Below are 139,159 nucleotides of genomic sequence, written 5' to 3' on the forward strand. Positions count from 1 at the left end.
CAGGGCAGTGCATGCAAAAACACTTACTGTTATTTTTCTGCCAAACTAACACAGAGGTGACAAAAGACATGCAACACTGACAAGTGACAAATAATAACCAGATTTCAGATAAGAAAAATGTATAACTTTTGAAGGCGTTTAAAGACTAAACAAAAAATAAGCTTGTTTGCAGTTAAAATAGTTTACAACACATTCAATAATTAACCAGCTCGTGTATAAAACTGAAAATACTAAAAAAACAATACAACCAAATTAAAATCACTTATGATTCGTCACTGTCCATACTTTCAGTTTTGATGTTGGGCCACACATTGATCAAATGTAACCCTGCCTATGAAAACCCAGCTAAGGTCATTTTGTGTTTTACTGTTACACTAAAATCATCCTGCATAATGTAAAGAACATCTTGTGAAAATATAACCTTGATATCAAAGATTGAAATCAATGAATGAAGCCAAGTTTAAGTGATTTTAAACACAGTCACAATATACAGTCATACAGGTGTTTGGTGATCTGTACCAGCAGCCTCTGAAACACTGTTAGACTGTTCCTCAATAGTGCCATCCAGTGCAGGAATTTGGTCTTCTTCAGTAAGAGCTCTGTGAAAAATCCCTAACAGCGTTTGATTGCAGCGTTGCTTGAGATTCAGTCCTACGCAGAAGTACAATATTGGGTTTACACAGCTGTTAAAATACGCTAAATTTGAAGACTTACGCCATCCTAACTTTACAGCTGGGTGGTTTTTATTTATCATTTTAATAAGACCTAGGATGTGATAAGGTGCCCAGCATAAGAAAAAGGCAAAAACCAATAAAGCAAGAATCCGAAGAGGCCTTGATTTGCCGGAGAGTCTCGTTCTACGAATCCCAATAGCAGCCAGTGTGTAGCAGATGAAGATCACCAGGAAAGGAAACACAAATCCACAAAAGAAGCGAATGTAGTAGAAAGCATACTTTACTGGATTTCCTTTGATTGCTTCTTTCTGCAAATTTAAGATTGAGATTAGAATGATCAAGTTTGTCAGTAATTACAAAAACATTTTCAACAAACAGAGAAATGTGAGCACGTGTAAACAGCATGTTTTCAATTTCTTTGTCTCCTTAGAATGCAGGCTAAATTATTTATTAAGTAAGGTATTTAATTTGTGAATCCATTTTGTGCATTAGCGGAGGTTGTGCTTGGGGTGACACATATCGGCAAACAAGGGTATTGCAATACCTTGAGATTATCGAAAAAGTACAGCTTCATGGTTTTTAAAGGAGCTGTATGGAGGTTTTTTACTGTACTAAATAAAAAATACTGTAATATATTCATAGATATTTATGAAACATGAAAACAATGCTTTAGCCAGTTATTCTGAAATGCACTTTCCGGTTCAGAATGTCTGTTTTTGTTTTGGTCTGTGTAATCCTGCCCACTGCCAATTTACTCAATAGTGTATTTCGACAGCACTCTGTATGTGGCTGGGAACCCAAGAGTGGGGCAGGGAAAATTTCTCCAATATTTTGAATTTAGACTGAATTACCAAGTTTAACCACTAAACGTCAATGTTAATCACAGCTCCTTTAAATATGGATAAAAAGAATTAAAATTATTTTAGCCCAGTCTACCCATTCAAATATTAAAAATAGACAAATAAAATATGAATACTAATATATCTATTTCTTTAGCTCAGACAAAATCAAAATTGCCTCTGGTCTTTATTTTCAACAGACCTGGAACTATTTTGTTTAAAAATGTATAGTATACAAATTATGAAAATTCTTAATATAATTTCTAAAATTACAACTTTCCAAAATGTTTGACTTACAGTATATAAAATAATAAAGTCATAAATTATTTCAATTAAAAAGATTGTAAATGTTATTAGCATATCATTAAATCATTAAACTCTCTGTTAGAAGTTCAAGGGCCCTATTTTAACGATCTAAGCCCATTGTGTAAAGCGCACAGCGCACTGTCTAAACAGGCATGTCCGATTCCACTTTTGATAATTTAACGACAAGTTCACGAGTTCGCATTAACATGTAATCGATAGGGAATGAGATAAAATATATTTGGCGTGCTCGGAGCCCTTTCCTCTTTAGGAGAGGGCTCCGAGCGCGGAATTTTAGCCCGAACCCAGAGTACTCCCCTCTCTTTAACTGTGATAGATGAATCTAGATGAGAGTGAGGTGATGGGGTGGAGGAGGGATGCTGCAAAAAAATCTGTCACGGGACAGAGGTGAGAGACTGCCATTTATAGGCACCTCTTTGCACTGATTTGTGGATCACATGATGCTCCTCCCAAACTTAGTTAAATAAACTTCATAAAAATGGTTTGTGCGCTGAGCGCAGGGTCGAAAAGGGTTGTTCCTATTCTTGTAATGAGTGTGTGTTGGGTGTAATGTGCAATAAACCAATAAGAGTCTCAGCTCTCAACCCCTTTAATGCTGCATTCACACCAGCCGTGGTAGAGGCGTCAAGCGCGAGTGATTTCAATGTTTAGTCAATGTGAAGATGCATTGACTCGCGTCTGGATGTCTCGCGTGCGTCTAGTTCGCGCTAATGGGGCGAATTGAGCGTTGCCTCGGCATACATGCAAGTTGAAAAATGTTAACTTTGGCTGAAAAACACGCCACATTAACCAATCAGGAGCTTGCTCTAGTAGTGATTACAGGAAGCAAACGGAGTCGCAGAAGCCCCTCCCATGACGCAAATTTCTGCGTGAATATCTCGATGACTAGAATTGTACGCGCTGCTTTCACGTGCGAATGAAGCGAGGAAAATCAAAATGTTCAAGTGGCAAACTAGACGCGGTAGATGCGAATTTGACGCCTCAACTGGTGTGAACCCATGGTAAAAGCCAGTTGCGCTGGCACTATGTCTAATCCCTATTTAGATGACGGACTTTGTAAACTGAAAAACTAAGCGAAGGAAGAAGACCCCCCCAGTTTAAGATTAATGTTAAATAATTGTAAACAGTTGTATTGAAATTGTTCTTTTTTGGATTATAACCTTTAAAAGCCGTTTTCTTTTAGTCATGGAAGTAAAAATAGCAGGCTTTTAATTGCTGTAAATGTATCCTACATAATCATTGTAATCTCATAAAATAATATGCAAATATGCAAGAAAAGGTTTGTACTCTAAAAATACAAACAAGAGATAAAGAATTTACAAACGTGCAGAGAGGATTTTCAGCACTTGTACAGTGCCATGTTTTTTTTTAAAGCATTACTTAAAAAAAGGTTCTCATCTCACCATATCCACAAGAATAAATTGATCATATACAATACATTTGTGGGAAAGCATTTAAAAAACATTTTTGAAAAGATGCATTTGTTTAAAACAAAGCATTTATTTACTTACCAGGTTACAGGTGAAGCAGCTTTTACGCCTTCTAACGTCTCATAATCGGTCCTTATTTTATGTCCAAGAGACTCAATAATAATCTTTTACATTTCAATCCTTTAATCTTTCATATTTAAAAGCGTTTTTGCGCTGCTGCGCATACATGTATGTGATAAGCAAACCCACGTTGTCGTCCTGTTTATAGGCGCATATTACTAAAGCGCTCATTAAATAACAAAAAACATATTGCGCCACTGACTTTAGACCAGGTTTTAGTTGCTCAATGGCGTAGTCTATTTTAGTTGCCTCAAAATAGCAACGCGCCAACAATGCGCCTGAACGCACCTCATTTTCAGACCAGAATGCCCATGGGCGCAACATTGTGTGCAAATAATTTTGCTATTTAAACAACGTGGCACCAGACGTGAAAATGATCATTGCGCTGGGTTGAAACTAGCAAAAGACACGCTGCATTACTCCGTGTGTATGATAGAGCCCCAAGTGTTTAAGGACTAATCCGCATCCAGGACAGGCAATATAAGTTTTATTATAAATATGCAAATGTGGCAAATGTGAGAAGATATTCAGTTTAGTAAAGCTTTTCTAACCTTGTCATAGCAGTAGCTCAAGTTGTTGTGATCAGTATTGATCCCCCGGAACACTAAGTTTGATGAACTGCAGATGATCGCCACAATCCAAACCCCCAAACTGACCACACGAGCAGCACATAACGTCCGTTTATTCCTGGCAAATACTGGGCACCACACGCAGATCACTCGCTCCACACTGATGACAGCCAGAAGAAAAACACTGCAGAACATGTTGGTATACTTGATAAAGCTCATAAACTTACAGACAAAGTCCCCAAATGGCCAGTAGCCAATGAAATATCTGACAAAGGAGGTTACTCGTGACACGCAGAAGATGAGGTCAGCCACGGCGAGGTTGACCAGCCATACGTTGGTGACATTGGGTTTCATACGGAAACCGGCCACCCAGATGACCACAGAGTTCCCAGTGGTGCCAAATAGAACAATGATAATGTAGAAGACAATGTCCGATGTAGATTTCTTAACAGAGGATAAGACATTGGAGTCATGGAAGACAGTTGTATTGAAGTTCATTCTGAAAACAAGCCAGATACATTTGATTAATTAAAAAGATGCTTTAGTTTTTCTTCCGTTAAAAAGATCATTGAATCTTGCCTATCACATCTCCTAATGTATATAAACAGACATAAAAATAATCTATATAGATATATACACATCTAATTATAATTACAGGAAATTTAAAGATTTCATTTATGTATGTCTGACACAATTAAACTAAAAGTAGTTAAAGCAACCTTAAAGTTACAGAAAATATTTTGTATTATTTAACTAGATTAGAAAATGTTTTGGAAAACAAGCTTGTGCAAAAGAAAAAGAAAATAATAAACATCAATTTCTGTGTGCTGTGATGTCTTACCTGTACACAATATCTGATCAAGTGTTTGTCACTAATTAGCCAATAGTAACTAATCCTCTGAATGTGTCTGTGTAGCAGAAACTGTGTTTCATCAGCGGCAGTATAGCAACATTAAGTTGCTGATGAACTCCTTATTTTTATATCTCTGAGTCATATAGGTCTCAGCAGACAGGAAGGGGATGTTGCACAAGCGCCAAACACACAAAATGCATGTGTACACTACGTTTTAATAAAATTGTATATGTTGTATTTACTTGGCTGTATTAAAAGTCATAATGATAGGATTTAAACATAAAAAAGTAATAATTATGAAATAAAAAATCTAAATTATGTCATTGAAGCAACACCAAAGATGTTTTTTTTACCTTAAAATAACATTTCCAAAAAAGTTTCAGTCCTTCATCCACTCGAAACAGGGTGAACGGCACTTTCACATTCGCAGCCCTCTATCAGCCAAAACCGCACTAAAGACCCACCGCCGGGTCACGGTCCTGTAGTTCGAGTGAAAACTACAAAAACTTGCTTTAGGGCAGACCTACAATCCAATCAGAGCCAGCTTTGCTGCAGGAGGCTAAATTATTTACGACAGTTGGAATGGACAACTCTGCTTCCAACCTGTAGGGGGAGCAAAGAGCAAAAACTCTTTAGTGTTGCTTTAAAAGGTCAAAGGTACATAAATGATCATTGTTGACATACAGTCTGTTCAGTGTTCGAATTGAAGGGGGTCTGGGGGGGTCCCGAACCTGCTATAAGCCTCGAAAGCCTCCAAATTGATAAGATTTAACATGATTTGGACATTACGAACAATGTGTTTGCAGCAGTGGACTTGTATTAAACAGGCAGCTAATCAACAGTAAGATGAAGCCTAAAAACTTTAGTGTCGCTCGTGTCTATTAACATTTAAGATTTGTATTGTGGGTTTAGTAGTAATATAGAGACATGCCAGAACAGTGATGATAAGAAGCCTAGAAAACAAAAAGTAAAACTACATTTTCACAAAAAAAATTCCCTGACGTTTGCAGAGCATCTTCCAATTATAAACCTCTTCTTTTATAAATATACACTGAGGCAATTTACTGAAGAAACTTTGTAACAGAAATTACAAAAGCCCCTCTTGACTCAGTGACATTAACAAGAATTTGTTATGTGTACTACTTCCCCTACTAAAAAGAAGTATTCTTCCAGTGTATTTCATTTCATTTATTTGCTGAAACTTTTTACACTTTGTTTTCAATAAATTGCTCACTGGGTTTTTAGTCATATTTAAATGAATGTGCTGCTTGCATATAATGTTACCGTAACTCTATTCTTTGTATTACATATTTTCACAGCCAGATATTGTACACATATATGGAGACATGACAAAAAGTATGCACAATTGTCCTTAATGTATACAGGAATCGGCTTTATTTAGACTACCCACAGGCTCAACTTTCTCCACTCTTCTCACATGTATTTATGTGTAGTTTGTTTGTTTGTTTTTCCACTTGGTTCAACATTTGCATAACGTCCTAGAGGAGGCCATCCGTGTGAAGCTCATGCATGGTTTCAATGTTATTTCATTATACAGTCAAATGAGAACAGTGACAAAGATTTATAAATAAATACTTTTGGGATCACTTCAGGACACAGTACAGAAAAATTATATCTGTACCTGCCAAATGTGTGAATAATTTTACACAGCCTTACAAAAATTAACCATGGTTTTACTACAGTTTAAACAAAAACCATGGTTATTGTAGTAAAAGCATGGTTAACACATAAATTTGAACTTAATTTTAAAAGGGGTGGTTCAATGGTATTTCAAGCATTCTGACTTATTAAAACAGTTATTGAGTTGTTTCCTCATGCTAAACGTAGGCACTTCGCCAGGGCTTGTACAAGTTTCAGAAAGCTTTTTTTCAAATACGGGTCCAGCTGACGTTTCAGGGGTTCTATCAGTATCACTTCTTTTTATGGGCACTTCCCCCGGAAAACCCCGCCCACCCGTCAATCAGCGGGAGACGCTACAACTTACAAACATCACATCACGCGACAGCTTTGTGTAATTTCAAATCTCAACAATGGCACGAAAGAAGAAGTGTGTTTTTGGATGTAAGGAGAAGAAAGCCAGACTTACAGAAACAATGGATATAGTTTGTTTATCCGGGGTAGCAGCGGAGTTTTGCGTTTGTGTTTGATGCACTGGATTTCATTGAAAAGTCCCAACCGGGTCATGAGTTGCATGCGGTAAGTAAGACTTCTGTCTGATGTTGGAAATAGGGACGTGCATATTATATAAATTACACGAACATGTAGTGAATCATAAGTTAAACAGTGTTGTATAGTGTTGCATGACTCGTACTCGCTCCTCCTGCGGTATAACTCCTCCTTCTTCATTTTTTCGCACCTTATCGGAAAGAATCGGTAAAGCTAATCTTTCTTTTATAAATCTGATTAAATTAAAGACTCTTTAGAGATATGAAGGATGTAATACTACTCTATAGGTACTCCAGATTAACATCGGAAAAGCAGAAACAGCGCGTTATGTGAGCTTTAAAAGTAATTATTGTTAGCTAGGTAACGTTATGATCGTTAACATAGCGGATTTATGGAAAGAAATATCGGTTACCAGTATTTATTTATTTTATTTTACTTTTGGTTTAATTTATGAACTGCTTATGATGTATGAAATATTAAAAACATATCGACAAACAATAAAAACAAAGCATAAAATTATAAAGTTATTTAATAAATGCAGTTAAGAGAGAAAAAGAATTAAACACAACTTCTTTATATTTTTCACCTTTATTTTTGAAGAGTTTGGTTCCAAAACGCGCTAAATGCCTTTTTTTAATGAGTTACCGCCAAAATCAGTATTGTATCAGTATTAAAAAGTAAATTCATAATTTTACACAAAATCAAATATACGCCGTATTATTCTGTTATCTTTTCTCCCTTTTTTCCAAAACGCAATAAACACCATTCATCCTTTTCTGCAGAATGCAATAAATCCACTTAACCAATCACAGTGCACCATTCCACACGCTGTAAACAACAATGGCGGCACGTTGAATAAACACAGAATCCTAGTTTATCTTTGTACTTCGTGATCAACAAACAAACAAAAACTTTGCTAAACATGTGGTGGTTTCTGTGACGGGAAAGAAACGTAAGCTATCAAAATCTAATAATTTACGCGAGAGGCACTCAGGAGACGAATAAATGCCGGCTGTTGCTTGTTCTCCCGACAGCATCAAGCTTCTGTCATGCTAACACATTGACCCCAGTGGATCTTATGAAAAACTTTCCATTTTTTTACTCGAAGCCAACAAAAATTGAGCAGAACCAAAACATTTTATTGCTGATCGCTGTCAAAAAAGTTCAGTGACGACGTCCCAAGTATGACAGCAGCAATGACAGTGTTCTTAATATGACAAAGTAAGTGTTTTGATTAATGCCATTAGTGTTTATTTTTTTAATCAGTGTATACCACTAGTCAACTAAATGAATATAACATGTCAAAGATGAATGCACATTTATACATTGATTCAATAGATTTTTAGCATTTAAAAAAAAACATTTCTTGCATTTTGTGGGAAAATATATATATATATAATAAATCTTTGAAAATCAGAGTATGATTTACATTTTTTGTTTTTATAACTTAAAGATGCTATGTGAAAGTTTGTAACAGAAAATAGTGGTTTAATCTTGTTACTTTCTTGGTATAGAAAACACGTTTTTACCGAAATTAGTCAAAATGGATTTATTGCGCTTTGGAACCAAACTCTTCATTTGTTCCTTTCAATATTGATCAGGTGGTTACTGCAGTTAAATTCTGGTCTTGCAGGGCAATAGGCCTACTGTACATGCATAAACAATTATACTATTGTTTTTTTCTGCCATGCTAAAAGAGCCGCAACAAAACACAAGCCACTTACTCTGCAGAAATGAAAAACATACACAAAATTAACAGCTTAATATCAAGGAGTGTTTTCACCAATACATTAGGAATGGTGGGACCAATACAATTATAAAAGGTTAGAGATTAAAGTAATGCACCATGGTATAACAGTATTACTAATGTTCCCAAGTGACCAACTAATAACCTTGGAAGCAAATGGAAACTCAATTAGATGTTTAAAAAGTCGTGGGGAAAGACAGGATGTTTTACAATAAAGGCTCTAAAAGCTGCCAGTGCTGAGCATCTCTGCAAAAACAATCAAAGGTTACTATTTAATACAGAAGATAGATTAACAAATAAAACGACATCACATGAGCTAAATACTCCATTACAATTTAGTAGCATTGACTTTATGTATTTTGTATTTTAATAAGAAAATCAAAAAGATATATGATTGTAAATTTGCATATAGGACAGGAAGAGTTATAAAATCTAAAAATGTTAAGTAATGTTTTTCTACCCAAAATGGTTAAACCTTTTTTAGACATTAAAGTGGATTATTTTCTTTGTATGGGTAGTTTCTGTGTACCCCAACTGCAGGGTTAGTGGGTGGATCATGTTCATCGACCCCTTTCCTCCCCAGACACATCAACCCAGTGGTTCTCAAACTGATAGCTTCATGACACTCTTTAAAATATATCGATTTTTATTAATTCAGTGTAATTAAACCTCCAATTCTGAGATGTCAGACATTTTCTTTGAGAGGGCTCACTGAAAAAAAATGATTATGTGCCTTAGTAAATTTAACTTAATAGAAATTATTAAAGTCTATTAAAAAATGTAAAAAGTAAAAATAACACAAAATTAAGTAATTCTAAATTAACAGATTATTGATTAAATTTCACTTAATTTTATCATGTAAAATCCACCCAAATTTGTAAGAAATTTTCTCAACATAATGTGGCAGTTAAATGTGGAAAGTTAAGATAGAATAACATATTAAAAAAAGATTGGATTAAACCATTAAATTGATCTGGTTGCACCTAATTAATTTTAGTGTACTGAACATAAAAAATGAGTAAATATTACTCAAAATAGTTTATGAATGTAATTAATCAGAAATTACTTATAAAATATAAGTACACTCGACTTAAAAAATATATCTGGAGTTAAATACATTTATTGTGTGCATCTTCTTGCCATAATAAAATTAAGTAAATTCAACATAAAAAATGTTCAGTGCTGCAAAGGGATGCACCCTATACACAAAGGAGGGCATCACCGAAAAGTTTGAGAACCACTGCTGTAGACTGAATTAACACACACTGTAAAAAAAATTTTGCTGCCTTAAATTTTTTTGTTAAATCAACTCAGATTTACAAGTCATGTCAACAAAGATGAGTTGTCACAACTTATAAAATTAAGTTGACTTTTCTCAACTATATTTTATAAGTTATAACAACTCACCTATAGTTATAACAACTCATCTCTATTCAAGATAAATAATAGTAAGTTGAAATGACTTAGATTCATGGTTACGTAGTTACACAGAGATGACAAGGCGTCATTTATAAAAAACTTGCATTTTGAAACCAGTCATCAAAAGTTTGTGTTTTACAACGCTGTTGTAATGTCAAACTGGATAAAAATGTTCCCGTTTAAAACATTGTCATGTAAACAGCCTCTAAAAATGCTGGGTTATTTTCAACCAATGGTTGGGAAAGAAAGGGACAAATCCGACCGTTGGGTTCAATTAACCCAGCATTTCAGATTGAAACAACCCAGTATGTTAATTTATAACCCAACAGTTGGGTTTGTCCATGATTTTGATGCATTTTTAGAGTGTAGATATATGTGGCAAAACAAGGTTCATATCAACATATCCATTAAGATCCATTACTGTATACAAGATAAAGCAATTATGTGCAATAACAGTGCAGTTTACATAACATCAAATGTTATTAAAGGTCACGTTCTTTCTGATCCCATTTTTTAAACCCAGTTAGTGTGTAATGTTGCTATAATAGCATAAATAATACCTGTAAAATGATAAATCTCAAAGTTCACTGCCAGTCGAAATATTTCCTTTAACAGAATTCACCTTTCAAAGCCTACAGCGAACGGCCGGTTTGGACTACAGCCCTCTACTTCCTGCTTTAATGACGTCAGTAGAACAGTTTTCTGACTAAACTCCGCCCACAGGAATATGTCAGTCGCCAGCTAAGCTAACGGCATGCTATTCAGATAAGTAAATTGTGTGAAAAATACCGCGTTTTTTACACATGAAACATGAACACATGTTATATTGTGCTGTAAACACAATCAAAGCTTCAAAAACACAGAAAGAATGGGACCTTTAAATACACAGTTATGTTTGTTTACTTTGTCAAACTTGTTTGTAATGCCCACTGGATTGTAAATAAATTGGTTAATCTGGAGTACAGTATGGGGCATTTTTTATAATTGGGTGAACTACTCCTTTCATCTTCAGTCATACAGGTGTTTGGTGAACTGTACACGCAGCTTTAAAAACACAGTTTGAACGTTCCTCCATACACGTAGTGCCGTTCTGGGATGAAGTTTGGGCTTCTTCTTTAAGAGCTCTGTGAAAAACCCCTAACAGGTTTTGATTGCAGCGTTGTCTGAGATTCAGTCCTATGCAGAAGTACAACATTGGGTTCACACAACTGTTAAAATAGGCTAAGTTTGAAGCCATATGCCATCCCATTTTTACAGCCGGATGGTTTTTATTCATCAACTTAACAAGACCTAGGATGTGATAAGGTGCCCAACAGAAGAAAAAGGCTAAAACTACTAAAGCAAGAATCCGAAGAGGTCTTGATTTGCCGGAGAGTCTCGTTCTACGAATCCTAATAGCAGTCAGCGTGTAGCAGATGAAGATCACCAGGAAAGGAAAAAGAAATCCAGAAAAGAAGCGAATGTAGTAGTAAGCATACTTTGCTGCATTTCCATCTTCCTTTTTTAATTTTACCTGCAATTGTGAGATAAATGGAATTATCAGTCATTTTTTGAGTACTTTTTAAAAAATTACACATATCTAGATTTACTGCACTAACACTTGCGTAAAAGGCATTTTTTCAATTTCTTAGTCAATGCAAAATACAGTCTTCATTTAATGTGAGAGGTAATAAAAGTGTGAAAATATAGAAGCTATGCTATATTGTGGGCTTTCTTACAAGTATAAATGTTTAAATATATATATATTTAAATAATATTAAAAATTGTATTTTTGCATATCAATTAAAAGCACTCCTTTCATAAGAACTTCAATTAACTGACATATTGTATTCAGTAAAATAATAAACAATCAGCTATAAATTGTGCAGATCTGTGAAACTGATAGTAAACTGCTGAAGAGGACATAGTTGTGCTTTATCATGAATAAAACACAGTGATTGACTGAACAGCATGAAGAATGGAAATTGGCAGTTTTATAATACAAATTATGCAAGGTTAATGTATGTCTGACAAAAAGAAATCAGGGGTAAAGCTGTTCTGACCTTTAGTGAGCAGTCGCTCAAGTTGTTCTGGTCAAGATTGACCTCTCGATACACAAAAAATGGTGAACTGAAGATCATTGCCATAATCCAGACCCCCAAACTGACCACACGAGCAGCATATAATGTCCGTCTTTCCCTGGTCAACACTGGGCGCCACACGCAGAGTACTCGATCCACACTGATGACAGCCAGAAGAAAAACACTGCAGAACATGTTGGTATACTTGACGAAACCATTAAACTTGCAGAGAAAGACTCCGAAAGGCCATTGGTCAAAGAAAATGTATTTGATGAGCTGGGCAATTCGTGACAAGCAGAAGATCAGGTCAGACACGGCGAGGTTGATCAACCATATGTTGGTGACGTTGGGTTTAATACGGACACTGGCCACCCAGATGACCACCGAGTTCCCAGTGGTGCCTAGGAGCACAATGATGGTGTAGATGACAATGTCCAGTGTAGATTTCCCATGGTTGGTTGAGACTTTGAAGTGATGGAGGACAGTTGCATTGGAGCTCATTCTACAAGCAAGACAGATAAATCTTAAAAGATGTTTTTTTAGCCTTGATAAACTGGTTAATACTGATTTTACATGGACTGGGTTAAAAATGAAAACATGCTTGTTTTTAAGAGAATTATAAATAAATTGATCATGCTGTGATGGTCTTACCTGGCTGTACACAATAAGCGTTTATTATTAATCAGCCAATAGTGAATAATCCACTGAATGTGTCTGTGTAGCAGAAACTGTATATGAGTATTATGAGGTCATTGTTTCATGGTATAGCAGCATCTTTTATCCAGTCATTCAGCAGTGTTTTTCAACAGGAAATGGGAGGAGAATATACACAATAATAGCGTAATTATAATAATAACAATAACCACATACATGCATTATTGTTTTGTATGCAGCTAATTACTAAGGACCAGGCCTGATAAAAACAACTTTGTATACATTGTACACAATTTTTACAAATAGGGACTTTCAAGATGTTCCCAAAAAAATTTTGTTCACATTTGGGGACACATTTGTTATCATTAAATAATATAAATATATAATCACTAAATAGATGTCCAAATTCAGGACAGGGTGGCCTCTAGTGGTAAAAATGGGAGTTGCAGGCTTTAACTTAAAGGGGACATATTATGAAAATCTGACTTTTTCCATGTTCAAGTGCTATAATTGGGTTCCCAGTGCTTTTATCAACCTAGAAAATGTGAAAAAGATCAACCCAGTAACTTAGTTTTGATAACCATTCTCTGGAAGCATGTGAAAAAATAGGTCATTGTAATTTGGCTCCTATTGTGATGTCAGAATAGGATAATACCGCCCCCTTTATCTGCACTATCCAACCACAGTACAGAGAGAGACAGAGAGAGAAAATAATTCACAGCACAATTGAGTTTCAATTGCAACAAACCACCATCATTGTGCATATCATCCGCTCATTTGCATTTTAATTGACACACCCAAAACGGCACACTTTTGCTCAGGCCTAGATTAAAATTTAGTTTACATCTTTAAAAAAATCTCATAATATGTCCCCTTTAACTAAAGGAATAGTTCACCAAAAATGATAATTAACCCACATTTGACTCCCCCTCATCCCATCCTAGGTGTATATGACTTCCTATTTCAGTCAAACACAAATAAAGTTATTTTAAATAATATACTGGCTCTTTGAAGCTTTGTAATGTCATTTAATTCAAAAAAGTATTTAGCAATTGATGCATTGCATTCGAATGTAAACCTACTGTGTATAACTGAGTACACTTTAAAAATGGCTGCATGCCAGCTCAGTGTCGTAAAGGCTACACTCAAATGCTGCTAAATAGCACTAAAAGTGGTTCTTGGCACGCAGGAACCATTTTAAGTGCCATATAACACCAATGAAGTACCTGTGTAGCACCGATGTAGAACCATATTGTGCTATGTAGAACAATATGTGGTGCTACAGTGGTGCTATATGAACCCCATATAGGGCCGGCCCGAGGCATAAGTTAACTAAGCGGCTGCTTGGGGCCCCAAATTGTTTTTTTTTACAATTAAATAACTTAAACAAGTAATATAAATTAATGAATGAATACGAATGAATAAATGACTGCTGTGTGTCTGCAGTGCTAGCGTTTATCCGCAATATAGACACCTCGGATCGCGTGCACTGACAACAATTCACGTCGGCATGCAAGTGTCACTGTAATAAATGATAAGCCATGTCACAAAAAAGGATGTATCCCTCTGGTGCTGAAAAGAGAAAGAAGAAAAGGACAGAGGAGGTGAAAGAGCAAAGGTATGTTTGCATGATTATTTACAGTATGTTTAATTTGTTCAGCACCAGCTAGTGTTGTGACAGATCGCAGTTGATCCGTGAGCGACCTACGGTTCGGCTCACATGCGATTTGCGGATTAATACGCAAATTTTAATAAGAAAAGTTCATCATTTGCACATGTTTCAAAGGCTTGCAAATGTTAAACATTTCAAGTGATTTTAAACAATTTAACCTGCAAAAAGGCGCTAAAGTGAGCAGGTTTCTGGACGCACATGTGGTTGAATGTGTCCAGCTCCTGTCAGAGGTGATCCTCACTATGCCCTTCAGAGATCCGAACACTTGATGTTTAAACTTTAGAGAGAGTTACACTACTGTGTGTCATACTGTTGTCCATTAACATACATTTGAGGAATAGAGCACTGAAAGACAACGTAACATTTTATGCTGCGCGGTTTGTAATTCTTCCTCCGTCTGTGTGTGTGCGTGCATTTAATTGCACTCAGTAGTACACATGGAGAGACGCAAGCAAATGGATTCAGAAAGCAAGCGAACATAAAATGTTCTGTTCTTGACAGGGCACATACAAACAAAATGATTTTCACAGTACTCTTTTTCCAATAAAAACATTTTTATGTCTAATGTCTTAGGTTTATGTATAGATTAGGCAGAAACCAGGTCCGTGCTTCTCTTAAAGAGACAGTAACCTCAATTAACCTACTTAAATCTGTGTCAATAATGTTAATCAAACAATCCAAGACAAAGAGAAAATCTCTTCTGTAGCTATAAAAATTAATAATTATATTTAATTCATACAATAAAGAAAGTGTTATGATTCATGTGATTTGATTTCTGTACCTAATGCTAATTTTAGCCCTTACTTAATGTGCAACTTTGTTCTTTTTATAAATGTTTGTAATTTTTTTATATAAAAAAATTGATGGGAGGGGGCCCCCAAACAAATTCTGCTTGGGGCCCCCAAGAGGCTCGGGCTGGCACAGGGTTCTTCATAGGCGCTATTTAGCACTAAAAATGGTTCCTCTTGATTACGAGCCAAGAACCACTTTTAGTGCTATTTAGCACCGTTTGTTTTTAGAGTGTATACATTTACACCGCAAACCTTAATGTTTAATTTAACTGAATGGTTCTTCAAGGATTTTGTTTATTTTTGGATGAACTGTTCTTTTAACAATATATTTTTCTTGTTAACGCCACATAAGATGGCATTAAAAAGAAAATGTTTTAAAACATTGCACTGAAAATGTGTAAAAACAAATATATATATATATATTGAATATGTAATTTAGTTCCATATTTAATAAAACCAAATCTCGTCTGAATCTATTATCCATATATTACTTTTAAAGAGACAACATTCTGACTGACCTTAAAGGGAAAGTTCACACCCCATTCACTTCTATAATAGGAAAAATAATACTATGGAAGTGAATGGGCTCATGAACGGTTTTGATTACAAACATTACTCAAAATATATTTTTTGTGTCTATCAGAACAAATACATTTATACAGGTTTGTAGCAACATGAGAGTAAGTAAATTATGACAGAATTTTCATTTTGGGTGAATTATCCCTTTAATTTTCTGTAACTGCTTGTTGTTTTATACAGTATGTGTACGTTTATGCTATGATAGCTACAACATAAAATATGTAACTCCTTTTAAAAATAATACATTAAAATATTATTTTAACACCCCAGAGACTTTTAACAAAGTTCCCATTTTTTTGGTGGGGCCAGTTGAACTACTGTAGTACTTAAGTCCACAAGTAAATCTCGAATGTAAAAAAAAGTTACATTTGGCCAGAAAACAAAATCATACTTACTTACCCCTTTACCTATGTATCTTTTCTCTTCACAGTCAAACAGATGATACGTCCTGCTAGAGACCTGACAAAAATATGCCCAGTTGCCTGGGCTTTATTTCCCCAGGCTTAGCTCACCCCATTCACACATACTGTACATGTATGTGTTTCTGTTTCTGTGTTTCCATGTGATTTAGTATTTGCATAATTTGTTTCTGGAAGAGGTCATCTCTGTGAAGCTTTCTGTTTCTCAGTTATTTTATTATACAGTCAAATTGGATGCATCTTGTGGTAAATTCTGTGTATGTGTATTGTGTGCGTTTGTGGTTGTATGTTTGTGTCGTTGTGTTTGTAACAAAGATTTACAAATTGTACTTTCTAAGAATCACTTATTTAAAGGCGTGGTGCATGATCACTGAAAGCCAATGTTGATATTTAAAATCACCTAAACAAACACGCCCCTACCCCAATAGAATCTGGATCTTCTTTTGATAGACCCGCCCCACACATATGCAACCCAGGCAACGATGTCGGTAAGTAGACATAGACAAGTAAGCTACAGGTGTGTACTGGTACTTGGCCCGACTCCCTTGTCCAGAATGTTTTTCAACAATTATGCACCCCGCCTTTAAATACATGCACTGTAAAAAAAATTATGCTTCCTTAAATTTTTTTGTTGAATCAGCTCAGGTTTACAAGTCATTTCAACTTACTATTATTTATCTTGACTAGAGATGAGTTGTTGTAACTTATAAAATGAAGTTTACTTTTTTCAACTGTATTTTATAAATTGTAGCCACTCATCTTTTGTCAAGATAAATAATACTTGACATGACTTGAAAATCTGAGTTAATACAACAAAGAATTTAAGGTAGCAAACATTTGTTAGTATTAAACAGAAAAAAAATGGAAAAGTATGTACATTGAATGCACTGTACAGTCCTTCCAGAAAAAGATTTTTTTTGTGATTGTTGCAGGCAAATACCCTTGATCTTGCGGCATGTTTTCTAAAAAAAATGCGGGATATTTATGCAATTTTATGTGATGAAATTGCAGGAACTTGGAAAAATTGCAGGAACTTGCAGAAACTGCAAGAAATTGCAAAAACAGCTTGCAGCTTTTTATTGATGTTCACGCCGCGTAATTATATCACTTCATAACGTTCCCATGGCAACCGGGGATGCTGCGCTTGTGTGAAGTAAATGCAAAAATTTTCATCTTTCTGCTAAGATATATGTGACTTTTTGCTACGAAAATGCGGGGATTATGAAATCATGCAAGCCCTGCATATATTTTGCGCACGGAAATCTTCAATTTATGCAGCTAAAGTGTGGCGTATTTAATAAACTGCGGCCGCTGCATAAATATGTGGACTTTGCCGTTTTTCAGGATGGACTAACTGTAAGTTACTTTGGATTAAACATCTGCTAAATGCAAATGTAAATGTTTACAAACAGCTCAGGCCATCAGGAGAAAACAATTTTTATTTTAGCATTTTTATTGATCATTTATAATATGAACCTTTATAAATAAAACAACTAAATAGTACAAAAGTATAGTATAGTAAAAAGAGTTAAACTCTTTAAATTTGTTTCCCTTTTTACAGTGTGTCCTTTATTGTTGCTGTTAACTTCTGATCTTGCAGGGCAATACTTTACATGCATAAACAATTCCTGTTTTACTAAAACTCCAGAAATAGTGACCTAATAGTTCCTTTGTGCAAGCCCCTTATTACAATATCAAGGTACATGTAAGGGATTAGTGCCCTCTAGCAGCCAGCAGCTTACACAACCTGTGGTTACGTTTTAATGTTTTATTTGTCTTATTTTAATGATATCTTGGAGCTTCACCCTTACCCTAAACACAACCAGTTCTCAACCATATAAAACACAACATGCAAGTACAGTCACAGGTATTTATTGCATAAATTGCCTAAAAAACAACAGTATACAGTAAAAGTGCATGTACTTTTTGAAGTCATTTGATCACTTTATATGAAGAAATCCATCAATGCAATGCAAAGTCAGATCTTATTCTAACATAAACCGGAACATATCATGACGCAATTTGCCACGAGAGATAATGCTTCACATTCTTGACGTAATGATGCAATCGGTCACGATACACACGAGAGCCAATGGTATTTCACAATGATGTATCATCGCTTCTTCTGGTGACAGTTGTTGAATCAGTGTAAATCTGATTCGTCTGAGATTTACAGCAGATTGTGATCACTTTTGCATCTTTTCTCCATCTAAATCAATTGTTTGACCAAATTTTATACTTTTTAAAAAAAAGTTGTGAGTTGTTTTGTATGCTGTGTTTTATATCTTATAATAACTGAATGGGTATTTGCCCTAAATTCCTGAATATTGTAATGTGTAATAAATACAATGAAGAGTTTCGTTGCAAAACGAGATAACCACCGTTTTTTTAATTGTTCAGAAATCTCGTTTTTTGGTTGTGCATTCCAATTAATTTAAATTCAACTGCAGTTGGTTTGTTTTGATTTAAACCTTCATAACTTAAAAAATAGAGCTAAGTAGCATCATAAAAAAAAATAATAACATTATAACATAATAATAAAAATTTTTTTAAAAAAATTTTAAAAAATGGATTTATCTCGTTTTGCAACGAAACTCTTCAATGAATCCTGGCTGTTTAAATTGAAAATTATATCCCAATGCATGTAATCATAGCAAATATATACCCCAATTTATAATTTCATACTCTAATATATTAAAGGTCACGTTCTATTCTGTGTTTTAAAGCTTTGGTTGTGTTTACAGCGCGCAATATAATGTGTTCATGTTTCACGTGTAAAAATCGCGGTATTTTTCACACAATTTACTTATTTGTATAGCGCTGTTTTCAATGTCTTCAAAACGGGCTGATGTCTTCCTTGCTCTATGAAGTCCCTCCTTCAGAAATACATACAAAATTCTGATTGTGTTGTTTGTTTAGTGTGTTGTGATTCGACAGCAGCTTAGCTTGCCATTAGCTTAGCTGGCGACTGACGTATTCCTGTGGGCGGAGTTTAGTCAAAATACTGTTTTACTGATGTCATTAAAGCAGGAAGTAGAGGACTGTAGTTCAAGCCGGCCGTTCACTGTAGGTTTTAAAAGACGAATTCTGTTAAAGAAAATATATCACCTGGCAGTGATCTTTGAGCGTTATCATTTTATAGGTATTATTTATGCTACTATAGCAACATTACACACTAACTAGGGTTAAAAATGGGATCAGAAAGAACGTGACCGTTAAGTTTAAATTAAGGCGCTAATTTAGTAAACGCATCTGTTGGTCGTATTTGGAGGATAGAAAACAGAGACATGACAGAATACAAGAGCTGAATAACCCACTGATGCCGCAAAAATGACAACAACAGTAAACATTATTTAGAAAATGTATGAGTGTTTAAGTAAGCATTCTTTTGTGGCTCATGTAAAATATGCTTATATCGGCATCACATACATTTTTATTACAAATTAACATGCAATTAACTTTGGTTAAATATTGACTCTGACTCTGGTATTTATATGGTATTATTAGGTATTTTCTTAGGGTGACCAACTGACCATACATGCCATTTGTCCAGGATGCGTCCTGGCCAGGACTTCGGGCGCGTCCTCCGGAAGCCGCATCCGTCAACCGCACACGTCATTGACGTTTTTACATCTCAGTTAAAAACACAATCATTTTAGTTTCATTCTTACCTTAAAAGATTAGTCCATTTTCCTAAAAGAAAAATCCAGATAATTTACTCACCACCATGTCATCCAAATGTTGATGTCTTTCTTTGTTCAGTCGAGAAGAAATTATGTTTTTTGAGGAAAACATTGCAGGATTTCTCCAATTCTAATGGACCCCAATAGAGCCCAACATTTAGTACTTAACTCAGCACTTAACAGTTTTTCTTCAACGGAGCTTCAAAGGACTACAAACAATCCCAAACGAGGCACAAGGGTCCCATCCAGCGAAACGACCGTCATTCTTGACAAGAAAAAAAAAGTACTTTTAAACCACAACTTTTCGTCTAGGTCCGGTCCAGCGCGACCTAACGTAAATGCGTAGTGACGTAGGGAGGTCACGTGTAACAAATATATAAAACGCACATTTGCGGACCATTTTAAACAATAAACTGACACAAAGACATTAATTAGTATCAGTTGACATACAACAATGTAGGAGCGGTCCTCTTTCAAGACGCTTGTAAACACTGGGGCGGAGTTTCGCGTTCGTCCTCTGTGACTCTTGACGTCATGACGTATTGCGTGGGGTCAGCTGGCGCATCACGACCGGATCTACATGACGAGAAGTTGTGCTTTAAAAGTGTATATTCTTTATTGTCAAAAATGACAATCGCTCCGCTAGACAAGACCCTTGTGCCTCGTTTGGGGTTGTTTATAGTCCTTTGAAACTCGTTTGAAAAAAACTGTTGAGTGTTAAGCATTAAATGTTGGGCTCTATTAAAGTCCATTCAGGTTGGAAAAATCCTGCAATGTTTTCCTCAAAAAACACAATTTCTTCTCGACTGAACAAAGACAGACATCAACACCCCGGATGACGTGGTGGTGAATGAATTGTCTGGATTTTTCTTTTAAGAAAATGGACTAATCCTTTAACTGTCACGGCTGCTTTTATTTTCAAAAAATAGAGCCTGAAATAAAAAACCTTGATGACGTACTGTATGCGGTCGACCAATGCGACCTCCAGAGGACGCACCCGAAATCCCGGCCAAGACGCGTCCGGGAAAAACCGCAGGTACACTCTTAGAATCGATGTGTTAAAAACAACACATTACTGTTTATTCTGGGATAACAACACACTAAATGCATTGTCCCAGAATCCACCCATCACTGTTATTATTGAAACAACACATTTTGAAACAACACAAAATCAGCAGAAAATGACACATAATGTATTAAAAGCATAACACAAAAAGATGTGTAAAAAATTAACCCATGCTTTCTAAGAGTGTATGGTCACCCTACTGTGCTTATGAGATGAAAAATGTCATGCACTTAATCTTTAGGTGTTTGGTAAACTCTACCAGCACAGTTTAACTGTCCCTCCATAGTGGTGTCCTGGGACAGAGCTTGGCCTTCTTCAGTAAGAGCTCTGTGAAAAATCCCTAACAGGCTTTGATTGCAGCGTTGTCTGAGTTTCAGTCCCGAGCAGAAGTACAACATTGGGTTCACACAACTGTTAAAATAGGCTAAGTTTGAAGTCATATGCCATCCTAACTTTACAGCCTGGTGGTTTTTATTTATCATCTTAACAAGACCTAGGATGTGATAAGGTGCCCAGCATAAGAAAAATGCAAAAACCAATAAAGCAAGAATCCGGAGAGGCCTTGATTTGCCGGAGATTCTCGTTCTGCGAATCCCAATAGCAGCCAGTGTGTAGCAGATGAAGATCACCAGGAAAGGAAGCAGAAATCCACAAAAGAAGCGAATGTAGTAGTAAACGTACTTTGCTTCTTCTCCCTGCAGTTTTGAGATAAATAGAAATATTAAGTTTGTCGGTCCTTACGTAACTAAAATCACTAAGTCAAAATTGTAAAAGGCATTCAATTTTTTATCTGTTTAGAATGCAGAATACAGTCATTTATTGTATAAGGTAAATAAAGGTACTAGAGGCTGTGATACATTATGTGGCATGTAAGAGTACTTAACCAATACCAAATATGGCAGTAAATTGACTACGCCACCCCGGAAATGGGCCGGGGACCCAGAAGTATCAAAAGCACACAAATACGCAGTGGCTGAGACAGATATCAGACAACAGGAAATATTTTAAACAATTTATTCAAAACACATGGAAAATACATAATTCATTCTAATATGCAAAAAGTTAAAAAGAGTACAATAAGTCACGACATCATTCATCCATGCACACTTGTTTTACCACTTCAGAACTGGGGGAATTTGTACTGCCCTTTAGTTAAACACAGCAAGCACTCGTGTTCTCTCACAACACCACACACCAAATTGTGATCACTGCAAGTTGACAGCTGTCCCACCACCACACACCGCAGACACTGGCTCGCACTGGTACCCCAATTCTGAAGGGAGAAGAACAAAATTAGACAAACACACAAACAACACGCATACGAGCAATACACTTTGATTTATAAAAGAACCCCGCTGCCAAAGGAGTTAGCATCATCTGTTATAGCGGCTCTCCTTAACAATTACTCACTGACAGGCAGCACAAAAACATCATATAAAACATCACATTTACAAATCAAATCATACAAAAACCCCAAATAGGAGTTTCCAAATCACAACAAAATTAAAGAAAAGAAAATCAAACAAAAGAATAACACAGAGGTGACAATACAGAGATATACAACTTAAATACCCCACCTTAGTCAAACCCTTAAGTAATCAACACGGCTAAATTTAGCTGCGCTCTCACCGGCCGGGAACGCTATCAGTCCAGCCACAAAGGCAATTCTCCCTTCGTGGAGATATGATATTCGGTTAGTTCATCTTACATGCATCCGTTAAAAGGCAGTGAAGAGCGGGTCAAGCCTGGACCAACGTGAAGAAATAAACGCCAAAACCTTTATAATAGTGCTGCTTTTCATGCGTTCATTACTGCAGCTACTCAGTAGTCAGTATTGATTGTCCAGAAAGGACGCAAGGCTCAAGAGCGCCCGAAAAGCCTGCTGCAACACCTCCGTGACACTAATAAAGCATACAAGATTTTAGATTGAAAATAAGGGATGCGCCTCGCTACACATAAGTGAAACTGATCACATACCTGCCAAATAGGGCTCACACCGCTCCGCACGCTTGACGTGTATCAGTGAAAAGCTGACAAAGTGTCACTCGACACATCCACAATATTCCTCAGCCGCACACTGCAAATTTAAACGAATCACAAATGACCCTGTTTGACAGAAAAAGTTCAGAATGCAGCTACTGGTGATAGCGCTTACCTCGTAGACATAAACACGACCCACAGGAAGTTACATCACTTCCGAAATCCCAGATGACGCGTTTGGTGACGTGCGCTTGGTTGCCTGTCAATCTCATCCCCTTTTATACCCGTGTGTAGCAGTACGGTTTTCTATCCCCTGATGTCATCTGGCCAGCTGATGCGTGTGTTGTTGATGACAATGGCTGTTTCTCAATATGCGTTCTTCAGCGATCTTGCGTCCTCGTGTCCTCGCTCTACGTCATCATTAACGGTCGAAGTTCATTCCAATTCTCAAGAACGCAAGGACAGAGGACGCATGAAAATACCCGGATGTGTTCTTGATATCGAGGATGCATCGAGTGCAGCCTTGCTGAAATCGCTTTACGCCCCAGAAGTCATTGCGGCAAAACTTCCGAGTTCGTTCTTCCCAGGTCGCCTGGCAAGACCGATCTCCACGAGGACGCAAGTCCGTTCTTTGCGTTCTTGGAATTGAGAAACAGCCCATGTATCTGCCTATAAAAGCGTTTCAGTTCACGTTATGTGGGTGCGTTTGTTCCATCAGCGAGCGAGCCGCCGTACTTCCGGGTTTTGTGTACGAATGGTAGTAAGGTAAGGGCTGCTTTCAGTGAGTGTTTTGCAATGTTTATGGTGTATTACACTGGGCTTTATGAAATTCATTGATTTAAGGGTGGACTGAAGAGCTTTTCGGGAAACCCGTTAATCGCTGCGTGAATGAAGACGTTTACATTACACGTCTCCATCTGTGCTTCGTGAGTTTCAATACAGGTATGTGGTGACTTTACTCCTAATGTTAAAGGCTGTAATGATTGATTGAGTAAAAGTGCGTTATTTTCCTATTTAAGGTGTGGGTCAATGTGCAAAGGACGTTACAGTGGGTTGCTGTAGTGGGCTTGCTGCTGGCTGCGTGGCTTTCTTGCGGTACGTGCATCGCTTACACTGCTGGCTTTACAGTCTGCTTTCAACTACAGCCGCTTCACGCTACTTCATCTGGGCTGTACTAACTCTACTGAAGGGATTTCGCGCTACGTCATCTGTGCTCTGCTTTGCCTGCATCGCGCTGCTTTGCCTGCTTCGCGCTGCTTTGCCTGCTTCGCTCTGCATTGTCTGCTTCGCTTGGTTCAGCTGGGCATTCTAATTTGCATTTCTGACGGGTGGCGCTTTGTGCTGCTGCTGATCTGCGCTGTTTGCGGCGATTGCTGGGTTATACCAGCTGATTAACATTGCGCTGCTCATGTGCTAATAGTTTACTGTTGCAGCATTGCAGTACTTCGCAGGATCAGCTGGACCGTGGTCTGGATTTGGGGCGTGGTGCTTATCCAATTGTAGCGTGAGTAACTGATTCAAAATCGGCGTGTGACAGAGTAGTCATTATCTGACTGTCACTAGCATTATTCTACTACTCTGAATTCCTTTGGTTCTGATTTATTAGTTTATTTTTGTATTATCTCTATTTCTGTTGTCATTTATTCTTATTAGCATCATTCTTTACTTACTTTGATTATTGTTTTTTTTGATTATCTATAATGATATTTATTATTATTTAGAATTATTTTGGCCTTTATGTCTTTATTGTTTTCAGTCTTGAGCTACAGCTTTTGTTTTTGTTTTTTTGTATTAAGCAAGTTAAGTATTTTCTAATTATCATTGGATGACCTGTGAGGTGTTCTCTCTCTGTAGACTTCATTGACTTTGTAACCAGTTTACTGGCTTCCTGCCTATTGCCTGTTTGGTAGCTGGGGTGACCGGACGCGGCACCTACAGTGATAACTTTTGGGCAGTTGATTACATGACAAGAACCCAGATTGTTAGAAGTGATGTCCTTTTTTTACTGTGTCTTTTAAAGGTTACTTATTTGTTTTTTTGCTTTCTCTTCAGGAGTGGGTTGGCCGTATCAGCAGATTGTTCCTTTAAGGTGGTGGGCTCCTTACTTGGTTGCAGTGCTGTGTTCACAGTGAGGTGTGCCGTACTGTAGTGTGCTGTGGTGCGTGTGTGCACGTGTGAGTGCTGTGTGCTTTCTGCTCAAAGAACATCAGGCCTCCTCCCACCCTGAAGTGTTGTTTGTCTGTCTTATTTTCCATTTTTACTATTTGATACTGTGAATAAAATTGAATACATTTTAAATAAAGTTTTTTCTGATTGACTCAACTCTTGTCTGATACCTGACCCAGTCGTGACAAACCTGTGTGCTGTTAAATTGAGGGCAGTCCCGGGAGTAGCCCCCGGGTGGCGTAGTTGGTACAAATCCTTAGTTAGGCATTGCCACATTTGGCGTATGATCGGCAGGGTATTCGACTGGTTATCAGATTCAGACTTTGAGGAGAGTTTTTCCTTTTCCCTTTCTTTTTCAGCACGCTGGTGACAGAGCAGTGATTGGGTGAGTACTTTTGTAACACGCCATGGAAAACGAATTACAGGAGATGCGGGACTTAGTTGCCCAATTACGACTTGATAATGAGAGGCTGCGGCAGGAACGTGCGGCGGTTGAGCGGCCCGATCCTGTCGCACCATCTGGTAGTGCAGCACCATCTGGTAGTGCAGCACGCCCATCTACACCGCGGTCGGCTGATGTGGGTGCCAGTACAGTCGAACGTTTTGTATTTATTCCGAGAGACAGACGCTGCCCAAATTTTAATGGCAGATCTGGTGTCAGTCTCGATGAGTGGCTTGAGGAAGCCCGAGCATGTATGAGAGTTCGTAATATGACACCAGAAGAGCAAGCCTTTTTCCTTTATGATCACCTTGAAGGAGAGGCCCGAAATGAGATTAAATACCGTTCTAGTGCTGATAAAAGCGATCCAGACAAAAGTATTGCACCTTTGCGTGAAGTGTATGGTTGTGCAGAGTCGTATATTGCACTGCAGGAAGCATTTTTCTCTCTGCGACAGCGTGAAGGAGAAACATTGTGGAAGTTCTCCTTGCGTTGTTGGGTCTTTTTGAAAAAGTAAAAAACCAGTCGCCATGTGAAGTTTTAAATGGTGATGTAATTGTAAGGGATCAATTCGTCGAATGCGTGTCAGATAATGCACTCCGTAGAGAATTAAAACAATTGATACGACGTCAGCCCACTGTAACGTTGCTAGAGGTTCGGGGAGAAGCGATCCGTTGGGAAAGAGAGGGGTTACCAGGGGGTGTTAGGGGTAGAAGTCAGTCAGTCCCCCTGGTGAGTGGAATCCAGTATGAGGTCCGGGGAAGTCCAGAGATGGGTTGGGCTCAGAGAAATCGTACATCTGAGTTAAGTGAGCTACGAGAAATACTGCATAGGCAGCAACAGCAGCTAGATTTGCTTACCCAGACTATCGCCCGGAATCAAACTACCTTTTCCCATGGTCGTGCACCTCGTCCAACTCAATTAATCTGTCGACGGTGTCAACAACCGGGTCATTTTGCACGGGAGTGCGATGGGGAGCGTCGTCCGCCTCGTGCTCCGCCAGGCCCGGTTGTTGCTCCTTCGGCCGGTGAACCAAGGTCCTTGCCTGGCCCTAACCGTCCGGAAAACTAGTTCCTACCGAGCTGCTGAGCCACAGCTCGGTAGGGAGTGCGCGTGGCTCTCATATTGTTCATGGTAATGAGACGGGTTCCCGACTAGTGTCCTCATGTCCACGCCTTGTTGTAAATATTGGGGGGGTTTCAGTGCCCTGTTTGGTTGACACTGGTTCCATGGTGTCGACCATCACGGAAACATGTTTCCGGTTGATGTTTGAGCCATGGGGCCAGGGTCGTCTGCAATCATGTCACTGGCTGCAGCTCCGAGCAGCAAATGGATTGGAAATTCCGTATATTGGGTATCTTGAATTAGATATCGAGCTGTGCGGTAGTACAATTCCTAATTGTGGAGTATTGGTGGTCCGTGATCCTCCGGGCAGTGGCCCGGACGTGCCTGGTATTCTAGGCATGAATGTTCTTAGCCGCTGCTACCGGGAACTGTTCGGTCGTCATGGATCCACGTTATTTGAGTTGCCAAGTTTGGCTGAGGATGTGAACATGATTCAGGTATTTCAGAATTGTCAACAAGCCGTTCGTGCCGCTGATCGCGGGAATAATGTAAAAGTAAGGGGGCACAAGGTGTGTCGCATTTCAGGCGGCACCTTGACATTTGTCACAGCTACCTGTTCCTCCTTGCTTGCAGGTAAGACCGTGTTGTTTGAGCCTACTGAGACTGGTTTGCCTGCAGGACTGTTGGCTTCACCCTCATTAGTACAGGTGAGCGGGGGTACTGTTTCGGTCCCGGTCGTAAATGTCGGTACCGTTGATGTAGTACTGTATCCCACTACAGTTATAGGTACGTTGAGGGAAGTATATTTCGTGGGGTTGCCAAATGGGTTGACGGAGGTCTCAACCATGACCGCTCAGGTGGCCTCTTGTGATGCATCAGATATGTTGGGGCAGATAGCGTCACTTGAGTTTGGAGGACTGTCAGTTGAGGAACAAAATCAGGTTAGGGCTCTCCTTCGGGAGTATCAAAGTGTGTTTTCGACACATGAAGGAGATCCCCCTGACCGATGACACTCCAGTTCGGCAGAGGTACCGACGTATCCCACCATCAGAGTACGAAGTGGTTAAGACTCACATTAGTCAGTTGCTAGATACACAGATTATCCGGGAGAGCTGCAGCCCATACGCCTCCCCGATTGTGTTAGTTAAGAAGAAGGACGGTAGTTTACGCATGTGCGTAGACTACCGTCAGCTTAATTCTAAACCGCGCAAGGATGCGTTTCCGTTACCTCGGATTGAGGAGACGTTGGATTCATTGACTGGTGCCCACTGGTTTTCTACTTTAGATCTAGCCAGTGGGTATAACCAAGTTCCCGTCTCTGAATCCGACCGTCCCAAAACTGCCTTTTGCACGCCATTCGGTTTGTTTGAATGGAATCGTATGCCATTTGGGTTGTGTAATGCCCCAAGTACGTTCCAGCGCCTGATGGAGCGGCTCTTCGGTGACGAGCGGCACCAGTCTGTTTTGCTGTATCTAGACGATATCATTTTGTTTTCATCGTCCATACAACAGCATCTAGAGCGGTTAAGGATGGTGTTGGGTCGCTTGAGGGCCGAAGGCCTGAAGGTTAAGCTGGAAAAATGTGCATTCTTTCAGGAGAGGGTAACATACTTGGGGCATGTAATTTCTTCTTCCGGAGTGGCAACAGACCCAGGTAAAGTTGAGGCTGTAGCTCAGTGGCCATGTCCTAGGACAGTGGCCGAGCTGAGGACCTTCCTGGGATTTGCTAGCTACTATAGGCGTTTTGTCGAGGGATTTGCGAAATTGGCAGCCCCGTTACATCAAATAGTGGCAGAGTTAACAAGAGGTAAGGTAGGTAAGCGCAGTCTAGAGTTGGCAGCGGTATGGTCCCCACAATGTGAGGACTCCTTTCAAACTTTAAAGCGGAAGCTTACCACGGCGCCAGTGTTGGCATATGCGGATTTTACGCGTCCTTTCATATTGGAGGTCGATGCCAGTTATGCAGGGCTTGGAGCTGTGCTGTCACAGGAAGTCGAAGGGAAGGTTAGACCCATCGCGTATGCTAGCCGTGGTCTTCGACCTGCGGAACGGAATACGGCCACTTATAGTTCCATGAGGCTTGAATTCTTGGCCCTTAAGTGGGCCATGGCTGAGAAGTTTCGTGAGTACCTGTTGGGGCATAAGTGTGTTGTACGTACTGATAACAATCCGTTAAGTCATCTTGCTACAGCTAAGTTAGGTGCTACTGAACAAAGGTGGGCCGCTGAGTTAGCCGCCTTTGATTTTGTGATTCAGTACAGAGCGGGTAGAACCAACCAGAATGCCGATGCGCTGTCACGATTAACTACTGTGCAGCTGGGGGCTGATGATAGTGGGCAGTTGGGTGCTGTGGTACCTGAGCTGCTGAGGCGAGCAGTAAGGGTAACGCCAGGGGAAGTTACCACTGTGCATGCAATGCAGGATTGGCATAGTCGCTCAGCACTTGATATCAGCGCTTTACAGCAGACAGACTCGGTGGTAGGGGAAGCCTTGCAATTTTGGCGGCAAGGGCAGCGCCCAGGCCCGCAGGAGCGACGGACTTTAGCTAAGGCAGTAGTCACGCTCCTCCGACAATGGGACCGGTTGGTAGAGCAAGAGGGCCTATTATATCGAAGGGCTTTCCGGCCAGATGGAGGGGAGTCAGTGCTTCAGGTTGTTGTGCCAATTGCTTTACAGCCAGAGGTGTTAACTTCTTTACACCAGCAGCATGGACACCAAGGTGTCGAACGTACCTTAGAACTGGTACGGCAACGCTGTTACTGGCCGGGCATGTCCGCGGACGTGGCACAGTGGGTTCAGGAGTGCGAGCGGTGTCAACAAGCTAAAGATGTGGCACCAATCCCTCGAAGCTACATGGGGCATTTACTGGCCTCTCGTCCAAACGAAATTGTAGCTATTGATTTTACGGTGTTGGAGCCATCCCAGGCTGGACAAGAAAATGTGCTTGTGATGACTGATGTGTTCAGTAAGTTTACAGTGGCAATTCCCACCTGGGATCAGCAGGCGAGCACTGTGGCTAGGGTCTTGGTGGAGGAGTGGTTCTTCAAGTTTGGGGTTCCTGGGCGGATTCATTCCGACCAGGGCCGCAATTTTGAGTCCACTTTGATTCAACAGTTGTGTAGCCTGTATGAGGTGGGAAGGTCGCGCAGCACTCCATACCATCCGGCTGGTAACGGCCAGTGTGAGAGGTTCAATCGGACTTTACACAATTTGCTGCGGACCTTGCCCACTGACCGTAAGAGAGATTGGGCATCTTGCCTGGCACAGGTGGTGTTCTGCTATAACACCACTCCGCACCAGGCTACTGGTGAGTCGCCCTTCTTTTTGATGTTTGGGCAAGAACCAAGGTTGCCCATAGACTTTTTGCTCGGGCAAGTACAAGAGCCGGTGCCAGGTAGAGTCCACAAGTGGATTGAGGAGCATCAGGCACAGTTGCAGGTGGCGGTTGATGGTGCCCGAGAGCGGCTGCAGGCTGCAGCAAGCCGGCGTAAAGCAGGGCATGATCAACGGGTAAAAGAGCTGCCGTTAGGGGAGGGCCAGTTTGTCTATTTGAGAGACTTTGGGGTTCGAGGTAGGCATAAGATTCATGACCTTTGGAGCTCCACAGTATATCAGGTGGTTAAAGCCCCTCCACCTGGTGGTTCTGTGTATACAGTAGCTCCAGTAAACAATCTGACTCAAGTCCGACAGGTTCATCGGTCGGCATTGAAACTTCGAGCCCAAGGGGAGGTGGTATCAGATGACCTTTCTGAAAGTTCAGTTGATTCACCTGTGCACTTGGAGACTGCGAGAGAACCTGAAGATGGAGACTTGGCATATGTGGTTTCTGAGGTTGTACCGTTAGCTCAGAGCGGAAATACGGCAAGGCCAGAACCAGCTGGAATAGTGCAGGCCAATGATCCTCCAGCACCTACAGAAGTAGCCAATGTTGAGTTGGTACCTGTAGTGGCGTCCCCCTCTCGGGAAACTTCTAACCCACCAGGTGTAGTTCCACGTCGGACAGGACGAGTAGGGGCAGGGCAACATTCTAATGTGCACCATTTGCCACGAACGGTAGGAGCTGGAAGTGTAAGCGCTCCAGATGCTCCAGCCTGTGGGACTTATGCAGTTATGGCGTGGTTTAGGCCTTGGAATTAGAGTCTTGATTGTTTCATCGTCGGGACGACGATGACGAATGGGGGGGTAGAATGTAGCAGTACGGTTTTCTATCCCCTGATGTCATCTGGCCAGCTGATGCGTGTGTTGTTGATGACCATGTATCTGCCTATAAAAGCGTTTCAGTTCACGTTATGCGGGTGCGTTTGTTCCATCAGCGAGCGAGCCGCCGTACTTCCGGGTTTTTGTGTACGAATGGTAGTAAGGTAAGGGCTGCTTTCAGTGAATGATTTGCAATGTTTATGGTGTATTGCACTGGGCTTTATGAAATTCATTGACTTAAGGGTGGACTGAGGAGCTTTTCGGGAAACCCGTCGATCGCTGCGTGAATGAAGACGTTTACATTACACGTCTCCATCTGTGCTTCGTGAGTTTCAATACAGGTATGTGGTGACTTTACTCCTAATGTTAAAGGCTGTAATGATTGATTGAGTAAAAGTGCGTTATTTTCCTATTTAAGGTGTGGGTCAATGTGCAAGGGACGTTACAGTGGGTTGCTGTAGTGGGCTTGCTGCTGGCTGCGTGGCTTTCTTGCGCTACGTGCATCGCTTACACTGCTGGCTTTACCTTCTGCTTTCAACTGCAGCCGCTTTGCGCTACGTCATCCTCTGGGCTGTACTAACTCTACTGAAGGGATTTCGCGCTACGTCATCTGTGCTCTGCTTTGCCTGCATCGCGCTGCTTTGCCTGCTTCGCTCTGCATTGTCTGCTTCGCTTGGGTCAGCTGGGCATTCTAATTTACATTTCTGACGGGTGGCGCTCTGTGCTGCTGCTGGTTTGCGCTGTTTGCGGCGTTGCTGGGTTATACCAGCTGATTAACATTGCGCTGCTCATGTGCTAATAGTTTACTGTTGCAGCATTGCAGTACTTCGCAGGATCAGCTGGACCGTGGTCTGGATTTGGGGCGTGGTGCTTATCCAATTGTAGCGTGAGTAACTGATTCAAAATCGGCGTGTGACAGAGTAGTCATTATCTGACTGTCACTAGCATTATTCTACTACTCTGAATTCCTTTGGTTCTGATTTATTAGTTTATTTTTGTATTATCTCTATTTCTGTTGTCATTTATTCTTATTAGCATCATTCTTTACTTACTTTGATTATTGTTTTTTTTGATTATCTATAATGATATTTATTATTATTTAGAATTATTTTGGCCTTTATGTCTTTATTGTTTTCAGTCTTGAGCTACAGCTTTTGTTTTTGTTTTTTTGTATTAAGCAAGTTAAGTATTTTCTAATTATCATTGGATGACCTGTGAGGTGTTCTCTCTCTGTAGATTTCATTGACTTTGTAACCAGTTTACTGGCTTCCTGCCTATTGCCTGTTTGGTAGCTGGGGTGACCGGACGCGGCACCTACAGTGATAACTTTTGGGCAGTTGATTACATGACAAGAACCCAGATTGTTAGAGGTGATGTCCTTTTTTACTGTGTCTTTTAAAGGTTACTTACTTGTTTTTTTGCTTTCTCTTCAGGAGTGGGTTGGCCGTATCAGCAGATTGTTCCTTTAAGGTGGTGGGCTCCTTACTTGGTTGCAGTGCTGTGTTCACAGTGAGGTGTGCCGTGCTGTAGTGTGCTGTGGTGCGTGTGTGCACGTGTGAGTGCTGTGTGCTTTCTGCTCAAAGAACGTCAGGCCTTCTCCCACCCTGAAGTGTTGTTTGTCTGTCTTATTTTCCATTTTTACTATTTGATACTGTGAATAAAATTGAATACATTTTAAATAAAGTTTTTTCTGATTGACTCAACTCTTGTCTGATACCTGACCCAGTCGTGACAAACCTGTGTGCTGTTAAATTGAGGGCAGTCCCGGGAGTAGCCCCCGGGTGGCGTAGTTGGTACAAATCCTTAGTTAGGCATTGCCACACGTGGAACATACCATTTGCACACAAATAATCAACTGGTCGATCGCATTACCACAATTATATTGGGGGCTTTTCTAAAAAGTAAAACGTTTAGAAGATATGGCTTTATTAACTGCAAAAATTATCCAGAAATGTCAATTTACAACCCATGTTTGTTTCCGTAGAATGAAATGGTCTATTATTACCTTATTTAAAAGGGTCATGAATAATAATGTTGAGCACTGCTCTGATTCGTCGTTTCTCTGAGCAGCTCATTTCACTAGCTCTGTGTGTACAAACAAGCCTTATTTTTGAGCCTGTATCAGATTTTGAGAAATGGTCAATTATTCTGAGATTGTTAATGGAAGTTTCTGAGTGGTAAGTTTGTGTTTTTTTTTTTGTATGGACCTGTAAAATGTAACTGTCTGTAACGTCAATAGTAGAACTTCAGACTAAACGCTAGCATGTAGCATTAACTAGTATATAGTGCTAATTTAGCAGTCACAACTTAAAAACCATATTGTAATTCATTTAATGTTGGGGCGTACATCACGACTGTAACAGTACATTCACACGGGACAAAAACGTTAAAGGAATAGTCTACCCTTTTGCCATATTAAACTATGTTATTACCTCAACTTAGACAAATTAATACATATCTATCTTTTTACAATGCGTGCACTGTACAGCATGTCGTGAATGTGTTAGCATTTAGCCTAGACCCATTCATTCCTATGGTACCAAACAGGGAAGCCACCAAACACTTCCGTGTTTTCCCTATTTAAAGATTGTTACATGAAGAGTTATACCAGTAAGTATGGTGCCACAAAATAAAAAATGTTGGTACCATAGGAATGAATGGGGCTAGGCTAAATGCTAACACATTCACAACGCGTGACTTTTTTTTAACTGTTTCTGTGTTGTTGAGCAACTTCAATTCCTGTTTATTCTATAATTTTATATTATAATTTATTCAAAGTGAATAAATTGTAATGAAAAATAAATTAAAAAGCTAAAGTAAATCGCAAGTGGAAGTACATCTGTCAAATCATTGAATGTTCAAAATATTATGAATCTTTTTTTTTTTTAAATACACATTGGTTGGCCTATTCATGAGCATACATCAGCAATTGCACAGGTTTAGGGGAATAGGGCATTATTAATAGCCTATGCCATGTACACTGCAAAAAAAAATCAAGAAAAAAATCGTAGTATTTTTGTCTTGTTTTCAGTGAAAATATCTAAAAATTATTAAATTAAAATGCTTTTTCTTCAAGATCAGAGCGACCCGGGAAAGTAGGTGTAGTTTTTGGACCAAAAATATCAAATTTAAGTGATTTTGTGCATCAAACAAGCAAAAAAATCTGCCAATGGGATGGGCAATTTTTTCTTGAATTAAGTGTTTAAGAAAAAAATTCAAGATTTTTTTACTTATCCCATTGGCAGATTTTTTTGCTGGTTTTTGTGCACAAAATCACTTAAATTTGATATTTTTGGTGTAAGATCTAAACTTATTTTCTTGGGTCATTTTACTCATCAAGAAAAAGCATCTTCATTTAAGAATTTTTAGATATTTTTACTGAAAACAAGACAAAAATTCTAAGAATTTTTTTCTAAAAAATTTTTTTTTTTTTTGCAGTGTAAGGTGGTATGCTAGAAATGGGTAAACCACTATCAATAAGTCGACCCGTGGGTTGGGTGCACCGCCGGGCCAGGGAGAGTCCCACATTGTCCCTCAGAAACATACCCCTTGTCCCCCCTTGGGTTTATTAGCAGGTGGTCACCCTAGCAGGAAATAATACCTTTACAACCTGGTACAAAATGTATTTTTGGTCTATATAGCTAATTTTCCCACTTGATAACTGTGAGGGGTGTGAATATTTTTGTAACTCATCTGTTTAAATTATGTTGTGCCTCAAATTTCTGCATAACTAAGGGCGTGGCCAATTGAGTGACAGGTGAACAGCCACTGCTGTCACTAGAATCGAGCTAGGCGGGCGTGGTTTCAGCAACCAGCCACCTCAGCTTCACCCATGTCCCATGAATTTGGACCACTTTGGATTTAAATTCTTTTTGCATCTTTTTATTGGACTGTATGCTACAGCAACAAATGAAGAGTCAAATATGGGTTCTGCACAATGAAACTGATATTAAACTGGTAAAGATGCAAATCATGAAAATTTGACCAATCAGCTTCAAGGACAGAAACTATCAGTATTACAATGAATATTATGCAAGGTGGTTAATGTACACTTGCTTAACAATTCAATCATATAAGTAAAGCTGTTCTGACCTTAAGTGAGCACTTGCTCTTGTTGTTCTTTTCAGGGTAAACTCCCCGATACACCAAGAATGGTGAACTGAAGATCAGCGCCACAATCCAAACCCCCAAACTGACCACACGAGCAGCATATAATGTCCGTCTTTCCTTGGTAAACACTGGGCGCCAAATGCAGATCGCTCGATCCACACTGATGACAGCCAGAAGAAAAACACTGCAGAACATGTTGGCGTGCTTGAAAAAGGCATTAAACTTGCAGATAAAGAGTCCAAATGGCCAGTGGTCAAAGAAGATGTGTCTTATGACCTGGGAAATTTGTACCAAGCAGAAGATCAGGTCGGCCACGGCAAGGTTGATCAACCACACGTTGTTGACGATGGGTTTCATACGGATGCCGGCCACCCAGATGACCACAGAGTTTCCAGAGGTTCCTAAGAGAATAATGATGATTTTGACGACGATGTCCAATGTAGTTTTCTCATTGTAGGTTAGGACAGTTGTATTGAAGCTCATTCTAAAATCAAGCAAGATACATCATTTCTTTAGTATACCATCTATATAAAAATCCAGCCTTCTTAAACTCATATGTTTTATAGGTTTATGCCAATTTATACAGTTACATTGTATATGAACCAAACATTGTTTATTGCACTGGTTGTTTAATAATTTTTTCTTTCAAAAATGTGAATTATAAACAAGCTGGTAATGAATTACTATATGCTGTGATGATCTTACCTGTACACAAATGTTTGTTACTATTTAGCCAATACTGAATAATCCTCTGAATGTGTCTCTGTATTAAAAGATAATTGATACGGCAGTGTTCAATATAGCAGCATCTTTTGTTGAGTCATCCAGCAATCTCTTTTCTAACAGGAAATGGGAGGAGAATGTGGCCAAGCATTATTATTATAATAATTATTATGTTATATAAATTTACACAATACCCTTCATATTCCTTTACTTAGGCTATCTTGGCCCTGTTTTTTTACACATCTAATTGAGGACTTACATATCATTTTAACAATCAAGAACATTAAAACTGTTCCTTAATGGAAATTTGTTTACAAAAGTTGTCATCATAAAATAAATGACAGATGTTCAGTGAATAATCTTACTGTTTAAATTCAGAACAGGGCAACCTATGGAGGTGAGGATTGAGACTGCAGATTTAAACATATAGATTTTTTTAAGATGCAACTTTTTAAGTTACAGCCAGGATGTGATTAGGGGGGTGTTGGGGGGCTATCCCCCCCAAGAAGGCATCAAAACAAGAAGCGTGATGGGTTTAAAAAAATAATTAGTGAAAAAATAGTTTGCATTGCTTTGTATCTAAAGAATATATAAATAAAAAATACTATTGTGAATGCATCAGTGCACAGGAGGCTAAAGACAGAAAAGTACTAGATATTGGTCTTGTCCTAATTCTTGCGTCTGCGGTGTTGGCCACTTGCATGCAACAGGAAGTGCACAAGAATGTCCCAAGACTTCAAAATGATGAAGAGCAATGCCCTTAATGCACATTACACCAGCACTATAGATGCATTTTATCACATAATTGTAAACATTGATTAAACTGTGTCGTTTGTTTGGTGATTACTGAAAAAACATTAACTTTTATAAAGCTGCTTGCTCAAAGATGTTTTTACAGGTGCTTCTGATTTTACAGGCATCACTTTTAAGTTTGAGGTGGGAACAAAAAAAAACTCAGAGTTGTCTCGAATGCATCCTTTAGAGACCTAAAGGTGCAGTGTGTGAATTTTAGGGGGATCTATTGATAGAGATAATAATAATATAGGGTAATATAATATAGATAACTATGTTTTCAGTGTTGTGTAAATACTTAATAATAATAAATAAAGAACTGCTATCTTTATATTACCTCAGAATGACCCATTTTTATATCTAGATACACTGCGGGTTCCTTTACATGGAAGTTGACATTTTGCACCCTCATGTTGCATGTAGCCCTAAATAGACAAATGCTTGTCACTATGTTGTCTCAGACGGCTACATGTTTTTTCCTGTGGTGGCTACCGTAGATTTATGTGTTTGGGGGTGATAGCGGTGGTTGCAATTTGCAATTTCACCACTAGATGGCGTTAAAATCCACCAACAGCACCTTTAATGGAAAATAAGTGTTCCAAATATATTTCATTTATTTTTTCTGCTAGTTTATCATAATGAAATATATAAAGTGAAATGATTAAAATTATGTTTACATGTTGTCTTAAGTAAGCATTCTTTTGTGGCTCATGTAAAATATGCTTATATCGCCATCACATACATTTTTATTACAAATTAAAAATGCAAATTAACTTTGGTTAAATATTGACTCTGACTCTGGTATTTATATGGTATTATTAGGTATTTACTTAGGGTGACCAACTGACCATACATGCCATTTGTCCAGGATGCGTCCTGGCCAGGATTCTGGAAGTCGTATTTGTCAACCGCATACGTCATTGAGGTTTTTACATCTCAGTTAAAAACACAATCATTTTAGTTTCATTCTTACCTTAACTGTCGCGGCTGCTTTTATTTTGAAATAGAGCCTGAAATAAAAAACCTCGATGACGTACTGTATGCGGTCGACCAATGCGACCCGTCTCTGTGTAATTATTAAAAACAACACATTTTGAAACAACACAAAATCAGCAGAAAATGACACATAATGTATTAAAAGCATAACACAAAAAGATGTGTAAAAAATTAACACATGCTTTCTAAGGGGCCAGTCACACCAAAAGCGCTTATGGCAGTTGCAGGCGCCTTTTTTGAATGATATTCTATGGGCAGGGCGCGTTTGCGCGCTGTTTATGCGCGCCGAGCGCCTTGCGGTTTTTTGCCGCGTGCCGCGCAGGCGTTTTTTAAGGAGCGCTGAGAGCGGAGAAGCGCCCGACGTCATTCGCGTCTTTGCATTGTCCAATCGAATGAGGGGAGAGGCGGGCCTTACGTTGTGGTGAGGGAAGTTTACAGTTGCTTTGAAGAACCGGACTCCACTCGCTCACTCTCTCCTGCGTGTTTGTGTACCTCAAACCCTCAAACAAGGTCAGAGCAAGCGCCCTCTTTTTAAAGTTTCTGCTAATATGACAGTTAACAGCAAAAGAGCGCTCACGTTTCAATATTTGATTGAAAGACAGCTGACTTGGTGGTTGCTTAGCAATATGAAAAGCCGCGTCGCACTGCTCTTTTTTTTTAAAAAAAGGCAGTGCGTCACGCCTTGCGTTTGCAAGCGTTTAAAGCGCTTTTGGTGTGACTGGTCCCTAGAGTGTATGGTCACCCTACAGTACTGTGCTTATGAGATGAAAAATGTCATGCACTTAATCTTTAGGTGTTTGATAAACTCTACCAGCACAGTTTAACTGTCCCTCCATAGTGGTGTCCTGGGACAGAGCTTGGCCTTCTTCAGTAAGAGCTCTGTGAAAAATCCCTAACAGGCTTTGATTGCAGCGTTGTCTGAGTTTCAGTCCCGAGCAGAAGTACAACATTGGGTTTACACAACTGTTAAAATAGGCTAAGTTTGAAGTCATATGCTGTCCTAACTTTACAGCCGGGTGGTTTTTATTTATCATCTTAACAAGACCTAGGATGTGATAAGGTGCCCAGCATAAGAAAAATGCAAAAACCAATAAAGCGAGAATCCGAAGAGGCCTTGATTTGCCGGAGATTCTTGTTCTGCGAATCCCAACAGCAGCCAGTGTGTAGCACATGAAGATCACCAGGAAAGGAAGCAGAAATCCACAAAAGAAGCGAATGTAGTAGTAAACGTACTTTGCTTCTTCTCCCTGCAGTTTTGAGATAAATAGAAATATTAAGATTGTCGGTCCTTGCGTAACTAAAATCACTAAGTCAAAATTGTAAAAGGCATTCAATTTTTTTTATCTGTTTAGAATGCAGAATACAGTCATTTATTGTATAAGGTAAATAAGGCTGTGATACATTATATTGGGGGCTTTTCTAAAAAGTAAAACGTTTAGAAGATATGGCTTTATTAAAGGTAGGGTAACAGATTTGATCCTGAAACATTTTTTGTTATGCTGGTTAAAAGTCTCCTCACATCCTGATAGCAATCACTGTGTTAAGTTGTTTAAATGTATTTGTAGAAATTTATGTCATCTGTGAAAGGCGTAGGACCAAAAAATGTTCAAGAAATTATAGATTTCGGTCCGAACGGACGTTTCCTTTTTTGTCCCTCATACGCAAGCGTAATTTGAATGCCAACCGCGCAGCGAGTCCACGCAGAAACTGCAATTCATCGACTGGCCACTAGAGGCTGGCTCCAAAAGGGAGTCAATTCCCATACTTTACAGCAGGAAATAATACGTTAAAATGTATTTTTGGTCTATATAGCTAATTTTCCCCCTTATGATAACTGTGAGGGGTGTGAATATTTTTGTAACTCATCTGTTTAAATTATGTTGTGCCTCAAATTTCTGCATAATTAAGAGCGTGGCCAATTGAGTGACAGGTGAACAGCCACCTCAGCTTCACCCATGTCCCATTCAATTCATTCAAATCCTGTCTTTTTGCATCTTTTCATTGGCCTGTGTACTATAGCAACAAATGGGTTCTGCACAATGAAACTCTTATTAAACTGGTGAAGATGCAAATCATGAAACTTTGACCAATCAGCTTCAAGGACAGAAACTATCAGTATTACAATGAATATTATGCAAGGTGGTTAATGTACACTTGCTTAACAATTCAAGCATATACGTAAAGCTGTTCTGACCTTAAGTGAGCACTTGCTCACGTTCTTCTTGTCAGGGTAAACTCCCCGATACACCAAGAATGGTGAACTGAAGATCAACGCCACAATCCAAACCCCCAAACTGACCACACGTGCAGCATATAATGTCCGTCTTTTCTTGGTAAACACTGGGCTCCACACGCAGATCGCTCGATCCACGCTGATGACAGCCAGATGAAAAACACTGCAGAACATGTTGGCGTGCTTGACAAAGGCATTAAACTTGCAAATAAAAAGTCCAAATGGCCAGTGGTCAAAGAAAATGTGTCTTATGAGCTGGGAAATTTGTACCAAGCAGAAGATCAGGTCGGCCACGGCAAGGTTGATCAACCACACGTTGGTGACGATGGGTTTCATACGGATGCCGGCCACCCAGATGACCACAGAGTTTCCAGAGGTTCCTAAGAGAATAATGATGATGTAGACGACGATGTCCAATGTAGTTTTCCCATTGTAGGTTCTGACAGTTGTATTGAAGCTCATTCTAAAAGCAAGCAAGATACATAATTTCTTTAGTAAACCATCTATATAAAGATCCAGCCTTCTTAAACTCATACGTTTTATAGGTGGTTTATACAGTTACATTGTATATTAACCAAACATTGTTTATAACATTGGTTGTATAATGTTTTTTCAAAGATGTGAATTATAAACAAGCTGGTAATGAATTAGCTGGTATATGCTGTGATGATCTTACCTGTACACAAATGTTTGTTACTATTTAGCCAATACTGAATAATCTTCTGAATGTGTCTCTGTATTAAAAGATAATTGATACGGCAGTGTTCAATATAGCAGCATCTTTTGTTGAGTCATCCAGCAATCTCTTTTCTAACAGGAAATGGGAGGAGAATGTGTCCAAGCATTATAATCATAATTATTATTTTATATACATTTACATAATACCCTTCATATACGTTTACTTAGGCTATCTAATTGAGGACTAACACATCATTTTAACAATCAAGAACATTCAAACTGTTCCCTAATGGAAATTTGTTTACAAAAGTTGTCATCATAAAATAAATGACAGATGTTCAGTGAATAATCTCAGTGTTTAAAATCAGAACAGGGCGACCTCTGGAGGTGAGGATTGAGACTTTAGGTTTAAACATATATATTTTTTTAAGATGCAACTTTTTTTGTTACAGCCAGGATGTGATTAGGGGGGTGTTGGGGGGGCTGACGTGATGGGTTTAAAACAAATTAATTAGTGAAAAATAGTTTGCATTGCTTTGTATCTGTAAAGAACATATAAATAAAAATTTGCTCACCCCTAAAATGGGTCATACTATTGTGAATGCATCAGTGCACAGGAGGCTAAAGACAGAAAAGTACTAGATATTGGTCTTGTCCTAATTCTTGCGTCTGCGGTGTTGGCCACTTGCATGCAACAGGAAGTGCACAAGAATGTCCCAAGACTTCAAAATGGTGAAGAGCAATGCCCTTAACACTCTGGGGTCTAAGGGGTTTTGAGGGCCCTGGAGAAGTTTTGACATGCACTGACATTTGTGCTTTTTTCAGTTGCTTAAAAACATAATAATGGCAAAAGTCTTATAACACTGCATTCAGCACAAACTGGGCTACTATATTATATGATTAACATATATGTACATGTTTGTATTTTTGAGAGAAAAATGTTTATGCGTGGTTTTTGAAAAAGCTAAATTTTTAAGTGACCGATATAAGTCCACAAAACCCATACTAAACATGTTTTCCCAAGACTTTTCAAAACAAGATCTAGTAGTCTAGAGTTTTTTCTTTCAAATGATGTGAAAATCATTCTGCTTACTCATTCACATAAAACAATATATTGATTTACAATTTCAAAGTCACTTTTTGGTTAGGAAGGCAATATGCAAGGAGGCTGGAAGCTCTTGAATAATCTGTGATTGACAGCTGAAAAACAAAACACTTACATAATGAGCTGCATAATGAGCCTTTAGGCAGTAAGACGACGCCATTATTGTTACGTGTTTGTTCGTGAAAGCAACACAAAAGAAATGCCTTCCCATGCGTGATCCTGTGTTAAATAAACTTACTGTGCAGAGATATACGCGAATAAACAAGCTTTTAGATGTGTTTAGACACGTTTTAATACAAAGTGTGTCAAATATGAGGCATTGTGTGTTTGTGTGTTCATTTGCCGCCGATCGCGTCTGACGGAAGCATAAAGAAAACATTCGCGTCTGGAGAGTAAACAAGTAGATGTGATGTTTGTAATCGCATCTTTTATAAGAATACCACAAAGCGTGTCAAATATGAGGCATCGTGTGTTTGTGTGTGCATTTGGACATCGCGTCACACCGACGAAGCACACACACTCGCGTATGTCTGGAGATAACTTTATTTACAAGTAGATGTAATATGAGGCATCGTGTGTTTGTGTGTGCGTTTGGACATAGCGTCACACCGACGAAGCACACACACTCGCGTATGTCTGGAGATAACTTTATTTACAAGTAGATGTGATGTTTGCAATCGCATCTTTTATAATGATACCACAAAGCTCGTCAAATATGAGGCATCGTGTGTTTGTGTGTGCATTTGGACATCGCGTCACACCTACGAAGCACACACACTCGCGTATGTCTGGAGATAACTTTATTTACAAGTAGATGTGATGTTTGCAATCACATCTTTTATAATGATACCACAAAGTGCGTCAAATATGAGGCATCATGTGTTTGTGTGTGCGTTTGGACGTCGATCGTGTCTGTTTGATGAAGCACACACACTCGCGTCTGGAGATAACTTTAGTTACAGTCACGAGTAAACAAGTAGATGTCATGTTTTCAGCACTCGGATTAAAACTCAACATAGCACTGAATGGCTACAGAGACGGAGTCTCCATTGACTGGGGTTGACTAATGAATATGGATGATCTCTGCTCTTCTCTTCAATGGAGCGGGGCGTGGCTCATTATAATGCAGGAACGAGAGAAATACGGTACATCTCCCTCTTCTAATACAGTTTACAACGAATTACAATATTTGTTTTCGATTTCACTTACATCATTTAAAAGCAGACATAAGCTTTATGTAGACTTTTATCTTTTGTTTCTATGACATGTATTCATTAAGTTACAGTTAATTATTCTGACGCGTTTCAGAAAGGACTTCACTGAGGGAGAGAGAACAAAACACGCATCATGTTTATTTTCTTAAGTTCATATTTCATTTCTTAAGTTTTATCAGTTTATCAGTGAAATGGTTAGAATTAACTTCACTTTCATTTTGAAAAATTGATAGAGTACAAAATAGTGTTTGTTTAATGAACTGAAAAGCATTGTATGAATTGCATGAATTATAGCATTTAAATTGTTGTGTTCATGTACTACAGAGAGAGAGAGAGAACAAGAAATATTTCAATTATGTATTTAGATCAGTGACCTTAAAAGTTCATTAAACAACACAAATCATGAAGGAATGGGGACATATTATGCAAGGAACGTGAAATAGAGGAAAGAAAACATAAACACAAGGTCTTTGTTCCGCTCTTAAGGCTGTGTCATGAGTTCTTGACATTTCTGTCAGGGGATTTCTGACTGTTTTGAAAGAGTAATAGAGGAAAAGTGAAACAGATTAACTACAGTATTAGTCATTGAATTAAACTTTCAATTAATTGAGATCAATTCAGTTGTTGAAACAATAGAACAAGATATTTTAGCTGGGAAACATGCTAAGCACATTAATGTGTATGTTACACTATAAAATAATAACATATAGGCCTACCCTAGTCCCAAACTGAATTCATGTTTGAGCTTCCTTAATTTAAAGACATCTTGCACTGATATTTCCTATATTGCTGCCATTGTTTTGTCTCAAGATGCACACAACTTTTTTTCTTAAGGAATGTTTGTAAAAATTAAAATGTCCTAATATAACTAAGGCCTAGTCCTGGATTAACCTAAACCCTTACCAGAAAACTGCCCCATAAACACAAATAAACAAGATTTATATATACACATAAAAACACATAATAATTATTAAAAAAAACATAATAATGATAAAAACACATTTTGGAACATAAGTAAAATTCACATGTATTTTATTCAACACTTTAAAAGAGTAGTATTTATGGATGGTTTTCTAGAAATTGAGAATGGAAAGTGGAAGGAAATATACATATTTTTTTGACCTGACTTTCTCAGAAACCAAATTTTAGACACCATTTAAAATACTATTTTGAGGAAGTGTTTCTGCTTGTTCTGCTTGTTAGTCTTTCAAAAGAAAAAAAAAACGGCTTTTGAGACCCAAACTTAACTTCCAGTAGACTTTTGCAAAGAATCAATAACCACAAAGTACTTCTAGAGTACATTGTTTCTGATAACAAGCAAAATAAATAACCAGTAAATTACTAAGTTCAAAATCATAGCTGAAGCGTATCAACCATTAATGTTAAACTGATCTAACGTTATTGTGTAAAATGAATGTATAGACGGTTTCATCGGACGCACGTGCGCTGACGCGATACACGTCTGGATCCAAACTTTATTACCGGCTTCGTTTTTTTAAGGGTCTGACTAGTTGCTTAACTGATCTCTTGAACAAATGCCTCGTCGAAAATAACAAATGTTTTGGTTTCCTGGGTAATCTATGTGTTGTTTTTTTGCTTGTTATATAAATAAACTAAAGAACTTTGTTATTTATTCTTAGCGGAGTTTACCGGAAGTTACGTGCGGACCACGACAGCCGCTTGTTTATGTTGTTACTGCTGAAACCATTTATACAATGTTAGCTGCGGATCCTTTAATTCTTGCCTGGCTGCCAAATCCACACAATGGTGATCCATTCTTTTAGAAACGTTTTTATTTTCCACCAGGTATTTATTCTAAAGGTCCGTTTAGGCACTAGCCAGACCAATAAAAAAGCACAAACCAGAAGTAACTTCGGGCTTGGCATGTAACTGTGGCAACAATCTTCAGTGTTGCCAGATAGAGCTGATGATTTTCAGCCCATAAGTTGTCAAAAACCTGCTAAAACGCAAACCAGCTTTACTAGACTTTTTCAAGATAATTATGTTTAATTCATAGTTTAGCCTATATTTTATGTCTTACTTCATATTCCATTTTATATAGACATGTGTGTGACACTATTTTAACTATTAATGTCTGTCACCCTTAGAAATGAAATACATCAGTATCTTAATACTTTCTAAAATACTCAGACCTGGTACCAACAACCATGCCACGCTCAAAATTGCTTAAATCACCTTTCTTTCTCATTCTGACATTCAGTTTGGAGTTCAGGAGATTGTCTTGACCAAGACCACACCACTAAATGCATTGAAGCAACTGCCATGTGATTGGTTGATTAGATAATTGCATTAATGAGAAATTGAACAGGTGTCCCTAATAATCCTTTAGGTGAGTGTATAATACAAATGTCTGAAACCTGCCAAATCGATCCCAAATCCGTCTAAATGTTTTTCTACCTACCTAAAGGCATTTTTACCCGCAAAATTTAAAACCAATAATTCAAGGTAAGTCAGAATGAAGTCAAACATCACAATTTATTAGCCAGGTAAGGAGATCATAATTCAGAATTCAATTAACAATCCAACTCAAATACGAAGCATAAATCAATAAACAGCTGTAATCAAACAAAAACATTGCATACCTGGCAAAAAAATCTGGCTACAGAATAGTAAATAAAGTAAAATAAAAATACATGATGTATTCAAAGACACAACATCATGGGGTTCACTTCTAAATATAGAAAATCCCCCTGAACCCCTTACAAACTTTCCTTAAATATCCAGAGAGAACAAAGCATTGTAATAATTCCTAATAATAATAGAAATTTGATACTGATTGTGAATTTAGGGGCTGTAACTAATCTGCATACAGTGGGTGATTGGTTTACAAGTCTAGGGTGGGAGTTGTCTTCCAACATTAAGTGAAGTTTGCTTACTTTATTGTTACATTGAATTAAGTTGTCATATGACTGAGACCATTGTACCACTTGCACTGAAACCGTTTTGAATTATATCAAACAAGACCAGATTCAAAGATTAAAGGTGCTTTGAGACAATGAGGAGAGGGGGAGACGAGAACTCTTTGAGAAATATTTTTAGATGTTGATTCAACAGGAATGAATTGTTTTTAGAAAATGGTTCTCTCTGTATTTAGTCATTTGGTGTCAGTTTTACAGCTGCCTTTTGTCAGGATTTGACACCAATCTTACAGAATCAGCACAAAATAAAGGACATAAAATTTATGTTAATCAATGATAATATTTTGAAGAAATATTGTAAAATACAGAAATGAAAGTAATAAATGAGATCTAATGTCAAGCAAACATAAAAAAGTGATTATACATTGATCTGAGCATAGCATTATTAATTAAATAACAGTAAAGAAATTGACAACATTCAAAATAGAGCAAATCAAAAAAACATTAATATTCAATAAGCATCTGCAAGATCAAATATGATGACTAATATAGTAAAAGTCAATTCCTGACATTAATAATAAGACATATCTGCAAAAAAAGTATCACATCACATCTTGCTTGGATATTCTATTTCGAAATTGATGGTGTGAATGATATAAAAGAAATGAGAACTGCATGAGTGAAAAAGCTCATAAAGGAAGCATGAAAATAAATCTTTCAAGTGTTATTTACACTTATATCAAACTCTGCATTTAACAACAACCACAAAAAGTTTAAAGCGCAGTCAACAAAGAGTCTTTGAAACATTTTTGAAATGATAATAAAGTATAACTGTTATGAAAACAGTCATAGTTCCTTCAAAGGTGAAAAGATGTTTTAGACATTTGTCCCACCCTCGGCTATGTCTCGAACTATGCTTTTAGTCTTTGGAATGGAGTTCGAGTTTTCTTCAATGGTGCCCTCTTGAGACTGCACTGTCTGGCCATCTTCCATCAGCGCCCTGCGATAAATCCCGGACAGACTTTGGCTGAAGCGTCGCCTAACATCCAGTCCCATGCAGAAGTACAGCAATGGATTTACACAGCTGTTGAAATACGCCAGGCCTTTGGCTATGGGCAGGCCAATTTTGACTGCGTGGCTCTTTTTGTTCACCATTTTGGCGAGCAGCAGGCAATGGTAGGGAGCCCAACATACGAAGAACGCACAGACCAATCCGGCGAGAATACGGAGAGGCCGCGATTTACCGGAAAGCCTTGTTCTTCGTATTCCAACGCCTGCTAGTATGTAGCAGCAGAGAATAACCAGGAAAGGTAAGAGAAAGCCACACAAGAAACGAATGCTGTACAATGCGTTTTTTGCTGTATTGTCACTCTTTGATGATTCTTTCACCTGCAAGATTTTGGAGAAGGAAAATGATGAATGGCAGTGATCCACATTTACAATTCATATAGGGGGGTATTGTAGTTAATTATAACGATTTTCTAATTTTATGTTGACAATACAGTGTACATAATTATTTATTTTTATGCAACATGTGCAATGTAAACGTATATTACCTCCAGTGAGCACTTGCTCAAGTTGTTATCGCTAAGGTACACCTCGCGATAAACAAAGTATGGTGAACTGAAGATCATCGCCACAATCCAGACCCCTAAACTGACCACACGAGCAGCACATAGTGTCCGTCTTTCCCTGGTGAACACTGGGCGCCACACGCAAAGCACTCGATCCACACTGATGACGGCCAGTAGAAAAACACTGCAGAACATGTTGGCGTACTTGAAGAAGCCATTAAACTTGCAGAGAAAGACTCCAAAAGGCCAGTGGTCAAAGAAGAGTTTCTTGAGAAGCGATGTGACGCGCGTAAAGCAGAAGATCAGGTCGGCCACAGCAAGGTTTACCAACCATACGTTGGTCACGTTGTGCTTCAGACGAAATCCGGCCACCCAGATGACCACGGAGTTCCCAGTGACACCGAGTACAATGGTGATGGTGTAAAGGACAACAGTAACATTGTCCATGATTGCATCAATGTCCACTGAAGTCTCCTCATAATGAGTTGTAACTTCATGATTGGAGGTCATTCTACAATTAAGATAAAAAAGTGTGTGTGAAATTGACTTGCCTAACATTAGCAAAATGAAGAAATTAGCATTGCATTAATGAACAAATTAATGTTGGCTTGGTCTTGCGTAGCCAGACATAACATTTTGCAGGCGAGACGTCTGAGTCTGAGACTAACGTTGGCTTAATGTGTAAACAAGTGTTGGGACATCTCAAAAATCTTACTTCATCAGGTTGTCTCACTTTTATTTTTACAACGCACACATACACTCTAAAAACGGATGTGTTAAAAACAACACAATCAGTGTTAGTTTTGGGATGACACATAATGTGTAAAAATGAACACTTCCTTTCTTAGACTGTAAGAACCCGATGTACTGTATAAAAACATGAGAAAGACAGGGAACCACTTTGGAAATAATAGCTTCATATTGTATAACCCTATACAGGGATGTGTGTTTATTGTATAGCTAAAGTCATATTTTGTGATTTACGTTAGTTTTCTACATAAAATCACACAAATAACATTCTGTGAAAATATAACCTTAATATTGACATAAAATTTAAGTGATGAAATCAAATTTTGATGCTCCAAATCTCAAAATTTGATTTTGAAGGGTGTCGCACACCGGCCGCACAGCTCAGCGTTGCACCGCGTCAAGTTGCGTCTAGGACAACTCAGAGGTATTGTAAACCGGAAGTGCACATTAAATAGTGCGAGCTTCGTCAGATAGCGTCTACTTCAAAATGCAAAATATATGTTAGCAGCCAATGTTAATACTTAATGATTTGGGACAAATACAGTATGATGTTATTTAATGTTAAACTATGTGAGTGGCGCTGTGTGGCGCGATAGGGATTTGGGCAACTTCCTGAGTCACAGCTGGGAGTCGCGGACAGGCGCCACCTGGCGGCGTTGGTGTGCGTATACTCATAGAAAACAATGTGTTCGATTTTTTTAGAACGCACGGCCGGTGTGCGATCCCCTTTGAGACTTCAGCCTGGATTTCACAGATAGGGTCACTTTTAACTATTACTGCTTAGGCATTTGCAAATCATGTGGTTCTGCAAACCTGTAAGGCAGTCGATTGTTTAACGTAATTTCTTAAGTTAAAGTTACATAACGATATTGTTGATATGACATTTTTTAAAACGTATATTTTTTCTTTGTGATGAAATCATTTTCAGTAAAAATAAAATGGCATCGTGTACTTTGACTTGATCAGTGGAAACAGAAACCTCAACCACACTGTAACCATTTTAAGGTGGTTACACCTAAAAACGAAAGTTCACCTGCTGCCTTATAAATGTGAGTTGAAATGTGAGTTTGTTTTGTTTCAACTCACAAGTACACTGCAAAAAATGACTTTTTTACTTAGTATTTTTATCTTGTTTTTAGTAGGAATATCTAATAATTCTTAAATCAAGATGCACCTCCTCAATGAGCAAAATGACCTATGAAAATAATATTAGTTTTTAGACAAAAAATATACAATTTAAGTGAATTTCTGCTTAAAACAAGCTAAATTATCTGCCAATGGGGTGAGAAAATTTTACTTGAATTAAGTGTTTAAGAAAAAAGAAATCTTATTTCACAAATTTTTTTCTCACCCCATTGGCAGTTAATTTTGCTTGTTTTAAGGACAATTTCACTTAAATTGTGTATTATTTGTCTTAAAACTAGACTTATTTACTTAGGTCATTTTGCTCATCAAGAAAAAGCATCTTAATTTAAGAATTTTTAGATATTTCTACTGAAAACAAGACAAAAATTACTAAGTAAGAAAGTCATTTTTTGCAGTGTAGTATAAACCATGTGTTACATTGAGTTTATCTGTTTAATATCTAAAACTTGCCATGATTATTTGACGTAAAGAGTAGTTAGTAACTGTGTTTTACAGTGCATGGCAACTTTTATAAAAAATCATTCATTAAAAATAACTTTACATACAACAGAAAACGTCATACAGAGCAACCCAGTCTCACGGCAAGTCGTGTCACAGCAACGAAAATTTTGATTAATTTATTCGTGTTTGAAGACACGAATTACCGCTGTTTTTTGTGCCTCTGGAGACGAATGTCTTTTTCGTCCTTCCCAGAACAAATTTCTGTCAATGGCTGTTCGTGTCTGTGGCACGACTTTCTTTGTCGTGTCATTTTATATTTTGTTTTCTCGTTGTTTTCTATTTTTTGACCATTGTCGCTTGGGGTTTGGGTTAGAATCACTTTCTGCGACTTACTAACCCAAACCCCAACTCTAACCCCAACTCCAGGCGAGAATAGTTTTAAAAGCGGACAAAAACATGTAGAAACCAATGCAAAAAATAACATCCTAACACAAACCCGGAATCTAACCCTAACCCCAAGCGACAATGATTTAAAAATAGGAAACAACGATGAGTCGATAAGTCGTGCCACAGACACGAACAGCCATTGATAGAAATTCGTGCTGGGAAGGACGAAAAACACATTCGACTCCAGAGACACGAAAAACAGCAGAAATCGTGTCATCAAACACGAATAAATTAATCAAAATTTTTCGTTACTATAACACGACTTGCCGTGAGACTGTGTTGCAACGAGACAACAACAACAGCATATATAAAGAAAACAAAACAGTAATCTTAAAAAAATACTACCCACCAAAATGAACATCCCACAGTGCATGATGGGAACTTTTCAAATCTTTGTTAAATGTAAAACCGGTGAAGCAAAAATCCTTGTTTGCTTAGGCTAATTTTAAGTCAGTATACGCAAAATAATAAATTACACAGTTAAAAACCGAGGTGCTAGAACTATTTTTGGTTCACTAAAAAACCTTTAGATCAAAGTTTCTTAAACTTTACATCTTTAGAATCTAAAGAGCTTTTATTTACTTTAAAAAAAACTTTTATGCAACAGAAAGGTTATGTTCGGGCTACAGTACTTTAAAGGGCTTCTATCCACCTGTTGTTGTTTTTTTACGTAAATGTGGGCGCCGCCATCTTTGAGCTTTCTTGTTGATGACTTCCGGTGAGCCACTACAGCTAATGGTAGTCTATTGCGAAGGACACAAGTGTACCGATTTTAATGGGCTGTTTAATGTTTGTAATGAAATCCAGAAAGGCCGACATAATTTGTGCAGTTAGGGGTTGCCATAATAGCTAATACAAAAATAGTTAATCTCTACAAAACATTGGTTTTAACCATAATCCATGCACAAGAACTGAATGTGTATGTGGCGCACATGCACTCATGATCTGTATTTACAAATCCATCCAGTAAAACCTTTCATTGAAACCAGTAAACAATACAATAATTGTTTAAAAACAACTAATATTATGCTGAAAAAATATGCTGATTTAGCTGATTTATTTATTCTGCTATTATATAATATTACAAAAATGCGATTACAGTACAGAATATATACGACATAATCTGCTTAGTTAATGTTTATAATAGTTCGTAATGTGTTTGGGCGTACTTTTGTTATGTTTTAAATGAAAAAGCGATGTAATGTTCATAAAACGAAAACAATACTCAATACATGTAGTAGTTTAATATGTTTATTATGGTTTGTTCAAATAACTTACAATGTGTTGAATGAGAAAGATACTGCTGACTGTGTCGGACCGTGTGAAGCTCGATGTGTCGCCATAAACAAGTCCATTAAAAATTGCTGTTTAAAAAAAACTCACACCAGAGGGAGAGTTGTGACATTTTAAACAGCCCCTGAAAAGTAAAAAACACGAAGTCTTGGTAATTCCAAGTAAAAACACTCAACTGACTTTCCCATTGTAAAGATACTGGTATGTCTCTGTGCTTTTATATTTGTGCATTGAAGACCCGTCACCTCCGATCAACAACACAAAATGATTGAATCTATCTTCATATATCCAGCCACTTCTTAATTTCATCCTTACACTGGTTCATACGTGGCAGGTGTAGTAAATATTAACTGTTTAAATCATGTTTTATGCGTGCTCCCTCTACACTGTTTTCTACCGGCTGGCTATTGAACCGGAAGTCTCGCACAAAGAAAGGAAATATATACCATCACTTACTTGCGCTTTATATTTTAAACAGTGTATATTTTATAGACTTGCTGCTACTGTATCAGACATTTTTGTATCTTTTCATGTGACAATAGCCATACAGTTCTTACTCAGAGACTGTTTCAAAAATATCTGTCTGGAAAAAGCCGTGAACCTTTCACCTTCAACAAAATACAGAAGTGGAACAAACGCTGCATTTTTGGTGCTACACATCTGCATCTTAAAAACATCAATTCCACCTGATTCATGCATTAATTTTACTTTTATTAATCTGCCCTTTACTAACAATAACAACCTTATGCTTAGAGTCAGACCGACACTGTAACATTTCATAAACTATAGCATCCATCCATAAAAATAACTATTGCCGTTTAGTGAGCATCTTAAGTGTGTTCAAAGTTTAGTTGCCATGCGAGTTTTGCAAGCCACAGTGCACATTTAAATAAAAGTGATGTAAGCAGTTGTCTGGCAACCAAGAGGTACCATTATGAAAAAGAGGTAGTTTACTTACTTCAAAGCAATATACTGGATCAGATATGGATTTTTAATTACTCTGCTGACTCATATACGGTCACTATATCTTATTTAAGTAATATGGTACATCAGGGAGTGCCAAACCGTGCTTATATTTTGATAAGAAATATTCAAATAAGCATATTGTTAATGTTAACCCTGCTCTGTAAAATCAGATGTCTGGATGTTTTTGCTGATAATGTTAAAACAGTAAGCAGAAGCAAGCAGAAAAACACACAAATAAGGAAGGCGAAAACAAAAACATGAAAACTGACAGATAAGTTTCAACAATGGAACATTGACAAATAGCTTTTGTTTATTTATATCAATTGACATATGTGTAGGTCTAAGTATGTGGATTGTTGTATAGGGCACAGCTTGCAATAACGTGTTAGTTCAATGAAGAATAAAAAAAAGTTCCTACCTGAACACACTGAATGATTAAGAGTCTCGGGGAAATCACCACTGCATTATGATTTGTGAATGTGTCCAGAATAGTTGTTTGAATATTGTGTTGTCACTAACGTGTGACCACTTCATTCACCTCACACTCTCTCTCTCTCTCTCTCTCTCTCTCTCTCTCTCTCTCTCTCTCTCTCTCTCTCTCTCTCTCTCTCTCTCTCTCTCTCTCTCTCTCTCTCCAATTCTCTATCTGGTCATTAAGTATCCTCTGTACAGACGAAAATAAGGGGGACAGGAAGAGAGGGAGGAGACATGTGAACATGTGAACAAACTCTTATGTGAGTGTTGGTGGTTGACAATGTGGCCTTCTAGGCAAAACCCAAAAACCCACTTTTCCATATCTGAATTTTTTTCTTATCTGGTTCTTGTAAATGTGCTTAACTAATGGCATAATTTGTTTGTTTCATAAATATTCACTAATATGTTTTGAATTAATTTAAAGTATTTTCTGCCATGACTAAGTTTAAATGGCCTTATGGAAACTCGTTTAAACTGACAGATGTGATGTGCTTTTATGATAATATGAAATGTTTACTTGTGCTGCCACCTAGTGCTGGGATACAGTATTGCAAAACTAAAAATTTTTATCTTATTATCAAAACGATATTGTCATTAATATACTGTTTTGTGGTTCATAGTCATCTTAGTACAAGATGATTTACATTTCATTGGCATGTGAACTAAAATTAATATCTTATTTCAAATTGGTAAATTAAAGGGATAGTTCACCCAAAAAGTTTGATGCAATAAAACACTATAAACAATAGAAAGTAACACAAAACAAATATTTGATAAATTATTTGATTTATTCAAAAGTAAAAAATTATGTTAAAGTTTTACAAGGAAACAAGGTGAAAGTATGAGCTTCATTTATGATACATAAGGGTAGTGTAATATTTGGATGACAAGTTTAATAAGTCTAATATTTTAAAAAATCACATGTGAAAATACACATTAAAACGCATAAAAATGATTACAATTCTCAGGGGTGTTCCACTCTAGGAGGAAGAAGAAATGTTTTCCTGTATTTCTAATGTTTTGAAATAGTAAATTTTTACAGAATGGTTCCTTTTTATTACAAACTTGCAACTGTTGAGAGGATATTTGACCGCATAAAGATTTCACATCAAGCAATTAGTTCACTAAATAACAGAAATAAGTCGGTAAAGTATTTGTTTTATACTATTATATGTTTAATCTAAACAGCATGATTGGACCAAAAGTCTTGATAATCATCATGTGGATAATGACAGGTGAGTGATTTGTTGGTTTATTGGTCATAAACTGGTTTTAAATTTTACCTTATGAATGTGATTGGAGAATAGTGTGGAACTGAAAAAAGGCCATACAGAAGATCAGTGCTGTAATTCACTATAGATTTCATGAAGGTTTTATATTGAAAACTTCTTTTTACATTTGATAATCTTGGGTTTTATTAATAATGCTGCTTTAACTTTGCACTTTTAAATGCTTGAAAATAGTAAATAAAATGAGTAATAAAATCCAATGGTCAAGCATTACAGATATAAAAAAGTACATTTTAACATCTGTTGTTGGCTATAAACACTGTCCTGCTTTTGCATGTTTTGTTGTTTTACATTAAAGGAAAACACCACCGTTTTTCAATATTTTATGTTCTTACCTCAACTTAGACGAATGAATATGCCTATCTTTTTTCAATGCATGCACTTAATCTATGTACAGCACGTTGTGAATGTGTTAGCATTTAGCCTAGCCCCATTCATTCCTTAGGATCCAAACAGGGATGAATTTAAAAGCCACCAAACACTTCCATGTTTTCCTTTTTTAAAGACTGTTACATGTGTAAAAAAATGATTTTTTTTTTAAGCAGATAAAAAATGAGAACCATATTGTATGGGGAAAAAGCAATGAATATATACAATATAGTTGTCATTTTTTATCTGCTTAAATAATCATTTTATTTTACTCATGTAACAGTCTTTAAATAGGGAAAACATGGAAGTGTTTGGATCCTAAGGAATGAATGGGGCTAGGCTAAATGCTAACACATTCACAACGTGCTATACAAAGATTACGTGCACGCATTTAAAAAAGATAGGTATGTATTTATTTGTCTAAGCTTAGGTAAGAACATAGTAAAATATTGAAAAACGATGGTGTTCTCCTTTAAACTACAAAAAGATGACCGGTGTGTTTGTGTTTGTGTGTGTGTGCAGGTGCAGTAAGCAACAAGTGGGAAATTAAAATGCCTCGACATATTGATGCAATAAGTGGTTTCTGTGTTCAAATCCCCTGCAAGTTTGATATTCCAGAGTCATATACAAAGCACCTGAACCAATCTGTTGGAGCAATATGGAGGAAAACCGAGGCAACCATTGGACAAATTGTGTTTAGTTCAAAAAGCATGACATCTGTCCTCAACGGCACAGTAACAGGCAACCTCTTAAGCAAAAATTGCACAACTGTGTTTCAAAACTTTCCTGTTGGATTCAATGATACGTATTTCTTCAGACTTCAAGGCCCCGAACCCCTGATGTACACATTTACAGAAGGTGTGTACATCAACACACATGCAGGTAAAGGCTTTCTTCTGAAAGGATTTAAAGTAAAAGTGCTTCTAATCCTATTTAATAAAATAGACATGAAGGGTGAATTGTAATAGTTGTTCCAGAAAGAATATATTATAAAAATATTTGCAACATTGACATAATTATTGGAGACATTTCGGTTTCGTCCCCGCCCCCCTCTCGGGTTGCCAGACATTTACAGGAGCACAACTGAAAGTTTATCTGCTCATTTTTATGTTTGCAATGTTCTTTGTTGTCTGCAAAGCCGCTATGGATTTTATAACTCAATCTGCGGCTCATTTCAGAGATTTCATCCACTAGAGGTCACACTTATGTGTGGTCTCATTTAAGCAACCGTGATAGCTGTCAACTGTCAGCTGTCGAAATACACTATTGGGTAAATTGGCAGCGGGCAGGATCACACAGACCAAAACAAAAAAAGGCTCATTTAAAAAAGAAAATAACTGGCTATAGCATTCACTGTAAAACATGTCTATAGAAATTACAGTATTACTGGGTATTACTGGCAACTAACTGCCAGTAACTTACTGTAGATTTTACATTTATGTTATTTACTGGCAACAGTTTGTTAAAAAGTTAAATGAACATGAAACATTTTCAGTCTATATTTTTTACAGTAAGTTACTGGCAATCAGCTCCATAATTACAGCTAATTTTTTACAGTGTTGTTTTTCAAAGAAACAGATATGCGAACATTTCCTAAATATCTACAAATATATTAGTTATAGTATTTTTTATCAGTTAAATCCTACATAAAGCTCCTTTAAAGAGGAAAAGTCAAACGTAAAAGTGATAAAGGCAATAATAAAACAGCCAGCATTGTGTCTATTCATGCACAATTTGGATTTCCTGATGGCACCGTTCTTGAGTCATTCTGAGTTTGTCATATATTACTGTATGCAGTTATTTTAATACATTTTTAAGTACATTTGTCACACAGTAATGGTTGTAACTCTCCTCCAAGGCTTACTCGCTCCTAATCTGAGTCCTAATACTGATGTGCTGGAAGTTCAAGAGGGCAACAATTTAACACTGACTTGCTCTATTATACTGTCATGCCCCTCACAGCATCCTACAATGCACTGGAGCGTAATACTGGGACAACTAATACATCCAACCATACAGGTAAACTATAACAGAAAACAGTATCTATGAATGCAGGATTGCGAGTGAATTGTAGGTGGTGCTTGGTTGTTGGTTATGGGTGTGTGGTGTTGACAACTGGCTGCTGATAGTCGACACTTTATCAGTGACAAAAGTGCCATCAGCAGTGAGCAGGTGGTGGAGAAGGACAGAGGATCATTCAAAATTTGAGTTTGGAGCAGGCCACCTTTTTAAGGCCAAATTTGTCATTTTTCTTATGTCATAGTCCAATCGGCGGGGTGCATGATCTCTGAAAGCCAATGTTGATATTTAAAATAACCTAAACAAACATGCCCTTACCCCAATAGAATCTGGACCTTCTTTTGATAGACCCGCCCCACACATACGCAACCCAGGCAACGGTGTCAGTTAGTAGACACGCCCCTTACTGCTGATTGGCTACGAGTGTGTTTTGGTACCTGGTCCGACTCCTTTTGTGTTTTTCAAAAATCATGCAACCGGCCTTTAACTTATCATCCTCTTTTCTCTCCTGTTCTTCTGAACCTTCGCATTATTATTCTTTAAAACTGACATTTTATTTATTTTTCTTCAGGTGGATGAATTTGGACAGTCAGTGTTGGTTTCCTCTCAGATGTTCAATGCAACAGCTTTAAATGACCGACTTCAAGTGTCCTGCTCTCTTGTGTACCTCTGGCAGGGTGTCAGAACATCAGTCGAGACCAGCATTACTCTAAAAGTGTTGCGTAAGTGAAGAAAATAAGAAAAGCAATTGGGTGATTCTCACGAAATCCAGACTTAGAAGGTGTCCAGCATTAGATTTTTTTAAAAAGCCCTTGAAGCCAATTTTTTTGCACATAAAAGATTAAGGTCTGAACTTACTCTAACCATTATTTTTAGAGGATTTAAAAAATATTTCCTATAGATTTACATTTTTTAGATTATCATTATCAAAAATGATCATTACCGCAACCTGATATTACATTAAATATATGCATTTACAAACTCATGTTTATGAGAACTAAAAAGTACTATGACAAAAAAAATGTCAACTTTTATCTGGAGAGAAAAAATAAGAACTGCTTACCTGGTAGCCATCTTGAGTGTCACAGTGAATTATGTCCCTTCCGACAATTTTTTTTAAGATGTTAAACTAAAAACAATGATGTTAAACAATGATTGAAAATTGTTGCGGAGGATGAGAAAATTGGTCTTTGACACATTTATATTCCTTATTATTGTCTCTACATTTACCAATGATCACGAAATAACACGTTTCTTTACTGTAAATGTTTATAGTATAACATGCACTGAAGCTTTTGATTTTTAATCATAAATATGTCCATGTTAAAGAACCCAAATCCAGTCATGGACACGTTGCGGAAATGAAAACCTTCCCCTTAAATGTGGAAAAACAACAAAATTGGTTTGTATGATGTCATTTGCAATCATGTGCAAAATAGTACACGAAGAGATGTTTGTAACTGTATGCTTCTTATTTTGATACTCTTACTTTGCATTTACTTTTTTTATCAAAATGTTTCATGACACCTCATAAGTCTATTTTTTGCGAGAATCACCCAATCATATATCATAATATTTACAATTTATTTATATATTTCTATTATTTTATGAGAATATCAAAGCCAAATTAAATAGGACAAATTAAATAGTTACCTCATTTCAAAATACCTAAATACATAAAAGTTTTGGAAAATACTGAGGGGCTCAATCTCTTTCAGATGCCCCCCAAAACACCATAGCCATGGCAAGTCCATCCGGTCCAGTGTATGAAGGCAACACAGTAACAATGAGCTGCCAAAGTAATGCCAACCCTCCTGTCCAGCGTTATGAGTGGTTTAGAGAAAAAGAAGATGGGACATTAGTGTTAAAGGCACATGTACCAATTCTGACAATGACTGTCAGCAGTAATGTTCTGGGTCGGTATGTTTGCAAGGCTTACAATATTTATGGGATCGACCAATCGGCACCAGTTGCTGTGGAGCTAAAAAGTAAGATATTTTTTCTTAGATACATACACTCTCAGAAAAAAAATGGTCACTGTACCCTTTAAAAAGTACACCCTAAAGAGTTCATAGTACCTCAGGTACATATTGGTACTAAAGAGTATATAAAATAGTACCTCAAAGGTATAAAGTGTTACCAAATGCATACCTAAATGGTACATATTTGGGCGTTTTTTTAAACAAGTGATAGTTTGGGACCATATATTACTTTTTTTCTGACAGTATGCATGCATACTCACACTAGTTTAGGTGTATAAAGGGCCAAGTATGGGCAAAGAAACCTTGACTCATTATCAAATGTAAGACATATGACAAATCATGAGCAATGGGTAATATTAGGAACCTTGGTAGGCAGGAAATATCCATTGAAAATCCAAATATCCCTTAAGATTAAAATGAAATGAAATATTCAGATGAATAATAATAATAATAAAGTAGCCATGTGTTTTACCTTGGATCAAATGCACAACCTTTTGAAATATTAATCAATGAAAATCATTTATTTGCCAGATCTCAACATTCTGTAGATTCTGTCATTTGACATTGCTGTGATTCATTATAGCAAACCTTTGAAAATTGTGTAAAATATTTTCAAAAGCCAACAAAAAGACTGCATGCCTTTTAAACTAGACTGTTTAATTCATTACCTTGGCACTTATTTGTCACTGACCCGAAATCAGTACAGTGCAGTGATTTATCGTCTGCATGCTTCACTAAAGATGAAAGTGATTCATAGACAAACTGGAAGAAAACGTCTGTGGAAATGTTTATGTGACTGTACTGTAGATCACAGGGTAATAGCCAAAGCACACAGTCAGTGTAAACAAGCAATTAAATACAGTAGAAAACCACATCAAAATACATCCCTATAAGAGTGCCAGTGAGCAAGCTGGTGTGTGTATAAACTAGCTGACCTCCACAGTGTTCAGACTGTCCACCTCTGATGTAATGTAAACATGTTTTATTTCATGTGAACTTGAATCATGTGCCCCTGGACCACAAAACCAGTCATAAGGGTCATTTTTTGAAATGGATATTTATACATCATAAATAAGCTTTCCATTGATGTATGTTTTGTTACGATTGGACAAAATGACGACGGAGATTAAAAAAATCAAAGTATTGAGTAAATTGCTTTTAAAGTTGTCCAAATGAAGTCCTTACAGACACATATTACTAATGATAAATACATTATTTATATATTTACAGTAGGAAATTTACTAAATATCTTCATGAAACATGAACTTTGCTTTATATCCATGATTTTGGCTTTTAAAAAAATTCATGTTGATCAATACAATTTATTTTTGGCTATGCTACAAATATACCCATGCTACTTATGACTGGTTTTGCTGTCCAGTGTCACACATACAGTACATATGGTGTTCAATTATACATTTTAATAGTGACAAAAACACAAGCAACAACTTGTTTTTTATTTTTGTCTTTTTAAGGTTGCCACTGTACCATTGTACCTCACATCATGTGTGGCGTCCTCGCATGTTTATTATTTTTCATTACTGCAGTGGATTGGGTCAAACACAAAAGGTGAGTTCTGGAAAAGTGACAGAGCAAAATGCATAAAGAAGACTACTAATATGATTGGATGAACAATAACTTTCTTGAAAATATGAGACCAAAAACCAGTCGTACGGGTATATTTTAAGAGTTTGGTTCCAAAATGCGATAAAGGCCATAAAAAAAACGAGTTACTGCCAAAATTAGTTTTATATCAGGTCAGTATTTAAAAGTAAATTCTTAATTTTAGACGAAATACAATATCCGCCGTGTTATTCTGTCATCTTTTCTCCCTTTTTTCACAAAACGCAATAAACGCCACTTCTTTTCTGCAGAATGCAATAAATCCACTCAACCAATCACAGCGCACAATTCCACGCATTGTAAACAAACAATGGCGATGTGTTGAATACACGGAATCCTAGTTTTCCTCATCTTGTACTTCGTGATCAACAAACAAACAAAAACAAAATAATACTTTAATGGCATTGATAAACCTGTGGTTTTTTTCTGTGATGGGAAAGAAACGTAAGTCATCAACATCTAATAATTTACGCGAGAGGCACTAGGGAGACAAAAAATGCCGGTTGCTTGTTGTCCTGACAGCATCAAGCTTCAGTCAGGCTAACACATTGACCCCAGGGGATCTTATGAAAAACTTTCCATTATTTTACGCGAAGCCAACGAAAATCGAGCAGGACCAAAATATTTTACAGCTGATCGATGTCAAAAAATGTTAAGCAACGACGTTCCAAATATAACAGCAGAAATGACAGTGTTCTTAATATGACAAAGTAAATGTTTTGATTAATGCCATTAATGTTTATTTTTTTAATCAGTGTATACCACTAGTCAACTAAATGAATATAACATTGCAAAGATGAATGCACATTTATATATTGATTAAATAGATTTATAGCATTTTGAAAAAAAACGTGTCATGTATTTATTGCATTTTGTGGGAAAAATAATTCGGTTTTATAATAAATCTTTGAAAATCAAGTTATGGGTTTGAATTTTTTCTGTTTTTATAACCTAAAGATGCTATGTGAGTTTGTAACAGAAAATAGTGGTTTTCATCTGGTCACTTTCTTGGTATAGAAAACACGTTTTCACCGAAATTAGTCCAAATGGATTTATTGCGTTCTGGAACCACGCTCTTCATTTGTAGCAATAGCCAAAAATACATTGTAAGGGTCAAAAAAAAAATTAAGGGCACGTATTATGCAAAACTCTCTTTCACAGTGTTTGGACATAATGTGTGTTGGCAGTGTGTGAACACAACTACCCTACTATGAAAAAAATCCACCTGTTCCTTGTTTTAAACCCCTATTAAACCAAAGCAGTCTCATTATGCTGTTTTGATTCTCTTATCAGTGTGAGGTCACACTGATAAAGCCCACACAATAACAGTCCTGCATTATCATAGTTTCCACCCTCGGCGAGTTGTACTCTGTCCACTTGATACTATTTTCCCAGACTGTATTAATCAGATCTATTTTAATCTGAGACCTGTGCCCTTTAAAGCTAAAATCATTAGGATATTAAGTAAAGATCATGTTCCACAATCATATTTAATATATTTCCTATTGTAAATATATATTTTTTTAAAAATGTATCATTAGTAATATGTGTTGCACGTGGACAACTTCAAATGCGATTTTCTCAATATTTTGATTTTTTGCACCCTCAGATTCCAGATTTTTAAATAGTAGGTTAAATATTGTCCAACCATACATCAATGGAAAGCTTATTTATTCAGCTTTCATATGATGTATAATTACAGAATTACCCTTAGGACTGTTTTGTGGTCCAGGGTCACATATTGGCTTGTTTTGGGTGTACTGGCCTAATCAAACTGTGATTTCATAACACTTTCAACCCTTTATGTATTAAACAAATTAGTATTTCATTGTTTTTCAGCTTGTTGAAGAGATTTAAGGTAAGTAAGACACTACTGTACATTTCATAACTTATCCCATAATACTGTCTACAGTGAATGATTTAAAGAACTAGAACTCAAAACAAACTGTAAAAAGTCTGAATAAATGACATAATATATAGGTTTTATATATATATATATATATATATATATATATATATATATATATATATATATATATATATATATATATATATATATATATATATATATATATATATATATATATATATATATTAGGGCTGTCAATAGATTAAAAAAATTAATCTAGATTAATCGCATGATTTCATGAGTTAACTGCGATTAATCGCAAATTAATCGCACTTTTTATCCATTCTAAATTTACCCTAATTTAACACTTTTCAGGTTTTTAATATTCTAATCATATATACAAATATAGATGCTTTATGCAAATGTATGTTAACAACAGCCTGTTTACATTTTAACAGAATCACCAGCCATTGTTTTGTATATGAATTTTCCTTTCAGAAGATTTTTCTTTCTCCATTTTTGTTTGGTGCTGCATCATTTGTGACCTGTGCAGGCAAGTTGAGTCGGAATTAGCAAATTTAAAAAAAATAGTTGTTCATATTTTGACATTCTCTATTAAAACATAGAACAATGCATGATTTGTTGAAATATAACAAAATATGACAGAACTACACGTGTTTGAAGTTGAAAGAGTCAAATTACCACAAAAATTTCCACATCCATACATTATATTACCACATCAATACCTTAAAATCACTGGTAAAACTAATAGATTTAGCACAAAAACATCATCAATGTATGTTCAACTTTTTTTCCTTTTGTTTGATTGACATTGAGACAGACTGCTTTAAATCTAAGTGATCTAATATAATGTTACACATCAGATAGTTTTACCCAACAGTTAACCAAACATTTACTTAAAACATAACAGATTATAGAGCCTACCTGCGTGAATTCTTATCAAAACAGATATTTGTAAAACTGTAATTTTGTGTAGATGTCTATATATCCGGGTCGCGCACTCGCGCGTCTGTGTGCACGCGCTTCAGATATCAGTCAGTCAGCGTGAGGGGATCGCTTTTGAGTCTTGTCGCTCTTAATAACTCTTTAACATTAATCAGGTACCGAACTTTATCTCTCTTAATGACTCTTTTAACATCAAGCAAGTCCTGCAGTCTATTTTATAAGTCATGCATAAAAGCGAAACCAAAATGAATTGAGACGCATTTTTGTATTAGATTAAGCATTAGGAGGACGGGAACGTTACACCTCTCAGACGTATAAATAAAGATCATATCAGATGTCCAACGAGCATTTAGAGCATTGGATTTGGTAGACGATTTGCTTAATGTTCTTATTTCTATGAAAACCTTTTACTCATTTAGAAAGAGTCACATTTGTCTGCGTCTCTGTTCCTTCAACTATGGGCTGGACCAAGGGTCAAACAGAAATTGCGCGTTGCGTTAATCTCCGTTAAAAAAATTAGTGGCGTTAAAACGAATTTGCGTTAACGCGTTATTAACGCGTTAATTTTGACAGCCCTAATATATATATATATATATATATATATATATATATATATATATATATATATATATATATATATATATATATATATATATATATATATACACACACAAATGACTAAAAGCTTAAAGAAAACCCATTTTTGCAACATAAACAGTAGCCGAGAGAATTAAACCCACATCCCCAAAAATCTCACCACATCAACCACAAAATAACTGATGTGACCGGAAACCATGACATCGTGTTTTTCATCCTTTTACTGACCAACACACGACTCATCATTGATTTTTAGTAATGACACCTGCTTCATCACACATGAGAAGATTAAAGAGTCACCGATGAGGCTCTGTTATGACTTCTGATCTCAAACCGTGAGAGAATTGTTTTAAACGTGACAGAATAAAAGTGTTATGTGTTGTGACACCTAGTGGTGCAGATGAAGCATTACTCAAAAGGAAATTTGGCAACTGTTTGCACTGTTCATTTCTTTAGCAAACAAAAAATGTGTACAACAAGGTTTACTGAGACAAAACAGTAGAAATGTCAGATTAAATACTTTCATTAGATTTCTGAGAATATTACACCAAATGTTAGAGTTCCTGATTTTTGTTATGTTGCTATTGATTTAAAATGTATGTTACTGCATTTAATGGAGGACATGGTGTTAAAACCACATAGTGTTTCTTCATTTCCAAAACTAAAAAAGGGGTAATTACTTGTTATTTGGTCTGTTGTGCTGTTAGCAGGTTGAAGATATGAGAGGATCCATGACATATACCACCCTCCAAAGGACCAATGACACCTCCGTTTACAATGAAATACAGGTCATCTCTGATCTATTTATTTGATCAATGGTTGAATCATTTTATTAAAAGATGACATGCAATAGTCTTTGTTGTTAACTATTTGTACCTCCTGTGTTTCATCATTGCGAATTTCCCTGGAAACTTTTAGCTATTTATTTACAATGAGGAAATTTTGTGACTAGCTATCTTTAAATCTAATGTTCCCTGAGACAGGAAATAGAAGCTATATATTTCTCAGAATAGAGGAGCTTCGTAAGCAAAAAAAAAACAAACATATTTACAGATCGACAAGATTCTGATTTATACGTATAGCTGGGTCGAATTTCGCAGAAATCTTGTTTTAAAGTGTAAGACAATGTTCAATACATGCTAATATGTGCTACAGCAGTGGTTCTCAAACTTTTTCGGTGTGCAGCCCCACCTGTGTACGGTGCATCCCTTTATGCCCCCCCCCAAATAAAATTTATGACATAAAACATTACAAAACTTATGATAAATTAATAAAATGTCATTAAACTGGGGCCCGCAGGCACCATCTCAGGGCCCCCCAGAGAACCACTTTATGTGATATTGAAACCTCAGCTGACGCAATCTACGTAAACAGTGTAAAACTATAGTTGAACTAAGTATTGTGGTATTTGGTATATGTCGGGTGTCCACTTGATTTATATACCTTTGCATTCTTGTTTTTCTTGCAGACAAGGCCCAGAGCAGCCGAGGAGGACTATGAAAATAAAAACTGGGTCAAACAGGATCCGGAAACAATGTGATGGGGAAGATTTAAATTCCAAGCTTGTATCATGTTTCCATTCACATATTTTTGTTGTGCATCATTTCCCATAAAGCTGTACTTTTGCCAAACTATGCCTAAAGTGAACGTGTATTGTTGGTATTAAGGAAATGTAAAGTGATATTCATATGTTAAACACTTAGACTTAGCAAAAGAATAGAAATTGCATAATCATAAAGCGTTGATGGTCATACAGTATTACCTAGTTTTTTCTTTTAAGTTTAATTAAAGTTCATTTACTTGTACACACAATGTATGTATATCTTTTCACTTTTACTTTTTACTCACAGTTACTCATTTTCTCTCTCTCTCTCTCTCTCTCTCTCTCTCTCTCTCTCTCTCTCTCTCTGCAGCATTCTTTACATTCCATTAGTCATTGCAAAGCAGATTAGCGATGAAAATTGTGATGAAAATGGAAATTCACTCCCTCCCCTTTTAGCTTCATTTGTGTGTAAGATGCCAGTGCAGTTGTGCATCAGGGGAAAATCTTAATCTGGGGACTATACACCGTGAGGCCGTCCTTCTTCCGGCTGGACGGTGCAATAAAGGAAAATTTCTCATTTGCAATAGCTGATTAATATGAAAACCTTTTAACATGAGGCTAAAGAGGATGAAAAAATTCCACGACAGGTTAAGACGTTTGTAAAAGGCAGGCAGACAAACATCAGACGATCATCACATTTTTCCAAATAACTCATGATTCTTAAAGCATGTACAAAGGTTCCCTGACTCATGTATGTACTCGCTTTTGCCGGTCAAATGAAATGTTATAGTGCCCTACATGATTGACTTTGCCTATGAGCATATAACATATGGAAATGATTAACTATAGTGGTGAAAGATGTTTTACATTATGATGTTACTCCAGCCATACACATAAAACAGAAAGCACATTTTTATCGTTATTTTCTGTTTTACACATCAGAATAATATTTAATGCCTGTAAATGAATCTGCTACTTTAAGATTAAAATATGAATATAAAAGCAAAGATTTTTAAATACAATCAAACTGGATGTACAAGTCATTTAAAATTATTTTTTTATTTTAAAAGTTATAATATTAATTCAACTTATTAAAAATAAGTTTTATAAGTTGAGTTATTTTTATAAGTTATAATGGTAACACTTTACAATAAGGTTCATTAGTTAGCATTAGTTAATGTATTAACTAACATGAAGAAACCATAAGCAATACATTTGTTACAGTATTAATTAATCTTTGTTAATATTAGTTAATAGAAAGTTCATTAGTTCACAGTGCATTAACTAATGTTAATAAGAATTTAATAAAGTATTAGTAATTGTTTAACTTAACATTAACAAAGATTAATAAATGCTGCATAAGTGCAGTTCATTATTAGTTCATGTTAACTAATGTAGTTAACTAATGAACCTTATTGTAAAGGGTTACAGTTATATTATTAAATGACTTGCCAATTTTATTGTGCTTTAAAATGTAAGGCAGCAAAAATTTCTTTTTTACATTAATTGTACCCTGAAGTCTGGTAATTAAAATTACAGTGAGATTAAACAATATATATTTATTTAAATGAAACTATACATATACAGTATACATTCCCATTTGAGTTTGTATTACAATGCCTGAACTTTAAAGGGTTAAAGGTGACAGAACAATAACAATGCTGTTCACGCCACAGGAAAAAAAATCTCACAATGACATCACGAACAGCCGGAAAGAAGTTCAGACTCATTGATGATGGCGGACGCTTGGATCATCCTAAAAAAATGCGCGTGCGAGCATGTCTACGTCTGTGAGACATGCAGTCATAGAGGAGCGGCATGACTGAATCAGTCCTGTTCGGGCATGCTGGACATCAATCAAAATAAACAATATTGGCAGCTGCACGTTCACCGCTTTTGCAATTTCACTTGCACTGCAAGTGGGTGGTTTGCAGCAAACATAACAGTGACACTGTTGGCCACAAAATAGATTAGTGTCAGTAAAACTGTGAGTTATGCAAACCACTGCTTCTGGTTTGTATTGGGATTCCCCATATGGTTCCAAATTTTTGCACTGTAATTTTAATCTCTTCTTCCTGCCACAGTGGCTGTACCGTAAAGGGAAACATCCTGATCAGAATATGCTCTTATCTTTTATCTCTAAATGTTTCCTTGTTCTAGAAAAATAAAAAATATTGTGCAACCTTAAAGTTATCATTTTGTCACATTCGCAGAAGACAGACAGACATTTTTAAATGCATGTAAATTAATTCGCTCAGATACAAAACTTAAGTGGTTAGGTTAGTTTTCAATTATTATCTACAATCAGTTTAATAATAGAGAGGATGTTGGTTTCTGCTCGATCATGCGTTCCTTTCTAGGAATTTAAACACCTCAAAGAATCCACCCACTTGGGCTATAAACATGGTTTGTCTTCTTCTGCAAATGCATTCTTATTTGACACAATGATCTGATGCCAACTAAGCATTAACCCCCCCACCACCACCTCCTCCGCAGAAAGAAGGTTCCTGTGTAAAAAGATGTGATGTAACTTCCGGAATTAGTGAAATGGATTGCCTGGACAACTAATGTTGTCATAAACAGCTTAAATGTGGCACGCTCATACTTCAACAGGTAATGTCCTGTAAGATCCTGTTGTGAGTAATTATTTTTCCAACTTTTTTTTGGGAAGGGCACCGAGTTGAGTTTTCACCTTAATTGGCCTTCATAAAGAAACTTTATTTGTTTCTTTTACATAAATGTTGCATCAAAATTATACAAAAATATTCACTTATTGAAACAAAAAACGTCATGTTGTATCAAACCATGTTATTATTTATTTCTGTTGAATGCAAAACTCGAAAATTTGAGACAAACTTTTGCTATAAAATGAAAATTCATACACGGTCTGGAAAAAATGGTCCCTATATCGGCCAGGTCCCCTTTTAAAATGTCCAAATACGTACCAGGCTTCTCTCATGAGAATGGCTAACTTCGTATGAATTCATACAAAGTTAATCGTGCAAAAACGTATGATTCTCATGAAAAAATAAACAATAACGAAACCCAATCCCTAACCCCGCCTCTAACCCTAGAACTGAATCAGCCCATTTTGTTTATAAATCAATAAGAACGGTTTTGTGAACTGAATAAATACATTCAATAAAAAGACCATAAATCCAAAACTTAGTTGAATCAAATATTGGTATTTCACTTATGACCACATGAAGAAGAACATGTTTTAGTCTATACTACCACAAATCTATTGCGTCTTTGAGAAATAGCGAATGGGAGATTCTCACGAAATCCAGACTTAAAAGGTGTCCAGCATCAATTTTTAAAAAAAGTAATTGAAGCCATTTTTTTTGCACATATAAGATTAAGGTCTGAACTTACTATAACCATTATTTTTAGAGGATTTAAAAAAATATTTCATATAAAATTGTTTCAATTTTTTAGATTAGCATTATTAAAAATTATCATTACCGCAACATGGTAATACATTAAATAACTGTACGCTCACACCGCCGCAGACTTGAGCTTCCAAAGTTACCGAAAGTCATTCATTTACAATGGATGGCGTCAAATCTATCGGCGTCGCGTTTTGGGCATCTTGAGCGACCAGAGCGTCAATTAGAAATTTGAAAGAAGCTCAGAAGCTGGTAATGAGCTATGACGCGGTTCAGCGGCAAGCATCGGCAAAACGCCAGCAACCAATCAAAATATAGCCTAGATGTTCTTCGCTGGCTGATTACGGAGAAACATACAATGTAAATTCTCGTTTCTACCAAAACATAAGTTCTGAGAAAACAATGTTCAGAGCGGCCAAAGCTTCAACAAGCCTCCCCATACTTTTTGACAAGCGACCTTGACCGGGCGGCCTGAGCTTCTTTGGACGCTCAAGTCTGTGGCGGTGTGAACGTACAGTAACGTAACAGGGGTCAAGGCAAATCATACAAAAATCTACGAATGTGGTCGTATGAAATAATATAAATTAGCCAACTCGTAAAATATGTACGAATTCTTGTGAGATATAGCGTTGCATTTACATACAAATATGTATACATTTGGTACCAGTACACTGTAAAACATTTCTGTAGAAATTACAGTGTTACTGGGTATTACTGGCAACTAGCTGCCAGTAACTTACTGTAGATTTTACATTTATGTTATTAACTGACAACAGTTTGTTGAAAGTTAAATAAAAATGAAACATTTTCAGTCTTTATCTTCTACAGTAAGTTACTGGCAACAAGCTGCAAAATTACAGCAATTTTTTTACAGTGTAGGTTCCATTTAGGATACTTTCATGCACTCTTGTGTACTAATATGAACCTCTTAGTAGGGCTGTCACAATGATTAAATAATCTTTTATCACAATTGTTTGACCTCATCGCAATGATTTCAGATCACCGCAATGATTGCACATCTCTCAAAAAAACACAAGGGGGAGCTGCAGCGCCTGTAGAAACTAGACAGTATCAGATTACTTTGAAAAATGTGTTATGTGTATAAATATTTATTGCCAGATAAACCTTGCAAAAGATTTCATTTAAATAATCACAACAATCTGTGAAAATTAATTCATAAACAAAAAAATGTATGAGAATTAAATGTGAAAGCAATAAACAGGCAATTAATCGTCATAATCGCCACAATTTATTAAACAATTAACCGTCAGACAAATTTCATAATCGTGACAGCCCTACTAATATAAACTATATTATGATAGAGTGACCATCTAGGTATCATATTTTTTTACCAGTGACTCTGGGATGTCAAGCGCCATAAGGACCAACTGTAATCCACACATGACCTTTTTTGTCCTCGTAAAAGCTTTTAGCTGTGGCTTCCAACGGTCACATCTTGGCGATAAGATTTTTCAGAAATGTGTATTCCATGAAACCTATTTGTTTTTGGACAAATTATTCCCTTAATCTATCACTGTACTAAATTTACCAAACCACGAGATTCTAGGGTACTCCGACCACTTCCTGAAGAGGTACAGGATATACGCACAGCGCTAACAGTCGCTTTTCTTATCAACGTAAAGCTTGCAGTCATCGCAGTCAAAAGAGCAAAAACGAGTGGGTGAGAATGAAAGGAAAAAAGACATGGGGGGTGTATGTGCATTCAGGCACAAAGACAGTTGTGCATTTTGGGTGCCTTGAGTGGAAATAACAGGGAGATGTGTCAGAGACCATGCGGACGACGTGTGGGGTAGACGCATTGTTGGGGAGTCGGGTCTGCTAGACTAGTGGGTGTCTCTGTGTCTGGGTGTTATGACTTTCTTCTGTTGTACAACTTATTCATCTCAGAACCGTTTTATGTCTCATCTGAGTCCATCATCTCTACTGTAATCTGATATAATTGTAATAAAAGGTCACTTTTATAAGAGAGTTAGGACACTGATGTCCAAAAACACAAATCACTAGACTATACAGTCTATCACTAATGTACATTAGTGAATAAATGCTTATGTGCTTAAGAGGCCCTGTCAAAAAAAAAAATCCTAAATTAGAAACATGGGTCACAAGCCAAACACAAGCCAGTTGTTGGCGGAAATCATTTAAAAACTGAATTCACTAGAAAAAAGATACGTTCAGCGTGAGGGGGTGTGTGTAGTTTTATGTGAATGACTCAGTCTGTGTCATTACCCATAGTATATAAGAGACTCCTTTCACTTCTCTAAATGTTAGTTGAGTGATAACACTAGTTTGTACACAGGGCAACTTTATTACCATTTGAGGTTTTAGGATTACCATGAGACGTAAGTGTTTTCCCCTCATTCCTTTTCAATTAATAACACAGGCATGGTGTAATGTGAAGGGCGTATGGGATGGATCCTGTAGAGGGAGACTTTTCCTTTCTTTGCTTTCCATGAATTTTGTTTGGGAACTGTAATGATATACAGTAAGAGCCAAAGTAAACAAATTTAGCAGGATACTCTAGTTTACTAACCTTGAGTTTATTCAAGGCATACTATATACATTTTAATGACTTAATGAATTTTATAGATATTGTGTATTGGGTGTGCCTGTGATGTTGTGGGAATTGCATCATAAGGTTGCATGTGTATTACAAAGCATGGATACAGTTTTTTGCTTTTTATGTAAAAAAAACTTTGTTTTTAATACCTTGACTAGTTGTCAGAAAGGAAATTGTTAAGTTTGTATGTGATTGATATTTGTTTAAATTATTACCATACTGTATATCATATAACCCAATTTTCAGATTATTCTGGGGGCTTTTCAATATTTAAATGTGAAAACCTAGCTCATTTTTTGTGATTTAACTTTTAATAAATCATCATATTTAATGTAAAAAAAAAATCTGTTAAAATGTAAACTTGATATCTTTAATATTGACTGAGTAAGATCATGTCAAAGATTAAAATTAATGACTAAAATCAAACTTTAATGCTCCTAATTAGATTACAAGACTTGGATTTCACAGACCGGATCGCAAATGAATACATTTGGTGCTCCGAATTCTAATAAAATAATGGTCAACATTCAAAAAAAATTTATTCAATTTGATGTATATAGCGCTTTTCACAATTAGTAACTGTTTCAAAGCAGCTTTACATTAATAGAAGCAGACAACATAAGTAGCAAAATACAGCGGCTGAGATTAAGGTTGCTAGGTTAAGCCGTCTGACTCCCAGGGTAGGAAAAAAACCTAGGAGAAAAACCCAATGGGAAATGTCCTAGGAGGAAAAAAACCCTTAGAAGAAATATATATATTATATATGTGTGTAAACGAATAAGGAGATTAGATGGATTCAGCCGGTGGTCAAAGGTCAATGACATCAAGGTCAAAGGTCAATGTCCTTTTTCTCCTGATCTAAACATAATTTGTGGCTTTTACAGTAGTTACAGTAATGATCTCAAACTCAGGTATTTCTGTAAATGTGATCATGCAATTAAGATTTTAAGCTGATCCAGGATCAGTGTTGCGGTTCTTTGGGGTAATAATGCACAACGCTATCTGCGTATACGTACTGTAAGTGAAACGATGCTATCAGCGAGAACCAGAGTCATTTTCCACTCGAACTGACGGAAGGATGCTTGCGAGTGAGTCAACCGTCGGCCTCAGTGCTAATTGACTCAATTTGATCTTTCGCTTCGCCTACTTGTTTTGATGGAGATCGTCGCCGTGCCATCAAATCCGCTAGGGTGGCACGCAATGGTAATCGGTGACCCCGACAATTTCTCCATTTAGAAAGGTTCCAAGCATGTTAATTTCCTTTTGACGTTTATCACGAGACTGAATCACAGAGTTATCTGCTAAATGTGTTCATTTGAAGAGCTCAAATCTTCAGACGGAGTTCGGCCATGGCTCATTTGAGTTGCTGTAGCTAAAGACCGGACCAAACATCAAACAGGCTGCACTTTAGCCAATGATCAGTGTCTTACTAGCGTTCAATTACTGATCAAATAATCCTGTGTGTTTATAAATTAGTATCTATTTTCAATTTTCTCTATGAAAAATAAAAAATATGTTGGCAATGCTAAATTTAGACTTGAGATAAAGATTAGTAAGAAATGGTATCTTTTGATACCTAAAAAGAATTGTTGAAAAGAACCATTTATTCTTAAGTGTATGTGGTTTTATTAAAATAACAAAATGTAAACATATTACCCAAAACGTGCATGTTTCACTCCAATGTTTCACATTAAATTCACTTATGACTAAGGCAGACTGGACATTCCTAGGTTCAGTGTTTTGCTTACATTTCCACTAGGTGCAGGATTACCAATTTGGTGCGATTTCATGACCTCAGTTTAGCCCCTTGTGTTCATTCTGCACGTACATTTTGGCATGACGGCATCGAAGCATTACATCCGAAAAAATGCTGACTCACATCCTTTCATCCAAATAGCATCTCCTAATTCTGTAATTCACAGTGACATCTTTAAAGCGTTACACACCCTGGCATCACTTACACGCATGCCTTGGAAATTCCTGCGGGGTGCTCTAAATTTCATCCCATCCGGTGTACACAGTACAAGGCAGAGCCTTTTTGCGCAAACTGAATCAAGCAACTGTTTACAGAAGATGAGGACACACACCGCAGCACCTGTGCAAAGTTGTGAATCAGATGAGTAGCAGCTGTTTCACTGACATATGAGAGTCATCATCATCATCATCATCATCATCATCTTTCTTTTTATGCTGACAGTGCTTCCCGAATCCACCCTTTCTCTGATCTTCCTAATGACTTGGACTGAGCTCTTTCACTTCACTGTGGGCCGTCCTGTTTCTTCGTCACATGGAAGAGAAGGCCTGCAGAGGCTTCAGGACGAAATGCGCATACTGTCCACATTGTTAACAGAGAAAATGGTAAGCAAATGGTTAAACCTTTTTAAATGCATGTTACATAACTTTTGAATCTGGAAAAAAGCTACAAAAGCTGCTGGGACATTACCCTTTAAAAAGGTCCTAATGCGTTACACTTTGAGGTACACATGTGTATTTTTGATGTATTTTTTATGGTGCTAATATGTATTTTTTTACAGGATATGTCAGAGATGATGGAAGACTTTGAACATGATCTTACCTCACTACCCACACTGAGATTCACAGCACAAGACCTGAAATCTCTTGAGGTAGGACATCCGTTCTTTACCTTGTCCAATGTAACTTTTTTGGGGGAAAGTAACTTGCATTACAATATTAAGGTACTCCCAAAAAGTAACTAATTGTGTTACTTAGTTACTTTTCATGGAAGTGATGCTTATGTTACTTTTTAGTTACTTTTGCGTTACTTTTCTTGGTTGAGGCTTGATCTCTTTCAGGCCTTGCAGGTGTTTTTATGACTAAAAGTCCTGCATTAACAAAAATCTGGCCTGCCATCTTCGCCTGGGAAAACCCAGACAACTTCCGGCAGATTTAGATTTGCTCTGAAAGTAGTCTGGCAAAGAGGCCATTAAAGCCATTTTCTAATGCCGAGAAATAGCGGCAACAATCAGACACGCTGGTGCGGGCTTTACACGATGATGACGACAGCGCAGCGACGGTGAAGCAGATAATAGGCTTTTTTGCAAGAATCGACAACCGGATGACGTCAAGTTCCGTGAGAGCGATTTAAAAGCAAACTCCTCCGTATGATTTCGCGAATCGCTCTCGCAGTAGGCTACTTTGACGTCATCCGGCTGTTGATTCTTGCAGCGCCGCATGAAGTTGAACAAGCCTTTTGTACATTACAAAGATGGTTGCCGTCGTGGACCATCACTCATTCGAATCAGCTATCAAGTCTGTTTAAAGCAATTTAAACTTTTGTTTTTTCGTTAAAGCCCGAGCAAAGAACAACAATCAAAGCCTTCATATCTAAAAAAAAAAAGTAGAAAAAAGTAGTTATCGCTGTCTTACCGACTGGATCTGGCAAAAGTCTGATATAGCTCTGCATACGTCATCTCTTTCATCGCTGTGATTGGTTTTAGGTCTATCCAATTGCACACAGAGGCATTTGAGAGACGTCTGTTGGTGACGCCCCTTAGGAAATTATTTGTCTATGAAGCTTTGCCAGACCATAACTCAGTTACTACTGAAAATGGTCTGGTTTTAACCAGGTTACTGCCATCAATGTTTCTGACTCAAACTGTTCCCACACAGGCGTGTACGCATGGAGTGCATAATGTGACTACGCGTTTAGTTTATTTCAGTACATTATTTTTTTAAATCGAACTAATTAAACTAAAAAAGTAACTTGCATTACTTTTTTGAAAAAGTAACTCAAATGTTAATGTGTACATTTATAAAGTAATGCGTTAGTTTACTCGTTACTTCAGAAAAGTAATATTATTACGTAATGCACATTACTTGTAATGCGTTACCCCTTACACTGGTAGCCACCCCAATATTAATATCAAGAACCGACCAATCAGACAAAGAGATTATCTTGACATGCTGTTTATGTCTCACAGGTGAGCAGCACCTTAGCACATCTGAACTCCGGTCTTACATCATTTCTCTTTCACCTTGACTGGCTGATGCAGAAACAGAACGAATTTGAGATGGATTCTAGTAAGACAGAGAAGCTCATTCATCGCATCAAAAGCATCAGCCGCAAAGTGCTCAAAGAGGTAAGAGCTTTTTTTACATTAGTAAGCTAACATGAACAATGAGCAATATAGTTATTGCTAATATTAATAACAAATCTTTCTTACAGATTGGGAGCGCACCACCCGAGTTTGTACGCCCTACCCTGCCTACCCTAAATACATCCTGGAGTATGTACCAGACCACAATGGAGATCCAAAAGAAACTGTATTTATTCTGTGACTGGTACAGGAGAGCTCTCGGAGTTCTGAAACGTAGACGATAGCGGCTCATATCGAATGAAGCCTGTAGCCCTCCTCTCATCTTCATGCTGTCGGCACAGTGGCCTTAAAGTTTCCAATTCCTTAAAGGAGGGGTAAGCGGTATTGGACAAGTACGTTGGGCCGAGTACCAAAACACACTTGTAGCTAATCATCAGTAAGGGGCGTGTCTACTAATAATGGGGAGGATAGTGCGCTCAGACTTACTTGCGCTACTGCAAGTATTTAAGCCTGCAGCATGTGTATGCGTTCTATGTCTCCTGTTACCAGGCATTTGTCCGCAGCAACACACCAACCTCTGCTTCTTCCTCTGTGCCGATTGTTTAACATCCAAGGGGCAAACTTCCAATCCCACTCGTAATTCCAACACCAAAGCGACTTACACTTTTGTGACTTAAACCTTTTGAGTGACTACCGTTGAGCTAGGTGGGTGTGGTTTCAACATCCAGGCACCTCAGCTCCATACGTTCCACCTCTTTGTCCATTTTTTTATCCGTGAGTGACTCGTGGTGACGCAATGCCATGATGACAATGCTGGCTCCGCCCACCTTTAGCTTCAGAAATGCAAAATTCCTTTTAAGGAAGCGCCGCCATATTTGCAATGCCTCAGGTCTTGTTAGAACAAGACTTGTCGATCCGGCACATGCCAAAGGATCCTATTATTTGACGATGGTCAATTGGCTCTTTTACTGGGAGGCGGGACTAGAGCTATTCTTTATTTATATTAATACCAGTGATGCATCTTGTTAATATTAAGTATCTTTTAATAAGCTCTTCGGACACCTACGGGTGACGTCACGGACACTACGTCCATGTTTTATACAGTCTATAGGTACATTCACATTATAAGCGACTTTGTCGCTGTGTCACTTGTCTCTTTCAAAAGAGGTGTGTCTAAATCTGGTTGTCATAAACAAATGAGTAACATCCACTCCAGTAACTGACGAGAGACGGATGACGTGAACTCCACTGCTTCGCTCTCATCGGTAGTCGCTCCCGAAAGTCGTTCATAATTTTCATAAAGTTAAACATTTCTTTGTCGCGCTACTGGGCACGCCCCATCCAGTCGCCAATGGCCACTGTCGCACGTGTCGCCAATCTTCCATTGAAATCAATGAGATCGCGTCGCTCTGCTATTGCTAGTCGCTGCTAGCCTGAATGCAGCTTATGTAAGCGTTGCCTTCCGCGTGAAACTAAACAAAACCATTCACATGTTAAAACATGCAGTACTAGTACCAAAACGCATTCGACCTGGATTACTAGTAAAACACATTGCTTTTACACTTTTACGACATCATACGCTCAGCCGGCTGGCACAGCATATTCATTGCCTGGGTGGGTTGTGTATGTATGTGTGGGGCGGGTCTATCAAATTAGGCTCCGAAAACTTTTGGGGGTAGCGGCGTGTTTGTTTTGGTGTTTTGAAATATCAACAACGTTTACCCAAAAAAAGCTTACCCCTCCTTTAACTCTTCTGTTCAGATTCCTCCATTTCATTTTATCCTGAATAAGAGGAGTTTTTCATACATTTCATATTTAAATTATATATTTAATATTTAAAGTTATTTATTGATGAGTTGTTTGTTTACATTGAAGTATTTTTGTAAAATGTTTTCAATAAGGGTGTATTAAACATTAGTAAATGCATTAACTAACAGACATTAATACATCATGTATTAATTCATGTTAATGTTAGTTCATGTCAATACAGTTAGTCATGTAAGTTCATGGGGCATTCAGTTAACAGTTACAATGCTTGATTTTATAAATGTAGTACATTTACATGAAGTAATTAACTAATTGTTAACAAATACAACCTTATTGCAAAGTGTTACCAGTATTTTTTATACACAAAGTGGATGAGACAGCACTTTATGAAAATCTTGCTTGTGCCAAATGGGACTTTGTGAAATCAACTGCAGGCAGTTGCTAAAAGTGGTCACTAGATGTCGCCATGTAACACATTATTGTGCTATAGTGAAATGATGCAGTCTAGGTCGTGCAGTTATTTAATTTTTTTATTTATTTATTTCGATCACGTCCTACTTGACATATCAAAGTGACCAAATTATCATTTGGGTCTTAGAAAAAACAAGAAAATTACCTTAAAAGTTTTATTAAGGCTTATTCATTCAAAGAACTGTTGAACAAATGAAATGATGTGAGGAATAAATTTGGTTTTAATGTTTATACCTTTGTTCAGATTACATAATATTAAAATACATATTTTCCAGATTTCCCAGGAACAAAAAAACTCTGTCTGTTCCTCACAGCTTTGTTTACATGCAGCTTTGTTTTACGTTTTGAAATGCACACAATGTCTGTGACGTTACCTTTTGTTTATTCTTTACTTGTGTTTAGTCTACAGTGTGAAAATGTAAGAGATTGTGAACTGATGCAGGATGCAGTAACTAAGGTCAAAGTTTTTCCAAGTTTAAGAGTTTAAGACAACAGACTGACACATTCATACAAAGCCTAAATTTACGTTGTTTAGTCACCAGGCCCATAATGAAGTGGTGTTAACATTTGATAATCATTTGGAAAAATCATTCATTTGTAACATAAGTATGTCTACTAAACTCTAATGCACCATGATTTGAGATGCATATGATTCAGTGCTTGTATGAGTCACAGTGTTACTTGTTTTTATTTTTCATACATTTCAATATTTATTTATTTTTGTATTTATTATTTGTGTATTTAATTGTTTCATCACATTGTTTTTCAATAAAAATGTTACATTACAATTTTACATTCTGTGCCAAGGAGATACTAAAGTATGGGAACATTGTGTTTGGAACCAATATGTACTTTTGGGGTACTAATATGCGCTCATTGATACCCGCATGTACCTCTCAGTTACTAATATGAACTTACAAAGGTGTACTTTTTTTAAAGGGTACAGCATGGGACCATTTTATGATCATTTATTTTGACAGTGTACAGGAACATAAACTTCTTAATAAAAGAACGAAATGATGAATCATCCATCATCCAAGCATTTGTAATGCTTTTTTCGTGACCAATTATATTTGTTGTATTTTCATGCATGTTACTAAAATAAACTTTAACTTCCTTATAGGTTCTTGCGATGCCAAATTTAACCGCCCCTGTTTGGCTGAGCATTTTCTTAAGCTCAAGTAGATCCAGTTATAAATTACGAGACATAGTCAAGCGTGAATATCAAAATCTTGGGCACGTCAGCTGATGCCAAACGGTGCAGAACGAAGGAACGAGATATCCTACAGACTGTTCACTCTTAAAAGCTAAAGGTGCTTAACAGCGATGCCTAAAAGATCCATTTTTGGTTCCTCAAGAGTCATTTAGTCAACAGTTCTTTAAAAGAACCATTTCTTTCTTACCTTTTAATAAATCTAAACTGAGCTAAATGTTCTGGCATGTGAGGCATCCTAATTTTTATGAGAGTGTACAGCAGCATATAAAGCTTAAAAAGACAGGGTGGACAGAACTGGACATGACTTGGCAGCGTTAAGCAGAGCAAGAGATTTGCAGTATAAGCTTTATCATTCAGCTACGCCACAGCTGTTAGATTTGTCATGCACGCTGAGAGAGAGAGGAGTTGAAAACGTAATCGATCATGCTGGTAAAAGTCATGACATGTGTCAAAGCCTTCATCCACAAGTACACTAAACAGGGCAGAGGGACAGATAACACAGCAGTTTGTCCGGTAAATATCTCATACGGTTTGGAAACAAAGAGCTTATTGCACACAATGTGCCAATAGAAATGAACCCTATAACATCCAAGGGGCGTTGATGACAACATGAAGCAGGTAGAAGAGAGATCATGACGCCCTTATAAACCAACAGAGACGAAGGCAACCTCAATCGTGTGGTTTATGACTGGTTAACCTGATGTGTTTGGTTGACCTGCAGCTTTAAGGGACCAGAACTGATTGATAGGAATCTGCACCTGAATATTTTCTTTACAGCATTCAGCGACAAAAAATATGACGGTAAGTTTATTCTTAATACAGGCACAATGTAGGAATATATGCATTAGGTTATAATGTATGTGTGTTACTTATGGAATATATATTGTATGTATATATGTTCATATTTAAACAGCATCATGTAAAGTTATAAAGTTTAGGTTTGGCAATGATTGCTTGAAAAAGACCAGGGCTAGTTATCACACTTTTTACTCCAGTGAATATTTTTGCATGATGGCAAACCTTGGATACATAAATGTTAAAATATTTACATATTGATTAGCAAAAAAAGAAAAACTGCTGAACATTTAATAAAAATGAACACACAAAATGTCATGTCGCTTTGGACAAAGTTTCTACTAAAAATGAATAAAAGTAAATGGACACATGTTGATGTTTTATGACAGCGTGCCCCAAAATATGGAGTAAGTTGTCACAATGGATCCTGCCATTAAACAGGCTTTTGAGTACATTTTAAACAGTAAGAAATACATAAACATTAGAAAACATGATAACGTGTTCTGACCTGACATTTATAAAATTTTATATTTATATTATTTATATAATATTTTATATAATACATTTTTAATATATAGGTAAATGTATGCTAGTGTAGTTTTTTTTTTTTGTTCACTTATTGACCCAAGAATATAGCATATATATATATATATATATATATATATATATAAATTATAAGTAAATAAATAGATAGATAAATAAATAAATATATCATATGTAAGTAAATAAATAAAAAAATTATTATATGTGTTAATAAATAAATAAATTACATGTAAATATATATATATATGTAAATATATATGTATGTATGTATGTATGTATGTATGTATGTATGTATGTATGTATGTATGTATGTATGTATGTATGTATGTATGTATGTATGTATGTATGTATGTATGTATGTATGTATGTATATATATATATATATATATATATATATATATATATATATATATATATATATATATATATATATATATATATATATATGTAAATACAAAAATAAATATATTATATGTAAATAAATGAATATATTATATGTAAATAAATAAATATATGTAAATAAATAAATATTATATGCAAATAAATAGGGATGCACGATATATCGGCCGACATATCGTTATCGGCCGATAACTGCTTATTTTATATTATCGGTTATCAGTCTGATAGCAAAATTAGGCCGATAAATGAAAGCCGATAAATGATGGATTATTTTGGTATGTTGAACCACTTCACTTGCTCTTGCTGGCCATGTGAAGTTTTGATTGGTGCTTTCTGTGACATAGCATGAAGATGACACGTGATGCGGGCTTAAGAAGATGCTAGTCTAGCGCAAAGCCAAGATTTCCGCGGTCTGGAAGTTTTTCATTGCGAAAATAATATATATATATCGGTTATCGGCCCCCAAATATAAAGAGTTATCGGTTATCGGTATCGGCCAAAATTTCCATATCAGTGTAAATAAATAAATAAATAAATGAATAAATAAATAAGTAAATAAATATGTAAATAAATAAATAAATATATTATACGTAAATAAATAAATATATTATATGTAAATAAATAAATAAATATATTTTTATATACATAATATATATAACATACAATATAATACAATATATATATTAATAGTTAATATATATTTGCATTTATATTTGGGCATTTATCAGATGCTTTCTAAAGCAACGTGAGTTTAATTTTGAGATAAAAATTGCAAAAAAACTATTCCAGTTTAAAAGTTTTTATGCAAGTTGAAATCCTTAAACAAAGCATCTGTGTATTAAAAAAATTTGTTTTTAAACCTTAGTTGCTGCGATATCGGCTTCCCCGTGTCACAACATAACTGAAAACTTTAAAAAATGTGTTACATAACAATTCACAACATTTCTATCTAATCCAGAAGCTGTGCGGTCTATTTCTTTGTTCCTCAACTACACGAATCTTTCCACGGGTCATCTGTTCTCACACAACTGATGCCCAACAGGTGCATCTTATTCCTCTTGTGCAACACTGATCCTCTATCCTCATCCCATAATCTTTCTGCATTTGGGACACGGCCAGGCACGCATTAACTGCTTGTCTTTCATGAAAATTACTGTATGCCCGACCATCACATCTGACACCAATACTAGGACTATTAATGAACAGAACACATGATGATAATCTCATGAGGCTCAGATGAGGCTACAGTTTATGTCCATTTCTGGTGCTGTCCCACACAGCTGTCCGGGGAGAGTTACGATTCTCAGATCCTTTCACGGAAATGTTTCTTTCACTGTCAAGTCCCTGTAATAGTATGCATTGACAGACTACTATCACTATGATTACTATTCCACCAGATCCACTGACCAATGTATTTGCTTTCGACAAGGGATTTGTGATATTTATGTTGACAGCCAGAGAAACTAAGACACAAAAAATATGGGGGCAAATTGAGAGGAGCTTTACTGAACGCACTAACACATGTATTGTACAATATCAAAAAAATAAATCGAATAACTGTTGGACAAGATACAAATTCTCTCCTAAATTACATTAGGTGTTAATGTTTTGCACATCCAGTTGTAACTTTGATCATGGCTGGTTTTGTATGCAGACACATACAAGACTCTTGGATGAGTTGTGTCACCTCACAGCTCAGTCACTGGCATCACTGGAGACCTCAGATCATTTCCAGATCATTAAACTTCTAGGAGAAGGCTCATACGGCAAAGTCATGCTAGCTATGCACAAGAAGAGAGGTTAGTGATGACAACCTTGACTTATGGCTTTTTATTTTTATCTATACTACATCACTTTATTGACCTACTTTTTACCTAACCCTAACCTGTGCCTCTCTCTTCCTTTATATCTGACCATTTCTACTCTTGTTTCTCCAATTTTGCAAATGCACTAGGAACTCCAATGGCTCTTAAATTCTTTCAACGAGACTCCACGTGTCTCCTGTCATTTCTGAGGGAATACAATCTCTCTTTGGCCTTTTGCACGCACCCGTCTTTAACTTCGGCTCTTGGTATCGCGTTCTCCACTCCTACCCACTACGTGTTTGCACAACAGCCTTGCATCTATGGTGACCTCTATGATGTCATTATTCCTGAGGTTGGTACATTTCAGTTTCAGTTTTTGCAGTCACCCACACAGCAAACGACTCCGGGCCAGATCCACACTGAAGTCAGTAGCTCCGGGGCAAATCCGGCCTGGAGTTGTGTGCTGTCGATGTTCACAAACTTATATATTGGAGTTAATAATTAACTATTTACTTATTTACAATCTTTCTGCAGCGTTGTCTGTTAAAGGATTAGTCAATTTTCTTTAAAAAATCCAGGTAATTTACTCACCACCATGTCATTCAAAATGTTGATGTCTTTTTTTGTTCAGTCGAGAAGATGTAATGTTTTTTGAGGAAAACATTGCAGGATTTTTCTCGTTTTAATGGACTTTAATGGACCCCAACACTTAACAGTTTTAATGCAGTTTAAATTGCAGTTTCAAAGGACTCTAAACGATCCCAGGCGAGGCGTGGGGGTCTTATCTAGCGAGACGTTTTGTAAGTTTTGGCAAGAAAAAATTTGCACTTTTAATCCACAACTTCTCTTCTTCCTCCGGCTGTGTGACGCGACCTCAGGTAATTGCGTAATGACGTCGAAAGGTCATTAACAGGAATGTTACATATAAGAAACGCACATTTGCGGACTATTTTAAACAGTAAACTGACACAAAGACATTCATTAGTATCATTTGACATACAACAACATCGGAACGGTCCTCTTTCTCCACACTTGTAAACATTGGGGTGTAGTTTCGCATATATTACGCGAGGTCGCGCTGGCGCATCACACGACCAAGGGAGGACGAGAACTTGTGGCTTAGAGGTGGATATTTTTTATTTTTCTTAACAAAAATGACAGTCGTTTCGCTGGAGGGGACCCTTGTGCCTCGTTTGGGATTGTTTGGAGTCCTTTGGAACTGCAATTTTAAACTGTATTAAAAGTGTTGGGGTTCATTGGGGTCCATTGGGATGGGAGATGTCCTGGAATGTTTTCCTCAAGGGACATGGTTTCTTCTCGACTGAACGGGGAAAGACATCAACATTTTTGGATGACATGGTGGTGAGTAAATTATCTGCATTTTTTTTAAGAAAATGAACTAATCCTTTAATGGTGTTATTTTTCTTGCAGGTCGGTATGGAGGAGAACCGTGTTCAGCAAGTGGCATCGCAGATCAGCGGTGCCCTCACTCATCTCCACTCGTTGGGTTTCGTCCACCGTGATGTCAAACCCGAGAACATCTTCCTATGTGACCGTGACTGCCGCTGGGTCAAGCTTGGTGATTTCGGCATGGCGAAGGCTGTGGGCACCAGGGTACAGTGCATATGGTACAGCTCCCCATACTGCACACCAGAGTCTAAAATAGCAAGAGTGACGAAGAAGATCGACTCTGGATGCTTTGAAGTGAACAACAATGGGAACAAGGAAAAGGTGCACGGTGAAAAACCTGAAAAGATGTACTGTACTGTAGATCCCAGTACAGACAGCTGGGCTTTGGGCATTCTGGTCTATGCCATGTTGACGGGAAACCATCCATGGTCCGAGACTGTATCAGACAATGTGGCATACAAAAGGTATTTACAGTGGAGGAAATGGGGCATTTCGGTATCAGAGAAGATTTGGTCACACCAGGAACCTTCACGCTTTATGAAATTCACCCCTCTTGCAGCCAGTCTTTTCAGATCTCTGCTTCATCCCCAACCCAAGTGCCGTGGCAGACCGGAAGAAATGGGAGAGTTCCTTGGAGGAGCTTGGCTGATGGATCAAAAGAAAGTCTAGTTGAGATCGGACCTTGTCATTTGGTCTTTCACTTTTTGTGTCAGGACAGTACGGTTTTAATGGTAAACCTGATAGTAAATTATTCTGTATAGGTAGTCGTGGCCTAATGATTCAAGAGTCAGGCTTATAACCTAAAGGTCGCCGGTTTGAGTCTCACAATCGGCAGGTTGAAATTGGTGTGCCCCTGAGCAAAGCACCTTAGCCCCAATTGCTCCCTGGGTGCTGCAATGATAGTTGCCCACTGCTCCAAGTGTGTGTGTGTTCACTTCTCATTGGAATGGGTTAAATGCAGGTCACATTTTAAGTATGGAAATACTTGACAATCACATCACTTAGTGATGGTTATACTTCACCTAAAGGTACATTCACATTATAAGCGATTTTGTCGCTGTTTGTCACTTGTCTCTTTCAACAAGGTTGTTAGGGGGCGTTTCTAAATCTGGTTGTCATAAACAAATAAGTAACATCCACTCCAGCAATTGACGAAAGACGGATGACGTGACCTTCACTGCTTCGCTCTCATTGGTAGTCGCTCCAGAAAGTCTCTCATGATTTGCATACAGTTAAACTTTTCTCAACTGTCGCGTGACTGGACACGGCCATCCGGTCACCAACGGTCACTGTCACTCGTGCCATGGAAAGTCACCAAACTTCCATTGAAATCAATGAGATTGCGCCGCTCTGCTACTGCTAGTCGCTGCTAATGTGAATGAGGCTTAACTTGTATTTCTTCACTGAGTGTTTTGTCATCTACAGACTACTGTAGCTTTCAGCTATAGTAACTTTACTTTTTGCAAATAGAAGAAAACCCAATCAAAACGAAGGAATGCTCAAAAATAGCTGGTATATAGGGGTATAAAAGTTTTTTTTGGGGGGGGTTTGAAAAACCTGTGCCACTACCATTGCTGCTCTCCAAAGTAATGCGGTTACTATGGAACAATTGGTAGGGATACTGGCATTTTTAAAGATTTGTAGCAAGCTTATTAGCATATGCATTCAGAAGTATAAATATACAGCGGGAAAATAAGTATAAGACACATCAGCATTTTTATTAGTAAGGGGATTTCTAAGGGGGCTAATCACAAAATTTCCACCAGATGTAGACATCAAGCCAAATATTGAATTCATACAAAGAAATCAGAACATTTAAGTATACAAGTTGAGTCATAATAAATAAAGTAAATGACATAGAGAAAAAGCATTGAACACACTTTATTTAATACTTTGTAGAAAAGCCTTTGTTGGTAATTATAGCTTCTAGACGTCTCTTGTATGGAGAGACCAGTCGTCTGCATTGCTCAGGAGTGATTCTGGCCAATTCTTCCACACAAATGGTCTTACATCTTGAGGTTCCTTGGGCCTCTTTATGATCTTTGATCTTCAGTTCTCTCCATATTTTCTATGGGATTTAGGTCAGGTGACTGACCACTTCATTGTTTTCTTGGCCTTGTGTTTGGGATCATTGTCTTGCTGAAATGTCCACCATCTTTTCATTTTCAGCTTTCTGGTAGGTGGCAGCAGATTTTTATCCAGAATGTCCTGGTACATTTCTCCATTCATCCTGCCTTCAATAATATGAAGTATTATTCCCAGTACCCCTTGCTGAAAAGCAGCCCCAAACCATGTTGCTTCCACCCCCAAAACTTAACTGTTAGCATGGTGTTCTTGGGGTGGTGGGCAGTGCCATTTCTTCTCCAAACATGGTGTGAAGAATGACTGCCAAAATATTCAATTTTGCTTTCATCTGACCATACTATAGTCTCCCAATAATCCACAGGCTTCTCCAAATGCTCTTTCGCAAACTTTAACCGAGCCTCAACGTGCTTTTTGTTCAGCAAAAAAGTTTTGCATGGTGAGCGTGCATGGATGTTATGGCGGTTCAGTGCATTGTTTATAGTTTTCTTTGAAACAACAGTACCTTCTGATGCAAGGTCTTCCTGAAGTTCTCATGTGGTTCTAGGCTCTCCTGATTATTCTTTGGACTCCTTGGACAGGGATCTTACGTGGAGCAGGTTTATGGTGAAGTGATGCGCTTTCCATTTCCAGCCCTCACAGTGCTCACAAGAGCATTCAGCATTCTGGAAATGCGCCTATAACCATTCCCCCATCTAAATGATTTTCAACGATAAGATCTTGAGAGAGTTCTTTGCTTTTACCCATCATGAAGTCTTTCCTGTGTGCATCCTGGGTAATGAAAAGCCTTTATAGGCCATCAATTAGGACTAAAGCAGCTGATATCAATTCGTACTGATAGGGGGGAGGGTTTCTCTTTCAATACTGACAGATTTCAGGTGATCTCTTGGCTTTCTGTGCCATTTTGCACCTTGTTCTCTTTATGTGTTCAATACTTATTCCCTGTGTCATTTCACTTTATTTATTATGACTCAACTTGTATACTTGAATGTTCTGATTTCTTTGTATGAATTCCATGTTTGGCTTGATGGCTACATCTGGTGGAAATTTTGTGTCAATGGCCCACTTAGAAATCCCCTTACTGATAAAAATGCTGATGTATTAAATACTTATTTTCCCTGTTGTACATTGCTCATCTCCAGACCAACTGGATGCTCTACAATACAAATTTAACTGGGAACAGATGGAGAAAGAGTTGTTTTATGATTCTTGGAAACAGTTCCTTTGAGGCATGACAGTTTGTTCACAACCATTTTGGGAAGCTATTTTTTATTTCCATGAAAGTATTGCTTTTATCTGCTCTGCCAACGCACATGAATGTTCCAGAATTAAAGCCAGCACAGCCAACAAAATTGTAACTGGAAGACTTCCATGTGTGTTTTTTCTAAAGAAATGTTACTAGTGTTTGTATTTACATGTACTTCGCTTTTTTTGTACATATCTGTATATCTTATTTCAGTTCAATAAAGTTTGTCCACCTATCGCTCTTTTATGCACTGTATGTGACTAGACAAAGTAAACTGTAGTGAGAGTGAGTAGGAACAGCTCTCAGATTTCAGTAGAGGACATGCAGACACATTTAAGCAGACAGACGGTACGTCCCAGCTTTCAAAAATAAACCCCACAGCATTAATATAACACCTACAGCCATCATCACCTCTGTCAGACACACACACACATGTGCAATCACAGAAACACATGCACTAACAACAAAGTCCAAAACAACCATTGTCTTGAAGTTGTCTCAACCAGTTTCAAGTTTTATTCACAGCACACACAGCTATGTGTAACGGATAGTCCTGCGGCTCAACTTTAAGCTTACTGAATCTCCTTCAACTGATTTATGAAGGCATATCATTGTAAATTATGAAGCTAATATGACAGCCATTATGAAACGCATACCGTACAAGCAAAATTATTGTAGGTTCCAGTAAGATATGTATTTTGAAACAGAAATGCAATACATACAATCTTTGCCCTTTCAATCAAAAACTATTTAGGCACCTTGTTAAGAAAGCAACAGCTGAAATAGCTCACTAAATAAGAGGAAGATGACGTGAGGTCATTGAACTACTATGCATTTCAGACGCCTGTACATGACCTTTCATTCGATATTCTATAATAAAATGTGTTTATGTATGTAAGTACAAGTCGGTATGCTACTTACATCATCCTGTATGTTTTAATTTGTATGCGATGTACTGTATATGCACATGTGTAAAAGGAGTATGTTGTGTGAAAGAGCAGAATACCATTCGTGCATTACAAACATTTTGCTTCATTACAAGTTGGAATGTAAACCCTTTAATGTGCTGCAAGCCAGCAGTTCTCGATTGCAGCCCGGGGGCCCAGAAGCACTTCACATTTTGGATGCCTTCATTAAGCCATATTTACACTATGGAGTATTTATAGTCTAAAACTTTTGCAAAGATGACTTTTGATAGTAGGGATGAAAGCATTTCATAGCAGACATCATTTAGTCTTGCATTTAACCCCTTAACTGTCACCCCCTTTGTGTGTGGGGGGGGGGATTACAAAAAAAGAATGCATCATGACGTTAAAACAAATTGGTTTTTTAGGTCAATTCAACCAGCTATTTTAAGTTTTGGCTTGTGAAAAGTTGACAAAACTTATTTATTTTATATTAAACATCTATAAAAAATGTAAATGTTTCAAACCAAAAATGCTTAAAAAATAAAGCCAAAAGTCTCATAAGTCAAACTGAGGGTTCTTTTGAGACACTTTTATTAAATTTATTATTAACAGCCACTAGGTGTAATTGTTTTGTTGCATACTTTTGTCAAAAATGTATTCATTACTGTCATTGCATTATTATTTAGAGCAGTGGTTCTCAAACGTTTTCAGCGTGCGGCCCCCTTTGTGTACGGTGCATTTCTTTGCCGCCCCCCCAAAGAAAATTTATGACAAAAAACAGTTCTAAAACCTCACATTTTAATTAAACAAAACATAAAATTATACAAAGTAGTGCTGCCTTGTTTTTTTTTAAAGTTTAATTTCACAGAATTCATGATAAATTAATGCATTTTATAAAATGACATAAAACTGGGGCCCCCCTGGCACAATCTCGCGGCCCCCCTGGGGGCCCCGGACCCCAGTTTGAGAACCACTGATTTAGTGCATCATTTTTAGAGCTTTCCAATGATATAAAGTCAAGAATGTAAAATGTGTAAAAATGTATATTATTTCTTCAATGCATAAGGGGTGTGGTTCTGGTCAAGACAATCTCCTGAACTCCAAACTGAATGTCAGGATGGTAAAGAAAGGTGATTTAAGCAATTTTGAGCATTGCATGGTTGTTGGTGCAAGACGGGCCGGTCTGAGTATTTCACAATCTGCTCAGTTACTGGGATTTTCACGCACAACCATTTCTAGGGTTAACAAAGAATGGTGTTAAAAGGGAAAACATCCAGTATGCGGCAGTCCTGTGAGTGAAAATGCCTTGTCAGAGGTCAGAGGAGAATGGGCTGACTGATTCAAGCTGATAGAAGAGCAACTTTGACTGAAACTTTGACTCGTTACAACCGAGGTATGCAGCAAAGCATTTGTGAAGCCACAACACGCACAACCTTGAGGCGGATGGGCTACAACAGCACAGGACCCCACCGGGTACCACTCATTTCTACTACAAATAGGAAAAAGAAGCTACAATTTGCAGGAGCTCACCAAAATTGGTCAGTTGAAGACTGGAAAAATGTTGCCTGGTCTGATGAGTCTCGATTTCTGTTCAGACATACAGATGGTAAAGTCAGATTTTGGCGTAAACAGAATGAGAACATGGATCCATCATGCCTTGTTACCACTGTGCAGGCTGGTGGTGGTGATGTAATGGTGTTGGGGATGTTTTATTTGCACTCTTTAGGCCCCTTAGTGCCAATTGGGCATCGTTTAAATGCCACGTCCTACCTGAGCATTGTTTCTGACCATGTTCATCCCTTTTTGACCACCATCTACCCACTTCCAGCAGGATAATGCACCATATCACAAAGCTCGAATCATTTTAAATTGGTTTCTCGAACATGACAATGAGTTCACTGTACTAAAATGGCCCCCACAGTCACCAGATCTCAACCCAACAGAGCATTTTTGGGATGTGGTGGAACGGGAGCTTCGTGCCCTGGATGTGCATCCTACAAATCTCCATCAACTCCAAGATGCTATCCTATCAATATGGGCTAACATTTCTAAAGAATGCTTTCAGCACCTTGTTGAATCAATGCCACGTAGAATTAAGGCAGTTCTGAAGGCAAAAGGGGGTCCAACACAGTATTAGTAGGGTGTTCCTAATAATCCTTTTGAGTGTATTTATATTTACAAGTAAATGTAAACACAAACAGACGAATTGATTGACAGGCAGTGTTTATGACTGGCTGTTCTGATTGGCCACTCCACTGACACATTCCCTAACTTTTAATTTTACCAGACACTCCTTTGGGAAATCTTAAAAAATGTATAGGGCCATATCAACAACAACAAAAGCTTATAGCATAGCATATTATTAACATTATCCAAAATAAAGTTCATAATCTATTACACCAGCATGCACACCGCTAGAATAAAAGTGATAACACACTTGTTCACATCAAAAACAAACACATACAAACTACTGAATGTACTGTAACAAATTAATCAACAAGTGAACAGCTGACCTCAAAACAGGCCTCCGTATTACCCAAGAACATTTCCTTGCATCATTTCAAAACAGATCCACACGCAGTGTCCGAAGGATATTGATAGGACATTTTGTCAAGTTCATTGGTTCTATTTCTGTGGCCCCTTGGTGTGAATGAATCCTCCTCGTTGAGGAATAGCAGTGGCATGAGTTTTACTTGACATTTCTTTTTTTTTTTTTGCTGTGGCGGAACAATCAGCATATAATAAAGTCATAAAAGTTTCGCTAAACTAAGACTTTTGTGCTAAATTCAACACCTCCTATAGACATACCATAGTATTTTGTAACAAGCAAAGCAGACTAAAGGTTTACATGTTACTCTTGCATGAAAATCTTGCACGTCTGCATGCATTCATCACGCAAAGCTATCATATGACAGAGGCATCGCAGTGGGTCCAATACGATGAGGTCAGACATCACTACTTTAAGGATGGATTACTGACACCTTTTCAACATTTAAAAAATTTGACAGCTCCTGCCTTTGGCTTATCCATTGATAAAACATTAGCAGTTAAGAGTCACAGGTACTTCTGACATACATTCAACAAATGCCAAGAATATTCACATTGTGAGGATCATTATAAGTCATATTTCATATATTTTCTATTAATTATAATAAGTTAAAGGTTTACTCCAGCCAAAATCTCTGTGTCCTTTTCATACACATGGACTGTGTCTTTTAATTGTGTAATAGCACACATTCTCGGAATAAAGCTAAAGTTATTACTGGGACAGTATCTTTAAAAAGGTCCTAATATGTACCACTTTGGCACAGATATATACATTTGAAGTACCACTAGGTACCTCTTAGGTACTTATGTGTACCTTTGAGGTACCAATTTGCACCTTATTGTTACAAAGGTGTACTTTTTGAAAAGGTACCGCCCGTGTGACAACTTTTGTACTTTATTGTCTTGTACTATGAACAATTGGATACCAGATCAAGGTCTCTGTTTTAATAGATTTATACTAATTTCATAACTTAAAGTTCATACTAGGGTATGTGAGACTTAACAACAGTTACCAAGAGCCAAACAACTAACACATTACAACCAGGGGAAATACTGTAACAGGTCATGAATAAACAATTATGAAGCAGGTGTGCATGTCACAGAAACTACAGAGCGAAAGAGACCTCTGCTGACCAGATTAAGACGTACAGGATGTATTAATGACACTTTTCAGTTAACAAAACGGCAAATGCATTTTCATGAAACAAAATAAATACTTAATTTGAGATAGCAAATCCTAATGCAAAATTCCCAGTGCTTTCATATCTTCATCCTGACTGCAGAGAATTGGTTATTTCTTTGTATACTTTGTAGCAATATCCAGGCTTCCTACACCTATAGTTAACTTCATATTCAAGGACCTTTCAAGGACTTTCCAGGTCGAATACCCTCAAATTCAAGGACTAAATGTGGGGACACATTTTAAGTGAGAGCAAGGTTAAATCGTGTTACCTTTTAAGATACATTGTTACAGTTCCCTTTCGAGGGAACTCGCGCTGCGTCACTGCGGTGACACTTTGGGGATGCCTCCAGGGGTTAGTGCATCTGAATGTGTATATCAAATTCAACCAATGGTGAGGCTTAACGATAAAGACAGGGTGACGCGGGAGTCAGGAAGTATATCACTATCTGAAATATTGCCAAAGACGGGGTTAGAGGAATGCAGGAAGTATGGCAAGGGAGACGCAGCATCTGGTTCCCTTCTCAGGGAACAACAGATACATACATAAACCAAGATGTTTTCATGTGTCAAACACAACTATGCAAAAAAAAAGCTTTTTGGTATGAATCAACATTCACATACAGATGATATAAGCTTTTAAAGCGAACAGTTTAGCATGTGTGCTTAAAAAGTCTAGATTTTTTTTGTTATCCTACATTACACAGGGAATAATATGGATTTTTTTCCAGAAAACTTCTTGCACAAATTAGATTCAAGCACTTTCAATGACCTGTATCTATGCATGTTTATTTTTAAAAACTTCCCAAGGCCTTGAATTTTTTGCCAGATTCACAAACTTTCAAGGATTTCAAGAAACCGTGGGAACCCTGAATATGTACCCCTATATATCATGATAATAATAGCCATGTCTTTGTTACATACAATTATACATAAACATTAAATACGCATTTTAGCGCTTTAAGACGTTTCTAGACTGCAAGAGACTAATGACAATTAAAAACATTAATGTACAGAGTAAGATTTAAGCAAAAGACTCCAAGCAATGCATCTTGTAGTTATTTTGGAGAACTTTATTTGTTTAACACGTAAATGACTATTTATCAGTCAATTAAATGACAGCACGGATATGTGATGAATACTTAAGACATAGCGCTGTATTTGAAGGCCTTTATTACACTAAATTGTGGCCTTATTTATCAATACGTTTATATTACTTAATTTAAACTGTACAGTTTTTATATATTCTTATGCTATACAACATGTCAAGCTGTAGATGTATCCAGACCTCATTCAATTTCACATTTTTTATCTAGCTCCGCTTCATTTTTAAACACCCAAGCACACACACATATATTCACTCTTCCAAAGACAAACACATGTCATGACAACAAAGTGAACACATCAACACTGAGGACAATTACAAATACTGAATCGGTTGTCAAAAACATTTCCGAAATGTTTCACGCATACAATTTCCATGAGATTGCTTGCTTTCTTTTATATAATCTTTTTTGTAATCCATAATTTGGTTGATTTGTTCAATAACGCCAACAGAATTCCTCCCTGCTATGTTCTGCCCCTATTAGCAGATGACAAAACCAAAAGCTTTACATACAGCCTGTGTATAATTTTCAGGCATTATCTTAAAATTGCATTGGTTCAGATGAAAGAATAGGAACAATAATAGGATGAAAGACAATGAAGCGGTCTCAGAACTGCACCCAGTTCCCAGACGAAGGTTCCTGACGTGCTGCTGAAGGAGAAATTGAGCTAAAGAAGGAAAGAAAGAACGAAAGAAAGAAAGAACGAAAAGAAAGAAAGAAAGTTATCAGTACCGCAAGATGGGTCACAACCAGAAATTACGAGAAATAATAATGCGTTACCTTGCAGAGCTTGAGAAGTCACCCCAAAGGTCAGAGCTGGGGTTTGACTGAACCACTGTATTAGAGTTACTGCTGTCCAATTCCAATAAACAACCTAAGAGCAGGACAATAAGATGTGACCAAGTATATAAAGAGAAAAAATTGCTATTAAGGTTACATATGTTGGCTACATTTCCAAAAATCTGTTTAATGTGAGTGCATTTAGAGAATAGGTTTTAATTGTACCAAAAATATTTTATATTACAAATAATATTTCGTATATTCATACCTGATGCCGTCAGTAAAAAAAGATAAATAGTTTACCTGTTTCTGCTCCTCCTGTGGGCTGTACAGAGTTGTGATTGGAGGAAGGAGGAGGGGCTATCTTTCCCCCTGGAGGAGGGGGGAGGAGCCCTAAGCCACCTGAACTCTGAGGGCGGGGCTTGTCCCTCTTTTTACCTTGCTAAAGAAAAAAATACATTTTTAACACCTGTGCTCTATTTATTAACTATCGCTGAATGTGCAAAGGAAGCAGCTTTTGTTTTACCCCGATATTCAGTGTGATGGTCTGTCCTTCTTTGAAACCCAGATCCAGTTTGGGTCCAGAGTCTACCGCCTGAGAATTTTTGCTGATTTCCAACTCCTGTTTCACCCACCTTATAAAAAGAATGTAATAAAACTTTAATAAAAAAGTGGAATTTAAATTTTTACTTTAATTTAAAGTGGAATAAGACCATCTGTGTATGTTGAGAACTAATGCATGCAACACAATCTTATTTAACAAGCAAGCAATGCAAAACATTTGTACATGTAGTAATAAACTTCCATATTGTGTTTGATAGAGACTCACTTGAAATGATCCTGCAGAGCAACATTAAAGTCGAATGAATCCCCTCTATCTCCGAATCCAACTCCGATGAATGCACTTCGACCTGAAGATCAAACATAATGGATAATGCGGTCAATAGCTTTTAACATCATTACATAGGTAAAGTGTCTGTTTGCAGGCATTTCTTCTTATGACAGGCGGTGTAAAATAATAACCACTTAAAGGCGGCGTGCATGATCTCTGAAAGCCAATGTTGACATCTGAAATCACCTAAACAAACACGCCCCTACCCCAATAGAATCTGGACCTTCATTTGATAGACCTGCCCCACACATACGCAACCCAGGCAATGATGTCAGTTAGTAGACACGCCACTTTACTGCTGATTGGCTACAAGTGCGTTTTGGTAGTCGGCACGACTCTCTTTTCCAAAGTGTTTTTCAAAAATCACGCACCCAGCCTTTAAACATGTTATACATACCGCTGTCATCCTGTATTCGGAGAACAAAATAGCGACTGGAGTCACTGACTGTCTCCACAGTGATTCCAGGGTATTCCTTAACTGGTGCTTGAGCAAAGAGTTCACCTAAATATGAAAAAAAAAGTATGTTTTACTGGTCACGTACACATCCATATACAGTACGGCATGCAGCAAAATGCTTGGTACGACCTCACCCTCACAGTTAAATATATAGATTTGTAATTTAAAAAACTAACTAATAGAAATAGAAGCAATACACTCTAAAAAATGTTGCTGGGTTGAAAATAACCAGCAGATATTCATAAACATCCAATACAATTCTAAAGATTTTGCCAGTCTATAACACTACTCATATAACACTACTCAAACCTGAGACTTTGTCCTCCAGTTTGATATAAGCCACTTTTCCCTTTGCTGTAATGCGCAAACGGCCCGTCCAGTCTGGAGTATCCAGCTTCCAGTCAGCAGCCCTGAAATGACCAAAGCACCAATGTAAACTTATTTCAAGATTTTTAACTTAGATAAAATAGACTCTGGCTTTTTTAGATTTACGTCTTGAGCTTAACAAAAATTAAAACAGGTAATAAGGTATATTTATATTGTTTAAGTTGCAGATTGGCATTGTAGAAAGGCAGCTCTTGAGATCCAATCTTATCATGTGGGGGTAAAGACAAGACATCTCGATCTCTAATTTCCAATTTTTTTGTATGTAAGGGTTTTAAAATTCCAGCAACATTTCTTGAAATTTCAGGGAATACGAATGGGATTTTACAAATGTATGTCAATGAAGCATCTCAAGCTTTAAAGAGGACATTTCCCAAAAACATTTTAAGATGTCAAATAAATATTTGGTGTCCCGATAGTACGTATGTAAAGTTTTAGCTCAAAATATCATATAGATAATTTATTATAGCATGTTAAAATTGCCACTTTGTTGGTGTGAGCAAAAATGTGACGTTTTTGGGTGTGTCCTTTAACATGCAAATGAGCTCTGCACTAACTGGCAGTGCCATGGTTGTATAGTGCAGATTAATGGGCGGTATTATCTTCTTCTGATATCATAAAGGGAGCTAAATATCAATGACCTATTTTTTCCACAAGCTTGAAGAGAGTGGTTTACTAAAACTAAGTTACTGGGTTGGTCTTTTTCACATTTTTTAGGTTGGTAGAAGCATTGGGGACCCAATTATAGCACTTAAAGGGATTGTTCACCCAACAATGAAAATTCTCGAAGGAAGATATTTTGAGAAATGTTTGTAACGAAACTGTTCGTGGACCCCATTTACTTCCATAGCAGAAAAAAGAATATTATGGAAGTGAATGGGGTCCACAAACGGTTTGGTTAAAAATATTCTCAAAATATCTTCCTTCGTGTTCATCAGAACAAAGAAATTTATACGGGTTTGTTACAACATGAGAGTGAGTAAATGATGACAGAATTTTCATTTTTTGGGTGAACTATTCCTTTAAACACTGAAAAAGTCTGATTTTCATGATATGTCCCCTTTAAGTTTTCAGTATTGACTATAAAATATAACATCTGAAACACACATATTCTAAAACATACACAAACAATCTCTTTACACTCTAATAATTAAAAAATGAAAGATGGTCTGTATACCAACACCATAAAATGACCTGTGCATAATGATTATTTGGGACCATGTTGCAGTTGTATATTCATATTTATTTATTAACATCAATTCGTGAGCTTGTAGTCAAACAGGCCAAGCGTCTATAAAATCACCGGATGTTTTTCTCTCATATCAGCAGTTTAAACGATGACCCAATAAAAAACACCGCATACAGTACCAACCCCTGAAATTATTATTCACGATAAACGCATATACACCTCTCTACGTACTAGCAGTAAAACTGATATATCAAATAAACGCTAGAATATTTAAAATCATTTATGTAGCACAGACACATGACATGGCCTCGGGCCCGAGCATCCTTTTATTTACCTGTATCCGCGGTTCGACGCCCTCGGTGGGATGCGATAAACATTGACATCTGGTTTTACGCACAAAATCGACTCGTATTCCCCCTCGGACGCCATCTTGAACCGATTTCAATCGATGTTAGTAATATTTCTGTCTTCATCCAATTTGTTATTGCGGGCCAGCCGCTTCTACGGGCACCGGAGAGTCCGTGACGTTACTGAGTCTGACGCCTCGAGCTGGAGAATCACGCGTCATGAGATCTGAGAATGAATGGATCGACTCACAGTCACAGAAATCAAGCTCAGATCATCTGCAACCATGATGTAGGGATCAGCGAATGTGTCATCGCATGTTCGCGTCCGTTTGGACCTTTATTTTATCATAGGCAATTCCTTACATTGGTCAAGTCAAATAAGCTTTAAAAACATTAAAACTATTTCCCTTTACCTTTTATTTATTTATTTCTCATTCTCTTATTTCCCCGTTTATTGATTTTTTTAATATATCATTTATAATATTTTCTTTTAATTAATAAAAATGAAAATATCTATACAAAAAAAAACTATGAAAAAGGATTTGAATTAACATGGTAACTTTTATAGGGTAAAATCATAATTTATGTTGAAAATTATAGTTAAATCATTGCGTTTTCTATTTTAGTGAAATTCGACGTAAACGCATAGAAACGCCCACCACATTAATATTCATTATTTATTGTTGTACAGTTCTGTTCAACGCGTTCCGATGGCCACTCCCACGTAATTAATATTCAACATAGAGGCTTGCACCGAGCTTGTTTTTTGACAGGTATCCGTAAACGGAAGCGGAAATTTCCTCCGCTGCTCTCTGGAAAAGCTTCTGATCCTTCATCCCGTCCATCCTCCCAAAGGTTGGTATATTCAACATATTTTTTCATCTGTAATTGATATATTTAGAAATGGTGTCGCCGAGCGCACACACAAGAGGCGATGCTCCATGTAAATCTTCACGCACAATGTTTAGCCTGATATTGTTTTGTGTTAAAGGCGATGCCTCCCTATTCAGCAAACCAGTATCAGCTGCTGCAGGTGTCAGATTGCAGTCAGGGCACGATCGGACATCACTGATGCATCAGTTTTCCTTATCTCAGCTGATTTATAGTGTATTACAGTGTACCTGTTCGTTTTAGGGGTTCTTTTCGAAGAACGCGAGGGTTATTTGGTATCTGTAGCATCGTTATGATGTACCTTATGAGTAAATAAGCCATCACTTGTAATACAGCAATATTTGGCAAATATGCACAGTGCAGAATTTGTTGCTGAAAATAGCGTAAAACATAATTATGTTGGTTGATGTTTCTATTCTAAATAAAAACCCACATGAATAATACAACTGTATAGTATACAGTAAACTGTGGTATATTATAGTTATTTTGTTAATGCATACTACAGTGTTCTGGACTAACAAAAGTAAATTCATAAAAGGGTGGCCTAGACTCCAGGTTGGGAACCACTGTTTCAAAGTTTACAATACATTTTCAATCATATTGCTTGGCATTAGTAGTAAAGCCTGTATTAAAACAGCTCCCATAATTGTTACAGGGTTTTGTTTGTAGGCCACCATCGAGAGCACATGGGCTGAGGTGCCTATCTGTGACTAGTAAGAAAATCCGTCAACAGCCATTCATAAATCTGTTATTTAGAAGGTAAGCAGTTTGTTTGTTGTACATTCAGTGTAATACAAGTGGCATGAGACAGCAATATAACCCATTTTCTGAATAGCTTTGTGCGTGCCATATACATCCTTGCATATGTTGCAGTTTCTTATTTAATGCATGAGTTTTTCAAATATCAAAACTGATCTCTTTATCTCAGAAAGGTCACAGACAAAACTGCCATCATGACTCACTCAATGCTGCGTCGACAATTGAAGAACCTTGTTCAGAACTTCTCTGAGGCAGAAGTCAAGGTTTCTGTTCTTTTGCATCTTTGTAAATCTACTTTCAGTCCTATTCAAACAGAGTATCTATTCAAACAAGGCTTTTGTGTTTAGTCCAGTGCAGAACATAAACATTCACATTTATATTTTGCAGGAGAATGCAATGCTGAGTTGATGACTTTTTTATTTTTGTGGATCTGTTGTTAAGGTTCGTGAAGCGACCTCTAATGACCCCTGGGGGCCTTCTAGCTCCCAAATGGCCGATATCTCAGACCTGACGTACAATGTGGTGGCGTGCAATGAGATTTTGACAATGCTCTGGAAGCGCCTCAGTGATGACAAAAACTGGAGGCATGTCTACAAGGTGAGTAAATGAGAGAAAAAGAATGGCAGAAAGTAAAAACTACTTTTTTTTTAACAAACGAAGAGCAGTCTGTACTACTGTTTAAGGATGCAGATTCTCAGTTTGCTTGCCTACTCAGACTGCTTGAATATTTATAGCAAGTGATGGTTTTTGTGACTGTATTGTGCACCCGCTCGTGTTACCAAACAGTGTCTGGCTTTCTCTTGTTTGTAGGATCATTAGTACTGTCGGTTTGGTGTTTATCCGTGGGCAGGATTTACTGTTCATCGTGACATTTTTTTTTTCTCTAATATTTACTAATGGTGACTAAGTGTCTTTGGCTTTATTAATATAGAGTAGGAGTAAGAAAGAAAGATTGTTGGACTCCAGTTACACTCCACTGTGTATTTTGTGGTGCTTGTTAAGGCAAGCAGTACTGTTTTTTTATTATCATTATTTGTACGAACACCTTACCCTTCATCATTTACACATAAATGATATTTTTACTAAATTGGCATAAATATCCAATAGAATTACATTTACAGAAAGGTTTCTGTACTGTCAAAAAATTGTGCCTAGCTGTCACTGGGCTAGTACCCTTTGAAAAAGTACACTTTTGCACCTAAATGGTGCTTTTCCATTTTCCCACAGTTTGGTTTGGGTCAGGTCGGATCAGCCCACCTCACTTTGGCTTGGTTAGCTTTTCCATCAAGTTTAGTAACACTTCGGAGTGAAAGGGATTATAGGCGTGTCGTCATATTTGCGCTGCCTACTGCTGTGACATCATAAAAGTGAGAGCGTAGTTGTACATTCCCATACATTCAATTATTTCTCAGTCCGCCACAAAATTAAGATTGACCACCACAAATAGATGTTTCCACATCGGGTTTATCACTACCTTTCTCTCACATGACTGTACAAAAACGCGTGGCGTCAGTCGATGCGCTCCGCTGAGCGTCATTTAAGTTGCATTTAAGCATATATGCGGACGTGTATGACGCGAATGTGCCGCCACAAACTGCAATTCTCAACCTGTGGATGTTTTTAATCACTTTTGGGAACTTATAGCAAAGCACAGATGACAACAGGTTTACTCGAGACTGCGCAAGCTAGCATGAAGCTAAAGCTAATCTTTTACATTATAGCGATGACGCTGATAGTGACAATTCTCTTAGACCAATCAGTGATCTACAGTGTTTTCACGTCACGTTTTGGTATCAGATCGGGTCCTACGTACTGCACCCATTGGAAAAGCCCCCAAAAGTAAACTGAGCCGACCCAAACCAAATCAAACCATGGGGTACTATGCAATGGAAAAGTTCCAAAAAACTTTATATTAGTACCTTAGATGCACTTATTAATACCAAAAAGTGCATATTAGTACCTCAAAGGTACATATTGATACCAGATGCATACACTTCTGTACCTAAATGAGGCATATTAGGACCTTTTAAAGGGTACTGACCGAGTGACCGCTAGGGACCATTTATCACTCGGGCAATTAGCAAAACATAGTAATACCCTGACAAACACCATGGCTGTGTCCAAAATAGCTCATTATACACATAAATAGTGCACAATTTAAGGGAACAGCCATTTTGTAATGGTGTCTGAAATTATAGTGGACATTGTCGATTCAATCTCATAATACACCGCAACAACGAGTGTACAACCAATGTACACTCAAAAGCTAGCTAGCCACTACCAGTGATGCGCAGGTTGATCCAATATGAGGTTACCCACGGTTACGAGTCATCCAAAAATATTTGTAATGATATTCGGGTCGCGGTCAGTCGGGTCGTTTGAAATAAAGATGGCAATTAAACCTTTGTAATTTATATAGTACTAAAAATGCGAGCCAGGAAGCGGGTCGGGTACAATATATTTTTTTTGCGGTCCGAGTTGCGGGCGGGTTAGTTGAAAAAACGGCGGCCGGGTGCAGGTTGTTTATACATTGCGCATCACTGGCCACTACCGTTCAGTGTGAGGCGCGTGCCGAATCAACTCCCACATCTCCCATACAAGATGGCACCCGCAGCGCTTTTGACACTAAGTGACCAAATTCACTCACAAGTTTTCATTCACTCATTCAAGTGGTCAATATTAGGGAACGTATGTAGAGAATAGCGAATTAAGGTATAACGGGATATTTCGGACACAACCCATTACATCTAATTAATGGAAGTTTTTAACGTAAGTTTTATTAATGATGCAGTCTAGTGTCAAAAAGAAAGATAAATGTATGAACCTGTAAAATAGTAAAAAATACAATGATTTTCTTTCATTTGCAACAGTCTTTAACCCTCCTTGAATACCTGCTGAAAACCGGCTCTGACCGCGTTCCCCAGCAATGTACAGAGAATCTTCATATTCTCAAAGTTTTGACAGAATATCGCTTCACGGACAAGGATGGAAAGGACCAGGTACTATGATTTTTGATGCTTATCTACTCTCATTACATTAATGATGATTACACAGAGATTAAGTGTCGGGTCATGAAATTGTCCTTACAGGGGATAAATGTAAGAGAAAAGGCAAAGATTGTAATGCTACTGGTTGAGGATGAGGACAAGCGAAAAGAGGAGAGAGAATTCGCTATGAAGACGAAAGACAAGCTGGCAAAAGCTCCAACTGGTAAGATTTTTGTTGTGCTATAAATGCTGCTGGTGAACCTCCACAAAGTAATGTTCGGAGGTTAGATTGAGAAGTCTTGTTAAGGTCCCATCATCTCTCACAGTTTAACTCCCCATCTGTGTTAATCTCAGCATCTTCAGCTGCAGGCCCTGAGAAGGAAAAGCCAGAGATTCCTCCATACACAGGACTTCCATCTCTGGACAACATCCCCTCAGTGGCTGATCTGACCGCTGCCATGGCCAAAAAGAAGGAGGAGCAGAGACGCCTGGAGGCTGAGAGGAAAGAGGCAGAGAGACGGGTGAGAAAGACAATTACTGAACAAAACTTTATTACATTACTGTAGTAAAGACCCATTACTTTGTGTAAAGAAGACTCAGATTCACTGCATCTTGTAAATATGTGGATTCCAACCTCAGGCAAAGGAGGGGGATACAGAGCCAGATCTTTGGGAACAAGGAGCCACAGCAGCACCTCCATCCAGTTCAGACCCCTGGGGAGCTCCATCTGATCCTTCAAATAGTGACCCATGGGGGGCGCCGTCTAATGATGCCAAAGATTCTAATGATCCTTGGGGTGGATCTGCTGATGTGAAAAACGGGTCTCCACCTGCCTCCAGTGATCCATGGGGAGGATCGGCCGGCACTGAGAAAGAGTCTCCACCCTCCTCCAATGATCCATGGGGCGACTCTGCTGGAATTACTGAGGATAAACCTACAGCAGCAAATGATCCTTGGGGATCTCCAGACGAAGCACTTAAAGACTCTAAACCAGCAAAGTCGGATCCCTGGGGGACATCGGCAGATAGTGTGCAGGATTCAGGCAATGCAGCCTCCGATCCCTGGGGGGCGCCACTCGAAGCACCACCAGCCAGTTCTGATGATCCATTTGGTGATGGGGTGAAAGCAGATAATGACCCTTGGGGCACAGCAGGTAAGACTGTGCTAAAGCAGTTCTGTCAGGATAGTGCATCATTCTTATGTCCGCTTATTTATCAAATTATTTGACCCATCTTAGTATCTTCACCCCCAACTGCAAATGACCCTTGGGGAACTCCATCAGCTCCATCAGATGCTATGACAACCAGTGACCCTTTTGGAGATGGAGGCACATCAGATCCCTGGGGAGCTCCTTCTGGGAACAACACAAACGGAACAGGTTTCTTTATCCGTCTGCTTCTGTTGTTGTTTTATTTATGTGGTAAATTTTTATGCCAGATATGCTTTTATTTATGCTTAGCTAGAAAATGCTGTCATAAACTATTTACAGACTGCCCAATGCATATTGCACAGAAAATGGCAAGATGTTTTTTAATTGCATGCCATTTCTGGACGTTTTTAATCGGCTCGCTGGTAAAAAGTCTTATTAGTTCCTGGGTTGCTAATGAGAACTTTTTAAGAGTCTAGTTGTTGAATTTTTAACATTTGTGCTATTAAAACTTAATATTTACAGTAGATACTTATTATAGATTTTTAGAAGTATTGTTGATAGCACAACAAATAAACAAGATGGCTGAGCACATACCTCATTGTCACATATTTTAAGTCTAGTATGGTTTTTTTACTAGAGACACTATCATTGTTTTAGTTCTTATTTTTTCTGTCCATAGGTGAAACTTTTGATGAGACCAAAAAGCCAGCATCCTTCCTTGGTGAAGGTGCTTCGTTGGTGGACTTGGACTCTCTTATGTCAGTCAAGCCCAAACCCAAAATGCCCCCCCTCAACGCCATCTCCACCTCTACTCAAAAAGCCCAGGGTAAGGAGGGCTGAGAAAAGAGAGAAAAAGAGAGAGAGAGAGACTTTGAGAATAAAATTGACTGAAAAGAGAGAGAGTGAGAGAATTGCTGTATAATATCTGTTTACTTTTGAGTGTTTGTGATCCAGTGTTTTTTAAGCGTATAGAGTTCATATAGTCATGTGTAGCATATCCTGTATGTAGTTGATGTAAACTCCATCTCAGCTGGTTTTTATTCTTTTTTTATCCCCACTTATGCTATATTCTTTTCTGGTCCCCCCTTCCCCATCATCCGTTTTGGTTTGTATGATTTCCACTTTCATCATTCCCAGGTATTTTGACAGCCACATGCATAACCATGCCATTTGCTGGCAACATGTCCAATGCATGCAGTTCTGCTACGTGGCCTTCCAACCCGAATCATTTTGGTTTTGACCCCATGACCTCCAATTACAGTGCCCTCTCTCCAGCACAACAACACACAGCCTTCAGGATGCCTATCCCCCAAAATGCATTTGCAACCCAGAGTACAAGTGTTTCAGGTTCATCAATGCCCAACATGAGTTTTAACACTAGAATGGTACAGCCTAGCGCTGGAGAAATGATTCATTCACCACCTGGAATTCCTCAGAAAGCTGCTTTGGTTTCAGGCACTGGAATTGGAAAGGGGAATAATAACTTTTTTTGAGTTCTCCGATCATCATATGCTCCCCCTTAATCATACCCAATTTATTGTGTGCGTGTATAAGTGTGTGCAAATATTTAAATGTCATTGAGCAACAATATACTGTTAGACTTTCTTTTATGGAGAACAGCATGCAGATCCAAACCCTTTCAACCAGTTGGACAAGGAGATTGGAGCAAGCAGTTTTAATATATTTTGTATATTAAAACATTTATATAGAATCCTTCAGATGTTTTAACATGGCTTATTTGGCTAGTTGAATAAGATATTTCCCGATTAGCTTGTCACTAACAGGTTTTGAAAAATGGGATAGTTGTTCTGATAAATATGAGAGATGAGTGAAAAACCCCTTTTTTATCCTGAAACTTAACCAGATAAGAATGCAATATTTGAAGAATTGCACCGAGGTGTGCTTTAATCAGCATTAAATATATATGCATTACCTTCAACGATTTCCATATATACAGCCTTCTGTAGAACGTGTAGTCTTAGGCATAATGGAATATCAGATGGGTTTTTGTAGTAATTATTATGATGACAGATGTTCTGAGTAAATGTCTTGGTTTTGAATTTGGTCAATGGTCAATATCAAAACAAAATATACTTGCAGAATGCACAGTAAGTGACATTCATGCAAAGGGTTTTTTTTTTATTATTATTCTTTTGTTTTATTTAATAGCATTCAATTTAATGGTGAGTATTTCCATTTGATGTTCAGGCAAAGGAAAATTATAAAGATATTGAAATTTTGATTTAAAGTTTGCATTCTGATTGTTGAAAATGTATTTATTTTTAATAGTGTATTATTTATTCTATTTATTTATTTATGCTAATTTTATTGTTATTGGCAGAGAATAATAAAAAAGTAAAATCATATTCAGATAAAGTCCAACCTACATTCCAGAAGACAACAATTTGTTTCATTAGTATGATACAGTTTTTCTCATATTGGCTGTTGTAATTTTATTTTATTACAAATAAATATATTTATTCTACCATCTATGGTAAAGCTATGGTGTTAGCTGTGAAAGTGCACAATTTAAAAATAAAGTGATAAAATCTGTCGTGGTGAATTTATTATTTATTTTAACAAACAAGTGAAAAAACTGCAAGAGCCAACAAGTAGCAGTGCCTCCATACTAGTAAACCATAGAAATTAGTTTGGAATATCTATATTTTACCTCAGAATTTAAACTACTATTGACAACATGTCTGTTAGCACAGAAAATAATTTGTAATTAAAAGTGTTATTTTGTAATGTGAAGTCCAAATCTACTGTTTTTAACGTTTGGATCGTTCTAATTCACGCGAGGCTGCGCAGACCGACCGGGGTATGACGTTAGAGTACCGCGAGAGCGATTCAAAAGCTGTGTTCTCGCGGTACGTTTATGTCATACATCGATGAAGTCAGGAAAGGAGTGGAAACACCGGACAAACTTTGCACATATATGATTATGTTATTCTGTCACGACGGTAAGCACACTTTACCATGAATAAAATGTATAAGTCTTGTGACTACTGTAGAAACTGTATTCTAGTTGGCGCGTTTCTAGCTAAGTGCACTAGTGTGCACGCAGTTTACTGAAAGACAGCAAGTCTCTTGTGTTCCTCAAGCTCTTTAACCTGAAAGTTTCTCTAGTTAATATGATATTTTAATGTAATAAATGTAAATAAGAATCTTAAATTGGACAGCAATTATTTTTATTAAAAATTTCAACAGCTATTCTGTTTTATTACGTTGAAAAGCATGACTGTGCACTACAGTGTGTTCACCACTAGGGGCATCAGGACATGCAAATATACCTAGTAGGTTAGGTTTTAGATTTTGCCTACTAGGAGTTGGGGAAGTCTAGGGTCTTTACATGACAATATTCATATATGAGAATGCTTTTAGCTTGAGTGTAAGAAAAACACAGTAGATAATTAATTTAATAGATAGCTCAACTCTGCATTATTGTGATAATTTGCATTATTGTTCAGTTTGAATCTGCAACCACTGGATAAGCAGTATATACTTAACAGTAACAGTTTATTACAAGATGCAATAGCTTTATATAACTAAAAAAATAAAAATAGCATTTTCTGCTCCTGCTTTATTTATTTGTCTTAAATTTTGGCTGAATGAATATTACAAAGTACAAGATTGAATATCTGATGAGTTGTTAAAGACTACAGAAAAGAAATGAACTTGACACTTTGTACATCTAAATAGAAGCATTAATCAAACAGCCTCTTCCTCAGAGGAAGGTCATAACCTAATTGTTAGTGAAAAGAGAGTGTGAGAGAGATTTAATGGCAAAAGAGGCAGAATGGAAGGAACAGATGGACTTGGGCGGATTAAGTGAAATCTGGGTGGGTCTCTGATAAAAATTCACTCAAGAGGGGGAGAATGAATAAAAGAAAGACATCGAGACAGTGAAGTAATAAACATGAAACTGAAGAGATTCAGAACTGCATAAATGAAGAGGTGAGTTGCATTTTTTCCTTCTAATCACTAATCTGTATCAACAACAAAAGCATGCTTTTGGCAATAAAATTTAATTGGGCGATTTTAATAAATCTGACATATAATTTTATTAATTTAATTTCAGAAATATACTTCTAACAGCTGCTGACTTCATAATCGGTCTATAAAAAACACGGTCTGTTTATTTAGGTCTGTGTGTGGAAGACTCTGCGGACCAGAAGAGACAGATGTACCTTTCTTCCAGAGATTAACTGAGATCATGAAGGATTACAAAGAAATTGGAGATGGTGATTGAGACACAGAATTAAGAAATTCACCGAAAATTTTAATCCAGCAAGAAATCAGACCAGGTGATGGATATATAGAGAAGAACAATGTCTTAGACAAAGTCTGGACTCTCTGTTCATCTCTGCACTAAGCTGAATTGATATGACTTGGGTTCCTTGTTTTGGGTTCCTTGAATGGATGACTTCATTTATAAACCTCTAATAGCATGAAGATCTTTGTTGACTGCCAGGCTCATCTGTGTTGACTTTCTGGGAACTTACAGAAGGTGTGTCCTGTTAAGGGTGAAACAAACAGACAGATTTAATACTTTACATACCTTTTATAAATATTTCGTCTGTTTTGAACAGTTATGCATGTTTCGTTGATATGATTAGTATCATCAGTTTCTGTCCTTTCACATAAACTCATTATCTCTCAGAATTGATGCTGGTCTCCTGCTTCAGTCTTTCAATTTTAGCAATCTAAAATTCTCAAACAAAACTGCCTACATCTCTTCCTCCCCTCACATTTGTTAAGTCTGTAGGTGGAACTGCTGACGGTGCTTTTTCGTTTATTCTTTCTGTAGCATCAGGTTAACAGCATCTTTCCGGCATGCTGGAGCATTTGTCTCGGAAAAAACGTTCCCTCCTGTCCCTCTCACTGACCTCGCTTGCCCTGGCGCTCTCTGTCTTGGCTTTTTGCACCTCATACTGGTGCGTGGGAACGCACAAAGTGGTCAAACCTCTCTGTCTGTCACCTGTCAAAATGAAGAACTGCGGACAGAACGACAGCCAGCCTTACACAATAGGTAAGCAACTGGTACAAAGTTGTTGTTTTTTTTAATTAGAAACTTAAAAATAGAATTTAAAATATGTTTATTCTAATTACAAACTTAAGTAATTGATGCCTTACATTTTAGGTACTGTTCAGGTTTATACTGAAAGCTGAATAAATAAGCTTTCCATTGATATATGGTGTGTTACTATAGGACGATATTTGTCAATAAATGGAATCTGAGGGTGCAAAAAATCTAAATATAAAAAAATCATCTATAAACTTATCCAAATAAAGTCCTTGGGAACACATATTACTAATGATAAAATATTTTTTCATATAGTTACGGTAGTAAATCTACAAAATATCTTAATGAAACATGATCTTTACTAATAATAACCTAATGATTTTCAATAATTTTGATTCATACAATGTATTTTTGGCTATAACTACAAATATACCCATGCAACTTATGGCTGGTTTTGTGGTCCAGGGTTACATTTTTTATTTATTGCACTGTGTTTTGTAATTCTGTTAAAAGTGGTTTAAAACATTTGAACATTAATTTCTCGATTTAAAAAGTAAACTAAGTCCAAGTTCTTATAATAGCATATAAATGATATAATTTAGGTTAAATGATGATGAACACAGAGATAATGATGTCACCATTTTTACAGTGCAAAACACAAGATTGCACCTCATAAGTGTCTGGTCCTTTCTTTCCTATTTGGAGGTTGTGGAATGATCAGAGAGGGATTTGTGATTTGGTCCAAGACCAAAAAACGTCTTCAAGATCTAAACCTGATTTGACATAAAAATGTGTCACATAAAGCTCTGACCACATTCATGACATTAGTCCAAAATTTCAATCATGCTGTTTTTGCTTAACACAATTTTTTCACATGCTAATATACAGATTATTATGTTTTTCTTCATGAAAGAAACCTAAAACATAAAAAGATGCTGGACATCACCTACTGCACTTTTAAACTCTAAAATATGACAGATTACAGGACAATACTTGCAGTGATATATCATCCAGAACAACCCTCAATTTAAACCCCTCCATATACTACAATGACACAGATTAATACTTAATCTATAGATTTCCATTCAGTGTTCAAAGTGAAAGATTTACTGTCAGATTTAGGTGAAGACCAAATTATTCATGAGATTAAAATTGAGCTTTTATCCTGGACAATGTCAGACGTGATGTCAAACATAATCGAAAATCTGTTTGTCTCTTTCAGCGTCCCTTTCTTTGCACTTTTGTCACTATGTGTATATAAACTGAAATGATGTTATAGGGGGAATAAGATGAATAAAATACCTTTATTTAATAATCTTGTTTTCTCCATACACGTATATTCTCTCTCTGTTTACAGAAGCCCCAACCATAGACCCAAAAAAAGGGGATTTCAATGTGACAATGTCCCCCACGCAGAAAGAGGAGCTGGCGCGTATAAAAGCCCAAAATCTGGCAAATGCAGTTCACTACATCTGGGAGACAGGAGAGGATAAATACATGTTGCGTTATTTTCACACCGGATTCTGGCTTTCCTGTGAGAAGCACAATGATGGTAGAGGTAAAAACCTGTGGTTCTCATTATATATACTGTCTGATATCTGTCAGCTCACAATTTTTTATATGTGACCCTGGACCAAAAAAACAGTCATAGAATAGATCCTGTAGGTCAAATTATCGATTTTCTTTATGACAAAAATCATTAGGATATTAAGTAAAGATCATGTTCCATGAAGATATTTTGTAAATTTCCTACTGTTAATATATAAAAATGTATTAATCATTATTAATATGTTTTGCTAAGGACTTTATTTGGACAACTTTAAAGGTGACATTTTCATTTTTTAACATTTTTTGCACCAGATTTTTCCAGATTTTTAAATAGTTGTCCCTCGACCAATATTGCCCTATCCTAACAAACCATACAGTACATTAATGGAAAGCTTATTTATTTAGATGATGTATAATCTCCATTTAAAAAATGACCTGGATGACTAGTTGTGTGGTCCAGCGACACATATCAGTATATTTTTGTCGCTTTTTTTAATCCAGTGCATTAAAATGATAATAAACAACCAGCAAAGCTGTTCTTGACACTGTCCTGATTCAGCCCCTTCAAATCCTGCTGTGGCCTTTCTCTCCCAATTTGTCCACTATGGGGTCACTCGAGTCCTCAGCATCTGCTACTGTCTTACACAACTCACAGACAACACAGTTAAAAGTTGCATAAGTTATATAACTCTTTTCACTTTTATAAATGATATTGTCCAAAAAAAAAAAAACGACCCAGTTCTATATCTGAGTTCTACAGTACTCAGCTGTAAAAATATATTGAAATTATTTTACAAAGACTATAATCATGGTTCACTCAAATTCCAGGTGAAAAATGTCGGAGCTTTATTGAGCTGACCCCAGGAGAAACACAGGGTGAGATTTTCATGAGCTATACATCAAATATTACAGAGCTCTGAGCGGTTGACTAATGCCCTGATTCACATCCTGTAGGAGTTCTGTGGCTTTCTGTGATATCTGAGTTTGCGTACATCGGCCTGCTGGCGTTGGGCTTCTTAATGATGTGGGTGGAACTGCTGCTTCTGTGTCTGAATAAGGAGATGTATGCCCTCAAGATCAACGCTTTCGCTGCCATCTGTACCGTACTGTCCGGTAGCTTACTTTTTTAAGAGCTTTAATAGCTAATTTCTTGGTTCTCTGCCAAATAATGTGGTTCTGAATCCATATTTGACAAAGATCAACTTTGTACTTTTTAGGCCTGATGGGAATGGTGGCACATATGATGTATACAACCGTGTTCCAGATGACTGTGAGCATTGGCCCTAAAGACTGGAGACCTCAGACGTGGGACTATGGCTGGTCATTTGCGTAAGTTTTCCTATGTTCTGATCTTTCTTCAGTCTTAAAGGATTAGTCCATATTCTTTAAAAAAAATCCAGATCATTTACTCACCCATCATTCATCCAAAATGTTGATGTCTTTCTTTGTTCAGTCGAGAAGAAATTATGTTTTTTGAGGAAAACATTTTAGGATTTCTCTCATTTTAATAAACTTTAATGGACCCCAACACTTAACAGTTTTAATGCACTTTAAAATTGCAGTTTCAAATGACTCTAAACTATCTCAAACGAGGCATAAGGGTCTTTTCTAGCGAAACGATTGTCATCTTTGGCAAGAAAAATATGCACTTTTAAACCACAACTTCTCGTCTTCCTCCGGTCCTGTGACCGTGTAATACGTCAAGAGGTCACGAATGATGATGTATCGAAACTACGCCCCAGTGTTTACAAGTATGGAGAAAGAGGACCGTTCCGACGTTGTTGTATGTCGAATGATACTAATTAATTTCTTTGTGTCAGTTTATTGTTTAAAATGGTCCGCAAATGTGCGTTTCATATATGTAACACGTGACCTTTCCATGGCATTACACAATTACGAGAGGTCGCTCTGGCTCGTCACAGGACCAGAGATAGATGAGAAGTCGTTGTTTAAAAGTGCATATTTTTCTTGCCAAACATGACAATTGTTTCGCTAGATAAGACCCTTATGCCTTGTTTGAGATCGTTTAGAGTGCTATGAAACTTCAAATTTAAACTGCATTAAAAAAGTGTTGGGGTCCATTAAAGCCCGTTGGAATTAGAAAAGTCCTGGAATGTTCTCCTCGGAGGACGTAGTTTCTTTTCGACTGAACAGGGAAGGACATCAGCATTTTGGATGACATGGTGGTGAGTAAACTATTTGGATTTTTAAAGAAAGGGGACTAATCCTTTAAAATTAAGGTGCTAAATGATGGCGTAGAAACCATTTCTGGCTATATGGTACCATAAAGAACCTTTAACATCCGCAAAACCTTTCTGAAACACTAACGTTTTTACAGCGGAGCTGCTGGTGTAGTAGGCAGTGCCCCAATACATAGACACTTTTGACGCCCCATTTTCGAGTCTTAGCTTGACGTCCCGTTCCCCTCTCCACCCTGTACTTTCTAGCCTCTATGTACATTCATGTATTTCAAAGAAAGGTGAAAAAAGCTAAATTTAAAACAAAACCTTTATTACTGATTTTTTTTTTTTTTTTTTTGAAGAACCAAAAATGTTTTACAGCACCTTTATTTTTAAGACTGTTTCCTCTCCCTCCTATATACAGTGGACTCCAGAAGTCTGATACCACAATAAAAACCTGAAAATAAATATTTTTAGTGTTTAAAATAGTGTTTTAAAAAATCTGACGTTTGTAATAAAAACTATTGTATTACAGCTTGTTTCCGTGTTTCTTCTACAGTTTGGCGTGGATCTCCTTCAGTTGTTGTATGGCAGCCGCCGTATTCACCTTAAACTCGTACACCAAAACCCTGATCGAAATGAGGCACCGTGCCCGGATCCGCCTGGAGGAGGCACGCACCACCAACCACGCCCCACCGTACGATGAGGTCATCACGGCGGGTGGTGGAAGCCTGTATTCTGTCAGCCGTCTGGTTCAACAGTGCCACAAGGGTGCACTCATGGACACCATGTGGCCCCTCAAAGAGGAAGTGCCTGATGGGCCTATGCCAAATGCAAATCCTCATGGTCTGGTACTGATGGGGGGATGCGGAACAAAGGGGTGTGAGGACTATGAGGAAGACCTGGATGAAATGGAAGATGTGTCGGATAGGGAAGATAGAGGAGGGGCGGATGAAATGTGCTAAGGTGATGAATGAAAAGGACAGAAATGATAGCACAGTGCGATACAAGGCTCTGGTATGAACGACAGATGATCACACATGATCTTGAAAATATTGTGTTGTTACAGATCAATTGTGCATTCATACCAGATAAACTGCTTGGAGTTTGTTCTTATCATCATACACATCAATGGCTTTGGATAATTGATCTGCTGAGATGAGAAAATGTATTTTACCACTGAAATATTGAAACACTTCAGCTTTCATTTGCTGGTTTTTTAAGCTGTTCTCTCAGCGGGAATATTAAGAATTTGTATGTATATATTATGTACACTGCTGTATAATCCGGATACATGGGCAAATACAGTGTGGTGTATTCTCCCATGTTTTAAAGTGCTATATAAATGTGTCTTTTTAAAAAAATGATTGTCCTCTTCTGCTGGCATTTTCTCTCTTACCACAACTTTATTAAATCTTAAAATAAATCTTTTTTTAATTAATCAAATCAATTAATTCATTGTTTTTTCTCTGCTGACATGTCAATTTAAAATAATGATCAACTATGGGTGCACCACAGTGATGCACGTACAAGCTAAAGAGGTCTTAGCTATAGATGTAGTCTGATTTGACTGATTTTATCTGGACAGGACATCTGGGTCGATATTTCGGTCACTTTTATTCTGCATGTCATACAGTTTGCGTTTTCTATAAAAGCGCTAAGCAACAAAATATGACATAATCTGAAAATAAAATAAGATGAGTTGATGAAGAGATTACAGCAAACAGCTGAATTTCGTCAGCTTTAGACAGATGCTTTGAAAAGCTGGACAGAAGATTATGCGAATAATCTCTCCAGTATAAGAGACAGAGATCAAGTGAGGGATGAAGAAAGAAACAGAAAGAAAAAAGAAATCACAAACAAAGGACATAGAGAAAATTTTTTTTTTTCAGTTTTCTCACTAACATATGAGGACAAAACTTGTGTTGGTCGCAGTTAAATTACACTGGAAAAAATCTTTTTTTAAGGTAAGTGGTTGCAATCAATTTATTTAAACAAAAGTTTTTTATTTTAGTTTATTTTTCTTTTTTGTTTGTTTGTTTAAATGTAGCTTAAATAAATTGATTGCAACCACCTTAAAAAATTGAGTAAATTAAATGAATAATTTTTTTCAGTGTAAAAATAAAATGTTAAGTTACATTATTGGCAAATGAAAATTTGTAACCATGTTTTCTCCCTAATTAGTTGTTTGTGGCTTGACTTCCATTATAATGACATTTTTGGTTGGCATTCATTTTGTATTTTTCCCAAATCAGTGAAATCACTTATGGCAATTAAAGAGTTAAAATCTGAAAAAAAAATCTGATAAATTTTATCAAAAATGTAGCCTATCTGATACATTTTTACAGCCTTTTGATTTAGTGGCTTTTTTGGCCACTAACAACTCAAAAGTGTAGTAAATGTGCCCATGTTATATTGTTAAGGTTAATTAACAGATTTATGCAAAAAAAAGTGAAAAATTTATCTGATAAATTTTATCTAAAAAAAATCAGAAAATTTTTCAGATAAATTTTTAGAGCCGTTTGATTTAGTGCCTCTTTTGGCCACGAACAAACCCGATAGGATTAGTAAATTTGCCCACGGTATATTGTTGAGTTTTTTTTAATTCAAAGCATTTTCTCAAAATATGTGTCAATATAAGATTTGTCACCAAAATCATTCCATTTGCTGAAACACTGAGAAAGTTGTGGCCAAATTAATACAAAAAAATCTCAACAACCCATAAGGGTTAACATAAAACATGTGACCTGTCTGTGAAAACACAGCTAAAGTAAATTTTGTGATTTACTTATTTCTACTCTACATAAAATCATCCTACATAATGTAAAGAACATGAAAATATAACCTTGGTATATTTTATATTTGTACTGAGCAGTGTTGGGGAAAGTTACTTTTAAAAGTAATGCATTACAATATTAAGTTAATCCCCAAAAAAGTAACTAATTGTGTTACTTAGTTACTTTTCATGGAAAGTAATGCTTACATTACTTTTAAGTTACTTTTGCTTTACTTTTTCTTACTTGGCTGAGGCTTGATCACTTTCAGGTCTTGTAGGTGTTTTTTATGATCGCAAAAATGTCAAGCTCTGCCTGTGAGTGCGTAATTCTACGTTAATATGTTCAGTTTAATTCAGTACATTATTTTATTTTTAAATTGAATTAATTAAACTGAAAAGTATCTCACATTACTTTTTTAAAAAAGTAACTAAAATATTAATGTGTACATTTATAAAGTAATTACTTCAGAAAAGTAATATTATTACGTAATGCGCGTTACTTGTAATGCGTTACCCCAACACTGGTATTGAGGAAGGTCGTGTGAAATCAATGGCTAAAATAAAACTTTGACGCTCCAAGTCTCAAAATTAGATTTGTAATTTAGACAGACAGGGTCACATATCATATTGAAATGAGATCTGGTGTGCAAAAACAAAGCAATATAGTATATGAATAAAACATTAAACTCTTTGGTTAAACTCTTTTGTATTTGGGTTAAGTTAACACAGAATGCCATGACAAAGAATATGAAACATGACTTTTTTGTTGTCTCACTATACAAGGAAATGTGGCACACATTAATAACAGAACAGAAGCAAGTCTACAAAAAGTATGAGGTGTGCAGACAGAACATTAAAACAAAATGAGGTAAACCATACATTTAACAACTTGAGGATGCGGCGTGGTTGAATATCAAATCATTTCGCCTTGCACATTTATCTTGACTGTCTTTGACTTTTTTGTATCATCCAGGTAATGTGAATATGACAAAAGAACCAAATGCAATATAAATGCAATATAACTATACATTTTCTCAAGTATCTATTATCTACAAAATGTTACTCTAGTATATAACAAACAAATCTTTCATCTTTTAGAATATAAAGAGAACATAAACCCAGTTCATTTGAGTATACGTACATAACCATGAAATCAAGCATGAGAAAATGTGGGTATTAAATGTAGGTGTTCATGACGTTTGTCATTTACGCTCATACTGAATTAGCCGTAGCGCTACTTGGCTTGAAGATACGGCCTGGATGAACTCACCCTCTGCAAGTCGTTCTGCATGTAAAAGAGAGAAATAAATGATTAATGAAATTAATTAATGACAAACATTCCCTGTATGTTGGTATTGACTGATCAGACAACATCCGAACTAAGCTTTCTTGCCATTGTCCTTTTTGCCAAAGATAGTCCAGAGTTTTTCAGCTCTCTTCTCTGCTGTGTTTTCATCACTGGGCAGTTCTGCGTGCTTTTCTTTGGGTATGAGTTTGAAAATGGCCTGATGGGAAATCAGAGAGTGTCAATGGCTTAAATGCATGTCAAATGTTAAACTAAAATGATATTTTATTATAAATACAATAGACTAATTAAATAGATAATCAACACAGTGTCAGACAAAATGGTCAAAAATAGTGCCTACTCTTTCAAAACGTACACCTTTTTGCGTAAAGAGTTCATATTAAAGGGATAGTTCATTTTACAATGAAATTCTGTAAGTATTTACTCATCCTCATGTTGTTCTAAACCTTCTGATGAAGACAAAAAAGATATTTTGAGAAATGATGGTAAACACACAGCAGTAAGTGACCATAGACTTCCATCGTAGGAATATATTGGAAGTATTGTGATAAATGCCTAAGAAAATATTTTGATAAACGATGGTAAGCACACAGTTGACGATACCCATTAAATTCCATCAATTTTTTTTATTCCTACTATGGAAGTCTATGGTCACTTACTGCTGTGTGTTTACCATCATTTCTCAAAATATCTTCTTTTGTGTTCATGAGGATGAGTAAATGATGACAGAATTTTCATTTTAAAGTGAGTTTGATTGAAGCCTGTGTAAGGTTTAAGTCACTACTATTTCCTTATCTTTGTAAGTAAGTCACTTTCTTTGGATAAAAGCATCTGCTAAATGCCGAAATGTAAATATTAGTACCTTAGAGGTGCATATTTGTATCTCAAAAGTATACATATTAGTACCTAAAGGTAAATATTGGTACTAAATACAATACATTTGTACCTAAATGGTACATATTATGACCTTTTTAAAGGGTACTATTATTAAAACAGTAGCATAACAATAACTAATATTGTTATGATGTAGTGTGCCAAAAGAAAGTTAATATTGGATGTTTGTGTGCTACAGTCGGCTAAAATAAATAAAAACTTTTTATTTTAGGAGATACCACTTTGGGGTTTTTCCTCTTACTCCTAATTATTTTAAAATCATATTACCAAGATCTCTATTGATTTAACCAAGAACAATTTTTTTAACAAGATGGTGCACAAAGGTGCATTTCTAAATCTGTTATTTTTGGTCTATAATTAATGCTCGAGGTTTAATGGATTTGTTTAAGACTTTGTGCTAAATTTATCTCACATCACATCCCTTTAGCTATTTAACCTGCTATATATGTCTCAGTCCTGCATTAAAGCTTAACTTGCTTGTCTGGTATAGATACATTGGCTCACTGATGATTCTCAACCTTGCCACAAGGCGTCTTATTTTTGTATGAATCCAGCACCTTTAACATCACACTTTGGTTTGCTCAGAGATGTTTATTCACAGTGATACTATTTGTTTTCAAATAAATGAAGTATGTTATGTATCTATTCATTGCAATATCAGACACACCCTTGAAAACTGATCTGCCGTTTCTCCGAAGACAGCCTAACAGTTGGCATGTCATGGCCTCGGTGGCAATGGCCTTAAATCCAGATTGCACATTGAGGAGCTTATCTCTTTCACAGTCCCAACCACCGAAATCTTCCCCCTCCATAAGCAATGACCTCATATTGAGCACAGATTTAAATTTAAGTGTGATGTCACTCTATAATGTAGGTCTAAAAGCTGATATGATAGGTCAGCTTTGATGTTAAATATTCTCTATTTATTGTACGCAAAAAAACTGATTGACACATACAATCACATGTGATCCCATATGATGTAAAGTGTGAATGAGAACCTTTGTGTTTAGGTGACAGTGAAAAGGTTTGTACAGCATTGATTTATTTACAGTCCTAGTGGTCAGTAGGAACATTAACATCAACATAATATTTTATTCTACTTATATAAGAACACTAAACCATCTCTTACCTCAGATAGTTCAGCCACTTCCGATTTTGAGACGTAGCCACTCTTGTCCACATCGAACAACGTGAAGGCCCACTCAAGTTTCAGGGTCGTCTTTCCCGTAGAGGTCATGTGAAGAGCAACAATGTACTCTTTAAAGTCTAACGTCCCATCGTCATTCGTGTCAAAGGAGCGGAAAACGTGCTGGGCATAAGATTTAGCATCACTGTCAGGGAAGAACCGAACGTAGATCTCTACAAACTGACCCAGCGTGATGCGACCAGAGGGACACTGCTTCTGATAGTTCTCGTACCACTGCAAGATCTCGGCTTCAGTGAACCTTGTGTTCTCTTTCAGGTCCTCCAGGGTTTCTTTGGGGAGCGCTGATTTCTGTGAATTTCCCATGGCCGCCTTTTGCACCAAGGGCTTGAATTGTGTCCTTAGTTAGGATCAGATGGTTTGTGAATCTATCAGAGTTTCTCAATGTGTCCTTTTAAAACTGTAAGAAAGAGTATACTTGCTAAAATAGAATAAAAATAAGAGAGATTTAATCAAGTGCTTAACATTAGGGCTATCACAATGATTAAATAATCGTCTCACGCGATTGTTTGACCTCATTGCGATAATTTCAGATCACCACAATGATTGCAGATCTCTTTAAAAACACAAGGGGGAGCTGCAGCACCTGTATAAACGAGACAGTATCTGATGGCGCTTCTTAACTGACAGTGTAACATTGCAAAGCCATTCAATACAGTGGAAAAACAGCATTTAAAGAAATGCTGCAAAAACTTTGATAAGTTCCAAAACAGCAATTCCAATTTTAGGGAAGTAAAGGATGCTATTCTTAAGGATCTGTAAGGAATTTATTTTTTGCAGCCACTACAGACATGCGGTCCAGTATTAATATGACCTTGGTAGGATTGGCTACTATTTAAGGGCTGTTCCGGTATAATCAGTTTATTTTGATTGCATTTTTATTTTCAGTTATTTTATTGTGTTTATTTTTTTAAGAAGAATTTTTAGTTTTTTTAAAATATATTCATAAAATAATTACTTTTAAATGTGTAATGTGTATTCATATTTACTGCCAGGGAAACCTTGCAAAAGATTGAATTTAAATAATCACAACAATGTGTGAAAATTATTTTATGAACAAACTAAAAAATGTATGAGAATTAAATGTCATAATCATAATCGTGACAGCCCTACTTAACATCATATCCATCATCATCCATCCACAAATCTTACAAAACCTGTCAAGAGTCATACTTCATCCCAAAAATGACATATAGTTCACATATCTTGTTTTGGGGTAACATGTGACCCAGTCATGATTTTATGAGATTCACTCACTGTAAAAAAAATTAGTTAATTCAACTTAAATATATTAGTTGACACAACTTTTTAAGTAAAAAGTAACTTAATTTTTTAAGTTGAACCAACAAATATTTTTAAAATGTAGACATTTGCCCATCAGTGATTCATTTATGAAGGACAGGTATGATTTATGATGGCAGTATTGTTTAAGTATAAATTATTTAAATGTAGGTGATCAGCTCTTTGTCTCCCTCTACTGAGAGATTGGTGTCAGTGTTGTTGAAAAAATAAAGAAAATACTGTCAAATATTTCATTAAAAATTTGATTAAACTATCCAGCATGAGCATTATTACATCACATTTTGCATTCGGAAATATAGGAATTGTAACATACGAATTATGGTTTATTGTGAGTAAAGCTTATATTCTGCCTAAACACTGTACAAAAAATGCTGCCTTAAACCGGCTGTACAAATCATTTCAACTATTTTAAATTTTGATTAGTTGTAAATTGCTGTGACTTAGAAAAACAAGTTCAAGTAATGTAAAAACATATTATGGCTCACTGTTCACGTTGGGGTTTTTCAATCTTTTTCAATACAAATAAAGTTCAGAACAGCACACAGATGAATTTGAAAAGCTGTAGGAAGTAACATAGAAGCCATCCACTGCTGTAAAAAGAGAAAAGTTGGATCAACATAAAAAATTACTTCGTAACACACCTAAGAAATTGAAGTTTTTTTTTTTCACTTAAACATATGTTAAAAAAAATTTAAGTGTTACCAATTGAAGTAAGTGATCCAACGTTTCACTTCTTGCAGATTGATAAATTAATATAAATTAATGGAACCAAGCAAACCCAAAATAACATAAATGATGTGTTTAATAATCAGCAAACAATAACCAGAAAATAAATATATAAAGAAGTGTAAAGTGAGCATGCTTACCTTTGGTAGTGGATGAAAGATGAAGGATCATGTAATCATGGTAGATTGTGAGGTAGTGCTTAAGGAGGTGGCTATCCTCCATACTGGGTTAAGTCAATTAGACAAGATTGCAGAAAGCTCAGCCGTGGAGAGATTTATATTTACATCTGTCCGTATTCTGTCTTTAATAACAGTCTTTTGATGTTTCAGCTAAAGAAATGCCTATAAAATCATATATATATATAGGAGATGTATGATTTAACCACATATGATACAGTCTATACTGTGTTTTCAGAAAGTGAAGTGGTGCTATTGGTGTTGATCATTTTATTTGAATGTTACTATGACAAATATATCTGGCATAAAATGTAACGTATCAGAAAAACACAATCGTGTGCACATGGAGGTCCTGTTTAAAACATGTATGGATGCTAAAACAGGATTGTCTTTCATATCCATGTAATTCTCATTAAATTAAGTGTAGTGGTCTCATCAGCATATTGGACAGATTAACAGGGGCTTAATGTAGATTGGTGACCTCTTATAATAGCTTCAGAGACTTGACTTAAAGGGGTAGTTCACCCAAAAATGAAAATTCTGTCATCATTTACTCACCCTCATGTTGTGGACCCAATTTACTATGGTAAAATACTTGGGGTCCACGAACGGTTTGGTTACAACCATTTCTGAAAATATCTTCCTTTGTGTTCATCAGAACAACTAAATTTATACAGGTTTGTAACAACATGAGGATGAGTAAATGATGACAGAATTTTTTAATTTTTGGATGAACCATCCCTTTAACAATGCCTCGAAATGGGCTTAGATTTGCCTAGCAACCACAAAAATAAAAAATTTAATTTACTCACCCTCATTTTGTTATAAACCTGTATTAATTTCTTTGTTTTGCTGAACACAAAGTAAGATATTTTGAGATATATTTGTAACCAAAGCGCTTTTGAGCACAATTGACTTCCATGGTAGAATTTTTCCTACTATGGAAGTCAATGGCTTCTGTTTCCTGCTTCATTAAATATGTTCAGCAGTGCAAAGACATGCATACAGGTTTGTAACAACATGAGGGTGAGTAAATGATGACAATTTTCATTTTTGGGTAAACTATAGGATTAAGATGCTTGTATATCATACACTTCTGAATATATTCATTCTCTGACAACCCCCAGGCAAGGACTTCAATACATTTAACATGGGAGTGGTAACCGAATTATACAGCTTTGAATCCTTCATTGGCCGATCTATAAACTACCACTACAAAAATAACTCAGGATGTTCTAGAAAGTGTAATAGCAATATAAGAAACATCAACACAGAGTGGGTTACACAATGCTGCTTATCCAATCCAATCCGAGTTGTATAATGTACTAATAAACACTAGCTTAGTCAACATATCATCAGAGCTGTCTTTACATTCATTCTGTAATCGACCCTCTATTTACATCCTGACAATGTTTATCTGATTGTGATACTTGGTTGTATCATCCCTGGTTCCATGATGTCCCCCCATGTACAACACCATTCAACAATTCCTTGACAATCCCATTTGATATACTAAATGTGAATTAAATATGACTTAAGGGGATTGAGGAAGAAAGCAAAACATGTCAGGTACAAGAAAGCCAAGCTATTGTATGCAAATGCTATCCAGACAATTCCATGCACTTTCGATTGCGAGCTTAAACATGTTAATTTAAGTGCAATGTCACAGGAATTAACACAGTAAATGACTATATCCTAACCTGTAGTGACTAATCCACAGATAATGCCTAATCTATAGTAATGTGGCTGCTAACACATACATTTCATGACTCCAAGTAGCAAAATAAGGTCTGACAGGTTTGTCAATATCAATAGGTTACTCTATATTTCTGATGGATGTTTCATAACATATGATAAAAAATATCAATGACCTATGTGACATACATGTGTCTTTTGATAACACCAATGTACTAACTTAGAAGTAATTTTTTTATCAGATATTTTTCTGATTTGTTTATTCACGTACTTTTAGCACTGTGCAGTTGTCCAGTCAATACCGCACAGAATATAGACATTTATAGGCCACATGTGCTAAACTCTTCCCGCAATCCAATTATGAGGCTTAAAACAGGAAAAGCCAGCTAAGATAAAGTGCAAACTGGAAAATACCCTAGAGCTAAATTTAGCTTGGTGTTTGTTTGTTTGTCTGTTTGATTGACAGTAAGCTTCCGTTTTGTTTACCTGTGACAATTTTAGAAGAGGTAGAATGAAAAAAGGTTGATGCAGAACAAGACAGCATTTAGGATTCAAGATATTCGAGCAATAATAAAGAAGTCTCTTATGCTTCAGCACTCTTGAAATAAAATGCAATCTTGTTTTTGATCTCTTCAAGGCAGAGGCTTGCGTTATAACTTTAAATGGGAACTAATCATAGTAGTCAATGACAAAAATTACTTTATTATTTTCCATTTTTTAACACTATGCCATTAAAATGTTTATGTAATATACCCAATATACTAGGAAAGTTAAACATTAGGTAATTTTCCCCAAATTTGTCAATCAAAATTTGTAATATAAATTTTTATATAGAATATTTATCAAATCCAAAGTAGCAGTTTATTAAAACAATTGCTATATTTAAAGAGAACACGGATAAAAGAAAATATACAATTTTTTTTACATTTTATAGAAAGTTGTTTATCACTTTGTAAATGTCAACAATTAGTCCAAACAAACAAAATTGGTAGTAATAAAAGCAGTAAGTGGCAGTAAGGACAGAAGAAATATAACTTCTGAAACTAATACTATTATAAAACACAATAAAAACATACAAAGTTAACACTCCAGCACACTTGCATTTCTTGTAACAATTTTTGTTATAGAGTTTCCTCCGGTGACCTTTGTATTGACTAATGCAAGGAACGTAACAAAGTGGTTCTGTACTTTTACAAAAACAAGTTCCTGTCAGACTACAATTCATTTCTGTATTGAAATATCTGCAATACCTTGTAACAGTCTATTTATAGGCAATTGCATTTTCGAGAAAATTAAGAATGTTCAGTTTGACAAATATTATGTTTGGCAGTGAATCTCCAGGAGCAACTTTTTACATTCTAACAATGTCCAATCCATTCATGTAACATCTTATATAAAACAGACAAGCAGAAAAGAAGACAATGTCTCTGTCAGCCAGTAGTCAGTCCTGTGTGTAAATTCAGAGCCCTCTGTGGACACGGTGTGTCTGTATTTTCCTACTCAGATTCCGGGCCAAGCGGTCCACAGTAGTGCCTATTCGGCCCAGGTCTTTCTGCTGTGGTGCACCCTCAATGTTGCCGCTATACCACATCACCCAAGCACCAAGTGATATCAGTACCAACAGAACACCAGTGTAGACAAGAAGGTCCCCGAAATCTCTCCCTTTCACTTCCAGCGGTGCAAAGAGCCCCAAAAACAGGGCCGTGAAGCCGAATATGTCAAAAACAATAGCAAAGGCAAGAGCCACTTTGCAATGTTTAAGACCAGTCGATAATGCCATGACAACTGTTGGACACAAGCATAATACACGTTTTGTAACACAAACATTAAATAATCTATAAATATTCATTTGATGTCTTACACTAATCAGGTTTAATTAGTGTAAGCTTTTTACAATGGAAATTCAATTGTTTATTTGTCACACACACAGTTATACACAGGATACAACTTGCAGTGAAATGTAACGTTAGGTGCTTGCAGTGAAAGTTTGCACCAAAAAACTCAACCATGGTTTAATTATAGTAAAGTGTAGTAAACATGTTTTGGATTTTGATTGATTACAATTTGCATTACCATAGTTTTACTACACATATAACAGGCAAACTATGGGTACTGTAGTAATTATTTTACTACAAATAAAACCAAAACTATGGTTACTAGTTAAACCATGGTTAACTTTCATAAGCGTGTGAAAACACAGCAGCACAGCCTAAACTATTTATTTAAAGCGCTTAAACTTCCTTATACTTTATTACTCATCATGTAACCATGCGCGAGTTTCAACTCCATAAACAATGCAATCTATACAACAATTAAACAAAGAGGACGTTAAATGACCTCTTTATTTAGACGAATTATTTACAAAACTGACCTTGATTTTGGTTATCCTCAATCCAGGTATATTAACTGGAAAACATTGTTTTTTCCAGGTGTGGTTGAGTCAAATATGGAGCGAACTACTGTACCTGTCTACAACTTCTTCCGGTCCCACCCAGATATTTGACACCACCACAATCGCACCGTACAAAGAAGTCACCGAAACAGTTACAGTTACAGTACAACAACATTAACTTTATAACAAAGCAAATATTTACAATTTAACATAGTGAGAAATCACATATTAATTTGCTAATTCTTAATTGTATTTTATCATATTTGCATATTATTTAAATGATTCAAAAATAAAGATTGAATCCTGAAAATTATTTCTTAACATTTACACAGAAATGCACCAATTTCTCAATAACACAACTATCATTAACGATTAAAATACCGTATTGGCAGTTTATTCTAGAAGTTTAATCAAAAGCGTGTTTGATTTCAGACAGATCGTACTTTGACGTCACCGTACCGCGAGAGCAACTACAAAGCATAACTTTCGAATCGCTCTCGCGATACCACAGTATCTTAAGTTGTTTAGTCTGCGCACAGTCGCATGACGTCGTACTGGTTCATTCTTTCACCGGAAAAGGTGTGCGTGTGTCTTTGGCACTGATTTACAAACGACCCGGATGGTTCCTCACGGCCCTCTGTCAATCATCCGGTCGATCCTTATGAATAGAGATCAGCGGCACATACGCGTAAAAACAAATACTCGGAGCCAATCACCATGCGGACGCTGTGGGCTTAGCAAAAACATAGTGGTTGAAGTTGCAGTTGTGAGTATAAAAGTTTAGTAACATTTTAAAAGATGTTATTAAAGTAACTGCAGCAATTTGGCGGACGTCAGTGTTTGTTTCATACTAACTAATCTCCTCACGTGCAAAGTGAATATAAACGTACTTGCAACGCTTAACTTGTTAGCAGAAATATGCTGTAATGTATGAAATAGTCTCATCTGTTCACTTGTTGAATAAGAAGAAAGATTCAAGCTAACTAATGTTTTATTAACTGCTTGTTAACGTTAATGCATAATTAACTACTTGTTAACGTCAGTCGTCTGTTAATTGCTACAAGCCCTGCGCTGTTTACCCACCTGCCTTCTTTACTCAACTTACTTTCAAGTAACTGTTTTTTTGATCGTTTATGTTTGTTTTTAGGTTTGTGAATACCAGTCTGATCCATGTCACCATTGTCATCATGACTGATGCCCAAAGAAACACGAGGAACTACAATGGTGGGATTTACCACATTAAAGGGTCAATTCAAAGTTAGCAACACAGTTGCAGACTTGTTTTTGAATGAGGATGCAACAGTAACTTTTTCTCTAATGGTTACAGATTTAAAGAATGAAGATGGCTATGAAATCTCCATCCCATTTGAGGACAGCAATCTAGATGAATCTGGTTTCTATAATCAGCATGGCCAAGCTTTTGAGGGTACTTAATACTTAACATGTTTTGGCGTATTTTATTTAATCTATTAATCGCTTCCATTATCTACGAGGGCTACAGGTAGCCTTAAAAAAATGCTTCAGTGACTCTCTTGTTGATTTCAAGGAGATTCGAGCCAGGTTTCTGCTTGCAGTCCGTACTTTTTGATTTCTACCCTCCGCGCCCAGCTGCAGATTTCTTTAGAGAAGAATTCCTGGCTCCAGAAGCGCATCGAAGATCTGGAGGAGGAGAGGGACTTTCTACGCTGCCAACTCGACAGATTCATTTTCACAACCAGGAGCCAGGAGAGGAATGGTACGATGTGAAGTGGAATTTTTAGATAACTTTCAACGTTAACTGGTTTATGTTGTTGAGATGGATGGATATATTATTGCTTTAGAATCCAGTTTCATGAAAAGTTTATCATCTTTAATTACAGACCCTCAGATAGAGGCTGTACAGCACCCTACCAAACAGAAGCCTGTAATTCGGAAGACATCCACCCCTTCTCCAACACCCATGATGACACGATCTGGCCAGATTCTTACACGCAACCAGCTGAAAAAGCGCAGCAGACAAAGCAGTGTGCAAGGTTTGTGCATAGTTAATGTACATGTTGTTAATGTGACATTTAAAATTTATTTATTTAGACTTGGTAATGCATCCTTTATAAAGTATTGCTTAGTGTAATTTAATGCTGTTTAGTTGTTAATGTACTGAAGTTTCCGGCAGTAATAGCCAATAGTAATAGATCCGAAAAACATTTGAAATCTTATTTTCTCCTGTAAAATACTTCATAATGCAGTTTAAAGGTAATGGTTTTATATGTTTACTTTAAAGCCTTGATCTTTCTTTGCTCATTATTTTTTAACTTATTAGATGATGATGAAGAAGAGGAGGAAGTAATTGAAGAGGAAGAGTATATAGAAGAGGACGGCTACTTGGAAGAAGAACAGATTGTTACAGATGATGATAACGATGATTTAGATTGTAAAAGTTCCCGAAAGGGCCGTACAGGTAAACCGAACCGAGTTAAAAGAAGACGTGTTTTCCGTATCGCCCGGACCATGGAGAGACAAAGAGGTGAGAATCTTTTTTCAAAGGCTCATCAATATTTGGCATAGAAGATATTTCATACTTCTTTTTTTTTAAACTTCTGATTCATAAACTTTTGATTATTTAGTTAAAGACCCTGCAGGTGTTCTGCTTCGCTACAAGAAGATCCTTGTAACCTATCAGAAGTTGAAGAGCATGTCTAGAGCATTCCAGGTTCACGGGGTGGACCGCAACACCGTGGCCTCCACCACACCTATTGCAGAGCTGCTCCTGGTAGCCCCAGAGAAGGTAGCAGATGTTGGTGAATTTGATTCATCTAAAGAGAAGCTTCTGGATTACGCAAGGCGTTGTTATAAAGCTCTGGATGAGGCTTCTCACGCAAAGGTGCAGGCCTTAAAGAAGAGCAACCTTTTGCTGCCCATTTCATACAGGTTTAGGCACTGAATTTTGAAAACAACATATTCCTGTTTTGGTGAGAAGCGGAGTTGTGATATTGAGGTAGTGGTTTGAAAAATATGGAGAAACATAGAGATATTTTTTTCTTTTTTTATCCCTGCCTCAGCTTTTGGAGTTAAAACTGTTAAAATCACAACTTAGAGTTTTTGGTGATGGTAATTCCACATGGTGCAAGAAACATTGTTTTTGTTAATGCTGTAATTGTAAATGGGATGGCTGACGATTCAATCCATATTTATATTATTTATCAGCTTGTTTGATCCCAGCTGGAATGTTTGAGCTCATTTCAAATTATGTTGACCAAGAAAGAAATGGCCAATCCTAAAAAGTGAAAAATAGTCAATAGAAAAAAAAAACAGTCAATCACTGTATTTGAAGGGTAACTTTATATTATTTAATATATGCTAAAGTTTGTTATTGTAAAGTTTGGAAAAAGTTACTGCCTAACACCTTAAAGGTAAAAGTAAATGTCATATCATCAAATGTATGTGTTTGGAGTGATATAAGGAGCCGCCTGGGATCTTTTTTTGATAAAATCACTTGGGCTGAAGATCATGTAAGAAATAAAGTTTACAATTTGCTACACTCTCAGAAAAGAAAACCATCTTATATCATCTTAAGACCTTCTAAGTCTTGTCTGTATTAGTCAATCATTCAAAATATTTTTGTTTTGACAAATAGAAGCACATCAGCCTGAACATTCATCTTTATAATGTGCAACAGCATAGATTATTTTCTGCATAGATCTGCTTTCTAAATCATTAGTGATATTGTAATCACAGGCATTGTTTACTTTTGTGTAATTGTGTTTTCTGCACACTTTTGGTACCATTTTGTTTATGACTACTCATGAGGTACTAAAGCAAACCTCAAATATATATTTGTTTATTAAAATTTTGTTATTGATAAAATATTATTTATGATAGAAAACTAACAGTGTTTTTGTGTTTCAACCAGTCAATGCTAATTGTTTATTTGTATTTTTGATATGAGTGTACAAGAGATTACATAATGCTAATGTGGTGTTTATACATTTACTACATTTTAGTTTACATTGCATGTAGTGTTATGGCCCTTTGTGTGTGTGTATATTTACATACACTATTTTTTGTATTGTTATAAAGCTGTATGTTTCAAAACTACATCCTTATGTATAATTAAAGATCTCCAACATATCTTGAAAAAAACTCCCAAGTAATTTCTATCATAAATGTTCTTTATTTTATAGAGAACATTAAAAACAGCATAAAGCTATGTTTCTCCAGGCCCATAGGGGGCAGACACTACAATATAGCGCTCGTTTAAAGTGCTGGTGAATAGGGCTGTGAAGAAACGAACAACGCATTCGCCAACGCGGAATAAGCGGTTAGCATATTTAGCCGAGACGGTCTGAACTTAAACATACTAAAGAATGATAATTAACAACAATTAACTGTCAAGGGGTGTAACTAAGGGATATATCGTTATATCTAAAAGATTTATATACTTGTATTACCATCTTAAACCTTTCATTTTCACCCTGCACCCGGTTCTAGTTAGCATTAGCAGCTAACAACAGCCTGCAGGATAGTGTGTACTTATATGCGTGCACGATTTAAGTTGCTTTTCAGCAAACCGTGTATGTTTGTAATATTTTTATAACATCTATAATCTTTTTAGTCTGGCTTTTGAATTTCCGTGCGACAGAAACGGCTATACAGGCTATATAGTAGTGAAATAGCGCGTTAGCTAAAGGAGCCGAGTCGATTCACAACAGCATAATGTCCGATTTTGATGAGTTTGAGAGACAGCTGTCTGAAAACAAACAAGGTGAGTGTTAAATGTTTATTAAAAGGTATAGTAGTGAGAAATAAGAACTTGCATAACACTAAAAAGCTGGAAATGTTAGTTTGTTGTCATAACAATAGCCAAGAGAGTTATGAAAACATGAAAGCACCGAACATATATGTGTGCTTGATGTACAATTCAAATGATCTTTAAACTATAAACATGCATGAATCTGGAAGAACAGGTTACTGCTGATATATATAGGTGTAATAATTTACTAAAATCAAAATTGAACCTTTCCAAAGCAGTAGACACTTATATTTGGAACAGGAGCCACAGGCAGCCAGCAATTTATTTGCATGTATATATTTGACTTTAAAGCTACTTGCAGTCTTTATAATGTAAACATTTTATCAGTATGTGTTTATATGTCTAAGTTCCATTGGCAACCTAAATATTGTTTGAATTTTAACCCCTTTCGTTCTTTTTCACGCAGGTGACAGTCTAAATGGTCACGGTGGGTATCACAGAATGAGAAGCACACACAAAACCTTGCTTCTAATCTTCCCTTTTGTCCTCTAGTTTCTCACAGTGAAATCTGAAAATCACACACTCAAAATCTCTTTTTCAGCTTAAATGGGCTTTCTGTCCCCTCCTGTTTAAAATTGAACAGCGCGAGGCTTCTTTCCTCTTAGCTTCAGATACCTGCAGCTATTCACTTTCCTCTTGGGATCTTCAGATCACTCTTATTTTGTCCTTTCTTCATTCTGTCTCAGAGCGGGATAAGGAGAACCGGCATCGCCGGCGCAGTCCGTCGCGCAGCCGGAGCCGAGAAAGGAAGAGGAGGAGCAGAAGCAGGGAGAGGAGAAGCAGGGAGCGTCGCAGTGATAGCAGAGACCGCCGTCGTAGACGCAGGTGAGAGAATGTGGATTGTGACTGCATGGCTAATGCCAACTTTCGATTTTTTTATTTTTTTTGTGGAAAAACGGATTGAATTTGATTCTATGTTATGGCTACTGTGTTGCTGCTTTATATTAGGCAAAGATTATGACGAAATATAAGTTTGGCTTTTAAAACTGAAACGGTCTTTTAATTGCACAGTAACCAAGAATCAAACAAGTTGATCGTGTTGGAATGTCAATTCCCTTGTTATTACCCTCATGTAAGCAGTACAATCGTTAATCTTTGCTCTTTTAACACATTCAAATGTTAAATATCTAAAGTTTGTGTGCTGAGGTTTAAGCTACTGTGTGAAGTAGCTTTGTGTCATACCCTGTTCTTAAATGTCATTTCAGTGATCATACACAGAACCAACCCCAAGAGAATGTCAGGTAATACTGCAGAAGGGCATCTACATGACGTTATTAGCATCTGGATTATTTTGCCAAAAAAAAAATATGTACATAACAAATTGACTTTGTGAAGGAAATGCATTGAAATTGGAAAATAGTCACTACTGTAAAAATTGACATTTTGCTCCGCTAAAGAAAGGCAATGGGCAATTTGTTACATTTATTTTGGTTGATTGATATTTTTTTTAAATTTATACATTTAACTTTCTATGTATTAAAAAATTATGCGTGTTCATTTCGATTTTTGTTTATTGCCCTTTAGTTCTAAATAAAAGCAGAATATGAATCCTATGGCTAAATAACAAGCAATGATGTCATGCCATAATAAATGCATAACATTAATGAATGTATATTTTTATGTACAGGTTTTATAATGTTTTTGTATGTCTTTCTCTGGTTTTCGGACACTTTTGTTATTTCAGTCGTTCACCTCACCGTGAGAAAAAGAAGATTAAAATTAAGAAGTACTGGGATGTGCCACCTCCAGGCTTTGAGCATATTACACCCTTGCAGTACAAAGCCATGCAAGGTGAGGGTCATGACATGCAATACTTATCCGCTTGCTTTCTCTTTTTTTATTTTATTATTTACTGATCTTTTATGTCTAACGGCTGTCCTCTCTCTCTTTTTCTCAGCGGCTGGTCAGATCCCTGCCACTGCCTTACTGCCAACCATGACCCCGGACGGCCTGGCAGTGACGCCGACCCCAGTGCCTGTAGTGGGCAGTCAAATGACTCGCCAGGCTCGCAGACTTTACGTTGGCAACATCCCATTTGGCATCACAGAGGTGTGTTGAATGAACGCTATTTACATATTAAAATGACTGTGAAGGGCTTTTACAGAGAACATTGGCACAGATTGTTTTATTATACATATTTGTACTTTAAGACAAATAAACCCTTAAAAGTCTTGTCATTTATATTAACCTTATTATTTAGTTTCTTATAATATAAAAATTACAGTTTTCTTTTAATTAAAAACTTTAGCACAATTTCAAGCTTATGCATTTAGCATTATTTTTATGCTCATTCAAGTGTGTCCAATCCATTAATGTTGCCTTATTGTATATCTCAAAATTTTGATCAGTTTTAAATGTAGTGAGTTTCTGACCTTATATCGTGTTTGATTGGTTTGTATATAGGACTAAGACATAAACTGAATTATTGCTCCTCCTCTTCTTTAGGAATCGATGATGGACTTTTTCAATGCTCAGATGAGGCTTGGCGGGCTGACTCAGGCTCCGGGCAATCCTGTCCTGGCCGTTCAGATTAACCAAGACAAAAACTTTGCTTTCCTTGAGGTATGTAAACACTGTAAATATTACATTATCACTGCAATTCAGAAATCGAGGGCTTGGTTCTTAACTATTTTCTTGCTATCTGTCCTTGAGTTCCGATCAGTGGATGAGACCACACAGGCCATGGCGTTTGATGGCATCATCTTCCAAGGACAAAGTTTAAAGATTCGCCGGCCACACGATTATCAGCCTTTACCTGGCATGAGCGAGAACCCCAGCGTATACGTGCCAGGTATTTTTTTATACCCTCTATTTTCAGAAATCTCAGACAAGAAACATGACATGCAGAACAGTACAGGGGAGACCTCTGAAGGGTGGCAGCGCGAGTATGTGATGCATTACATTTTAAATTAAACTTGAACCTAAAAATATATAATTCTGTTGGCAAACATACTTTCTCTTGTTTTTTTGAACTCATGTTAGTATCGTAGTCTATTATTAGCTTGTGTTAGCCCATTGTTTGTTTGTTAATAAATGTACTTTCACTTTTTGTATGTTTCACAGGTGTGGTGTCCACTGTTGTACCAGACTCGATTCACAAGCTTTTCATTGGAGGCTTGCCAAACTATCTCAGCGACGACCAGGTTGGTTTGAAGTTTACTCGCGCACACACAAATTTTTCCTTCACTACTTAAGTATTAAATTATATAAAGTTGAACCCACATTAGTTTCAAAGAAAGCTTTTATCACTCTAGGTTAAAGAGCTGTTGACCTCTTTTGGACCTCTCAAAGCCTTTAATTTGGTGAAAGACAGTGCAACAGGACTCTCAAAGGGCTATGCCTTCTGTGAATATGTGGATGTTAATGTAAATGATCAGGTGAGTTGGCAAGATCTGTTTTTCCTCCATGTCTGTGCATTTTAATATCCTTGACCCTCGAGTTAATCTTCTTATATTTTTGCAGGCTATTGCAGGACTGAACGGTATGCAGTTGGCAGATAAAAAGCTGCTGGTTCAGAGGGCAAGTGTAGGAGCCAAGAATGCCACAATGGTAAGATTCATGGGAATTGAACTATTATGAACTCTTATTCTCAGGGCATTTTTAATCTTCTGTACTAATCGTCCACAATGATGAGTATCAATGAGACTCCAGTGACGTTGCAAGTCCCAGGAATGATAAGCAACCCCATGGTGCAGATGGGTGGTTCACCCACAGAGGTCCTCTGCCTGATGAACATGGTGGCTCCGGAGGAGTTGCTGGATGATGAGGAGTACGAAGAGATCGTGGAGGATGTCAAGGAAGAATGCTCCAAATACGGCCAGGTCAAAAGCATAGAGATCCCTCGACCTGTTGATGGACTAGAGGTCCCTGGAACTGGAAAGGTAAGGGGTCTGGCTTACAATGTGATGGATACAATTATGTCAACACTTGCTGTTAACTTGCTACGCTGTTTTATTCTCCAGATCTTTGTGGAGTTCATGTCCGTTTTCGACTCCCAGAAAGCCATGCAGGGCTTAACAGGGAGAAAATTCGCCAACCGGGTGGTGGTGACCAAATACTGCGATCCAGATGCCTACCACCGCCGAGACTTCTGGTAGAGGCATGAGGAAGAAAGGGGATGAAATACCAGCTATGTGATGTTAGCTCATAAAGAAAGAAATTGAGGCAGAGATGATGAAGGGGGAACATTTTTGTACTCATAAATAAGCCAAAAGGCGACAGTTATATTTTTCGTTTTGAGAGTTAAATTAAAAGAAAATTCGTGAGCATTTATGGGAGGGTTTTTTTCTTTTGCTTTTGTTTGTATTTTAAGGACATTAGCGGGAGATAGCTTATTATTCTGTTAATAAAACTGTCACTCTTTTTTAATTGTATACTGAAAGAAAAATGTAAGATTGTGACGTTTCTGACCAACAGAGAAAAGCACCAAGGTTACATTTCAAAAACAGATGAACATTTGGCATTACCACAGTCATATTTAGACAGGTAATCCAAATAAAGATGTCATGATTTGGCCCCCTACCTTGATTTTATCCCTTTTTATTCCTTACTTTGAATTGTAACCCACTGATCGATCTTTTTCACTTTGTATTCTCTGTTGGTCATCTCGCCGCATCTCCCTCCCATTCTGTAGCTTCTCGCAGTTCATATCTTCAGTAATTAGACTGTCCCAAATCTTGTTTTTTGGTATAAAGTTGTTGGTTTTGTCTTTGCTTACACTCATTTGGTCTCTTCCATTTGTAATCACCATCTCATTTGGTGATGACACGTGTCCTGTGTGGAAGCATTTGTGTTTCTATGTGTGATTTTCAGTATAATAGGCCACTTTTGATAATAAAACTATTGGAAGTATAAATCTTGTCTCTCTGGGTTTGAGTGGCTTTAGATGCACTGTACCATTGCATGCTATTCTGTTTAAAGAGGAGCAATGTAGCATTTTTGTGTTTTTGTTTTGTAATAATTGTTTTAGTGGCTAATCAAATGACTGGATCAATACGTCGCAATCTTACTGGAATATACATAATTTTCTTTCTATAACACTGTATGCCATCTTTATATCTTATGCTGCTTATTGCTTTTTAAGTATTCTAGCACAAATCAGCTTATATATTCAATTATATAAGTTACTAAAGGACCATCCCAGAAACATCTTAAGTGCTACAATCAGCAGTTCACAATACAAGTGTCTATGAATAATGATAGATTGTTGAATGATTTTCATTTAAGTACCAATTAAAATATGGGTTTAATGTGATCCCAAACCTGTGATGCTTATTTGGTTTAAAACTTACTGGATGTACTAAAAAGTTTAGTGGAATATGATTTAGACTTCAGCAAATCAGATTAAAATGAAACTTATTCAGATGCTCAGAAATAACTGTGATGGTTGAGGACCTTTATAAACTAGAAACAAAAGTTTAACTCATTCTCTCTCTGAAGGTTTTATCACTGCCGTCCAGCATAATGCTGCATACAGACACTTGTCTACTGATTTTAATCTTATCACGTGTTAGTGGTTTTAGTATCAGGTGTAGTAACAAACATAGGAATACACAACTAAAGAGGCCTTTATTTTGTCAAGATGATAGTAATGTGTTGATATGCCATATTCTCTGTTCACTAAATACTTTTGGAAATGTCTTGATTTTTTATGCAAACAATAGTAAAATGCTTTTACAACTATGTAGAGTCTTTAATGGATCGTTTTACATTTTTAAATATATCACATTTACAAAAAAGCTATTTACTTTTTCAGATAGTTTCAAAATGTTATGATGACAGCAGCACAGCCTACATTACCTGCTCAGGTAAAGACATTGGATTGGACATAAAAAATATGAATTATAAAGGTTTGCCTGTATGTCTTTTTTTTACAGTTTTATCAATTCAGAGTGCTAAGCTTGTGTAATTATTTAATATATAAATATTAACATAAAGAAAACTATGGTCTCTCACAGTTTTAAGATTCATGGCATTTAACTTTTTAAGGTTATAAGCAAATATACATTAGGTTTTATGTATATAAAAGGGGGAGTATTTAATATAAACAAATCTATAAATAAATAATTTATATTTATTTGAGTATACAAAACCACCAGAAGCAGACTGTCTTGAAACGCTTACGTTAAGTGTTTTGAAATAACTGCAGCTCTTACTTTTCTTTTGATGAGAACAGATTTATGTTCATAAAACAAGTCATTAATCGAAGACGGATATTAAATAGACTTTAAATCTTTACAGTTACTATTTATCAAAGGCCATAAATTACGTCGGATAATTTTAAGACATCCCGGTACACCTTTAACCTTTCCATTTACACCAACCATCACCCGATATGCACGGAAACTGTCAAGCAGTGGAAACGGATCGACAGCTGCTCTTATCCAATGATACATTAGCGCTGTCGAGCGGCACCCAATGGCGCGCCAGTAGGCGTGTCCACACGCCTTCAGCGCACCAGCGGAGGAGGTGTTCCTGGTGGCCATCTTTGATGCGCGAAGTGATTGTTTGGCGAATAGAAATAATAGGAAATAAAAATATAGCGTAAAAAGTTGGAAAATTGCGCCGGAGCCGAAAGGAATATTAAGAGGAAGAGTGAAACTCGAGGAAATAAGGTAAAGCATCCTTGCGTCGTGAAAGCGTCGTTTATATTACGTGCCTCTTTTTTCTCTTTCCCGTCCAATTTGTATCCAAGCCAAAAAGCTCGAGCCGGTCGCGTTCACGGCAGACCTGAATGGGTCGCGAGCTTTCTAACTCTTCTGAAGTGATCGTAGTATATCATCAGAGCAGAAAAAGTAGTATAACCGTATAACAGATCAATAAGAGTATCCACATGCATGCAGACAGCGGCTCTGGTTCATATCCATCACCATTTAAACATCCAACTGCTTTACTGAGCGCTCATCATCGGGGCTGTGAGATTGGGGGTTTAACGTTAACTTAAGACTGGATATACAATGCATGGTACATGATAGCTAACATATGGTCTTGAACTATCAGCTGTTGTGTTTGCACGCGCCACATTGTTGCGAGAATTCAGTGGATGCGCGAGACTATGTGTCAGAGAACTTTGATTGACGTGTAGGTGACAGCATGTGTACATTTAACAATATTTAGGGTAGGTTCACTTCGTGACTGCTTTTGAACAACTGCCACATGTGTACTGATGGCTTAAACTACATATATTAGTCTGTATCGAGGTGCATAAATGCTTTAGAAAATGGTGCCAAACGAAATTTAGATTTATGAAAATTCTGACTGGACTGACACTTGCCGCACTTGTTAGACAGTATCCATTTTTTCGAGAGAGTAGAAATGTATTTTATGGTAGCATATAGGCAAACGTGTCTTTAAGTAAGTAGATATTTAAATGCTGTTTCATAAGTGCAGTACCAAAGAGGTGTGTGTGTGTGTGTAAATGCTAGGGGCAGTTTCTCAGGGTTTAGATTAATCCAGAACTAGGCCTTGGTTATATTAGGACATTTAAGTCGTTTTTACAAACTTACCTTACAAAAAACAATACTGGTGTTCATCTTAAGACAAACTAATGGTATGTTTTTATGTTAAAATATGTCACGTTTTCAAAATAAGGCAGCTCAAACATGCATTTTAGTCTGGGACTAGGATAAGCCCTGTCTGGGAAACTGCATCATAGTCCTTTAAATAGGACTAAAGAAGCTGTTTAAACATTTATACATGTAGGGCTTCAAAGACAGATTTTGGTGGCATACATCAAAAGCTTTTTCTGTTTGCTAAAGACATGAATCACACTCATCCGGGGTTAAAAAAATAGTTTACTCGCAAATGAAAAAAAATTCTGCATTGCAAACACTTTAAAACACGTGATACATAATAATATTGCTGCTCCTCTGTTGTCAATACAGTGAAAATGAATGGTGTGCCTAACATGTTTATTTGTGTTTGTTATTAAACAAAGTGGGATGAACAATGAGCCCTATAGACATGTCAATAATGCATTGTTGTAAGTCTTTACCAAGTAATGCATGGTCTAAAGTGAGACCGAAATAGCATGTAATTATTTTCCATGGAATTTTACCCTAGTTTTTGTTTACATCCCAGTGTGTGTATCTAAGGCATTTTTTACATAAACTCTTCCTACATAATGTAAAGAACATTCTGTGAAATTATAATCTTGATATCTTTAATATTGACTGAGTAAGGTCATGTGAAATGAATCATTTTAATCAAACTAATCTCAGAATTTGATTATTAATCTTCAGTCTGAATTTTACATTCACAGTCACAAATCTGCACTGTATGTAATGTTTATATGTATGCATTGTGTATGTATACATAATTGACTGGAAATAGAGCATAGTGTCTCATTTATGTACGGTTTTATTTATTTATTTATTTATTTATTTCAGTAAAAGAAGGCATGAAGAAAACATCATAGTCGAGACGTCATGGCTGATAAAAGGAAACTTCAAGGTAATTGCGTATGAGAAAACCTTCAGTTCGTGTCTAATATTGGAGTTTTTCCACACTCATGAAGCTGATATCTTTATTGGCCTTCATGGAAGATTGTAAATTACATGATCCTAAACTGCTGTATTATAATGTACCTGGCCTGTCATCGTATGTCATTTACTAAAGTTGTACTTCTCTGTCTACAGGTGAAATAGACAGATGTTTAAAGAAAGTTGCAGAAGGTGTAGAGCAGTTTGAAGACGTTTGGAAAAAGGTAAGGAACTGATATGTTGCATTCTTGTATCGTGTTCAATATCACATTTTATGACATGAAATGTAGTGTACATCAACCCCTTTCCAGACACATGAAAGTGAACTGATCAGTATTTAGATGAATGGTTAAAACCACATTTAAAAGTAAAAAACGCTCCGTGTAGCCACTATTAAACTTTTGCAAGGTAAAGCAGTTTACACGCTAAAACGCACACCGCCACAACAACAACCTTGCTCAGCATTTTCATTAAAACCACAACACACACCAAAATAGGACTTTGAATCTCTTTGCCACAGTGAGTGAATTTAAATAATGTAATAAATATGACAAAAACTACCTACATGTAAAGATTTCATTTTTTTAAAAAGCACTTTAGGACGCTAGCCACTTTTTCCATTTCTTTCTGATTAAGTACACAGAAATGTGCACGCTGTATCTCTTTATGGTTTATCTTGGAAAATGAGGTTAGCTGGTCCAGGTGTGTATTTGCCTGCCTGCAAAACCATCTAGACATTTTTGTGTAATAATTTGACCTATTTGCTTACCTCTTCAAGACTTTGCACTCTTTTGAAAACCCTCAATGTTTTACGACTTCAATATTAGACACCCGAGCCAACCTTTCCCCACCATCTCTAGAAATGATAATTTTTTTGGTCTGTGCTTTGTCCATCAGCTCCACAATGCAGCCAATGCCAACCAAAAAGAAAAATATGAAGCAGACCTCAAGAAAGAAATAAAAAAATTACAGGTGAGATTTTCCTTAGATAGCATATAAGTGAACGAGTACAGTTAAGTGTGTTTGTACCACAGGTGACAAAAAAATAATTTAAAAGCATTGGCTTTTCCAAAGCGTAGGGGACATGTGCGCGTGTCCATTGCGCTTGACTCCACAGGATGAGTCTATGCATGCTTGATTTCAGGCGTCCGACTCTTTTTCATTTTCTTTTTATGTTCTGTCTACATCTGCCTGTTTTGATTCTGCAGCGGCTTCGAGACCAGATTAAGACGTGGGTCGCCTCCAATGAGATCAAAGACAAAAAACAGCTAGTAGAAAACCGAAAACTCATAGAAACGGTAAGTTGGTGACCTTCCTGTTTGTTGAAACAGAAGGACATCAAACTCAAGAATAATGCCAGTTTAACTTTAAATTTGATTTTAGTGTATGAAGTACACTAGGAATTTTATGAGTTTTGGTTATGTGGGAGGTACATGTAAGACATTTTTATGCATTTTGGGACCTGAGAGAAGTATAAGGATAAAACTGTAAAGATAAAACACTGCATTAAATCAGAAATCAATGCTATTTCTAAATTTAAATAAGCAGACATGTGCTCAGTTTTGTCATTATACAAAGGCAAGGGTTTTACTAAAATTCAGGCCTGAATGAAGTTTGTGTGATTAGGCTATTTCACAGAGTAATGATGATAGATGGTCTTAGTGGGCACCCCTCATCGCAGGTACTTTTAACTGCAATTTAAGATGGGCTTTCTGTTTCTTTCAGCAAATGGAGCGTTTTAAAATTGTAGAACGGGAGACCAAAACGAAAGCGTACTCTAAAGAGGGACTCGGTCTTGCTCAGAAAGTTGATCCTGCACAAAAAGAGAAAGAAGAGATCGGGCAGTGGCTAACGGTAAGTCAACGTGTAATTGAAAGATTTCATGACGTTCTTAGCATGATCCCTGTCTCGAACCAATGGTATTATGTCCTGTTTTGCATAATTTATGATGCCACACTTCTGATTTGTACTTTTGTTTGCTTCAGAGCATGATCGACACTTTGAACATGCAAGTGGATCAGTTTGAGAGTGAGGTAGAGTCACTGTCTGTCCAGACCAAGAAGAAAAAAGGAGATAAAGAGGTCAGTTACTTTTCTATTACAATATATTAAAAAAGTGCCAATCGTCTTGCGCCGATCATGCTTAATAAACTGATAATGTGTGGGGTCATGTAAACACAAAAAAACATTTTTTTTTTATTGGGGAAAGCCCATAAACGGCGTAAGCAAAAAATGATCGGCACAGGAAGTTTTTTGCTGATTACATGCAACACGAAATCGGGGTAAACACCTTAACCAGCTTTCTCGCAGTTTTGTTCATGCGTGCATGACATTTCTTT

At 36.9% G+C, this 139,159-nt stretch overlaps 15 protein-coding genes across 43 annotated transcripts in view; 8 read left to right on the forward strand and 7 right to left on the reverse strand.

Annotated features, from left to right (window-relative positions):
• The window catches only part of LOC129455223 (formyl peptide receptor-related sequence 4-like), a 5,016-nt gene extending 119 nt beyond the window's left edge, over window positions 1-4,897 (reverse strand). The window contains exons 1-3 of the mRNA XM_055219887.2: window positions 4,798-4,897; window positions 3,939-4,455; window positions 1-982 (exon numbers count right to left, since the gene is read on the reverse strand). The exon at window positions 1-982 is cut by the window's left edge and continues 119 nt beyond it. Coding sequence (XP_055075862.2) covers window positions 494-982; window positions 3,939-4,454 — 1,005 coding nt within the window. The 5' untranslated portion in view covers window position 4,455; window positions 4,798-4,897 and the 3' untranslated portion in view covers window positions 1-493. The remainder of the gene's footprint in view (window positions 983-3,938; window positions 4,456-4,797) is intronic.
• Window positions 4,898-9,731: 4,834 nt separating this feature from the next.
• Window positions 9,732-16,406, reverse strand: LOC129455499 (formyl peptide receptor 2-like). 2 transcript variants are annotated; one of them, XM_055220257.2, is made up of 4 exons: window positions 16,318-16,406; window positions 12,874-12,936; window positions 12,205-12,724; window positions 9,732-11,675 (listed from the first exon to the last, which is right to left on the reverse strand). In XM_055220257.2, the coding sequence occupies exons 3-4, from the start codon at window positions 12,721-12,723 to the stop codon at window positions 11,175-11,177; spliced, it is 1,020 nt and encodes a 339-aa protein (XP_055076232.2). In that variant the 5' UTR covers window position 12,724; window positions 12,874-12,936; window positions 16,318-16,406; the 3' UTR covers window positions 9,732-11,174. The 2 variants fall into 2 exon arrangements, with proteins under 2 accessions (XP_055076232.2, XP_055076233.2); XM_055220258.2 differs by lacking the exon at window positions 16,318-16,406 and having other exon boundaries at window positions 12,874-13,140.
• A 4,494-nt stretch (window positions 16,407-20,900) lies between these two features.
• On the reverse strand, window positions 20,901-35,939 carry LOC129455756 (formyl peptide receptor 2). Of its 8 annotated transcripts, none has more exons than XM_055220523.2 (3): window positions 35,749-35,939; window positions 35,026-35,527; window positions 20,901-21,781 (listed from the first exon to the last, which is right to left on the reverse strand). In XM_055220523.2, the coding sequence occupies exons 2-3, from the start codon at window positions 35,524-35,526 to the stop codon at window positions 21,317-21,319; spliced, it is 966 nt and encodes a 321-aa protein (XP_055076498.2). In that variant the 5' UTR covers window position 35,527; window positions 35,749-35,939; the 3' UTR covers window positions 20,901-21,316. The 8 variants fall into 8 exon arrangements, 1 of the variants encoding a protein (XP_055076498.2); XR_012359780.1 differs by lacking the exons at window positions 35,026-35,527; window positions 35,749-35,939 and adding exons at window positions 22,282-22,359; window positions 23,064-24,175 and having other exon boundaries at window positions 21,723-21,781; XR_012359781.1 differs by lacking the exons at window positions 20,901-21,781; window positions 35,026-35,527; window positions 35,749-35,939 and adding exons at window positions 21,821-22,359; window positions 23,064-23,163; window positions 23,242-24,174.
• A 2,303-nt stretch (window positions 35,940-38,242) lies between these two features.
• LOC129455755 (fMet-Leu-Phe receptor-like) lies at window positions 38,243-40,601 on the reverse strand. Its single transcript, XM_055220522.2, has 3 exons — window positions 40,464-40,601; window positions 39,749-40,250; window positions 38,243-38,801 (listed from the first exon to the last, which is right to left on the reverse strand). Exons 2-3 carry the CDS (start codon window positions 40,247-40,249, stop codon window positions 38,337-38,339), a joined length of 966 nt encoding a protein of 321 aa, XP_055076497.2. The 5' UTR covers window position 40,250; window positions 40,464-40,601; the 3' UTR covers window positions 38,243-38,336.
• A 4,660-nt stretch (window positions 40,602-45,261) lies between these two features.
• Window positions 45,262-52,875, reverse strand: LOC129455260 (formyl peptide receptor 2). 2 transcript variants are annotated; one of them, XM_055219934.2, is made up of 4 exons: window positions 52,699-52,875; window positions 51,300-51,438; window positions 47,220-47,748; window positions 45,262-47,052 (listed from the first exon to the last, which is right to left on the reverse strand). In XM_055219934.2, exons 2-4 carry the CDS (start codon window positions 51,374-51,376, stop codon window positions 46,540-46,542), a joined length of 1,119 nt encoding a protein of 372 aa, XP_055075909.2. In that variant the 5' UTR covers window positions 51,377-51,438; window positions 52,699-52,875; the 3' UTR covers window positions 45,262-46,539. The 2 variants fall into 2 exon arrangements, with proteins under 2 accessions (XP_055075909.2, XP_055075910.2); XM_055219935.2 differs by lacking the exon at window positions 51,300-51,438 and having other exon boundaries at window positions 52,699-52,872.
• Window positions 52,876-53,782: 907 nt separating this feature from the next.
• LOC129455261 (B-cell receptor CD22) lies at window positions 53,783-65,079 on the forward strand. 4 transcript variants are annotated; one of them, XM_055219937.2, is made up of 9 exons: window positions 53,783-53,989; window positions 54,935-55,294; window positions 56,271-56,431; window positions 57,003-57,153; window positions 58,150-58,419; window positions 59,889-59,982; window positions 61,876-61,894; window positions 64,159-64,236; window positions 64,917-65,079. In XM_055219937.2, the coding sequence occupies exons 1-9, from the start codon at window positions 53,926-53,928 to the stop codon at window positions 64,986-64,988; spliced, it is 1,269 nt and encodes a 422-aa protein (XP_055075912.2). In that variant the 5' UTR covers window positions 53,783-53,925; the 3' UTR covers window positions 64,989-65,079. The 4 variants fall into 4 exon arrangements, with proteins under 4 accessions (XP_055075912.2, XP_055075911.2, XP_055075914.2 ...); XM_055219936.2 differs by having other exon boundaries at window positions 53,784-53,989; window positions 64,156-64,236; XM_055219939.2 differs by lacking the exon at window positions 58,150-58,419 and having other exon boundaries at window positions 53,786-53,989.
• Window positions 65,080-70,629: 5,550 nt separating this feature from the next.
• On the forward strand, window positions 70,630-78,256 carry il11b (interleukin 11b). The gene is made up of 5 exons (XM_055219942.2): window positions 70,630-70,740; window positions 73,156-73,316; window positions 73,493-73,582; window positions 74,900-75,058; window positions 75,145-78,256. The coding sequence occupies exons 1-5, from the start codon at window positions 70,734-70,736 to the stop codon at window positions 75,298-75,300; spliced, it is 573 nt and encodes a 190-aa protein (XP_055075917.2). The 5' UTR covers window positions 70,630-70,733; the 3' UTR covers window positions 75,301-78,256.
• A 242-nt stretch (window positions 78,257-78,498) lies between these two features.
• LOC129455262 (serine/threonine-protein kinase SBK1) lies at window positions 78,499-86,987 on the forward strand. 2 transcript variants are annotated; one of them, XM_055219940.2, is made up of 4 exons: window positions 78,499-79,271; window positions 81,862-82,006; window positions 82,162-82,364; window positions 83,444-86,987. In XM_055219940.2, the coding sequence occupies exons 1-4, from the start codon at window positions 79,266-79,268 to the stop codon at window positions 84,089-84,091; spliced, it is 1,002 nt and encodes a 333-aa protein (XP_055075915.1). In that variant the 5' UTR covers window positions 78,499-79,265; the 3' UTR covers window positions 84,092-86,987. The 2 variants fall into 2 exon arrangements, with proteins under 2 accessions (XP_055075915.1, XP_055075916.1); XM_055219941.2 differs by lacking the exon at window positions 78,499-79,271 and having other exon boundaries at window positions 81,856-82,006.
• A 5,450-nt stretch (window positions 86,988-92,437) lies between these two features.
• Window positions 92,438-96,804, reverse strand: necap1 (NECAP endocytosis associated 1). Its single transcript, XM_055219943.2, has 8 exons — window positions 96,528-96,804; window positions 94,930-95,030; window positions 94,561-94,665; window positions 94,101-94,182; window positions 93,798-93,906; window positions 93,575-93,713; window positions 93,272-93,365; window positions 92,438-93,158 (listed from the first exon to the last, which is right to left on the reverse strand). The coding sequence occupies exons 1-8, from the start codon at window positions 96,620-96,622 to the stop codon at window positions 93,098-93,100; spliced, it is 786 nt and encodes a 261-aa protein (XP_055075918.2). The 5' UTR covers window positions 96,623-96,804; the 3' UTR covers window positions 92,438-93,097.
• Window positions 96,805-97,245: 441 nt separating this feature from the next.
• epn1b (epsin 1b) lies at window positions 97,246-104,881 on the forward strand. 6 transcript variants are annotated; one of them, XM_055220460.2, is made up of 11 exons: window positions 97,301-97,395; window positions 97,532-97,573; window positions 98,087-98,190; window positions 98,360-98,453; window positions 98,632-98,787; window positions 101,061-101,189; window positions 101,280-101,400; window positions 101,532-101,698; window positions 101,817-102,330; window positions 102,415-102,555; window positions 103,007-104,881. In XM_055220460.2, exons 2-11 carry the CDS (start codon window positions 97,535-97,537, stop codon window positions 103,165-103,167), a joined length of 1,626 nt encoding a protein of 541 aa, XP_055076435.2. In that variant the 5' UTR covers window positions 97,301-97,395; window positions 97,532-97,534; the 3' UTR covers window positions 103,168-104,881. The 6 variants fall into 6 exon arrangements, with proteins under 6 accessions (XP_055076437.2, XP_055076439.2, XP_055076440.2 ...); XM_055220462.2 differs by lacking the exon at window positions 97,532-97,573 and having other exon boundaries at window positions 97,246-97,395; XM_055220464.2 differs by lacking the exon at window positions 97,532-97,573 and having other exon boundaries at window positions 97,246-97,395; window positions 98,364-98,453.
• Window positions 104,882-105,190: 309 nt separating this feature from the next.
• On the forward strand, window positions 105,191-112,495 carry LOC129455890 (germ cell-specific gene 1-like protein). 3 transcript variants are annotated; one of them, XM_055220673.2, is made up of 9 exons: window positions 105,563-106,284; window positions 106,474-106,634; window positions 106,777-106,837; window positions 107,138-107,359; window positions 108,711-108,911; window positions 109,730-109,777; window positions 109,856-110,014; window positions 110,119-110,230; window positions 111,641-112,495. In XM_055220673.2, exons 4-9 carry the CDS (start codon window positions 107,164-107,166, stop codon window positions 112,044-112,046), a joined length of 1,122 nt encoding a protein of 373 aa, XP_055076648.2. In that variant the 5' UTR covers window positions 105,563-106,284; window positions 106,474-106,634; window positions 106,777-106,837; window positions 107,138-107,163; the 3' UTR covers window positions 112,047-112,495. The 3 variants fall into 3 exon arrangements, with proteins under 3 accessions (XP_055076647.2, XP_055076648.2, XP_073714570.1); XM_055220672.2 differs by lacking the exon at window positions 105,563-106,284 and adding an exon at window positions 105,191-105,290 and having other exon boundaries at window positions 106,474-106,837; window positions 111,641-112,494; XM_073858469.1 differs by having other exon boundaries at window positions 105,564-106,284; window positions 106,474-106,837; window positions 111,641-112,494.
• A 1,942-nt stretch (window positions 112,496-114,437) lies between these two features.
• Window positions 114,438-119,478, reverse strand: rcvrn3 (recoverin 3). Of its 2 annotated transcripts, XM_055220705.2 has the most exons (4): window positions 119,430-119,478; window positions 117,187-117,682; window positions 115,251-115,362; window positions 114,438-115,142 (listed from the first exon to the last, which is right to left on the reverse strand). In XM_055220705.2, exons 2-4 carry the CDS (start codon window positions 117,565-117,567, stop codon window positions 115,060-115,062), a joined length of 576 nt encoding a protein of 191 aa, XP_055076680.2. In that variant the 5' UTR covers window positions 117,568-117,682; window positions 119,430-119,478; the 3' UTR covers window positions 114,438-115,059. The 2 variants fall into 2 exon arrangements, with proteins under 2 accessions (XP_055076680.2, XP_055076679.2); XM_055220704.2 differs by lacking the exon at window positions 119,430-119,478 and having other exon boundaries at window positions 117,187-117,796.
• A 4,694-nt stretch (window positions 119,479-124,172) lies between these two features.
• Window positions 124,173-127,662, forward strand: ccdc106b (coiled-coil domain containing 106b). Of its 4 annotated transcripts, none has more exons than XM_073858474.1 (7): window positions 124,173-124,318; window positions 124,700-124,776; window positions 124,880-124,978; window positions 125,099-125,287; window positions 125,412-125,564; window positions 125,852-126,055; window positions 126,156-127,661. In XM_073858474.1, the coding sequence occupies exons 2-7, from the start codon at window positions 124,740-124,742 to the stop codon at window positions 126,470-126,472; spliced, it is 999 nt and encodes a 332-aa protein (XP_073714575.1). In that variant the 5' UTR covers window positions 124,173-124,318; window positions 124,700-124,739; the 3' UTR covers window positions 126,473-127,661. The 4 variants fall into 4 exon arrangements, with proteins under 4 accessions (XP_073714575.1, XP_073714577.1, XP_073714576.1 ...); XM_073858476.1 differs by having other exon boundaries at window positions 124,312-124,330; XM_073858475.1 differs by lacking the exon at window positions 124,173-124,318 and adding an exon at window positions 124,377-124,438.
• A 131-nt stretch (window positions 127,663-127,793) lies between these two features.
• On the forward strand, window positions 127,794-133,602 carry u2af2b (U2 small nuclear RNA auxiliary factor 2b). 4 transcript variants are annotated; one of them, XM_073858470.1, is made up of 13 exons: window positions 127,798-128,293; window positions 128,748-128,768; window positions 129,028-129,166; window positions 129,547-129,582; window positions 130,026-130,132; window positions 130,239-130,390; window positions 130,787-130,903; window positions 130,994-131,132; window positions 131,405-131,484; window positions 131,596-131,718; window positions 131,804-131,882; window positions 131,963-132,222; window positions 132,304-133,602. In XM_073858470.1, the coding sequence occupies exons 1-13, from the start codon at window positions 128,245-128,247 to the stop codon at window positions 132,436-132,438; spliced, it is 1,437 nt and encodes a 478-aa protein (XP_073714571.1). In that variant the 5' UTR covers window positions 127,798-128,244; the 3' UTR covers window positions 132,439-133,602. The 4 variants fall into 4 exon arrangements, with proteins under 4 accessions (XP_073714574.1, XP_073714573.1, XP_073714572.1 ...); XM_073858472.1 differs by lacking the exon at window positions 129,547-129,582 and having other exon boundaries at window positions 127,795-128,293; XM_073858471.1 differs by lacking the exon at window positions 128,748-128,768 and having other exon boundaries at window positions 127,797-128,293.
• Window positions 133,603-134,779: 1,177 nt separating this feature from the next.
• cnot3b (CCR4-NOT transcription complex, subunit 3b) overlaps window positions 134,780-139,159 on the forward strand; it is a 14,321-nt gene continuing 9,941 nt past the window's right edge. The window contains exons 1-7 of one of the 2 annotated variants that reach the window (XM_073858477.1): window positions 134,780-134,955; window positions 136,729-136,792; window positions 136,978-137,045; window positions 137,719-137,793; window positions 138,030-138,119; window positions 138,547-138,675; window positions 138,807-138,902. In XM_073858477.1, coding sequence (XP_073714578.1) covers window positions 136,768-136,792; window positions 136,978-137,045; window positions 137,719-137,793; window positions 138,030-138,119; window positions 138,547-138,675; window positions 138,807-138,902 — 483 coding nt within the window. In that variant the 5' untranslated portion in view covers window positions 134,780-134,955; window positions 136,729-136,767. The remainder of the gene's footprint in view (window positions 134,956-136,728; window positions 136,793-136,977; window positions 137,046-137,718; window positions 137,794-138,029; window positions 138,120-138,546; window positions 138,676-138,806; window positions 138,903-139,159) is intronic. The other variant, XM_055220680.2, reaches the window with a different exon arrangement.

Source organism: Misgurnus anguillicaudatus, chromosome 20 (genome assembly GCF_027580225.2).
Source record: "Misgurnus anguillicaudatus chromosome 20, ASM2758022v2, whole genome shotgun sequence".
NCBI classification, from domain to species: Eukaryota; Metazoa; Chordata; class Actinopteri; order Cypriniformes; family Cobitidae; genus Misgurnus; species Misgurnus anguillicaudatus.

What these genes read in the sequence shown, in the direction of transcription:
- LOC129455499 (XM_055220257.2), bottom strand. Translation starts at nt 12,723, where the DNA reads ATGAGCTCCAATGCAACTGTCCTCCATCACTTCAAAGTCTCAACCAAC. An exon ending in TGAGCGACTGCTCACTAAAG is followed by an intron (nt 11,676 to 12,204) that starts GTCAGAACAGCT and finishes TCACAATTGCAG; the next exon opens with GTAAAATTAAAAAAGGAAGA.
- LOC129455756 (XM_055220523.2), bottom strand. Translation starts at nt 35,526, where the DNA reads ATGAGCTTCAATACAACTGTCCTAACCTACAATGAGAAAACTACATTG. An exon ending in AGAGCAAGTGCTCACTTAAG is followed by an intron (nt 21,782 to 35,025) that starts GTCAGAACAGCT and finishes TCAAAACTGCAG; the next exon opens with GGAGAAGAAGCAAAGTACGT.
- LOC129455755 (XM_055220522.2), bottom strand. Translation starts at nt 40,249, where the DNA reads ATGAGCTTCAATACAACTGTCAGAACCTACAATGGGAAAACTACATTG. An exon ending in TGAGCAAGTGCTCACTTAAG is followed by an intron (nt 38,802 to 39,748) that starts GTCAGAACAGCT and finishes TCAAAACTGCAG; the next exon opens with GGAGAAGAAGCAAAGTACGT.
- LOC129455260 (XM_055219934.2), bottom strand. Translation starts at nt 51,376, where the DNA reads ATGGACTTGTTTATGGCGACACATCGAGCTTCACACGGTCCGACACAG. An exon ending in TCTTTCTCATTCAACACATT is followed by an intron (nt 47,749 to 51,299) that starts GTAAGTTATTTG and finishes TCTTAATTGTAG; the next exon opens with AATGACCTCCAATCATGAAG. An exon ending in TGAGCAAGTGCTCACTGGAG is followed by an intron (nt 47,053 to 47,219) that starts GTAATATACGTT and finishes AAAATCTTGCAG; the next exon opens with GTGAAAGAATCATCAAAGAG.
- LOC129455261 (XM_055219936.2), top strand. Translation starts at nt 53,926, where the DNA reads ATGTTTAATCTAAACAGCATGATTGGACCAAAAGTCTTGATAATCATC. An exon ending in GTACATCAACACACATGCAG is followed by an intron (nt 55,295 to 56,270) that starts GTAAAGGCTTTC and finishes CTCTCCTCCAAG; the next exon opens with GCTTACTCGCTCCTAATCTG. An exon ending in AGTTGCTGTGGAGCTAAAAA is followed by an intron (nt 58,420 to 59,888) that starts GTAAGATATTTT and finishes TGTCTTTTTAAG; the next exon opens with GTTGCCACTGTACCATTGTA.
- il11b (XM_055219942.2), top strand. An exon ending in AAGACCTGAAATCTCTTGAG is followed by an intron (nt 73,583 to 74,899) that starts GTAGGACATCCG and finishes TATGTCTCACAG; the next exon opens with GTGAGCAGCACCTTAGCACA. An exon ending in GCCGCAAAGTGCTCAAAGAG is followed by an intron (nt 75,059 to 75,144) that starts GTAAGAGCTTTT and finishes TCTTTCTTACAG; the next exon opens with ATTGGGAGCGCACCACCCGA.
- LOC129455262 (XM_055219940.2), top strand. An exon ending in AGCTATGCACAAGAAGAGAG is followed by an intron (nt 82,007 to 82,161) that starts GTTAGTGATGAC and finishes CAAATGCACTAG; the next exon opens with GAACTCCAATGGCTCTTAAA. An exon ending in ATGATGTCATTATTCCTGAG is followed by an intron (nt 82,365 to 83,443) that starts GTTGGTACATTT and finishes TTTTTCTTGCAG; the next exon opens with GTCGGTATGGAGGAGAACCG.
- necap1 (XM_055219943.2), bottom strand. Translation starts at nt 96,622, where the DNA reads ATGGCGTCCGAGGGGGAATACGAGTCGATTTTGTGCGTAAAACCAGAT. An exon ending in GCTCTGCAGGATCATTTCAA is followed by an intron (nt 93,907 to 94,100) that starts GTGAGTCTCTAT and finishes TCTTTTTATAAG; the next exon opens with GTGGGTGAAACAGGAGTTGG. An exon ending in GACTTCTCAAGCTCTGCAAG is followed by an intron (nt 93,159 to 93,271) that starts GTAACGCATTAT and finishes TTCCTTCTTTAG; the next exon opens with CTCAATTTCTCCTTCAGCAG.
- epn1b (XM_055220460.2), top strand. Translation starts at nt 97,535, where the DNA reads ATGCCTCCCTATTCAGCAAACCAGTATCAGCTGCTGCAG. An exon ending in ACCAGTATCAGCTGCTGCAG is followed by an intron (nt 97,574 to 98,086) that starts GTGTCAGATTGC and finishes TAATTGTTACAG; the next exon opens with GGTTTTGTTTGTAGGCCACC. An exon ending in TCTCTGAGGCAGAAGTCAAG is followed by an intron (nt 98,454 to 98,631) that starts GTTTCTGTTCTT and finishes TCTGTTGTTAAG; the next exon opens with GTTCGTGAAGCGACCTCTAA.
- LOC129455890 (XM_055220672.2), top strand. Translation starts at nt 107,164, where the DNA reads ATGCTGGAGCATTTGTCTCGGAAAAAACGTTCCCTCCTGTCCCTCTCA. An exon ending in CAGCCAGCCTTACACAATAG is followed by an intron (nt 107,360 to 108,710) that starts GTAAGCAACTGG and finishes CTCTGTTTACAG; the next exon opens with AAGCCCCAACCATAGACCCA. An exon ending in CATCTGTACCGTACTGTCCG is followed by an intron (nt 110,015 to 110,118) that starts GTAGCTTACTTT and finishes TGTACTTTTTAG; the next exon opens with GCCTGATGGGAATGGTGGCA.
- rcvrn3 (XM_055220705.2), bottom strand. Translation starts at nt 117,567, where the DNA reads ATGGGAAATTCACAGAAATCAGCGCTCCCCAAAGAAACCCTGGAGGAC. An exon ending in AAGTGGCTGAACTATCTGAG is followed by an intron (nt 115,363 to 117,186) that starts GTAAGAGATGGT and finishes ATTTCCCATCAG; the next exon opens with GCCATTTTCAAACTCATACC. An exon ending in CTTTGGCAAAAAGGACAATG is followed by an intron (nt 115,143 to 115,250) that starts GCAAGAAAGCTT and finishes TTTTACATGCAG; the next exon opens with AACGACTTGCAGAGGGTGAG.
- ccdc106b (XM_055220702.2), top strand. Translation starts at nt 124,686, where the DNA reads ATGTTTGTTTTTAGGTTTGTGAATACCAGTCTGATCCATGTCACCATT. An exon ending in AAACACGAGGAACTACAATG is followed by an intron (nt 124,777 to 124,879) that starts GTGGGATTTACC and finishes TAATGGTTACAG; the next exon opens with ATTTAAAGAATGAAGATGGC. An exon ending in CAGGAGCCAGGAGAGGAATG is followed by an intron (nt 125,288 to 125,411) that starts GTACGATGTGAA and finishes CTTTAATTACAG; the next exon opens with ACCCTCAGATAGAGGCTGTA.
- u2af2b (XM_073858470.1), top strand. Translation starts at nt 128,245, where the DNA reads ATGTCCGATTTTGATGAGTTTGAGAGACAGCTGTCTGAAAACAAACAA. An exon ending in GCAGTACAAAGCCATGCAAG is followed by an intron (nt 130,133 to 130,238) that starts GTGAGGGTCATG and finishes TCTTTTTCTCAG; the next exon opens with CGGCTGGTCAGATCCCTGCC. An exon ending in AGGTCCCTGGAACTGGAAAG is followed by an intron (nt 132,223 to 132,303) that starts GTAAGGGGTCTG and finishes TTTATTCTCCAG; the next exon opens with ATCTTTGTGGAGTTCATGTC.